This window comes from Thermobia domestica, chromosome 2 (assembly GCF_964235325.1).
Source record: "Thermobia domestica chromosome 2, izTheDome1.hap1.1, whole genome shotgun sequence".
In the NCBI taxonomy this organism is placed as follows: Eukaryota; Metazoa; Arthropoda; class Insecta; order Zygentoma; family Lepismatidae; genus Thermobia; species Thermobia domestica.
The window spans coordinates 354,499,046-354,619,335 of NC_137455.1; the positions used below are offsets into that span (position 1 = coordinate 354,499,046).

General features: G+C 36.0%; 4 protein-coding genes across 8 annotated transcripts; 2 read left to right on the plus strand and 2 right to left on the minus strand.

Annotated features, from left to right (window-relative positions):
* Positions 1–6,009: 6,009 nt before the first annotated feature.
* On the minus strand, positions 6,010–31,436 carry LOC145678788 (methionyl-tRNA formyltransferase, mitochondrial). Of its 2 annotated transcripts, XM_081749294.1 has the most exons (5): positions 31,085–31,431; positions 24,346–24,540; positions 21,021–21,143; positions 11,131–11,309; positions 6,010–8,590 (listed from the first exon to the last, which is right to left on the minus strand). In XM_081749294.1, exons 1-5 carry the CDS (start codon positions 31,252–31,254, stop codon positions 8,214–8,216), a joined length of 1,044 nt encoding a protein of 347 aa, XP_081605420.1. In that variant the 5' UTR covers positions 31,255–31,431; the 3' UTR covers positions 6,010–8,213. The 2 variants fall into 2 exon arrangements, with proteins under 2 accessions (XP_081605420.1, XP_081605421.1); XM_081749295.1 differs by lacking the exon at positions 21,021–21,143 and having other exon boundaries at positions 31,085–31,436.
* An 805-nt stretch (positions 31,437–32,241) lies between these two features.
* Rpe (ribulose-phosphate 3-epimerase) lies at positions 32,242–46,792 on the plus strand. Its single transcript, XM_081749297.1, has 4 exons — positions 32,242–32,684; positions 34,545–34,652; positions 39,928–40,149; positions 46,495–46,792. The coding sequence occupies exons 1-4, from the start codon at positions 32,442–32,444 to the stop codon at positions 46,615–46,617; spliced, it is 696 nt and encodes a 231-aa protein (XP_081605423.1). The 5' UTR covers positions 32,242–32,441; the 3' UTR covers positions 46,618–46,792.
* A 6,746-nt stretch (positions 46,793–53,538) lies between these two features.
* LOC145678789 (28S rRNA (uridine-N(3))-methyltransferase) lies at positions 53,539–72,580 on the minus strand. Its single transcript, XM_081749296.1, has 4 exons — positions 72,423–72,580; positions 63,337–63,666; positions 60,499–60,743; positions 53,539–54,549 (listed from the first exon to the last, which is right to left on the minus strand). Exons 2-4 carry the CDS (start codon positions 63,652–63,654, stop codon positions 54,003–54,005), a joined length of 1,110 nt encoding a protein of 369 aa, XP_081605422.1. The 5' UTR covers positions 63,655–63,666; positions 72,423–72,580; the 3' UTR covers positions 53,539–54,002.
* A 1,017-nt stretch (positions 72,581–73,597) lies between these two features.
* On the plus strand, positions 73,598–118,955 carry LOC145678791 (uncharacterized). Of its 4 annotated transcripts, none has more exons than XM_081749298.1 (4): positions 73,598–73,742; positions 77,989–78,178; positions 85,404–85,610; positions 92,584–118,955. In XM_081749298.1, exons 2-4 carry the CDS (start codon positions 78,145–78,147, stop codon positions 93,204–93,206), a joined length of 864 nt encoding a protein of 287 aa, XP_081605424.1. In that variant the 5' UTR covers positions 73,598–73,742; positions 77,989–78,144; the 3' UTR covers positions 93,207–118,955. The 4 variants fall into 4 exon arrangements, with proteins under 4 accessions (XP_081605424.1, XP_081605427.1, XP_081605425.1 ...); XM_081749301.1 differs by having other exon boundaries at positions 118,370–118,955; XM_081749299.1 differs by having other exon boundaries at positions 73,666–73,772.
* The last annotated feature ends 1,335 nt before the right edge of the window (positions 118,956–120,290 follow it).

Sequence of the window (120,290 nt, forward strand, 5' to 3'; positions counted from 1 at the left end):
AGAATAAATCCATCACCTCCTTGAGAGATAGGAGCTCGCTGCCATATGCTCAATATTACTGCTTCCAGTGGCAACACTCGCTGCAACTGGAAATGTATCTCTCTCTTTCTTTCAGTTTTTTAATTGATTTTTTTAGAAATGCATCAATACTGTTTTGCGCTCAAGAGCAAAGATTTATTTTTTACTGATACACTACTTGAATGATTAAAAATATCTTTAGTATTAAAAAAAATATCCGGTTGCACAACCATGCCGCCGCTGATATATATATATATTGGTACATTTCAATGTATAAAATCAGAACGCTGATTCCTTTCTGATATTCCCACCACAAAAGGCGAAATATTCAGTGTATAAAACAAGTGAACAATATTACTTCTTTTCAGGACGGACAGAGATTTCAAGAAAATCGTAGACCTTTACGTTTGTGGCCCTAGTACCCCTTCTAATTGTCACAGAGACAAGAACGATACTCGTTGTAAGTTTATGGAACACAGATTCTAAGGAGCTAACTTTTGTGCACCCCCGTGTCAAACCTGTATAAGAAAAAAAAATGTAATGAGATTTTGTTTGTTTGTTTTTGGAAATTTGTGAGAGATTGGCAACATTGTTACTTGTCGTACGTAGGAAAAAATATTTTCACGTGTACGCCAGACATTGGGTACAGTCATTTAAAAAAAAGGAGGCACAAGAGAGAGAGATTCCAACAAGGTAACTTTAGTGACACCCTTGCGTACGACAAATAACAGTGCTGCCATAGCCCCACAAACTTCGAAAAATAGTATTTTTTCCGACTTCACTTTCTTCTTCTTTTAGCGGCTGGACACGGGGGCACAAAAGTTACCTCGTTGGAATCTGTGTCTTATAAGGTTTCCAATGAAGTATGGCTTATATCTCTATAACAGTTAGAGACAAGTTTCTTCCCCTAGATGCTGAGGAGGAGGAGGAACTAAAAACATTCAAATTTTGCCCCTACCCTTCCGCTGCGGCACCCCGATGTGGATGAAATGTACACCGTTGAAAAGTTTCATCCTTCCTGAAGAGATAGACACCTAAATTATCTCCATAGGTTATTTAGGAACCGAGCTACGGAGATTTAAGCTGCTGGCTCAACTCCTGAGTCGTTAGTTCTGAAAAGGATATACATAGAGTTACCAAATAATAGAAACATCTTAACAAAAGGGGCTGCGATGGTCAGTGGTAGAGCGCTCACCTCTTGTGCGTGGGATTCCTGGTTCAATACCACTTTGCCAAACTTGTAATGAATAAACACCATGTTGTGAGTTTCCTCGGTATTTTTCACTTCTTCATTCCACCATTACCATGCATCTCATTATCACTAGCTTCCTTAGCCTCGTAGGACGTTAATCTTTTTTTAAAAAAAAAAAATGAAACTTCCCTTAGTAACACGGCGTTAGGCCACTTTAGTCTGCAGTTTGGATTTGCCGCAGAATATTTCGTGAATCGTTTATAGGAAAATAGTAGATCATTCTTCGTGGAGTGTAACACTCAGTTTTGTCAGCAATCATAGGGGAAGAATCTGCGCCGGACTCGTTTTAAAACTAATCATAGGTATTCAGTAAAGTTCACTTTGGGGGATTGAGCGGACCGTGTGAGGTGTTACAGGTTTGTCCTGATGTACAAAAACCAGACACGAACAAATCTGACTGTATATTGGCACATTGTCATCTTAAAAAACCTTTGTCGTCGTTAGAAATGACATCTATACCATAAGATGAACCTAAGTATTCACATAATTGCTGGCAGTAATGTGTTTAATTGAGAATAATAATAGGACCAACGGAATACCATAAAATTGAGCCCACACGAACACAGAACTGCCATTGTGTTTGAAGGTAGGAAGTTGTAGTCAAGAGCATATGCAGCTTTGTGTGCGTCTCCTTGTTGTTCGAAATAAGGAGAAAAAACAAGTAGTAATGTCACATGTATATTACACGAAGGAGTTTGTATGGCGTGATATTGTCTCAATATCGAAACCAGAAGTGGCAGTATGTGTATTTCTTTTATTTCCAGTTTTATTAGACATTAGAGTGGAGATGGAATGTATTCATGGGACGCTTAATTGATTGCAAAAAAACGGCTTCTTGTTATCCGTTACCTTTTTTACACTATAACGATCAACGTTAAACTTGGAGAGGTTTATTTCTTCCACTTCCGGTTTGAATAGAGGATTAAGAGAAAAGATTATACCTATTCCTAGAACGCAAAACCGATTCCAAAAATCATCCTGTTGCCATCTTATCGTGTTCTCTCTCTCTAGATCTATATTCAAACCAGAAGCTGTAGTGGATTTCTATCACTTCCCGTTTTAATAGGATGAAGATGGAATGTACGAGGAGTGATGACAAAGTAAGGTTACAAAGCCTGCAGTGAAACATGTATATATATTACTTCATACAACCAATATGGCCAAGAGATAGTACCTACATTAGGTTACTTTTCGACATAGTCTCCATGTTGGTTGAGCACTTATTGCATCGTGGGATGAATTTGAAGATTCGCTCCTAGTAAAAATCCTGTCTTTACGTGTTCAGCCGCGTTGTCACGGAGTGTTTCTCCTCGTGTCAAGCGAAGCGACGGACTCCGAGGTGCTCCTTCAAGTGCACGAACAGGTGAAAGTCGCTTGGAGTGAGGTCCGAGCTGAAGGGAGGGTGGTCAATGATATCCCACCGAAACTGCTTCAACATCCTCTGAGCGATATGCGGACGCGCGTTGTCGTGAAGGAAGATGATGTCCTCAGTGATAAAACCTGGTCGTTTTTTCCTGATTGCTTCGCGTAATCGTGTCAAGGTTTCACAGTATCGATCAGTAATCACTGTGCGTCCTCTGTCCAAAACCTCCACGAATATGAAACCGGCGCTGCCCCAAAGCACTATGGCCATCATCTTCCCGACAGATGGCGTCACCTTAAATTCCTTTGTCTGGAGAGAAAAGGTGTTTCCACTCCTTTGCTTACTGCTGGGGGGAGTAATAATAGATCCATGTTTTGTTACCCGTGACAATACGGGCAAGAAAACAGTTCCTTTCCTTGAAGAACCGTTCCAAAAGTTGCAGATTTGTTTCCATGCACTTCTTCTTGTGTTGGTTGGACACACTGCGGGAACAAACTTTCTGGTATTGCAGAATATCGTGCACAATGTGACGAACGCTTCCGACGACATTTCCAATTCTGCCATCAGATGCCGTAACGTGATCCTCCTGTCGTCCTGAATCAGCTCTTCCACGCGAGCTGTATTCAAATCTGATGATGCCGAGCTGGTTCGGCCACTGCGCTCCTCGTGACGTTTTCTCTACAAGCCGCAAATTTTGACACCATTCTGCGACATGCCGACGAGACATTTATCTCTTCGTAAACCTCTACCAGCTGCCGTTTCGCCCACAGAAATCGAATAACTGAGCGGACTTCTTCGCGAGAGCGGTTTTCCAGACGAGTTGCGATTTGTGTTGACCTACAACTACCGCCGTAGGTGGCGGAAAATTGCAACAGACGAAACTTCAGAAATATCGGCCTTGTAACCTTAGTTTTTGATCCTCCCTCGTATTCTTGGAACGCTTAATTGATTGCAGGGAAAATTTCTCGCTATCTATTACCGTTTTTGCTCTATAGTGATCAACGTTTAAACCGGAAATGGTTAATTTTTTACCACTTCCGGATTGAATAGCATCTCCATCAACGAACTCAACATCCTGGTCAATATTCGTGATGATATATCAAGCAGTTGTTGAGATATTTTCTTATCTCCCAGACGGACGGACAGGATAAATATATAAAAAAGTTTCGGTAAACCTAACTCCTTAATGTTCATATTATTCTCTTCCAGTCATCGACCGTTCAAGTTTCATGTTCTTTTAAACCAGCATTCTTTTCGCGCTACCGCTTTGGTGATGATGATGAGAGGTTTCTAAATTGCAAATAAATGTTTAGGTTGTACACCTCTCATCGAATTGTGCTTATAGAAACAGATAGTTCCAGATTCTGACTGAGCTATTAATCAGTATCCCACAGTAGCTATACAGTTCTTTGTGACAATTATCTTCAGCGTACAGCGATTCCTTTTACTTGGTTTCTGCTAACCATCGCGAATTTATATGAAACCACCGCGAGAGCATATTTTTTAAACAAAAAGTAAATCAACAAAATTGGTGCACCTGTATCGAAATTATCATGATTATACACACACTGTCAGCTATTGAGAAATTTTACGCTCTAGCTCCGATGACTATTGTTAGATTCTCATGAAATTTATGTAGAACCACCGGAAAAGAATACTCTCTCTCTCTCTCTCTCTCTCTCTCTCTCTCTATATATATATATATATATATATAAACTAAAATCGGAGCCTTTACATTACGAGATGCACACCAAAAGTACGTGCCGTTTTGTCCTAAAGTCCACATAATTTGTAATTTCAGGAAAATAACTGCGGCATCGGAGACCTACATCCTTCGTCTCTAAGCAGTGCAGGTTTGGTGTACTTGTTAGCAGCAGTTGAGTCAGTGCCTGAACGAATAAGAAGTGTTTCTGATACTGTCCCGGGATGTGAAATTTCCGGTTGAAGAGCAACGGGTAATTGTGAAATTCCTTACCACAGCTGGACGTTGTGCAGCTGATATTCATCGCCACTTGGAGAGTGCGTTATGATAGTAGTCTTACAGAAAACCTGTTAGGTGTGCGCGAGTTTAAAGCAGGGTGAATAAGTGTTAAAGATGAGCAGAGGTCTGGATGTCCAAAAACAGCATCAACTAACACTAACATTGCCTGTGTTGAAAATTTCATAGGCGTGTCACCATGCAGGAGATTTGTGATAGACTGGAGTTAACAATGGGAACAGTACAACAAGTAATATCAAACGAACTGGGACTAAGAAAAATTTCTTCTCGCTGGGTCCCATTAATGCTTAATGATAATCAAAAAGAGGCCAAAGATTCGATCACGTGTTGCAAATTTGACACGCTTCAGAAGAGAGGGGCGCAATTTCTTGGAAAGTGTTATGACAATGGATGAATCGCAGATTCCATTATTCAACCTAACACAAAAAGACAGTCGATACACTAGAAACACATTGATTCATCACCCCTCAAACTATCTTTTGGAAGAATTCCCAGGCAGTGATATTGTCCCACCCTATTCCGAAAGGTCATACGATTATGGGCGAGTATTTTCGAACAATTTTGCCAAACTTGACTAAGAAACGACCCCAAACGGCAATTTCCTCTTCCACATGAACAATGCAAGAATGTGATCTCATTCTTGGCTAACCACGATATTGAACTAATGCCACACCCGCCCACTCACCAGATTTAGCCCCGAGTGACTTCTGGTTTTTTCCAAACCTCAAGGATTCTCTTTGTGGATACTATTTTGCCAGTAGATCATCCCTGGGAAATGCTATTTTCCAGTATCTAAAACATACCTCCGAAAATGACCATGCCACATGCTATACAAAATGGATATGGTGATGGCAACTATGTATCAATAAAATGGGAGAGTTTGTTGAGAAATAGAGACAGGTTAGTTCCCTGTTTTTCCTTGTTCTTGGAAATTAGAACGAAACGACACGTACTCGTGGTGTGCATCTCGTATATAAACGGGTCGAATTGAGAACCTAGTATTTTTTTTCTACATTAAAGAAACATGCTGTAACTCAATTGATTTCAGAGTTAAGAACCTAACCATAAACAACACACTTTGATATAACTTAATGCATTTATAACTATTATCCTATATTGTTGTATTGATTGATCTATAAATCCAAATAACTTTATTACTTTAAAGTTGACTTCAATGTCGAGAAAGACTACTATGTGTCCCTAACATTAAAGAACTTTTCCATAATTTCGCTGATTTTCTTTAACAAAAACCAAATTCCCTGACTTCTCCTGATTTTCCAGGTCTATGAGAACCCTGGATAATATCACACACAAAAGCAGAAGTCTGAATATACGTATTATCTACCTATTAGTAAGAAACTCAACTATGCTCTTTTTTTTATTTGTATTGAACAATTTATTACCTTCATAAGACTAGCAGATCTATTACAAAAAGGGAAGAAACGCTTCGCTCATCAAATACATCCCTTCTACGTTTAATTCCATGATTCAATAACATGTGTTGCCTTCCTCGATTCCAAATGTGTATATATATATATATTTTAAAGCGCAACGCAACTACAAGCAGTACCGGCACCATTTCCTGAAATCCTTTAAATATTTGCGATTTCTGTAGCAATTTTTCGATATTGTATATACAGGTAGTTATCACAATAAGAAACACACCTTGAGTTTAAAGTAAGGTGTCTGGGTTGGTAACGGTCAAACGATGAACCAGAAAATAGCGCCAGGCTGTTGTGGTGGTGTGTTAGGGCTAACTCCGTACTACTTAAGGAGAAGTAGAACTGTAGTGTGCAGTGAACTGAGCACACGATGATAATGTAAAATGGGCGATCTCTGTGATTTCCAGAGGGTAAATTGTTCGCGCTTGGTTATGCAGTGCGTGCGTGACGAAAGTGGCAAGTATGTTATACAAGGTTTCAGAACAGGAATGCCTCGTGTCTGTCCCTTGTCAAAGGCAATAAATCTAAGAAAACAATAGGCGACCCTCAGTTAAAAAGAGGAAAAGAAGTTGCCAAACCTCCACTTATCTCCAGATTTCTGTTATCTAATTTTATCACAAAAAAGTAATAACATTATTCTTTATTTTCACTTGTTTTCCTTTCGTTTTTTCTTCTACCTAATGACATCGGACATCTAGCAACATCCACCAATTACTGATCTAACAATGGTTGGGTTGCCCTTTTGCTAGTGGTATGAGACAAGCTCTTATGTTTTGAAACAGACAATAAGTGTGTTGCGAGGGATGACTGTCTATAAAACTCACAGTGAAACCACATAGACGAAGAGAAACAGTCGTCGAAAGAAAACCCTCAGTGACGTGTTCCGCCGAGTGTTAAAGCGGATTGTCACTCAGACTACGATGCAAATGGCGGAGGAACTCAAGCACCGCCTCGCACAGCCTGTGTCAATACTTCACAGTCCACCGCAAGTTACATGACATGGACACACGGGATCGTGTTACACGGGAGAAACCACTGATAAGGGACCATAACGCTTTAGTATGACGGTAATTGTGCCGCGAACATGCAGCATGCACCGCTGATGAAATGGAAACATGTGATATGGTCGGATAAATCATTGTTCACCTTACTTCAAACCACTGGCCATGTTTATATGTAGCGAACGGCCGAAAAAGTGTATAATCGGTAGTGTCTCCGTCTAACGATGAAGCGACGGTGACTCTATGATGCTATTGTCACAATATCTTACCTTTCAGTGGATCATGTTCTAACACTTACCAATCACACCACTGTCCGTGATTAAGTCACCGTTTTAGGAAATCATGTGCATCTTAAGGTCCAGATATTGTTTCCGGACAATGACGCCATATTCCAGCGTGAAATGCGCCTAGACACACAGCTGAAGCTGTTGTGACGTGTTTTGAGGAGCATAGGATGAAATGGAACATTCTCCTTGCCCGTCTAATCCCCGGACCAAAATCTGCAGGCTATTTTGGAGACATGAACTCAGCGCAGATTTCCGCTTCTATTTTTTGCGGAACTGAATGATGCACTTTACATGGAATGTACAATCTCTATGACTCCATTCCACGTTATATCAAAGTTTTTCTGATTGTGAAAGGTGATCCAACTCCATATTAATCTAGTACGTTGAATTTTTTCCATGTGTTTCCATTATTTTGATAACCACCTGTATATTCATTTTGCAACCGTCTACATTAACAATATTGCAGAAGAAATAAGAATATGATTATTCCGGATGAGATATTAGAAGGTTTGAGTTTGGTAATAACATAATCATAGTGATTAGCGGCATTTAAAAAAGTGACAATCTTGAAGTGTAACGCCATCCTACATGTTTAAAACCTATTTCTGTCCTCTTGTAATTTTCCTGTTCACTGTGAAATCCTGATCACAATCAACACGATCGTCGCAGGATTTGGATTCGAGAAGGATGATAGCTATTACTGAAACATTCATTGATTCGTTAAACTAGAAAACGTTTCTCCTAGGAGCACACTTGGTAAGCTAAACGTTTCTTTCCTTTTCAATGTAAGTTACAAAATGCGTATTTTTTACACTTTGGCATATTATTAGATTTATAGATTACAAACAAAACTAGGTTACGCTACTACCGAAGTATCTTACATCGTCACTAACTTTGGACATAAAACCATTGTAAAAGTCTTTGGCAGACATAGTTCTCCTTCCCTTCACACCAATTCTCTTAAATCCTATCCACTGTTTATTACACAGCACACACAAAATATCCAATTTATTTTCATATATCACGTAGCCTGGTCTCCTATCTTCTTTCAAAGTAAGTTCTTTGTGTCTTGTCATTGGAAACACAGCATCATAAAGTTTTACTTTAGTCCTATGCCACTCTGTTGCAAGAGGATACATTTCGGACAATGCACGATATTGGTTATATACATCTATCGCTGACATTGAAGACCAGTGAACGAAAGCTAGTTCAGATGTAATTCTTGGTGCTGGAACAAGGATCAATATATTAATGTTAAATTGTTACATATTGTTCTGTATCTTGCAATATGTCGAATGTTAAAATTTCGGTATTTTTAGTTCACACCAGTATTGGATCTGGTGGCACTTGTTTCATTACCTGGCAAAGTATCGTATGTATCCGGCTAATAATAACCGAGTTATAAAAAAGAATGCAGAAAAAATGTATATGTCATCCTATTTCAAAACTGAATTTTTTTCGCTCTCCTGTAGAATTGTGATTTTCAACATACGATCTATTGCAAGATACAGAACGACATGGATGTCGCAAAATTTTGCACATTGATTACTTTCAATTGGTTCACTTATTCCTCAAATCTGACAGTTTTATTTAAAACTAGCAGAAGCGCTCGGCTTTGCACGAGAAGAATAATGGTTATGCACAATATTTGAAAATGAAGAGCTGAGAGAATAAATAGCAAAACCAAATAGAATAAATAACGATAATCAAAGCCTACAGCACTGCCCCTGTCGAAAGTAAAGAATTGAGTACAGTAAATAACCATGGGCAACGCCTGTCAATTCCTGGGCCAACTGGCATATACATTCTTGGGTAAATTTGGGCTTAAATGTCATTTGGAATGTCACTAATCAGCTTAGTGACTCAGAAAAATATAAATTCGACACTAATCTCGGTCATTTTATTTTTCGCCCCTTCTCACCCCCATATGGGGGCTGAATTTGAACACATATGTCACTATTCATCTCAGTGACCCCAAAGCTATATATTCGACATTAATAAAAATCATTTTCGATTATTAATTACATTTCACTCCTTTCCCCCGTCGGGGTGTCCCCACAGTATTTTTTCTAGATTATAAATCATATGTATATGTCAGTCAACTCATGTTTTTAAAAATGAATTTACACTCTGAGTTTCATATTCCAAACATAAGTAGTTCGTGAGATGGTCTATTTTTGGCATATATTTTAAAACACCTCTTCCCATTTGAACTCCCCCTTAAGTTACGTATTAAAAATCCTAAATAGCTCACGGTTTCTTTCGTCTCCCTTAGCCTCGATGCATAACGTGGGACGTTAAAGTAATAATAATAATAATAATAATAATAATAATAATAATAATAATAATAATAATAATAATAATACCTAATCTTTTCTTCCTTGGCGGGGAGTCTGGGGCACTGCCCCTATCTACGACACGGCCCTGACTACTGAAAACAGTTTCGATGTTAACTTGTATCTTAATCAGTCCTGATTAGGTGCAAATTCTTTCTCGTGTTATCTTATATCTATTTAAATTACATATGTCTCATTATCGTAATTGTATGTTCGCTGTTACAGTACATAGAGTCTATAAGTATAAAAATGTATGTACGTATTCCCGTGAAACACTTATCTCTGGAATGCTTATAACAATTTCAACCAAACCTGATACACATACGACTTACAATCTGAAAAAAAAAAAAAAAACTGTGAAAGTAAGACCTCCTAACACCCCTTGGGTGTGCGGAGAGGGTGATATGTGATATTAGTGTTGACTCAATAGGTTTTTTTGTGTTGCTGAGAGGAATAGTGTCATTTTCGATGCTGTTTAAGTGTAACTTCTGCCTACATTGGCATAGGAGATGAAAAAGGGTGAAAAATAAAATAATATATACAAAATGAAATTGCTTGTAGGTGATCGAATCATGCGAAAACACTTGAACAGTTTGAAATAAATTCTGGAACATAGTACTTACTTAAAACTGGATTTTTTGTTACGGGAAAACTACTGAACAGTTTAAGATGAGTTATGGAATAGTACTTACCTAAAACTAGATTTTTGTCACGGGAAAACGTCTGCACAGTTTGAAATGAGTTATGGAATAGTACTTACCTAAAATTGGATTTTTATCACAGGAAAGCGTATGAACAGTTTGAAATGAGTTATGGAATAGTACTTACCTAAAACTGGATTTTTGAAATGAGAAAAAGTCTGAACAGTTTGAAATGAGTTATGGAATAGTACTTACCTAAAACTGGATTTTTATCACAGGAAAACGTCTGAACAGTTTGAAATGAGTTATGGAATAGTACTTACCTAAAACTGGATTTTTGTTACGGGAAAACGTCTGAACAGTTTGAAATGAGTTATGGAATAGTACTTAACCAAAACTGGACTTTTGTCACGGGAAAACGTCTGAACAGTTTGAAATGAGTTATGGAATGGTACTTACCATAAAACTGGATTTTTATCACAAGAAAACGGCTGAACAGTTTGAAATGAATTATGAAACAGAGTAATTATCTAAAACTGGATTTTTATCACGGGTAAACAACTGAGACGACTTAATATCTTCCTTTTACTTGTGGGCTTTGCTCTAAGTGGAAAAATACGGAAGGATATTAGATGCATTTTCCTAATAACTCATAAATATGATAATCACTGCAACTAACTTCTTACTCAGTGTAAGTTAACAATAAATCCACTAAACTTTTTTTGGTAAAAATTCAATTGATCTGACTGATACCCGTCTTAATTTAAAGACATATTTTATGTTTTCCTCACCTTTGGTTACTCCAGTTGATGGCTGATCCATTGCTTTCTCTAAACACACTGGAAGCTCTCGAATACACTCCACTAGTAATTGGGCACCTATCTTCGCCATACGATTTGTTAGCTGCGATGCGAGTTCATCAGGCAAAATAATACATTTTGATTGCTTCACAATTTGACCCACATCAAACCTGCAAAATATATACATCATACAGCTGCCAACTGAAAGTGAAGTAATATATGAAAGGCTTTTATGATCGTAAATCATGTCTGTTGCGGGTTTGAGTCTTACTATTCACTCCAACACAAACAATTTATAATTGTCTACTTACGTTTATTATGAACAATCTTTAAACGTAATACTTACACATGAAGTTACTGCATCTTCCTAACAAGATGAAAATATAAAACACCATTTTCAACGAACTTAAAAAGTTCGTTACTAAATTCTCTATGTCTGTGTGTCTCTATGTGTCTGTTATTTGCGAATTTTTCAATTTTGAGCCCCCTATTCGATAGAGTATCTGAGAACGTAATGGAATTTTTCGCGTCACTTACCGTTCCCGAGATATTGTCCAAAAAAGTTTCGATTTTGGCAGATTTAAGAAGCTATATCTCGGGAACCATAAGTTATAGAGAGATGATATACAAAATGAAATTAATACCTAAAATGAATACCTAATAGGATCGTGAACATTTTGGTACCAAATAGTAACCGGTGGCCACCATTCCCCAGATATTGGCCCAAAAAGTTCGGATTTCGGGAGATTTAAAAAGCTATATCTTGGGAACCGTAAGTCATAGACAGATGATATTTTGCGAATTTTTCAATTTTGAGCATGTCTCTTTGTAAAACAACATATCGTAGAACGTTTTAACAGAATTTTTAAACAAAACATGTGGAAAAAATTTAGTACTCAAGGAAATTATAAATAGATAAAAAAAATATATTACAAGAATTGTTTAATGAGTATAATAATAAAGTACATAGAACAATTGGTATAAAGCCTGTAGAAGTTAATAAAAAAAATTAATTCTTTTTAAGTTCATTCTTGCAATGCTCTTGGAACATTCTCAAAACTGGTTTCATGCTTCAATACAAAGCAGAAATGACTGGAAATATTATATTTCTTCTGTTCTATTTTGTATTCGATCGTTAATGGTAAATTAAAGGTATCTTAATTAAAACTGAACTTATTAGTAAAAGACTAGTTCACACCTTGAATGTTTTGAACTTCTTCCCAAATAGTTATTAAAATTAATTTCATTGATTTTAAAGTTTAATATTAAAAGTAAATAAGACAAGTATTTAATTATGTTTCAAATAGAATGGTATAAACAAAATATCAGTATTAAAGAACTGAAAATAAAAGGCCTAAATTCTGGCAAGTAATTGAAATTATGATCAATGCAACCACCATTAAATACAATACTATCCCTAATTCACACACCCTATGAAACTTACGACTCTTTTTTTTTTTTAAAAAAAAATAACTATATGTCCATTTCCTATAATAATCTTGAGCTCCTTCGTGGGTAAGGGGTTAGTGCACGCGCCTTTGGCGTGGGAGATCCGGGTTTGATTGCCGGTAGGAGCTCATGTAGTTCGGATTCCACGTTAATCAGTAGGCCCACTTGTCATATAGCATCGCTGCTGAACGAGACGTTAAAAACTCAAAATCAAACCTATAATAATCTTCATATATTTAGCCTTCGCCCCTAGTCTAGTGGCTAAAGACATCTTTGGTACATGTGGTCCCTGGTTCGATTCTCGGCGGGAGAAATTACGATGGTTTAGATTTCACTTAAAACTGTACGTCCACATCTCATATAGCCTCGGCGCTGAAAAAGGACGCTAAACTTCAGCGAGCAAACCATCTCCATAATGTAATTGTTATGATGAAAGGTGGGGAAAAAATTGTTATGAGACAATAGGTGTTTCATTAAAAAGTCACGTACTCCAAATAGAGAGTTATATGAAAAAGTCCCTGTATTTGTATTAGATATAGAAAAAAATATCTAGAAATGTTGAACGAATTAAACCTGAAGTTTAGTTAATAAAAGTATTCAGATGCCCATTAGAGTTATTTGTAAAAGTGTGAGTTGTATAGATCTTAAGTAAGAATGCGGCTATCCGTAAACTAGAATAAAGGAAGAAAGCATTAAGTTGTGTTAGCTTAGTAGTAGTATTGTAAGCCTTCCATTATACAGGATGGCCCACGAAAAAGCGGCCCGCCTCTCATGAGGTTAAATGAGTGGTTTTGTACATAGAAATATGCAACAAGAATCAAGCCCCTTCCTATCTAACTGCCGCAACACGATCAATAATAGCAATTACTGGTGTCGACTGTTTTCCGGTTTTTCATGGACCACTCGATAATATATAAATCTCCTATCGGTAGGGTATGTTTTACAGATAATCTCATACAATCGAAAAGGAAAGGAAGCTAGACGCAATTGACTGACATCTTTAACATAATCAAGATAAATTCCTTGGATTTTGCAATACAACTTACCTTATTTTTCAATTACTACAATAACCAATCAATCATTTTAATCATCATGCGTGATTTACATTCTCCTCCACATTTTTAAGCATTGTGTGTGCAACATGTGTTTCTATGTAGAAACAAAGAGTTGAGTTTGTAGCTCAGACCTCGGTTTTCCGAACAGAATCAAATAATATACTCATTTAATATATGAAAGAAAGTGATCTTGTGTGTGATCAAATCACGGAAAAAGGGCTGAACTATTTGATATGAATTTTTGGATTTATCAACTATCTCGAACTTGGTTTTATCTTGTTACTTTGATTACGTGCATATCCTAAGGGAAGGGAAGGAGGGATATGGGGGTCTAGTTTCCCACAAGTCAGTCAAGTTAGGAAGATGGAACTCGATATATAAAAACTCCTCATTAAAAACAAATGGATACGTGCCCCCAGCGTTTTTGAAAATTGTCGTTTCAAGGGAGCAATGGGGAAATAAAGCGATGTTGCCTGTTGTTTGTAATTGAATCACGGGGAAATGTTTAAACAGTTTGAAATGAAATTTGGAAAATAATTAGTACCCATCTCAAGCTGGGTTTTTATAATACTACTCTGATTAAAGGGCACATTCTAAGGGAAAGGGCGGGGTGTCAAAATTTATCCCTAAAATAAAGTATCCTATGAGTTTCTATTATCAAACTTTTAATGAAATGTGTGACCAAAGGAGGGAAGGGGTTAAAATAGTTTTCATAAACCTATTTTTCCCGTGCAAAGAACGGGCGCTTCAGTTTGTAAAGCATTAACAACGGAAAGAACGGACACTTCAGCTAGTAAGCATAAAAAATGCAAAGAACGGGCACTTCAGTTAGTAAAGCATACTTGAGCTAGTAAAGCATAAACAATGAAGAGAACGTGCACTTCAGTTAGTAAAACATAAACAATGGAAAGAACGGGCACTTCAGTTAGTAAAGCATAAACAATGCAAAGAACGGGCACTTCAGCTAATAAAGCATAAACAATGCAAAGAACAGGCACTTCAGCTAGTAAAGCATAAACAACGCAAAGAACGGGCACTTCAGTTAATAAAGTATAAATAATGGAATGAACGGGTACTTCAGCTAGTAAAGCATAAATAATGAAAAGAACGGGCACTTCAGTTAGGAAAACATAAAGAATGGAAAGAACGGGCACTTCAGTTAGGAAAGCATAAACAATGCAAAGAACGGGCACTTCAGCTAATAAAGCATAAACAATGCAAAGAACAGGTACTTCAGCTAGTAAAGCATAAACAATGCAAAGAACGGGCACTTCAACTAGTAAAGCACAAACAACGCAAAGAACGGTCACTTCAGTTAGTGGGTCTAGGAAGATTCAGTGTAAGAAAACTCGGTATGGGGAAAGTTAGCTCTAAGGTGGATTCGGTGTAATACATATTGGTATATTACCGCTTACGATAACTTATAAATCTACATATTGTGAATAAGAAAACGCCACAAAATGCACCGAATAAAATTTGGTGCATTACTTATTTCAACAAAATGTTTGTTTTCATCACACAATCAATCTGACAGTTTTGTCAGAAATAAAACAATCACAACTCGAAATTCAGAGAATAGTTATAGAAACAGAATTGATAGAAACAACTAAAAACACCTTCCATATAGAGCATATGTAGGCCCTAGATATGTAAGAAGCAAAAAATATATTGATCAAATAGTCTTAGTCGGATCAGTTCAAAATCTCTTGTCGTCGCGAATTCTGTCGAGGAATTTGAAGCTTAAAATATATAAAACGATAATAATGCCTGTTGTGCTGTATGGTTACGAAACATGGTCGCTCACTCTGAGGGAAGAACGTAGAACAAGATCCTGAGACGAATACTCGGACCCAGGAGGAACGGGAATGGGGAATAGCGAAAATTTCATAACGAGGAACTACATAATTTATACGATTTACCAAACATTGTTAGGATCAAGCCTATGAGGCTCAGGTGGGCATGTAGCCAGGATGGAAGAAAGTAGGAACGTTTTTAAAGTCTTAACTGGAAGACCAATCGGAAAGCGACCATTAGGAAGACCTAGGCGCAGATGGGAGGATAATATTAAGATGGATCTCGCAGAGATAGGAATACAAAGTAGAAACTGGATGCAATTAGCTAAGGATATAAGTCAGTGGAGAGCTTTCGTGAACGCTGCATTGAACCTCCGGGTTCCATAGGCCATAGAGTTAGTTAGTAAGTCTTAATCGAATAGGCAATATAAAGTAGGATGGTTTTATCAGATAATAGTTGTAGAAATAGTATTGAGATAACAATAGGAAAAAAGGCTAAAATAATAAATGCTTTGTAATATTAACAAGTTCAGTATAATATTTAGTACGCCCTAAAAACATCTACAATATACACTATGGATAATATATATATAAGAAATGCGAGATTCAGAATTATCTATCAAAATGACAAATAGTAGATCACTCCTCTAAAATATTTAACAATGTTCCCATTTTCAAAAATGGTTGCAAGCGTCTACAATTTGGAATGGTGCATTTGTATTTCTTCTTATTATAATGGAAGCGACCTGCATGAAACAGTTTTCGAAAAATCTGCAATTTTCAACTTTACTCCTTCAGTAACCTACATTTATTTTTGGAAGTAGAAAATTCTAAAAGACATCCTCTAAAATAGCATAAAAACTTAAGTATCAAATTAAATGTCGATTGGTAGCGATGGTCGTTTCGCTAAATCACACGGACGGACATCGAAAAACTAATTCTTCGTCATGTAAAAGTGATGAAATGTTAAAAATTTGTCGAAATCTTGAATTCAAATTATTTCACGATCACACTTTTTTCAATTCCTTATAGTAGGAAGTAGAAGTACGTTCTACACAAAGTTTGAACTTAAAACTAATATGTTCCTTTACCATCAAAGTTTCTAATGTATCCTAAGGTCTATTAAACGAATATTTCTTTACACCTAGCATTTCCCACACCGAGTTTTCCGTGCACCGAATTTTCTTACACCAAGTTTTCTTACACCGAATTTTCCTGCTCCCTTCAGTTAGTAAAGTATAAACAATGGAAAGAATGGGCACTTTAGCTAGTAAAGCAGAAACAATGCAAAGAATGGGCACTTCAGCTAGTAAAGCATAAACAATGCAAGTCATGTGTGATAGTTGGAATTAAGTAATGTGATATTTGAGTTGATTTTGGGTTTAACGTCCCGTTCAGCAGCGAGACTATATGATACGGGGACCTACTGATTAACGTGGAATCCGAACTACATGAGCTCCCGCCGGGAATCGAACCCTGGTCTCCCACACCAAAGGCGCGTACGCTAACCGCTTAGCCACGGAAGAGCTCTAATGTGATATCTGAGTTAAATTCAGTAGTTTTAGAGCAGAAATAGGCTTCTTAGTAATAGCTATCAATTTTATGTTAACTGAAAACCTATTCTACAGATGGAAGAAATAAGAATTATATCTTTGCATGAAATACTCAAAACATGCTTTGAGTTCAAGTAACCCACTTCTTTAAGCAGTGGCTCATTTATTGTGCGAGGTGAATTCAATTTATAACATCTATTTTCTCTCTCTCTCTCTCTCGCTAACTAATCACATGAAAACTATAAAACTTGTGTCACTTTTCGACGTAATCTCGCTACGGCCATACACACTTTTCACAACGTCGACGCCATGACTCCACGGCCGCAGTGAACGCTTCTTTAGGAGTCTGTTTTGACCACTGGAAAATATCTGATGAAATAGCGGCACGGCTACTGAATGTGCGTTTCAGGATTGAAAAACGGCATTCATGCCTCATCTTTTGTTACGATCGATGAAACGAAAGTCATTCATGTCGTCATCATACGTCAACATTGTCTGACAACATACCCTGCGCGCAGCCTTTTTGTCGTCCGTCAGCATTCGTGGAACCTACCTGGAGGACACTTTTCGCATTTTCAGGTCTTTATTCAGGATTGTGTGCACAGATGGCGGGAAACTTCCAAAACTTTTAGAACAAAGAAACGGGATTTTTTGAAAGCTAAAATTAAGGAACTTGAAGATAATAGTAAAAATAAAAATATTCGGGACATGTATAAGGAGATCAGCGAATTTAAGAAAGGCTATCAACCTCGTGCTTATATATTAAAGAAATCTGACGGAACAGTTCTCACTGATACGGATAGCCTCTTAAATAAATGGAAAGATTTCTTTGACGATTTGCTGAACACTCAGCCAAAAACTGGTGTGCGTGGAGAAAAGGAGATACACACCGCAGAACCGTATATTCCAGAACCCAATCGAATAGAAGTGGAAGCCGCTATAAAGAAATTGAAGAAACACAAATCTCCGGGTGTAGATGAAATTCCGGCTGAGTTAATTTTAGCTGGAGGCGAAAAATTGTGGAACAAGATACACAAACTCATTCTCCTTATCTGGAACAAGGAAGAATTGCCACAAGAGTGGAAAGAATCAATCATTGTTCCAATTCACAAGAAAGGCGACAAAACTGACTGTAATAATTATCGAGGCATTTCTCTTCTGTCAACATCCTATAAAATCCTTTCAAATATTCTGTTAGCAAGATTGACCCCATACGCAGATGAAATTATTGGAGATTATCAGTGCGGATTTAGACGAAATCGATCAACTATCGACCAAATATTTACCATTCGCCAAATACTCGAAAAGAAGTGGGAATACAATACCCTGGTACATCAACTATTTATTGATTTTAGAAAGGCTTACGACTCGGTTAGGAGAGAAACATTATACAACGTTCTTACAGAACTTGGAATACCGAGAAAGCTAATTAGATTAATTAAGATATGTTTAAGTGAATCCCAAAGTAAAGTCCGGGTAGGAAAATTTTTGTCCACGAGCTTCCACGTCGAAAATGGCCTGAAACAAGGAGATGCGTTGTCGCCATTATTATTTAACTTTGTGCTGGAAAGGAAAATCGCCATAAGGAAAATCAAAGATAGCAACCAGGGCCTAGAGTTGAACGGCATTCACCAGGTTATGGCATATGCTGATGATGTAAATTTAAAAGGGGATGATAGGAGAACAGTAGAAATAAATGCAGAGATCTTATTAAACGCTTGCAGGGACATGGGTTTAGAAGTAAATGCAGGGAAAACTAAATACATGGAAGTGCGTCGGGACCGTAATACGGCAAATTGTGGAGGCGTTAAAATATTAAATAATGCTTTTGATAAAGTGGATACTTTCAAATATTTAGGATCAATATTAACAGACGAAAATCATATTCACGAAGAAATTAAATGTCGACTAAAAGCAGGGAATTCGTGTTACTATTCGGTTCAAAATCTCTTGTCGTCGCGAATTCTGTCGAGGAATTTGAAGGTTAAAATATATAAAACGATAATCATGCCTGTTGTTCTGTATGGTTGCGAAACATGGTCGCTTACTCTGACGGAAGAACATAGACTGAAAGTATTTGAGAACAGGATCCTGAGAAGAATATTCGGACCCAAGAGGAACGAGAATGGGGAATGGCGGAAGCTTCATAACGAGGAACTACATAGTTTATACGGTTTACCCAACATTGTTAGGGTCGTCAAGTCTAGGAGGCTTAGGTGGGCAGGTCATGTAGCTAGAATGGAAGAAAGTAGAAACGCTTTCAAAGTCTTGACTGGTAGACCCATAGGAAAGCGACCATTAGGAAGACCTAGGCGCAGATGGGAGGATAATATTAAGATGGATCTCGCAAAGATAGGAATACAAAGTAGAAACTGGATGCAATTAGCTAAGGATAGAAGTCAGTGGAGAGCTTTTGTGAACGCTGCACTGAACCTCCGGGTTCCATAGGCCATAGAGTTAGTTAGTTAGTGCACAGATCCCATGGAAATGCCAATTTTGGAAGTGATGTGTTCCACACTCATTCAGCGATCCTCTAAAACAACTTTCTTCATTCATTCGATCATGTCGTCAGACCGGCTCGTGCGAGGCCGACATTGTCTTGATTTATTGGCACATGACGTTCTTTCTTCTTTGAACTGTTGCACCCACGAATGCACATTAGATACATCCATGATACCATTATCACAAGTCTCACTCAACTGGTGATGAATTTCGGTGTCGCACCACGCAAACGAAGAAAACGAGTGATTACATGCTGTTCTTGTAATGAAAATGTCGCCATTTTAAGAGCATCGTATCAAAAACAGTCATCAGTCTCACCGTTGCCGCTAGAGTTATGTGTGTTGTACGGTGTTGCCACCTCTGTCATGCATTGACAAAGAGTGCCCGCGTATTTTAAAATAAACAACACGTTTCTATCTGTAACTAGTCCTGATAAAAAAAATGAAGGTGTTGTAATTTGAATGCACTTCATAATAAGAACTTCTATGCTTTAAAGTATTCGCTGTTTCATAGAACACTTTATTCAGCCATGAAAACCTTTCTCTTAAATTTCCAACACGAATAAAGAATATAGCATATGAAAAGTTCTCTGCCTGCCAGCCATGGGAGCAAGCTTTAACCCAACGAGGTAGGTACGGTTCCCATCCGTAATAATTTTTTACTTGAAAATTTAAGGTGGATCACCACCCGGAAGTCAGTACATATTTTAGCTCATTCCCTTAACTACTGCGCAATGAAACGTTACATATAAATATTGTACTATAAGATAAAGTTATGTTTCAGCTACAACACAAGACTCTGATTCATTTAATTGTATCTTCTGATATCGAAAAAGGGAACAAATAAAAGAAAATACTTGATTCGTTTCATAATGAGCACACAAGATGGCACTTGCTGTTAGATCTTACTAGAAGTGCTCAATTTTATGGAATGTTTATTTGTATGTGTAAAGTATTTTAAAGTAACGATCTTATTACGAAATAGATATATTATTTGACCGTTTTTCGTGTTATGGTTCTCGTTTTATTTAAATATTAATTTATATTTAAGGAAATAGATTTTGAGAAGAAACTTGCGCAGAACCATAATGCGTTGTTGCCAAATTTGTACGTTTAACTCCTGGATTCTAGCGTTACAGTTCGAGAAACGGAACTTAGCTGTAAATTGCGGTAAGGGTCGAAAACTAATTTCTCTAGTAAGCATCCAAACAGAATTCCATGATTACTTCTTTTATTATCTGGCACCAATAAACACTCGACACTACCTGGCAATGCCGCACTATTCAAGCAGTGTTTAGCATAGCACCGAGAACACCTAGTGATCCACCTTAAATGAATAATAATTGTTATATTAATTGTATAAAAAAATCCTTTCTTCTTTTAATCAGACTTTTCCCTCTGAACTTCTTGATGTATTTGATGTCAATAATAATAATAATAATAATAATAATAATAATAATAATAATAATAATAATAATAATAATAATAACTTCACTAAGATTCACTAAAAGAGTAGGAAGATGCACGTACTTGTGTGGCATTATTCTCATAATAGTTATACCAGTTTCTTGGTCTCCATTCAAAATTGCATGTATTATAGGCGCTGCTCCTCTCCATCTTGGCAGTAGGCTGCCATGGACATTTAGCATTCCTCTTGAAACGAAAAAGAAAAAGTACAATTACATTTATGAACTATAAATAAGGAAATGCTGTTATCAACAACTGAATATGTGTAATCTATATGTAGCTACGTTGACTTAAGCAAAAATGGGTATTTTTTTCTTTTTTTCGAAAAGTTTCCTTGTTCATTATTCTAGAGCATCTCAGCAGCTATACTGCAGGAAGAACTTGTAGTTTGTGGCAACCAAAGCAAGGAAACATACTAGCCATTTACGAATTTACGAAGTCCATATAGTGATAGACTAGGAGCAGAGCTATCGCACTGATCGTAAGTCAGAAGGTGCTCACTTGGACAAAACTCAAGTCTCATATCATTCTACTTATCACGTATAAGTAGGTATATTGCTAGTGCGTAAGGAATTTTCCCCGCAATATAACACATTTTTAGTACAGGGTTCCTACTAATCTGAAGAAATCTATTTCCCTGACTCCTCCCTGAGTTTCCCTGATCTTTGGCAGGAAATTCCCTGACTTTCATGACAGGTGCCGAATGACGTTGACATATAAATAAGGAATAAATAACGGTGAATATTTATACGGCGTTATTCTATAGAGACAAATAATAATCAACTGCTCATACGTACATTCCACTTACCTCCCATAAAAATCTAAGCAACTCCAATATAATGGTTGGCTAAGCTGATACTGGTGTACAATTAATGTTAGAAAAAATATATTTTATAAAATTTCCCTGATTTCTAGTCTTTTTCCCTGAGCTTCCTGACCTGCGCCTTTCCCTCAATCTTCCCTGACTTTCCTGACCAGTAGTAACCCTGTAGTACTTTCATTCCTATCAAAAGTGAGCCTGCTTCAGAAAGCCACGCCTTCCTACAACTAGCGAGAATACATATTAGGAGATTTGGTAAAATTAATAGATTGGTATGGTTGATCCAGCATCTGTGATGGTCCAAGATACGTTGCTGCAATTTTTCACTCTAATTTTCTAATGTAATAATTAGGGCAACCCAAAAGCATAACAGCAATACATGTTTGTGTTTTATACATGTTTGTGTTTTACACATATGGTTGGTACCTTGAACATGGTCGTGGTTGTGTAAGGATCCAGAAGAAATTAACTTTAAAAGCATAATTTTAGGAAATAAAGCATAATTTAAAATATATAGCACAATTCTTGGAAAATATATTAGAGCAATTCTTGGAAAATTCTGTTTAACTGCAAGTTTAACATACTGTACTAATATTTTCTTAAAACCAATATTTAGAGTGCAAAAACATTGAGAACATACCAATGCAACAATGAAAAGCTTAGTTTTATTTATGTAAACTTTCCTGTGTAATCCTTTGAAGTGCAGAAAAGAAAAAGGAAAAGAAGAAAAAAATTTCCGTCAACAATAAATAAACAATAGTTTTTTTCCCAAGTGTAACTGTGCAGTTATGTATGATGATTCGAAATGTACAAAAAGTGCACAAAAACTCCACACTATATTGTTATGTGTACCTCTTGAACACTTTCTGTACTTTTTGGTGGCATCTTTTTACTTTCCCTTTGTGTATATAAGCACCTCTAAGGCGCACACAAGTGATTAAAAAACTGAGTCGAGTAAAGCATATCTCTTTGCAGTGCATTAAGTACAAAGTTCATTAAATATGAAAGAAACTAGTTACATGAAATATTTATAAATAGATCAAGATATTTAGAATATTTCATGTATAGTAAATATTATACATTATACACGATTAATGTAAAACAAAGATTGAAATTAACAATAAAACATGATCTGAAAGAAAATAAAGCATAACTAAACAAAAAATAAAGCATAATGTGGGTTACTCTAGTAATAATGTATACATTGTTGGAAAAAGTTTTAAACAAATCAGAACTAAGAATATGATGGATTCTTTCCATACTGAATACTTTAGCTAAAAGATTTAAATCCTTATAAACCACTTCACATAATCGAATCATAATTTTGCACGAACTATTAGCCGTTGCAACAAAACTCCATATTGCTTTTTTAATAACATCTGTAAACGCTACATGATTTAACAAAATGATACATATTCAGAGAATTATATACATATGCAGAATATAATTTACTTTTTTATGTCTACTCATACTTGAAATTCAAATAGGCATCGCAATTTTTATGAAAGACTGACATCAAGACGCACCTTTCGCCATACTTCTTGTTTAGATAACATATAGAGCTACATTTAGAAATTATGTAAAAAAAAAAATAAATAAATAAAAAAATAAATAAATAAATAAAATAAAATTTGATCTGATGTCATGAACCTAATAAAATTTGATCTTGTGCTTGGGAATCGCTATAGCAATGATTCAAATGATAATAACATAAACACAATTGTTTCCATACACATATTCCAATTGTTATGAGCGCACAGTTAATTTGATTTGATTTTGAGTTTAGTGTCCCTGACAGCAGCAAGGCTATATGAGATGACGTGGACTTACTGATTAACGTGAAATCCGAACCACATGAGCTTCCCGGGAATCGAACCCGGATCCCCCACGTCAAAGGCGCCTACGTTAACCGCTTAGCCACAAGGGAGCTCAGCGCATAGTTGCATTAATCATCTGGTGATGTGATAGCAATTCGCGGTGCAGTCATTCCGAGCAGTCCAACACAGAGCATAACCTCTTGATATAAATAGCGGTTTCGCTGATAGATGCTGTAGGATATATTACGTAAATGAATCAACTAGAACTGTAACTCTGTATCTGGTGATGGATTTTATCATTATTCTTGCATATATCGATTTGCTCTGAGATCGTTTATTAAATGTATTTTTTAATGGATTGTTTTACGAAAAAATATTACGTGCATTAATTTCCTAATTTAAGAAATTTATTTTCCTGTCTAACTTTTTCACGCGTATTGCCAAATATAAAAGCAAACTACATAAAATGGTTTACATCATTCTATTGTATTATAAAGTCAAAGACTTCTTTTTTCAGTGCTGTAGAAAATAAACACCTTGGACTTACCCGAATTTTAATTTTAAACATTCAATTTTGCATCTGCTCTATAATACCTTTGTACAGAAGTCACATTCCATGTAAATATGTAACATGTTTAGCAACCAATTTGTAGTTTTATTCACAATGCACAGTAAAGAAATATTGAGCATAACAAGTTCTCCGACTTCACGAAGTAAATTTTTTTAAAAATGAATACGTAAATCTACTTACAAAGGAAACGCATCAATAATTTCCTTAGGTATTAAGTGTCCAAAAGCAACCACTAATCCAATATCGAATTCTCCAGACTTTACAGTTACTGGCCATTCGTGGATCTTTATTTTATGCTCCATTGCATAATTTTTAACAGCACGTGCCTGCTTCTTTGTCACTACTTCTAATTTTCGCACAGACGTTCCAGATTTCCTGTTAAAGAAAAGAGAATATTTTTAATTAATCTCAGCATTTATAGCAGTAACAAATAATTGACTTAATTTGTGTATTTTCTATGTGAGTGTAATAATTTTACAATGTGACAAAAAAAAAAAGTTGCAAACGCTTTCTATTTTTAAAGCGTTTGTTCTATATTTTGATTGTTGTTACTAAGCCTCACTACAAAGTTGTCCAAAATCTCTCTGTATTTTACTCTCCGTAATAATGTAGCAAATATTTCCGAAAGCAACTCCGTAACATTTATAAAATTTTTACATGCAGTACAATGTGTGGCGTGTAGTGTCTTTCCTATCTTGCTGTAGCACTTAAAAGCCAGAACAATTATCAATTATTTACAGACCTCATTCTAATCATTTAAAAACATTATATATGTGATTATCTGAAATGACGGAAAGCGATAAGTATTGGTTCTCTTTGTTTATAAAAAAGAAAGAGCAAGAAAGAAAAAATAGATATATTATTCTATACACACATCTATATTAATATAATGAATCTCTAACTGGTAGCGTAGTGTTTATTTAACACAAAAATTACTGGAATGATTCCAATAAAAATATTCACTTACACTAAAAATACAAATCGCTCAGCAAAGCAACGTTTATTTTAAAAATAATAAATGTGTGACAGTTTCGCCAACTAACTGACCATACTGGCTTAATCAGAAACTATAAAAACAAGATAGAGTTGCATCTAAATATAACAGAACAGGATCCCAGAAAATGGTTCTGAACGCTGATTGGCTGAACAAAACAGATTCAGCCAATCTTAACAAAGGTTGACTAAAATGAAACTAAACACCGTAAATCCATTTCCCTCCCTCGTCCTGTGGAAAACTAAGCTACAAATTAAGTCTTTCCAATAACTTGCCCCACGGTTCGTTAATTTTAAGTCCTGTATTCCAGTACATCACACAGTTTTTCTCTTTTTCAATGAATCTGGTCTCTCACTTTTTTATTAACGATCTTTGTTTCCGTGCTAACGTTTCAATCTCGCACCAATTAATATTATGAATTATGAAATCTTCACAAATATCTTCACAGAAATTTCAGAGTGGTTATACACTACTCATCATCTTTGAAACATTCTGCAAAGGACGCATTAATGCTAAAATTAGTAATTACCTATTTACAGAACCCTTTTCTTTTGTGGGTAATTTTAGAATTTTTGTGGTTATTGACACTACCTTCTTACGGGATTTCAGATAGGAATTTGTGCACCTTGGCTCAAAGATAAAGCGCCCACCTTCGGTGTGAAGGATCCCTGATTCGATTCCCACCCATGCGAGTTTGTGGTAGACATCGTGTTCGTGAGTCTCCTCAGTGCTCTCCCGTTTCTTCCCAATTCTCATTCCAAATGAAATGAAATCTTTTAATTTAATGTCCTATGATTATGCCGTTTTAGGCTGAGAGAGACGGATGGTTAAGGCAAGTGAATGATGATGGAATGAGAATGTAGGAGGAAACGGAAGTACTCTGAGAAAATCGAAGGATATGATGTTGTCCATCACAAATTTACTTGGGCAGGATCGAACCAGGAACCCCACGCACCAGAAGATGGTGCTCTACCACTAGATTATATGTTTTGTAAGTTTTAGGTATGTAATGAGAAGAACTAGGTAGCTCTAACCTCCATAATAAATATTTTGTTCATAATGTTAATAGCTAACTAACTAACTAAATGGCCATCCTTACTATAATTCTCTTCTTTGGCCTTCTTAACATAACATCTGTCAATGTAGTTGTAAACTTTAGTACTTCTCAATATAAACCGAAAATATATCTAAATAATTTGTTGTACATTTCGTATTTATGAAAACTTGTAATTGAAAACAAATTTGTTATTTTTTTTTTCTCTATTCAAATGTATACTTACCTTTCTATATAATGCATCTTGTTTATGTTTCTTTTATCTGTGTTCAAGGTGAAATAAGGTTTAGGATGTATTTATCCTAAATCACTTTGTAATTTTTTAAGGTTCAATATCTGTGAATATATACCTAGATAATATGATTCGTAAATGTACCTTTCCACACTTGATTTGCATTTGCCAAGTCTTTTAAAACAGTTTAAGGACAACTACCCAAAGTTACAGAAGTCTTTCACAAGTTCAAATCATAGATTGATACACATACTTACGAGTCATATTACATGGGACAAACCATCTTCTCTTTCAACACAGATAAAGAAATGTAAGAAAAGAAAAAAAAAAAATACGAAGAGACAAATTTGTCAATAGTTATTTATTACTACAAGTAATTAGCAGAAGTGTCTTTTCTTTGAACGGGAAGAATACTATCAGAAATATATATATATATATATATACATAAAACGGAAATTTTAATATTGTCAAAATTGTCCCACTTTCCCCGTACAGACGCGGAATTAACAAAACAGCTGAAATAAGTGATTGCTCATTTTGTAATGAACAAATTGTATCCAAATTTTACATCTGCAACTTCAACGAATTCCCATTTTCTGAATAACAAAAAACAAATATGAATATTATAAAAAATTTCCCCTTTAGAAGTGGAATTTTCTAAAATGCTGAAATATGGATTCCCTAATTGTCTCACGGATGATATAGGATTCAATTTTCTAAATAAAATACTAGTAACCTTGTATCCGTTGTTAAAAAAAAAAAAAAAAAAAAAAAAAAAAAAAAAAAAAAGATACAAGTTAGTATCTCATGATTTCCAAATATTTCATTATCGATATTTCACACCTCCAACATACGTAAATCTTCATGTTGGGCACTTTCTGAACAATAAAGAAACAGAAATTTAAATAGTATAGCTATGGACACCCTTTCTCCATTAGGTGAGGAATTTTCAAAACTAAATTTAGGTATTCTCATATTTTTAATTCAGAATTCATATACCGCACTAAAATCTCAAACTTAATCGAATCCTCACAACCGGAACTTTCTGAACAAAGAAAGGGAAAACTGAATATTATAGAAATGTCCCTTTTTTCTGCATTTGAAAGAGAATTTGAGGAGTTTATATGCCGAGCGTTATCAACCTAACTTCAGGAATTAGTGAGATACAATATTCTTGGCGAAATAAAGGAGCCCCCTTAAAATAAGTTTTCCAAGTCCGTCCTTTGGTGACAAAATGAATTTTCTGTCCCGGTGATAAGAGTCAATCATTTTTATACTCTTATATAATAGTATATAATACAAATTTTCAAAACTACAAATTATTCCCTACTAGTTGTTAAGCTATAAATTAATGAGATCGCAATACGCTGTTGCCAAACTTCATATGAGAAAATGCGAATATTGCGACCTATTAACAGAAACATGATTGAGATAAAATAACTTTAGCTGCATTATATTGTAGTGTCTGTAACTTGCTGTGGGAAAAGAAAATGAAACATACAGAACTTTAGCCATGCTGTTTTGTTCGTTCATTTCATTAAGAACTTGTGACTTAACCCTCTATTTTCTTCATTCATTTTTTTTTTAAAGATATTGTTATACTTAGCAGCTTCTATGCCAGGTATTGCCGATCCAACTTCCACGTTAACTTTTTATCTAATATAAGACCTGAAGATTTTATTTATTTAGAAAAATTTAGTTGTTTTCCTCTAATGTTGATCTGAGGAATTAGATTTTTTCTTTCTTCGTAATTATTGTGAAAGTAGATTCTTAACAATTAATGTTCAATCCAATATCGAAGCTCCATTTTTGCATCAAATCCACAATTTGTTCAATTTTCCTCGCTCTGTCTGATATATATAAAGGTTTTCCTTTGAAAAGAATGTGACTTAATAATTTGTTGCCCTCAAATAGACCAACAGAAGTTGTTTCTTCTATATAAAAGTTATTAATTTTTATATGAACGTACCTATCATGAAAAGCATTGCAGATAATAAGAATATACTTTTTGGGAATGTTTAAGTTAATTAGCTTCCTAATTAATATATCTAAATTAATAGAATCATAAGCTTTCAGACTTATTATTATTATTATTATTATTATTATTATTGACAGATTCTCCATAAATCAATGATTAATGGGTCTATTGAATCTAGGCGTAGAACTGTCTTTCTGAATCCTGTAATGTTAGCCGGGAGAATTGAATGATGCTTAACTGACCATTGTAGTCTATTTAAGATTAATTGTTTGACCTACCAAACAGGCCCTGGCCGATACCTTCCCAAACCCTTTCCATTGTTATTGTTGAATATCCAGTGTAAAATGGCCTCTGAGCTGTATCTGGTGATTGTTAAATAAATAAAAATAAATAAATAAATATTTTAAGTTCTCAAGATAGTACTGCTATAGGTCTATAATGTTTTGCATCATTACACGGTTTATTCGGTTTTGATATGGAAACTATTAAGGATTTCTTTCAAATTCAGGTATTTTTCCGGTTTCCCATATGCCATTTAGAAAATATAATAACAATTATTTAACTTCTGTTGATAATTTTTTTAAATGTGTATAGTGAATTCCATCCAATCCTAGCGATGTGTTCTTTCTTGTTTTTTAAAACTGTTTCTAGTTCTACTCAACTCATTGGAGGTTCCTTATTTATGGATATATATATTTTTTTGTGATTTCTGTAATTAAGGCATTATTAGCGTTGAAAAAATCCGGCGCTAATATATGATGAAATTGATTTATCCAATCATTCTCATTTGACATCAGGCTCTGGATGACATTATTATTACTATTATTATGCAATTGGTGATAAAAGAATTTTCAAATTAGTATCACATGAGTTTGAAATGAAAGATTGTTACAGAAATGCTCGCAATTGGTTCTTTTAATTGTACTTAAAGCAATCTTCGTAAGTGCTTTTGTCTGTTTATATGCGAGGTAATCTTGTATGTTCTTCGAATGTATTAATTTTTGAAATGACATTTTTTTTTCTTTTATTGATTGCTTTCTGTGCTTCTCTATTCCACCAGATTGGTTTATGATAATTTGTGGTATTTTTTATGAATGACCTTTCTCCTTACTCTGTTTATTATTATTATTATTATTATCATCTGACAGAATTATTAAGTTATTTCGATTAGTTCAATTAGTTCGATTTGGACGTTTTAATGTTTCCAAAAGTTCTCATTGGTATTCGTGCCAACTGATATCGCAACAAATTTTGTAAGTTTTAGATTTAAATTTACACACAAGAAGATTCTTTTGTAAAGAAGAATTAAGATAGATTGGATGAAAAAATGAAATGAAATCTTTGAGTTTTACGTCTCACGGTTATGCCGGTTAGGCTAAAGGAGACGGTGATTATGAGAAATGAATGAAATGGTGAAATGAAGAAAGTGGGAGGAAACGGGAGAACCCCGAGAAAACCCACGCACACGGTGATTGTCCTCCATAAAGTTCACTTGGCGGGCGCAGGGTTTGAACCCGGGAGCCCATGCACCAGAGGTGAACGTTCTACCACTGAGCCACCGCGTATGTTTCACAGCACGACTTTTGTACATGTACACACGGCGCGGCGGCGTTCACGGCGCACACCCACCCTAATGAGCGGACTCACTAACTTCGCCCTCCCCAAACTCTGTCAAATAGCATTTGTGCTTTTTGGTGGCCACCTAACACAGGTTGTTTTGTTTTTGCACTGTAGTTTTGATGCCACACACCCGGAAGCCGTATTTATAAACAAATCGTAAAAGAATATTACATTTTCAACAACTTCATCTGTCTCAAGTTATAGGGTTAAGAACCGTATCGCCGGACATATTTTAGGAAATTCATCGAGTCAATTGGAGAATTTATTTAAGTTTGCGAGGAGGAATGAGTGAAAGTGAGGTAAGTGAAACAGCCAAAGTGAAGAAAGCTGTAAGCGGCGCTGTATGTGGAAGCGGAAGGACTATTTTGCGGAGGTACATTTTTTATGATATAGTAGCGCGAAAGGCATGGCGTTGGGGAAGAAAGAAGAGCATTTCGAGGGCTATTTAGCGAAGTATTTATTTTGGGAAAGGAAACCCCAGAAAACTGTTGTACACGATTTTCTTCTTCAAATTGGAAACGTTTACAAGCCTCAGCTTTGGAGGTAAGTGACTTCTAATTGAACGGGAATGTATTTCTGCACAGTGTACAGAAGCTGTATTGTATGTTAACAAGTGAAACGTTGCAAGTGTGAAACTATTGAAATTTTTATGATCGCCAAAACCCACATGTTGTCACTACCCTCGCTTACGCGTTATCCCACCGTCACTGACGCTCCTGCTCCCTTCGGACGCACCCTCTCACTCCGCTCAGACCCCGCTGCGCTCCTGCTCAGACTTGGTTAGATAGCATTCGTGTTTTTATTGGCCACCTAGCACAGGTTGGTTTGTGTTTCTACACTAATTTTTAAGCTCTTCTAACGTAAAGTAACGTCATCTAACGTAACTTAATATAATCCAACAAAATATAACCGAATGCAGTACATTTTGGTGCTCTTTTTCAGTTTTCAAAGTGGTCCGGTGATACGACACTAATGCCCAAGTTATATGTACAGTTGAAATCTTAATCTACACGTGATGCTGAATAACAGAAATAAACTTACATTTCTGAGTGAATTAATTTTAAACTTTCCAATGAAAATTCATTAGTACCAAAAAATAATACTCTCCACGAAGGAAAACATTGATTACTACTGAAAAGGTTTATTCGCTTATACGATAAGCTCAGTCGAATCCTAAGAATGTTCCTTGCACTCCTGTATAAACACACCATTTTCAGAGACACACAAATAATTTAACTATAATACATATTTTGATAAATCAACTATATATGTTTTATATAAAAATAGGGAAAACTACACTAAACAACTGAATATTTCATTCCTGCTGTATTTACATTGCAGGCTTGTACAAGTACATAAACAAAATGACTGTTCACTGGTCTACTTGTTACATTACTTCTTCTCAGCATAGTGTCTTTCATGATATGCACTAATTTTTAATTTCTATAGTTTTCTTTTAAGGGTGAGAGGTAATTCCTTTCCAGCCTTCGTAAAATTATTCGTACAACAAACCCAATGCAAAACATGTAAGGATTCATTACGACTCTTATGTCGTTTATCGCAAATTTTGATTTGTGTTGATACAAACCGTTATCGAAAGTGCCTACTACTAACATATGTTTCCAGCAGTAGTCAGAGTTTTATTATGACAATAATCATACTTCAAAACAACAGCATAAGACGAATGGTTATTCAAATGGATGAAAGTGGGTTTGCTTTATCTACACTACTTTTGGTGCTGTCCTATTTTGTTAGATTATAGATTTTTAAAAACTACTGGAGAAATATGTTGTTATTTCAAAAGAGAAATGTATTAGTAATCAAATATATGCGAATCTTTGCCCTGACATTCCTCTCCACGCAAAAATACAGCTCTTATCATGAGAAAGAATTTATACAATAATACTGGCCTTATTTCGATCCAGCCTTTGCAAAAATAGCGAAGCGTAACTAAATGCAACACGTGCAAAAAATATATAAATACTACGTCTAACATCGTAAAGTAAAGTGCAGATTTGGCTTTGCAATAGTAAAAACCGTTAGTAACTATTTTCCGATGAAATTACATGAATCTATAATCTTTGATCCCATAAATCAGTACTGTACGCCATTTCATTCTTCACAACTGATTAATCTAATCTATTACTATATGCAATGGACGGAAAGAAAAGGCAAAACACCATTATCATGTGTGTTCACTGTACACTTGAATTACATGTGAAATTGTACTGAGGTCGTGTGGTCATAGTGTGTGTGCATGGAAGTTCGTGATTTAATAAATGACAATATAAAACTTAATTAAACAGAATAGAGCACTGTAGAAAGAGGATAAGTTGTATAAATAAGTACTACCTAGGCTATATAATCATTGTTATATATTTCATATATTTTATGAAAAATGGCGCGAAGAGAAGGTCTGACTTGTAAGATTGGACCGTCAATATTAAATGCTGATTTAGCGCAGTTGTATGAAGAGTCCCAGAAACTAATTGATAATGGAGCAGATTATTTACATCTTGATGTTATGGATGGTCATTTTGTACCAAATATTACATTTGGACATCCAGTTGTTAAGTGTTTACGTTCCAAAATCCCAGAGATATTTTTTGAAACCCATATGATGGTATCGAAGCCAGAGCAGGTTAGTGGTGTTACCATAGTGGGATTGTTTTCATATTTATCCTTTGTTGCTAAGCGATTCAACGTTTTTCCTATCCTTCAGGGAAATGTTCTATAATATTGACCCGCACATGTGTAGGTTGGTTCATTTCTTGGGTATCTTTTAGTTCGTGCAGATTTACTATACGAATCCATAGATTTGTAAAATTTACAGAAGAAATTTCTAATATTTTAAAAGAGCAGTGTTTAAATAATGAAAAAATGGTGTGCACTTACCTCGGACATGAGTATTTACATGGAAATACAGAAATGAAAAGCAAAGGTGGTATTCATGTATTCTCCCATAAGGTAGTTGCAGATAAATGTAATTTGTGAAATGTTTATGATTAATTACTACTCATATTGTATTAATTAAAGTAATCTTTACGCAACCGAAGTAGTATGTTGTTTTACGTCCGATACGGAGTGATTCCTGAAAGTACAGAAAGTAAATGCAGAGAGAAAAAGGTATGTTTTTCATGCAGTTGTGTATGGATCCACATAGTAAATCTGCACGTTACTTCACAAAATATAGCTAAGAGAGCGAAGGGGGTTAGATGTCCCGCAGGACTTGTTTCCTACTTTGTATCACAATTTAGACAAAAACAAGGTACTCTGTTCTGATGAGCCATGAAACGAGTTGGGGGAGATTCTAAATGCCATCCCAGTTCTTGGTCAAAGCTCAGTACTTCATTCACATAGTAATGCCGAGCGAGCAATAGCAAGTGAGGACGGGTTAGTAGCAAAGTTGATTACTTTTTTTATTACGATTATAAGTCATTGCTCTGAAATCCTGCCTTCCTTAAGACATTACACATTGTATTTTACCAGGCCCGAACATAATCTATGTTAAAAGTTTGATCGAGATCGCTCGAGTGGTTCAAAGTTATTAAATTTTACTCATTTTCATATATTTCCCCTTCTCCCTTCCCCTAAAATCTACCGTCGAAGCGGAATGATAAAAAAACTTCCGAGTTCCGAACCTCGTTTATGTTGAAAATTTGATTGAAATTGATCGGGTGGTTCAAGAGTTAATAGGTCACAAACCTAGTCGCTTTTATTTTTATTGGATTTTATATATATCCCCCTCACGTACGTTGTTTCGTCAAACTGAAATAATAAAATCCATCCCGGTCCCGAACCTCACCTATGTTAAAAAAATGAAATGAAATCTTTAGTTTTACGTCCCAGGATTATGCCAGTTAGGCTAAAGGAGACTGTGATTATAAGAAATGAATAAAATGGTGGAATGAAGAAAGTGGGAAGAAACGGGGAAACCCCGAGAAAACTCTCGAACACATTGTTTGTCCACACGGTGCGAGCTGGGATCGAACCAGGGACCCCAAACACCGGAGGTAAACGCCCTACCACTGAGCCACCGCTCTCCCTATTCTTATCTATGTTGAAAATTTGATCGAGATCGGTCTGGTGGTTCAAGAGTTAATATTTTTTATTATTTTTTTCCTATCTCCCCCTTCCCTAAGGTCTACCGTCAAAATGAATAGCTAAAATCACTCTTAGGTCAGAACCGCATCTACGTCAAAAAATTTATCGAGATGTTCAAGAGATTAGGAGTCACAAACATAGTCACTTTCAGTTTTATAATATAAGTTCTAATGACTTACTTCTAATGACTTACGACTCAGTAACTGTTCCAGGATTGTCCAGTCCGTAACAAACATAGTCACTTTCAATTTTATAATATAAGTAAGTTCTAATGACTTACGACTAAATGAGTTTGTGGTGGAACTGGGTTATGAATAATTCATTTTAAAAGGGATACTTATATAAGAAATTTAATCCATAAATTCTAGTAACTTTACTTTTTTTTTTTATGTTTCAGTGGATAGAGCCAATGGCAGATGCCGGGGTAAATCAGTATACATTTCATGTTGAAGCATCAGAGGATATACCTAAAACTTGCAGGAAGATAAAAGAAGCTGGAATGAAGGTACTTGTTTATATATATATATATAACTGCCATCTAAATTGAGACTATTTTAAATACTATGATCTATTAATTTAATGATTTATCAATTCATGAATAAATTTAATTATAAAAATATATTATTATTACTTTTCCTACGCCCCACCTCTCTACTTTGGCCCTACTGTTCAGAGGGGGAAATGTGGGCAATAAAGGAAAGAAAAATAAATATATTTATTTTGATTTATATGGTTGCGCAATATCTGAAGAACAAGGTTGCTGATTTATGTAAATAACGACGAAAGTAAACTAACACAAAATAAAATACATAAATCCTTAAGATTAACCTTACAGCTACCTTAAGTACGGGACACTTGATTCACTTTGGTACTGTGTTCATTTATTAATATACATAAACAACATATGTATTAGTGAAAGCAGGAAACAACCAATTTAAATATATTTTTATACACCACATTCTTTGTAGGTACGAATTCAAGCCTTGTGATGTAACTAGGAAAGTACTTGGGCTCGAACGGGTGGATACACACACACAAAAAAAAGTGTGTGTAACGTTAGCATCCCGGAAGCAAACAGTGATATCCCTTTTTCTGCAAGATGCTGTAAACGTCCGTAAGGGCAGGGCAAAGTAGAGCACGTGCCATAATTACAGGGCGTCTATACTGTCTGACCCCCGGACCAATTTTTGTAGAAAAATGTTAGGTGAATGGAAAAATCGGTGAACACTATCCCATTATTTTTAGGGGCACACATTTTGAATTAAAAATTGTGTCGCAGGGTCCCCTGGGGCTCCCAGACAGGGTCCGATCAAAATTTTCAAATGGTAATGGGATTAAGTAGTATATCGTTGGAAACAAGATGAAGGAAATCCCGAATCTCTGCGCTCACCCTCTATGAAATGGTAGACAGTCAAAATGTCAACACAGTTGTCATGAAAGAGTCTATGAGCACCATTTTGCATAGGGTGCGCATACAGACTTGGAACTTGTTGCAGCTTGTTCCTTTTCACAATACATTTCAAACAATATACTACTTCACCCACCTTACCATTTACAAATTGTGGGGTGGACCCTGTCTGGAACCCTACGAGTTCCAAGGCAATACGTTTCCCTTCAACATGTGTGCCCCGAAAAATAATGGGATAGTGTGTTTCCGTTTACCCAAACGTTTCCCCCAAAATGTCCCGAGGTCAGATTTTATAGACGCGTCGGTATGTTACGTGCTGTTACGGACGTTTACACCAGCGTGCAGTAAAACGGACATTACGGTTTACTTGACGGATGCTAACATTACACATGCTTTCATGTTTGTGCATATTTGCCCGTCCTGGAAAGTATGTGAGCTCGACCGAACACATACGCATAGAAGAAAGAGTATGGGTAGTGTTAGTACCCCTAAAGCGATAGGTGATGTCAGTTTGTCTGCAAGATGGTGCAAACTTGCACCAATAGCTGGCACTACCTAGTGGCAGATAGAACCCACTTCATGTCTACCGCTACGCTACTCCCAACAGTAAAGCTGCAAACGCTAGTTCTTCGCATGAGGAAAGGTTGAATATTGCAGACAAACGAACGTCACCTTTTGCTTGAAGGTACAGGAACTTGTTTCTTTTCACAATACCTTTTCAACGATATACTACTTGACCCCCCTTACCATTTGACAATTTTAGTAGGACCTTGTCTGCGATCCTTCGGGAGACCCTAGGATACAGCTTTTTTTTTATTCAAAATGTGTGCCCCTAAAACAATCGATACGTGTTCACCGATTTTTACATCCACCCAACTGTTTTCGCAAAAATGGACAGGGGTCAGACTTTAAAGACGCCCTGTAATTATGGCATGTGCTCTACTGTGCCCTGCTCTTGTGGACGTTTACAGCATATTGCAGAAAAACGGACATTAATGTTTGCTTTCGGACTGCTAAAATTACACATGCTTTTCTTTTTGTGCTTATTTATCCGTTCGAGCCCAAGTATTTTCCTTGTAAGTAGAGCGCACCGACTGCAGGAGTAAGAGAGTGTGTGGTTGTTCTGGGAAGCGGATTAGGTGGCGTAGTAGTTAACGCATCTGCACGATATGTCGGAGACCTCGGGTTCGACTTATAACAAACGTCACTTAATCCTCTCTTCAACAACGCATTGAATACGGACTTCGATTTTAAGAAGATTACGGATCTCGCATTTTCAAATTTAATATATTATGCTATACAGTGTTTCTTAAGAAATTGTAAATAGCGTAAACTATAGACAAATAAACTTGCGAAAAAGTATACATCCATATATATCAGCATATGCAGAGGCGATCGTTAAGATTAGATCAACGTTGTGAGTAATTATTCAGGACTCAAACATCAACTTTAATTTTAATCAGCTCGGCATACTATTGACTCGAACTCTAAATTATCTTTGAAAGCGGAATCCATATGTAACATTACTCGTCGACTCTATATTCATCTCAGCCAGTCTGTACATTATCAGATGTTGTTATATACTACTTCAAGCCTATATTATCCATTTCACAACATGCACTTTAAAACTATGTATTACCTTAACTATTGACAGGATCACATAAAATCTCAATATTTATCCGTCAAAGAGCTATTTTAACTTAACATTTCTTAACTACATCTTGTCGTTGATACTTAATTAGATCTATATCTCTTACTTCTTTTTTCAACAATAGCATATATATGTATATATAATCTTTTTCTTCTTCTGTACAAGTAGTAAATTATAATTTTGGTAAAACATATTTTATGATTACAAAATATATCTGTAATTTATATTGGGTGAAACTTTTAGTATTTAAATTAAATATTTCTGTTTAACTCAAACTAAACATAATGTCATCTTATGACCTCTTCTTACTATAAATATTAATTTTTTTTCTGGGACAAAGCTATTAAAAAACATGTCAGAGCTTATTTTAATAAATTCTGTAGAGAAACAAATGAAAATTTGGTTCGTTACAGAGTCTGGGTTCAGTCAGTCACTTTTTCACTCTTTGTGCGTTATAGAATTCACATCTACAGAGGTTCTGGTGTGTTAAACAGTCGGTTGTTTCCTCTTTTATTAATACATATATAAAATTACAACCGTCATAGTATAGCAGTTGTCTGGTAGAACCCACGTGGTCCAGGTGGACAGCACTGACCTCGAGAGTGAGTGGCTGTTCTGGGAAGCGGACTGGGTGGTGTAGTAGTTAACGCATCAGCACAGTATGCTGGAGATCCCGGGTTCGAGTCTTGGTCCAGTCATTCACTTTTTGTGCGTTCATACATAATCAATCTTAATTATAAAAAGAAAAAAAAGGACTAGTTCGAATAGTATTTATAAATATCAATAAAACGGGATAAATTAGATTGTAGAATTTATTTTCTTTGTAGTATCAAATTAGATTCCTTTCCTTTACCATTATTCCTTAAATTTTACGTTAACTGTCGATCTGACAGTGAAAATGAGTTTCTTCTTCAAATTCTAAATTGTAAATTACCAAACAAAATTTCTGAAGAGGGAAGTACTTTTGTGTTATGAAATATTCTCAAATTACTTCCGCAAATGTAATCATTTGGTTGAAGATTCATTTCCAAATTTGGTTCGAGATGAGTTGTCCATGTTAAAATGGATACAATTCCTCCAAAAGAAACCGTGAAATAGCAGATCAGCAATAGTAATTTGAGCACTATTACTGATTTGTTAACTCATTAATTCATTGCACGTGGAACAAATAAAGAACAGATAGGCCAGACTAATTTTTCAAACTTATAATACACTGCATTGTAATTACTTTAACACAAGGGATATGCTTACTTAAAAGAGGTTTGCCGATGATTACAATTATTATGCCGCTCAGGTAAGCTAAGATGCTACCTCGGGAAGATATTCGAACCGGATACTGGAAGTAATCTTCTTCACCACAGCTCATTACATGTAAAATGACAATAGTGTCTGAAGGGGGCGCGGTGGCTCATTGGTAGAGCGTTCACCTCCGGTGCTGGGGGTCCCTGGTTCGATGCTAGCTCGCGCCGTGTGGACTTTGTGGTGGATGAACACCGTGCTCGTAGGTTTTCTCGGGGTTCTCCCGTTTCCTCCCACTTTCTTCATTTCGCTCATCTCTCGTCACCACCGTCTCCTTCAGCCTAACCGGCATAACCGTAAGACGTAAAACTTAAAGATTTCATTTCATTTCAATAGTGTCTGAAACATGAAAATTCCCCCTACAATTAGAGGAACAGTCTCCCATAGGGAGACATTTTAATATACACCAACTGGGAGCAACACAAATTACTAACTCTTTAATAGCTAAGAAAGCTTGCTACGCTACGCTAATTAAACACTCCAACTTCCGTATCGAGAGAAGGAGCAACTATCTGTTACTTATATTTAATATTATCCGTTTTATAATTCAACTGTAGTAACCAGCATTTAAAATAATACTGCGTCACTAGGTCTCGAACACATCTATCTTTCTATGTTATTGGACCAGTACTTCTAACTTGTAACACACTTCCATTGACTCTAAAGCTTACAAAAAACAGCTTAGCTCTCAATCTTCTATTTTGATTGCATAAGATCCACCTATAGATGTGTTTCTTATTTCCTTTTCAATTTTCCAGTTGCATATTTTGAATCAGTGGCTCCACGTAGCGTAATCGCTAACGCTTTCGCCTTCGATTCCCAATGGGGGCACTCGGTCGAAAAAGTGTAAAAAGCCGAGGTTTACCTGAGTTTTCCTCGTTCACACCAGGAAAATGCTGGAGTGGTACCTAACTTTTCCCCAGGTCGCTTCCTTCCTTCCCCAATCCTTTCTTCTTTCCCTTTTTTCGGATAGTGTGCTCGCCGAGGGACATCATCTCTCATACCTGACGGGCTTAAATGGCCATAGATGCGAAAGCCCAGCAATCTAAATCCTAAACATATCTTCGATCAACAAGTTTCGATAAAACAAACAAAAGAATAACGTAATCCTTATAACCCACTAGAACTGATTGCCTCACCAACTCTTTGTAACTAAATTTAATCATTCCAACACAAGGGACTATGTACATTTTACATAATACAGATATGGCGACCACTTACTATTGAGGTAGCATTAAATTCAGTGCACTCAACTTTTAAATATTCTCCAACTGCTGAGCGCACCGAATGTGTTCCATGAGTTATTGCAACAAGATTTATAATTTATTGTAAGCTTAGAATGAAATGTTTAACTTCGTCGTATGATTTTTGTGTAGTACTGCTAATTACGGAGGTATGATTTATTGTTTTAAACTTTTGTAGGTGGGTCTTGGTTTGAAACCTGCTACTTCTGTGGATGTAATTCTACCTTATATCGATTTAGTGGATATGGTACTTATTATGACAGTGGAACCAGGCTTTGGAGGCCAGAAGTTTATGGAAGACATGATGCCTAAAGTTCAGACATTGAGACAAAACTTCCCCTTATTAGATATTGAAGTGGATGGCGGCGTAGGTCCAAATACTATTGGCTCGTGTGCAGAGGTAATTTCCTTTTACAGTGCTAAGTTTATATAGTGCGTTCAGAAAATCGCTCCACAGTGAATGTAGTAGTTGTTATTGTAAGAAACACGATTGTAACATTCAGTTATCTCCGACTGTATATGCGTGTTGTATTATGCAGATGTCCGACACAGACTATAAGCTAGACTGACTTTCAACTCAGTAGCGATATATGCTGCACAATAAAGACGGTATGCGTTACATTGTAACCAGTTGTTGTGCTCAAATGTCAGTCAGAGTTCTGTTGAGTATCAAGTAATACAAGTATGTATAACAATGGAGGAACTCTCTTTTTAACACAAGTTTCGTGAGGGTGACAAGTATAGAGAATATGTGAAAAACTATTCATTGAAAAGTGGTTGAACAGTATCAGAATCGACCCTAACTATTAAAAGTACTGTAGGATGTTATCACATATAAGATACATGCAATTTATCAATCACCACTTCTCTACTTCGTGTGGTCGCAAAAATGACTAAAATACCTGTGCCTTCAAGTTGAGACAAACCATTTTTAACATTTATTGTATAGTGGAGTGTTTCTATATATATCTTTATCATGATTTACTGCGGAACGACTTTTTGAATGCACTGTACACACACACACACACAAAGAATTCGTATATGCTGAATAATAATATTTCTCCAGAATATATACATTGGATATTGTAAAATTGGTGCCCACGGACAACATAGCGGTATTTTACAGGTCAAAATCAAGTGAAAAAGCTATATAATGGTATACCTTCCGGGACCTTCTTCAGCCGTTGTTAAGAAACAAAAATTTTAGGGATGTACCGATACCACTTTTTCACCGATACTGAAGAGGCCGACACCGGTACTGATATTTTTGGACACATTTCTTATATATTGTCAGGAATTTTCAGAGTAATGAAATGATCAACATTGTTATAAGGTATATTAGATAGAAGGCCAAAATTTGACATACAAATACAAAAAGCAGCATTTCATATTAGATTCCACACAAAAAATATATTTCCTCTAAATTTAATCCAGCTTACATAAAATGAACTAAAAAGCAACAAATACTTATATAGTGTAAAGTTAATTCTAAGAGTCAGTGATTGATATTTAGAGTGATAATGGGCCGTATAAATAAAAGTAAGCAAGTGCTTTAAACTCACAAATTCTAACTACAGTATAAAGAATTGTTCAAATTTAAGAAGGAAAATGTTAAATGGCTTGCACAACACTTCCTTCCCAAATCAACTGAAAGACGAGGTGATGCTATGAAAAGATGATTTTTAAGGTACGTAGGAGATCCTGGTTTTCAGGTAGTTGTTACAGAAGACACTGGCGTTGCTCAGCCTACCGTATCAAATGTCTTTTGAAAGTTGTACAGACAAATTAAGCAGAAAACAAAATTATGGATACACTTTCCTACAACAACTGCTGCTCTTCAAGAAGCTAAGAATAAATGGTCCCAACGGTATACATTCCCGGATGCTATTAGTGCAGTAGAGTGCACACATGTAGTTATAAAGAAGCCGAAAGTCCATGGGATGAATATTTATATCGAAAAGGGGTTGCAATGTGCAGGCCACCTGTGATGCAAGAAAAAGATTTAATATCGTAGATAGCACTTGACCTGGCTCTGTGCACGACTTTCGCATATGAAAGAACTCGGATATTTCTAGAGTAATTACTAATAATATCACTAACACATTATTATTAGAGCTCCTTCGTGGCTAAGCGGTTAGCGTACGCGCCTTTGGCGTGGGAGACCCGGGTTCGATTCCCGGCGGGAGCTCATGTGGTTCGGATTCCACGTTAATCAGTAGGTCCACGTCTCATATAGCCTCGCTGCTGAACGGGACGCTAAACTAAAATCAACTCAACTCAACTCAACATTATTATTAGTTGATTCTGGATATGGAATTGCACCTTGGTTAATGACCGTCTATCATAATCCTACTACTCCAGAACAGTCAGCGTTCAACAAATGCATTGCAAAGGAGCGAGTAATAATAGGACGCTGTTTTGGTCAGCTCAACAGCGATTCTGAGACTTGGTAATGTAGTATCTTTTTCTCATTTAAGTGGTTAAATATCTTAAAAAGTAGTTTTATACATAAATGCCTTGTACACATTGCTAAATATTTTGGAATTTGTACCTCAAAAACGGCTTTATTTGTAAATACTTTTGAGTGTTTGAAATTAAAAACTCTTCTTCCCTCTATTGTTGAAAGCAGACAAGAAAGTACGTTCATTGAGCACTTGCTACTTATCACGGAGCATTTGCTTAACGAGTAGAGGAAAATTTTATTTATACCAAAACAAAGAGCAGGTGCTCGATACTCAGCTTGCTCATGAGCAAATGCTTAGAAGCAAGTGCTCACTTTTATTTATACGACCCAATGTACTTGGATAGTTACATATTACATTTACTAGTCTCTATTACATAGTCTGCATACAGTGGCGGCGATTAGAAGTTAAAAGCGGTGGAGCAAGAAATGATCTGAATATATGCAAATGAATGTTAGTTTTCCTGATTGCTTCTAACACTTTGTTTGACGAAAGGTTGTATAATTAATAGCATGCTATTTATTCAGTTAAAATACCGTATATCGTATTTCACATTTTATTAAGTAAATTTACAAGAGCAACACAAGTAGGTACTAGCCTTTTGTACTCTTAAACAACGGAGATCGAAGAAGAGATTTGATTCCTTGCTCATGAACATCGTAAAATTGTGTGATTTGACCAGTGGCCAGTTGCTCAGTGGCCACTGGTCACTGTTTGGTACCACAATGTTCACCATCCTCTTAGATATTGATCAACATCAATATCATCTCTCTATGACTTATCGTTCCCAAGATATTTGCCAAGAAAGTTCCGATTTCGGGAGATGTAAGAAGTCATATCTTGGGAACCGTACACTGTAAAAATGAGGTGTTGAAACAACACAAAATGACTACCACTTTAGTGTGTTACTTGTGTGTTAATACATCGTCTTCCGAGCATATCAATAATAACTAGTTATTACCTGAGAGAATTTGCATTGGTATTTATCGTTTAATATGAGCAAAGCTTTGCAAAATATCTTTGGCACTTATGCCAAGTAACGAATAATGTTCTATGTTTTCTGTAATCGGTCACAATAATATTGTTGTAAACCTGTGAATCATCTAACAACAGTTACACAGATAGCTGTGCTTCCGTCTGTTTTCCTTTATTTGTTATTCTTGTGTCTTAGCATATATGAACATAAGATGGCAGAACTGTTGCCTATGTAACTGTTGTCACACGATTCACAGGTTTACAACAATATTACTGTGACCGATTACAGAAAACATAGAACATTATTCGTTACTTGGCATAAGTGCCAGAGATATTTTGCAAAGCTTTGCTCATATTAAACGATGAATACCAATGCAAATTCTCTCAGGTAATAACTAGTTATTAATGATATGCTCGGAAGACGATGTATTAACACACAAGTAACACACTAAAGTGGTAGTCATTTTGTGTTGTTTCAACACCTCATTTTTTTGCTGTGTAACTCATAGAGAGATGATATTGGTGTTGATCAATACTTAGGAGGATGATAAACATTTTGTTAACAAATAGTAACCGGTGGCCACTGGTTATATCTCTATTTTCAATATATATATGGTGATAAAAAGTGACAGCTTAATATAGCTAATTCAATAATCCCCTAATGCGCAGGTTCCAAATATGTAAATTCAGATGCATTTAATATACAATTTCATATAAATTTCGAAAAAAATACTTTTTTTTATTTTTAAGTTCGTTCTGGCAATGCTCTTCGAGCATTCTCAACTGTTTCTTGTTTTCTGTTCAAAGAAAAAAGCCAACGAAAAAGGCTTTGCTGCGTCTGAGAAAAGGGCATTGTTGCATCTGCAAGTAAAAAAGGAAACATTTTTTCTTTCACTACCAATTTGTAACTGCGGAATAATATAAACGATATAGGCAAAACAATGAAAGAAATAGAAGTTGATTCTTATTACTCTCTTTTTAATCAATATTCCTTACTATTAGAAAGAAGAAAAGACATTTTAGGAACTGTCGATTTTTGTGCAATTAAAGAATAACTTGGGAAAGGATTTTCTTGTTTTGCAAAATGTTCTCTCAATTAGTTTCAAAGCGGCTGACTAACATATGAAGCCCTTGTAAGAAGGAATGAAAGTACGCTGGAATTATTGCGCTCCAAGAGGTTAATTTTTGGGCCATTCTCCGTGGCAATTAAAACACAATTCATGTAGCTTTCTTAACTCCACGGGAAGACAAATAACCAATACGTACTTACGTCACGGCAAATATTATATGGCACCATTTTTTCTTCCTTACTATTAGAAAGAAGAAAAGACATTTTAGGAACTGTCGATTTTTGTGCAATTAAAGAATAACTTGGGAAAGGATTTTCTTGTTTTGCAAAATGTTCTCTCAATTAGTTTCAAAGCGGCTGACTAACATATGAAGCCCTTGTAAGAAGGAATGAAAGTACGCTGGAATTATTGCGCTCCAAGAGGTTAATTTTTGGGCCATTCTCCGTGGCAATTAAAACACAATTCATGTAGCTTTCTTAACTCCACGGGAAGACAAATAACCAATACGTACTTACGTCACGGCAAATATTATATGGCACCATTTTTTTTTCTATGACTCAGTAATACATACAAAAACTTAAGTTTATCGACTTTAAGTGCCATCTGGAAAGAATCAATGGATTGGTAGATCTGCTCTATGCTTCTTTATCTGCGACGTTGCCACATAGTGCAATAGTGCACGAAAAGTATTTGTTTTAAAAGCGATGAGAGTAGCGTGGATCTCAAGAACAATATATTACACGTAGTGATCCGGTGTTGTTTACCTATATCATCAAACGTGGATTAAGAACCTGGAAGAAATATGTTTTACGTTGCAGGAGAGAGCATGAAGTAGAAAGCTGTGTGGATGTTTGTACCCCGGACAGTATTAGCAGAAAGGAAGGTGTTCTGCACAGAAGTAGACGATCAGCACTTCAGCATATGATGTCACTTGTTGTTTTTAAGCATAAGGCAAATTTTACAAGGTCTTCATTAGCAACTGTACAAAATACAGGTAGTGTACATACTGTATGAGAATGACCGTGCGAACAGACTTCCTTTGTGCTCTTCCCACTGGACCCGGGTTTTCATGTGTGAGATCCCGGGTTCAGATTCCAGCTTAAACTATATCTTCACGTCTCATATAGCCTCGGTGCTGAAAAGCGATGCAGAACTTCAACAGGTAGCAAGACCCGATTTGTACCAACAATTATTGAACATAATGCATGTGAACCCAAACTTTGTACATAATATATTGATGTGTAATGCAGCTGATTTCACTAATTTGATTATATTTTTAAATCTCGATTAGGTGGTGTAAACTGGTAAACATTTTCAAATTGTTTTAACTTTCTTAGTGTGTATTCGTAATTGTCTGTATGACTGCTGCATCCTAAATTTGCATGTTAATTACAAACAAAAGCATGCTGAAACGTTACCATGAACAAAGAAGGAATAAACTAAATAATACAGAGCTAGCATAAATGATTCATGCAGTTTGAAAATGCTATATTTTCAAAAGTATTACACGTCCATACATGAAAGATATATGAAAAAAAAAAGTTGATACACCCTCTATAAATGTTCAATATATGCCCCTTTAATGACACGACACACATCCAGACGTTACTTGAGCTCATTCCATACATTTTGAAGCATAGTCCTGTCAATTGTCTGCAGTGCAGCACTGATTCGTTCTTTTGAGCTCGACTAAAGATTGCAGTAGTGGGGTACGTAAACAAGGTCTTCAACGTACCCCCACAGGAGGAAGCCGCTGGACGTTAAATCAGGAGATCTGGGAGGCCAGGGGAACAAATCTAGTTCATTCGCACCAATACGGCCAATCCAGTGATGCGAGATGTGCCAATGAGGGGTTGTCCTGTCTTGTGCCCCTCGTGCTGCCGGTGAGTATGTGGTTCTTTCCATATATCTTTCATGGGTATACATGTAATACTTTTGAAAATATAGCCTTTTCAAAATGAATGAATCATTTAGGCTAACCCTGTATTTTGAATCTTATACTCGAGTAGCTTTCAAGGTGCTTAAATAAAGTCAATGACTTCAAATTGTAAGGCATTGCAAAACTGAGAAAGAAAGTGAAACTTTGGTTTTGCCATATGCAACAACACTATATTGTTTTTCACAAAAGTATGTTAACGTAAATAAAATAGTTTTGTTGACTCATATCTTTGTGATTATTAACTTGTCCATAAAATCTGTTACATGTTATATAAGTTTAATATTTAAAATTTCTTGCAGGCTGGAGCAAATATGATTGTATCAGGGACAGCTGTCATTGGAGCTGACAACCCAGGTCGAGTAATAACAGCTCTTCGCAATGCTGTAGACGACGCCATTCAGAAAACGCAACTAGAGAGATAATTATCCATCAATTGTTATTGTGTACATTCCCTATTAAGTGGCTGACAGGCAAACATGACGTGGGTGGTGAAGAGCGAATTAGAAGTTTAGTGTTATATTGGGAGATCTTTTTATGGATGTAAATGCTATTTTTTGATTGCTATTTTACAATGAGTAAACTGTTTATTTTGATTAATCAGAGTTGTTTTCATTAACAAAGAAATAATCCAAAAATAAATCTCGAGAAGTGTTGAAACATGATCCATTGATTGAAATTTTACTTTCGTATTGGGAGGTCAAGATCAAAATCACGTGTAAGATACCGATTTCTCTCTTTTTTTTCTTTCTTTTCTATTTATTTTTTTCCCATGGAATATAACGTACACATTTCACGCTACAAAATAAGATATATTAAAGAAATTGTTAATTAAGGACACTAAAATAAATAAATGAGTGAAACTAAACCTTCTGATTTCGCTTGCCTGCTACAAGTGAAATCATTCAATTTTACACAATTGCTGTTTTATATTTATTTATTTTATTTATTGAACAGTTACCAGATACAGCTCAGAAGCCATTTCATACTGGATATCTAACATCAATAACAGTGGAAAAGATTTGGGAAGGTATCGACCAGGGTCTGTTAAGTAAGTACCATCCTGACATTTGCCTGGTAGAACTGAAGAAAACCCTAGTTAGGATAGTCGGCAGCAGGAATCGAACTCACGACCTCCAGAATGCGAAGCGAACGCTCTATTCCTTGAGTTACTTTGCTCAGTATTTTTGAAATACTCTGAAAGTACCTGAAAATTTACAATAATAATAATAATAATAAGGAAATTGGACTGTAGGAGATTTTTGTATGTTATTGTATTGTTGTAGTGTACTTTCACTTACGTAAACAGCGTTTCAGAAATATAGTAGGCTCTCAGTTAACTTACCACCAAGGGACAGCCGTAGTCGGATAAAGAAAAATTACCATTTCGTACCCTCTAAATTGTATGGCATTGTTATAATGCTTTAAAAAAAGTTTACTGTGTACAATTCAATTAATGTTGACAAAATCAGGTACTGCAAGCTGTTCCAGTGACACTCAGTTGAACGAAATATTGTATATTGAATAATCCACACTAAACATAAAAGTGGGAAAAAAAAAACGGCAGCCTACAATACTCAATGGAGTACACCTTACTTTTATGTGAATGTTTATTGTTGTGGAGCACAGAGCGTGACTGATAATGAAAGTGACCTATTCCTTGGAAGATGCGCAGTTAAGAGAGAGTTTACTGTATAAAAATAGTGATAATGAAATAAAATCTTTAAGTTTTACGTCCCAGGGTTATGCCGGTTGGGCTAAAGGAGACGGTGATGATGAGAAATGAATGAAATGGTGGAATGAAGAAAGTTGGACGAAACGGGAGAACCCCAAGAAAACCCATGCACACGGTATTTGTCTACTACAAAGTTCACTTGGTGCGAGCTGGGATCGAACCAAGAACCTCATGCACCAGAGATGAACGCTCTACCAGAGCCACCGCAGCTCCAGTAGAGATAGTGTATGTGTAGAGGCAGTCCACGACTTAGGTAAATTGATCGTTACAAAGCTCTTTGCGTTTGTTTTTTCTTTCTTTAAAAAAAAAATCATCCTAGGAATTGTCGCAAACACATGAAAAAGTACTGTTTAATAGTACTGCAGTGCAAAAATTCAGTTGCATAATATACTTTATAAATATGGTAATATGCTTTATATACCTTTAACGTGGTTAATAATAATAATAGTTCAACAATACTTCTTATATCAGAAATTTCTTAGTGTGTCGAATTTATATAAATTGGCGATTATCAGTAAAATGATGGTCCTTCCTCAGTTATAACGTTCCCCATGTTATAATGTTGCTGAAAATAAATAAATGAATGGCAGCAGGCGAGTAGCCGATTCGGTTTGGTGGAATGCAGCTCTAAAACACACATCAACTGCCTGCTAAGCAGAAGATCGAATTCAAGTTCCCACGAAGTATTAGTTTACTTTGTTATTTAGCATGAAATTTGTATATCAAAAGAATTGTGATTTTACACTCAAACAACATTTTAAAGTGCTTCCATGTAGTTGCATATTCAGTTTGAAAATGAATTCAACCACAGAAAAAGAAAAATGGAAAACTTCGATCTCATACTTCATTTTCACCTTAAGAGAGAGAAAAAGAATATAGAGAATGTCACCCATATTCTCATCTTCCAAGATCTGGAACTGCAGCACCAACAGGATACCTTATAATGGATATAATGCAGAACAATTCAATTTCGTGTACACAGTGTTTCCAAGAAATTCTTCTCTGAAGCTGAAATATATATATATATTCTGTTTACACTTCAATATTTAGTATTGTTCACAAAATGACAATATATATATACACCGGGTGTATCGAAAGTCCGGGGCCAAAGCCAACTCCAATATGAGTAAACATACGAAAAAGTGTAAAGTTGTTGGAAATAAGTGTTTTTCAGTTTAAAATGGTGGGATATTCTTAATCACACTAGGCGTTTGTACTTCACGCTATTAAAGCGCCATATGTTAAAATGGAAAAAACAACGTTACTAGTTCAGCAAGCTATATCCTTGCGCGTTTTTCCAACAATTGTTTATTAAAACTAACACTATTTTTGTTTAAAGAAAAAAGGTATTAAGCTGTAGTCAGATACTATTGGTTATTTATGTAATAAGTTCCAGAATCGGAATAGACACAGTTATATTTGTGTGGAATTATTGTCAGACTCTCTTTACACCTGTAGTTTCGTTCTATCTCTATAAACTTGACCCTCCATCACCTTATTACCTAACCGTCAAAGCAGAGCATAATGGACCAGTCAGCACAATCCCTTAATACACCCTTTTACGATCTATTTCCTTAGGAGTTTGGAGAATTTTGTTAAATAATGTCTTTGTTGACCTAACATCAGAATCAATATACATCGGGTGTTCTAAAAATGGCGCCCACGGACCAGAGAACACTATTCTACAAGGCAAAATAAAGCGAAAATGTTATATGATTATGTCCTCCGGGGCCTCCTTCAGCCGCTATGGGGAATCAATATTTCACAATGTGGCAACGTCGTAGATTGACTTGGAGCCATTAGCATTACTCTACGAATACAACAGCCAGTTGAATCAATTGCTACACTAAGTGATGCTAGTGTCAATCCATATCGACTTTAGCTGCCATCTGGAAAGAATCGATCCCTAACTATTTGATAGATTGGTAGATCTAATCTATGGTTCTTTATATTTGTGACGTTGCCACATAGTGCAATTTGTGTCTCCAGATGAGGACTCGACAGGTATAGAACTTGCAGAGTCTTAAAAACCTTAGTGGGTGGTAATCGGAACTGTCCGAACAATCATATCCTTTTACTAGTGACATTGTAACTTAACTTACGTTCAACGACGTTGCCATAGCTTTGGTCCCCATTACCCTGTGATTAATGGCTTACACATGTGGGTTCTTTCTTTCTATATAGAGAAGGGGGAAATAAACAAACACTGACCAACTTGCCTGCATATATAGATCATTCCTTCTCAATGGAAAAAGAAATATTCTGTTGAAAGTGTCAAATAACAAAGCAACATCAAGCACTCGGAGTTTCCACACTACTTTTTTCTTCGCCAAAACATTTAAGACATTACATTCCTTATTCATGTGACGGAGATCAGCTTTTGCTCACCCCCTATTTTCGCCGAGAGCTGCTGTCCAGTTCGAATTTTGTTCCTCTCCAAAAGGAAGAAGGAAGATTTTTCCACTCAGTGTCAAATAACAAAACAACCCAAACCATTCGGAGTTTCTACGCTACTTTTTTTTTCTTTCTTTTTCGCCAAAACCTTTCTCAAGTGACAGAGAGGAATACGCACTCCTCTGGTCGAGAATTGTCAGCTAGCTAGAATTTCTTGGCAACACCGGATTTCGGAGAAAGTATCTGTTTCACTATCATGTAGTAGGAGAAGGTTAATAGGTCAATTTTCCATACCTCCCCCCAAGGTTTTTAAGATGTTTCTAAAAGTTTATACAAATATATATAGAGCTTTATTTTGACTTGTAGGATAATCATTTGTAGTCCGTGGGCGCCATTTTTAGAATACCCGTTATTTCATTTATTTGTTTGTATTTATCCACAAGTTCTCGAACCGGTATCATTAAACCTGGTCACAGTGTCTGTGCTACATCTGCTTGTCTGAACACACATACGAGTAGCAGTCAAAAACTTCTCAGAATGTTGCATTTTGGCATTTGTGATGTAGTCACAGTGAATCTTGTAGAATCCGCGGCAAAAAACCTGCAACATGAGGATGTAAGTTTATTGTGAAACTACGCCTAACAGCACAGGGAATGAACATAACTTCTAAGTGGAACGAATCACGCCAAGTTAAACCTCAGCCTCCTCCCGTGCACACTTATTTTGGAGCAAAAGACTTCGTCATTTCACAATAAACTTATATGCTCATGTTGCAGGTTTTTTGCCGCGGATTGTACAGTTGTCCTTAGGTTGCCTAATGATGAAATTGACAAGTATATTGAACAGATCATGACTGTCAGTTCACGAGTAGTGTACCTAAACAGAGGAGTATGTGGTGATCTGTTGGTGCAATTCCACAGATCGAGCAACGACCAACCATCAAGTTCGTGTAGAAATGGCGGAAACTCGGCTTCAGAGACTCTTGATAACCTTGTAAATAGTTTAGCACCAAGGGAATACTTTAGTCTTCCCAAAGCTAAAATTGGGCCTCAAAGGTTCCCGTCAAAGAAGAGATCAAAACGAACGCGACGACTGAACTTCGGAAGATACCAAAAGAGGAATTTCGCCGGTGTTTCCAGCAATCGCAGGATCGCTGAAACAAATGTATGTATGTATGTATGTATGTTCCGAAATTACCCCTCTGAAAGCGATTAAGTAAATGTGTGGTAATATTGTGGTAATAAAGAGCTATAACAAAAATTCCAGAACATTTTGACTCCTCCTCGTACTTTCAGCTTTAGCTTTCCACATCACTGACTTATAGCAAAAGATTTTGTTCGAGGACAAAAACTTTAAAAAGCGAAACAAACAACGAATGATGCTAACACATGGTAAAGGAATACGGCACTTTCCACGGATGTTGTCATGTATAACCGTTGCCACTTAATTATTTGATTGAATAAATCCATTTAGCCATCACTAAATGACACGTGGCAAACTTTATTCGCTACAATTTTGCGTTGTCTACTTGGGTTTAATTTTCTTATGCGAAATGGAGATCCAAGCTGATCTCTGTTACTTCTTTTCATTTCTAGCTGATTAGTTATTTAATTGCAATCGGATTCGTTTTCCTCTTCCAAGCTGTTACGATGAATATTATAATTTATATTATATCTCAGATCAGCTTACTTTTCCTTTGAGAAGGTGGCAGAGATTTTCCAGCATGCTCGCCACATAACGTCTCTTCTCTCTTACGAATTGTCGATTATCTTATTCTGACTTTTTGGGAGAGAAATGAGATTGTAAATTTACTATTCTTCTATACCCGGTGGGAGCTCATGTGGTTTGGATTCCACGTTAAGCTAGATCTATGTCTTATATAGCCTCGCTGCTGGAAGAGACGCTAAAGTCAAAATCAAATCGAATTATTTTTTTCTAAATGTTGTTTAAGGAGTTGTCTGAGAGAAAGATCTAATAGTTCATGTTACAAGTCACGCTCATAATCATCACTACAGAAATAAGTAAAAGGAACTTTATTATTTTCAGGTTTAGAACTATCTTTGCATTAGTACTTCGCAGCCCTACCGCAGGAACAACAAAACCGTCTGGAAAACGATTGCAAATAAACCTTTATCACAACTTTTACTATTGTTTTTATAAGTTGTAACACTCACTCACAATATAGACAGAAGGCTGGTAAATCTTTGATATGCGAAATCCCTTGTTCGATCTCACCTCCCACCAAGTGGACAAACCTTTCCCACTTCCTCCCACTTTCTTCATTCCACTATTTCATTCATTATCATCGACACCGTCTGCCTTAGTCTTGATCCATAATCGTGGGACATTAAATTTCATTTCATTTTTCTTTAATAGATAAGCACTTACTAGTTCAGTACGCACACCACCATCACAAAGTAAACTGAGTAATAACAAAAACGCTTTTCAATTCTTTCCCACTTACATATACAGGATGGCGCAAGAAAGTTTTAATTGACGTAAAATACACTAATTAACACAGGAAAGAATACGTTTAATGATTGAGATGCATGTAGAGAGTATGCCGTTATCAATGACATTAGCTACGGCACTTACATGTCACTTCATTTCTTGAAGACGACATCAGAAAGATATGCTTCACCTCGGCATACACATTATGAGAGTACATTTTGGAAATTCGCTGGAATACATTACATCTTCAGGAACGTCAGTGATTCTTCTTGAACCCTTAGTTTCAGTTCAACAATGTTTGGAGGACGTATACTATATTGTTTGATTTTGAGATGTCCCCATAGAATTGACACAGAAAAATCGCACACACTGAGTTCAGGAGATCTCGGAGATCATAGAATGCCACTGCTCTTATCAAATGCTTTCATAGCGAACACACTTTCCGCACAGCTTCAATGCTTAATTATTACTAAAAGGCAAAGTCTTCTCAATGTTGTCTTAGCGGTTCCAAACGAATAGCGGCCATACATTGTTGGTAATTCTAGATTCAACATTTCCCTCTAAATTTCGTGTGTTCCTTTAATTATCGTGTGACATCATAGTTTGATCACTACTTCCAAGAAGAGGTGTGTGTTTTGACCCAACAAAACCCTGTATGATGTAGTGTTGAATACATCATCATGAGCAATAATGGATGCGGTTTGCAAATCTTCAAATTAAAGATTCACTTATGTACAAAAAACCTCTTTTAAGAAATAGTCATATGCAGAGTTCATAACCTTTATTAATTTCCTTTAAAAGGTTCTTTTTTATGCCATTAGGTACAAATTTTTATTGTCACAGTCAGTACATTTAAGAAGACCATGTGAGGAAACTTAAAAAACAGTTTACATATTATATATATATAAACAGCAGAATACAAGATATATATACAGAAACATTATGTAAATAATTCCTTTACAAGAACGAGAAACCCCTACTTTGTAGAATCCTTGAGAAAAGGAAATGGCACTCATACAAATTCTTTGTACAATATGCTATTTCTCTCATGGTACACCATACAAGTAGTGATATGTTTACAACAAACATTGAAAAATACAAAATTGCTTGTACTATACGGTCATAGTATCGTAAGTTACAAGTCGTATTTCTTAAAAATTTATGAACAAATACCCTATACAATATTTTTATGTATAAACACAGGTGTATCATTCAATGATATAACGCAATTCAAAATACATCACATATTTTAGGCCGAATACTAGCTAATGTAATAAGAATAGCTTCTTCCGTTCTAATAGTTCGCGATCCCTGTTTAGGGCATGTGTTCAAGTACATGTCGAATAACAAACTAGGATCATCTACAAAAAGAGTTTCATCATTGTCGACAGCAGCTTCCAGTCCATGTAAACCTCCAAACACGATAATGGCGTGTTGAAATGGCCTGAAAGTTTCTCTATCTACAGGCGTTCCTCTTTCAGATGTACCTATTGTCAGATCATAGCCTTCGGGAAAAGGACACTGGGAGAAGACTTTGCTAAGAGATGACGCAACTCGAACTGTGTAACCCCAATACAGCCCTCCTTCTGTGCGAGGAGTTGAAGGTGATACTACAACTCCACGAATCTTCTTTGAGCCTTCCTTCTGAGGGAGTAACTTCACAGTGACACGCACGCCTGGCTGCAAGATGCGATCTACAACTGCGTGACGATGGAGCCCGATGTTTACGAATGAACCTCGTCCTTTCTTAGGAGGTACGTTCACAACCACACCTTCTCTGTAAGAAACATATTCCATTAAATACAACACAAACTATTATCTGTAACAATAAAGTGACAAAGAATATCTGATTAATGCATTGTTTATCTATGTATGATCATGTTATATATTTAACGGTTAGTTGGCTAGCGGGTAACTTACTTCCTTCTTATCCATTTTGTATGAAGCGACGCATGCCTTATTTTACATAACTGGTTCTCTACAGCCAAATGAACCAGTTAGTTTCCAAGCTTTCTGCTAGGAGACAGTTTAATTTTATCAGGACAGCTTTGGAGAGGGTATAAAACGGCGAGCTGAGTTTCTTACAATGAACTCCGCCACAGCCACTCCCAAGCCCGTGCTGAGAAGGAAGGAGGGTTTCTCCTGTAAGCAGGGAGGTGCAAAAGCGTTAGATTTGTGCGAATTTGTGTTTCATTCACAAGAGATGTGGAAATTGTTCTTTGATGGTAACTAAGGTCTGCAACGTAAGTGCACGGTGGCAAATTGTAAGTGTCCTTTAGCAGAAATCCCCTGAGTTACTATCATTTATTAAGGATCGCAAATTACTAACTCAATGGTTCGTAAGAAACAGATTAATTCAGGTAGCATGAGACAGATTTCACAGGACGTGCCAATCAGGAGCAACGGAAGTGAAAACATAAATGGAAACAGTTGAAGGCACAATTCGTAACACGCCCAAGTGCCAATTACTTAGGGAGCCCACAGAGCCTACGATCATATTCCGTTGTGTCGGGACTCCCCCCGTCTGATGCCACTTCCACTATTTTCAGGACAAGAAGTAATGAATGTTATGATGTGCTTCTGACGATGGGCGCGTCACTTAGCTGACAGACACTGACCGATTAGTGACCGGTGGTGGCTGGCCGCTGAACTGATGCGGGAATGTGCTGATTAACGGCTGGTGAGACCTCAAAATATGTTGTGGAGAATCAACATTCGACTGCCGTCCAAGAGGGAAAAAAAAAAAAAAAAAAAAAAAAGAGCTCACACAAGGTGACCCGCGGCTTTCTCTTCCCCAATTTGAGGAAGTGCAGCTCTGTTCAGGAACAGAAGAACCTGAAGGTCTGCTGCTTTAATGACAAAGCTTGCCTGAATAATTAATAAAACTTGCATGTGCATGATGTAGCTCCTACTAACAAGAACTTACCAACCAACCCTGACATTTTAATTAGAGAAACAATTCCGACTACCAACACTGACTCTAACCCACTCCAGTGTTTGGTAAAGCAATTCCTATCCTGTCCTGTAGTGGACCCAATTCCACCCAACCTGAAATATTAGCTGGAGGGTATCTGGTTTTCTGCCCTTCGTTGTTCGAATTTCAGCTGAATATTGCAGTTATTCCAAATGTGAGGATTTAGATATGGGATGGTTTTCTGGTTTGCTGAATTTTATCCACTACCGCCCTTCCAAACTTAATAATGATATTAGTCGCAGTTTCTTAGTCTTTTACTTCCAATACCCTAGCAGATATCTTCTCGCGAGTCCTACAAGCCAGGAATCAACATATCATGACTGTGTTTTTCTACTAGACTAAGTTGGTGAATGTGGACCTTCGGGAATAGATACAGGGTTTGCCCAGGACCAGGAGCTGCCAGATTTGCGAGACAGAATCCAAACACATTTTTCTCTTTCTCTTACAATATAACTTAAAAGTTCTATTGGTTTCGAACCGATATTTTTTCCATTCTGAAGAAACCCTAGAGCTCCTTTCCTCTCCTCTGAAGACGAGCAAGCAAAACAGAACACTGAAGCAATTATAAAAAAATTCAAGAAGTGTTGGGAAGAAAGAAAAAGATCATCAAAAGACGTTTTATAATAGAGGCATAATTCCTAATGCTTTCATTGTTGGTCGAAAGGTTTTCTTGTCTTTCCAAGCAAATCACTGCTGCTCTCTTGCCAAAACTTTTGGGCTTGTATTTTTTAATCAGAAAGTTAGCTCAACATTCTTATGAATAGCAACACTGCAGAAACGAGATGACTCAGCAACGCTAACTAGTTTAAGAGGTTCTACCCTTCTCCTCTTTTTGCAGAGTTCCCCCTCTACAGACGGAAGAATATGCAGAGTGCTCGACACCATTCTGGAAGGAATAAGAACACACGAGAATCAGGCAGAAACATCGTCACGAGTAGATTTTCTACTAGATTGGTGTATGTCGCTTGTAGGCCTGGCTGCAAAAGCCGAGTGGAACTATAATTGCTATATCAGTGATAGCCTTTGGTTCCTGAAAGCTAGGTGAGTTGTGAATGAATGATGAATTCTCTAGCAATTTTTCTATCTTAGATAAGACTACCTGAGGAATGGCAGTAAAACTCGAATAGGAGTTTAGCTAATCTTTCCAAATTGAATAGGGATTTCTAATTGATGAGAGGACAGAATGATGTCCAAGTTAGACTTAGCTTTAATAGATACTATCGAAGTGTTGGTAGAAAATTTCGAGCGAGATTAGAACTTCCTCTGTAGGGACAGCCAAAATGATGGCTGATGCTTCAATGCAAACAAATATTAGGGTTGTAGTGGCATCGTAAGCAATGAAAGCAGCTAAGTTATAGCTGAGATTCTTTATTATAAGTATTGCATCTATTAGTGAACTTGTTTCCTCCAGTGTTGTAACATATACTTGTTGTAATCTACGGTTGCGCACATTTGATAGTCTTCGAGTATTTCTTTCTTCAGATACTAGGCCGGTTGATAGTATTTTTATTATATAATAAACCTTTATTTATCCCAACATTAAATCTCGCATTTTATGTTTTTACTGTCTATAGTTGCAAATATAAATAAATATGTTGTGTTATTCTTTTCTAAACCTGATACAATTAATCCTAGACAACTGCCGAGCAACTAATTTTAAGACAGAAATACGATTTTTTTTTATTAATAAAATAAGAACTTTTTTTTTTTTTTTACTCATCTCAAATTACATATACAGTAGCGTATGCATTTTCGACTTCGATTTCCTCTGCAGGTTCATGTGCTATGAACCTCTGTTAAATTTTGGCCCAATCTTTTACAGAGTAATTACACAAACATTTCATGAAATTGTAACTTTTAAACAAATTACAACAGATATAAACAATCGGTTGTGAATCATAAAGAGTAAATGTGAGGAATTATTTTGTCGGGGAAAATGCTGGAAATGTCCACCTTCCGCAAACAATAACTCGTTGTACCTTATCCTCTGAAGTTTGTTGACGGTAGGAACAATAACCCTAATAATAAACAGCAAACATCTCAGTCTATTCGTCACACTAATTCAACATAATAACAGTCACACTGATAGATGTCGCCATCTGCGCTCTCCTATGTTAAACTGTGCAGGCAATTTGCCAATTTAAAACTATTAAGAGTTACTAATTGCCTTACTGATAATTTCGCAAACTCACCAAATGCTCTTGGACGATTCCTATGTAGTCTATCCATCAAGTAAGAAACACACGCGGGGAGGGGGAGGGTTTAGGTCTTAACCGTCTTCCTTTCAACAAGATGTTAAGCAAAATAAACATTTGCAATATTAAAATATGTACACAAAAGTCGCAAGCGTCTTAAAAACATATAAGGCTGCGTGGTTCAATCCTCCTTGTATGAAAGTATGTGTACACCACTGTTTCAAGATGTCCATAAGCAAAAATCAGGAGGGTTGAATAAGGCGATCTGGGAGGTTATACTTAAAAAAAAAAAAAAAATGCAGTCACCAAAGAAGCTGCTTACGAGCTGCGTGGAGACAAAAAATTTGAGAACAGTTTCAATATTTGCTGAGACAAAGTAATGTTCGTACATTTGCAGTATAATTCAGAATTTACTGCATTTATTATTTGTTGTGAATTTATATGAACCCATTCTACATTACTAAAATATGTTTCTGAAATTTACTTCTAATAAAACAATGAAAATTTGTACAGTCATCAAGAAAACAAAAGAGCATATTTTTCATACGGACTGTATATAAAATACGTATATACTATTTTCTTTTGCAGACAATAAATGTTAATTAAATAAAGAGCTATTATTAACAATGCAAACCAGGAATAAATTAACGACGACTGGCACAGTCAAATATAAATACTCTTATTCTCACTGTTTATTTATTTCAGTTTATCATCCGTCTTCAGCACCGAGGTTATACGAGACGTGCACCTACAATTTAACATAGATCTGAACTAGTGCGCTGTCAAAATTCAAATAATTCACTATTCGAATACTGATTCTTTGAATATTCGTTATTCGAATAATTGATTCTTTGAATATTCGTTATTCGAACAACTGATTCTTTTTGAATATTCGTTATTCGAACAATTGATTCTTCGTTCTTCGAACAACTGATTCTTTGAATATTCTTTATTCGAGTAACTGATTCTTTTAATATTCGTTATTTGAATAATTGATTATTCGAATATTCGTTATTCGAACACTGATGCTTTGAATATTCTTTATTCGAACAACTAATTCTTTGAATATTTGTTATACGAACAACTGATTCTTTGAATATTAGTATTCGAATATTTGTTATTCGAACAATTATTTCTTTTGGAATATTCGTTATTCAAACAATTAAGTCTTTGAATATCCGTTATTCGAGCAATTGATTCTTTGAATACTCGTTATTCGAACAATTAATTCCTCAAATATTCGTTATTTGAATATTTGATCAAAATTCGTTATTCGAATAAATGTTTGAACAATTTTTTGGCTAATGACTAATTATTCTAATAACGAATAACTATTCTAATATTGAAAAATATTAGAATACTAGAGAACAAAAATCTAATAGCGAATGTTTGAATAATTTTAAGAGCACCAATTGAACCAGGTGTACTTAAATCAAGGACTGAACCTTGATCCCACGCCAAAGACAACAAAATTTAGCCACAAAGGAACTCTTCTAATCGTTTTATCATAAAATTTAATGCTATTATTTGTTTAATTTTAATTTTTGGAAATTCTTACTTTTAATCCAGACAATACATATTTGAACATGACTGTGCATTATGCCTGGCTAATAATAATAATAGTCTGCCAAGTTCTGCTTCTTTGGTTTAACATTCAAAATATGTGGTTGTTGCTGGTAATAAATTTGTAACGATGAGTAAGCATCCTATAGCTAGAAGAACTTCATTCTTTAACTCTCCAGTCCATTCCGTCGAGACGCATCGAAATTAAGACAAGCATTTCAACAGGTTAATAGAGTAAGATTTTTTTCAAACTACATTTTACCTTGCTTACTTTGTTTTAAACTCTTTTATTATTTTTACTTAAGACAAGTACAAAAACTTAACACAGTATCAGTAGTAATGGAGCACGAATTTTAAGGGATTAGTACTCCAATATATGGCTATTCAATACCGTTTGGATTGTGCTACGCTTAGAAAATCCTTTAGCTTAACGGGCCGATTTGCTAACGATTGTAGGCCAGAAGCAAATAAGACTAGACATATGAAACAAAGAGCATTATATGCAGAACGAAACACACTCAGAATATGTATGATTCAAGGAATATTTGTGTATGCGGTGTTGTACTAAAAAAAAAAAAAAAAAAAAAAAAAAAAAAAACCCTTCAAACATGCAAGATATATGGATACCTGATAAGCTAAAAATTCATTTTTAGACTCCTTTTTCTTAGCCCATCTTTGGGGCAGTCTGAATGCGTTGGCAAAGCTTGTAGAATTTGGATTCGAGTAAAACAAAATTTGAAAGATTATTCAATATAGTTTGCATGTGTAATACTCATATATACTAATACTATGCCTGTTATGTTTAATATGTCTAATGTACTAATAATTCATATATTAATTATGTTATACGATTACATGTTTAGAATTACATCCTTTTGAATTATGAATTCCTGTATATTATGTACATTACCTGGATAAAAGATCAAACGTTCAATTACATAAAACAGCCTAACTACAATACATATATCTTCACTACAAGAAAAAAAAAACTTACCTATATGGACAGACATCATTTTGTCGAAGATGATGCGGTGCATCTAAAGGATTGAGAACTCCGGCAAACTCCAAATCCTTATGCAAAGGAAAGAAATTCTTTCGTAAGTACTGAGGGCATTCAAGATACTGCAATACTCTTGCAAGTTGTGTACAGCCGTGCCCAGGTCGTTTCATCCCTCGAAACTGGTCTTCCACTGCTTCATTTTCATTCACTTGTCCTCCTTGGTCATCGAACACCACGACCTGCAAATAACAGAATCTACATTGTGCTATTTGATTCTTTTGATATATCTAATCAGGATGAGTACGATTTACAGTTTATAAGAAAAATTATGAACGGTGCGGGAATTATCTTGTATGAAATTTTCCTCCAATCCAAGTAATATATCAACTTCGAAATGTACTTTAATTGCACTACATTGGTTTAACATTCCTTGTTGCTTTCGTCAGTAGATCTAGGAAACTCACATGAAAGTTGTTTCCACATCTCGGAATTTCTTTGCACTACAACTTCTGCAACGGCATATGTAATACTGTTGTGATTATAAACTTCCAAAATTCATTTTTTTTTTTTTTATTTACCACTCTTCTGAAATTCCTATTACACAATGGCTATTTATCGATATGTAGTTTCTTAGTGTTTTTAATTTCAAACAATAAATCTTCCTATGGTGCGTTTTTTCTGAAATAGTGTACATAATGCTAGAAACTAGTTCTACATCATATATATATCATTACAAAAACGTTCTATGCGAAGTATTTGCAGTGGTAGATTGTCCCAACAGCCACTGCCCTAGCCGTAGTGGAATCAGGGAGCTACTTAGAAGAAGAAAAGTAGTGAACTCCTGTTTAGGAAGCCAGTGCTGATCATATATCACTCCCAAAAGCATGTATATTTCTAGTAGGATAGAACGACATACCATATCGCATATGCTCAACTGAGTCGTTTACGATAACAGTAATTTTGAAGGGGTTTGGCCTCTCAGTCGCCAGATTTCCCACCGCTCGCGTACATTGTATAAGGCTATCTAAAATGCCGAGTTCAACGAAACAAAACACGATCTATCACCGCAATGAAATAAAACACTTATATTTTATATTTTATGTTATATTTTTTGCACACATTACGACAAGCAAACAATAGGTCGTGTATTGAAGGGGAAAAGAAACTGCAATATACTTACAGATTAACAAGTGCGCAAGACGATGTACTCGAACGCTGAGTCGTACGTCAGAATTTATTTCGAGTTTTGTGTACGTTCACCATAATGGACGTCCATACGATTCATTCTTGTGTGCGATGATGCCAATATAGCAATCGTTTCGGTGATTATACTAAGACACATGTCACACACAGACCTTCAAATCTGCAAAACCAGAGTTCAAATGCAAACTTTTTAAAAGTAGGTCTATTTATACGTTGGAACATTTTTTTACAAATTTGACATTTATATACATCGTACGACGAATGCATCATGGAAAGATGGTTCTTGTTCTTCAAATATAATATAAAGTATATATATATATATATATATATATATATATATATATATTTACATTTTTCGCCATATTTTCTTTATACGTAAGAGTCCTCGAAAAACAGCACAAATGAACCTTTACAAACTTAGAAAGTGGCGCAAGGACACGAGGAAATTTGAATTTATGTTCAGTCCATGAAATATTTGGTAACAAATTGAGTTAATGATGAACTGTATTTTAAAGAATATGCTATTTCTATAATAGGCAATCATTTATGCCTTGAAATAACATGAGGAAAGTATGTTCCATGTCCCCATACATATTCTGTCACCCTGGTATGGAAATTCTGCATTGCTCGACGTAGTTCTTCAACCCTCAAAGTCAGCAATGATTAAAGAATGTGCACAACTTTCCCGATTAAATCACAAGTATTGAGTTTGGGGGATTTTGGGGAACATGGAATGACACCGTTTCATGAATGACGCGCTTTCAAAACAATCACCGAACAGCTGCAATGAATTGTCGACCAGTGTGCAACAGGTTTCAATCTTGTTTAAACCATATAGTTTCGTATTCCTATGTAGGAGGTTCTGTAACTCGTGATGTAATCGCATGAACAGACGGAACACGATCATGACGTCCTAGCCGGTAACGACGCCTAAATTTCTCTTGCGCAGCAGATTATCGCCATTCTTATGAAAACTTCTCACAGTGAACGCCCTTTCTATACTATTCCAACCCTCTATTATAACTAATGGCAAGAGGTTTTAAATATATCGAATTGTTATCAAACAGCTGGCGACGCACAAGGTTCCCAGCCCCTACGTTCATTTTTTTAGTTTCCCTGGCTAATTTAAAGTTATACACGTAGAGATCACCGGTAAAATTTACCTAATCAATACAAAGGCATTTTATCTTTTCCTAGCTCGGCTACGTTTATTGTTTCAACTAACTGCAAAAGGAACGAAATGCAATTTGAAAAGTGAAAAAGTGCGATTGGGCAAAACTCCAACTCAAGTTTCTCTCTTACAGTGCCACTGTGCTAACCAATTTCTCCCTAGGCAAGCGAGAGATCGCTCAGCCATTCATACAATGGAGATTGGTCCAGAAATGGACTCAGAGGTATAGTTGGTTGCGTACCCGTATCATTCAGCAGGAGTCTCTAGTTCAATCTCGCCCAGATCACAATTTTCTTTCTCCGACTTTAAAGGATGATATCGTATGGAAAAAAAAAAGGGGGTTTGTTTTCTCAATTCTCATACAACGAAAAAAAAAAGTTTAGAAAACAAAGTTCCTTCGTTACACTCATGGTTTCGTCCCTTTAAAAATTAACAAATTCCAAGAATGATGATTATACCTCATCCACACAGAAGACAGCTGCTGCTCGGGCAATTTCTCCAGCTAAGTAGGTTCTCAGCTCACCAGACTGCGCATTGTCGAGTATCGATCCTGGAACAGCAATGCTTATTGTATACGGACGCCCTTGGTGACCTACATCACCATTCGAAGATGTTATATTATCACTCTGATTTGGAAGTTCAGCAGTAGCTGCAGCTTTACGCTTCTCCTTCTCAAGTTTCTTCAGCATCCTCTTCTCTCTCCATTTTCTTCGTTGTTCTTTCCGTTCCCTTCGCCAGTCTTTGGATTCTTTCTGCTCCGGAGTGACAGGAGCCATCTTAAGTCCTCCCTGAGAAGAAGATGAAAATAAAGATAACAGTTAAAAGCATTTACAGTATTTGTGTACCTTCTGTTGTAAACTACTGTGGAAAGAACCACAAGAAACTCAAGTATAGGAGAAACAAACTGTACGCAAAATATGTTAACATAAAACATTACATATTGTGAATTGTCCTAGGCATGTATGCACTATCTAGGAATGAAAGTGACTACGTCTGTGACTTCGTAACTCTTGAAACACCCGACCGATCTCGATCAAATTTTCGATGTAGATGAAGTTCGCGCACAGAATGGTTTTAATCATTTCACTTTGACGGTGCAACTAAGAGGAGGGGATATATATATTAGTGGTGGGCACAAAAACCAGTTTTTCTGTTTTAAGGAAAACCGAAACCGGTTTCTGAAACTTTTCAAAAAACCGGTTATCGGTATTCTCCGAAACCGGTTCGGTTTTTCACCGGATCCGGTTTCGGTTTTATCCAAAATTGTTTGATCCAAAATTATTTCTGACCAGAACTGTGTTTAGTTGTTCTCCGGAAACTAAAGTAGTTATGTTTTCCAAAAGTTTTCACCGAAACCAGGAGAAAACCGAAACCGACTTAGGTGTAAAACCGAACCGTTTTTTTTAAAAAAAGAAACCGGTTTCGGTGAAAAACCGAACCGGTTTTGGAGAAAATTGAAATGTCAGTTTTCGGTTTTTCTAGTAGCCGGTTTTGCCCATCCCTAATGTATATACATATATATGAACGAAAGTGACCGATATTAGTGCCGAATCCATAGTTTTCGGGGTCGCTGAGATGAACAGTAATGGTAAAAAGTGACTGACTAAGGGAACACATTACTAATTTTTCTTACTTTAACTCTGCGAAGCAGGTAATTGACGCTAGTATTAAAAAATACATAAAAACTAGAAAATGGTGGAGAGAAGGGTATGGTTTATATTAAAAGTTACCATATCAATAGAAACAATTTGCTTTGGCCCCTAACTGGAACTACATAAGTCGAATAAGAGAGCGAGAGAACCCTCTAAAATTCAAGGAAAGTACAAAGAGAAAAAAGACAAAACCTGCAAGTATAGTCTGCTCTTAAGTAAGAACAACAGCACAGAGAAGCGGAGCCCAACAAAACTTTCGTACTTTCCTAGTTTCAACGTAAAATATACGTAGGGCTCTACACCCCATCTGTTTTAGCGAGAAGCAAAGCGGAAGTGATGTTCAACATGACGTCGTGCATCGCAACATTGACACTACAAGTTGCAGAGCTGGTAGAAATAATACGGTTCAAGAAAAGGAGGAGGAAAAAAAAAACGAACAGAGGTCAGTAATCCAACAATAGTGTCAACCCTACTGATCCGTTTTCAGCATTATTTACGTTAAAATTAAGTACAGCTTACAGATGACGAGAAGAACCCTAAAACAGGGGTAGCGGGGAAAAGGTCAACGACACGGTCAAGTCCATTTTCGGTTTTTGAGGTGTGGTCTATACTTAAGATGTCGTCTGCTACTCCGGGTAAAGTTATATGTGCTATTCCGTGGTGTCATTTGATACCCCCGTGCGAAAAGTAGGCGAGCCCATACCTACTTCTGCTACACACACTACTTCTGCTAGGGTTCTTCTCGTCATCTGTGAGCTGTACTAAATATATATCCCAAAATAACGTGTTATACAGTCTGTTTATAAATGAATGGTGTGATTTTAAAAATTAAAAATGAAATGAAATCTGTGAGTTTTACGTCCCACGATTATGCCGGTTAGGCTAAAGGAGACGGTGATTATGAGAAATGAATGAAATGGTGGAATGAATAAAGTGGGAGGAAACGGGAGAACCCCGAGAAAACCCACGCACACGGTGTTTGTCCACCACAAAGTTCACTTGGCGAGGGCTGGGATAGAACCCGGGACCGCAAGCACCAGAGGTGAACGCTCTACCACTGAGCCAACGCGGCCCCTTTTAAAAATTAATAATACACCTATTTATTATCTCATTTGGGCAAACCTTACAGCATAAACAATGGCAAGTTTCTGATGCATTAATCCAGATCGTCTCCCACGATGGTCTGCAGTACATGCGTTATCCGATCACACACTTCCTCAAGGGACACGGACATTGGCAAGAAAGAAATCGCATGGTGTTGAACTCGGCGAACGGGGTGGCCAGGGAAGAAGGTTGTTTTCTTCTGTTGCAAAACGTCCAATCTAAAGATGGTGAAGAACACGATTAAGCAACTCTCGTAGATTCCTGTGAAAATGGGGTGGAGCACCGTCCAGTTGCAAAATGTAATCATCATAATTGGTGTTCGGCTGGGGTAACAACCAGTTTCCCACCATGTCTAGAAATGAGTTACCAGTCACAGTTTCTTGTTCGAAGAAAAATGGGCCGTGCACTTTCTCGCGGGACACCGCAGAAAAAACGTTCACTTTTGGCGAGTCATGCTGATAAGGTTTCTCGCTTCCGCGGATACGAACATTGTTCACCTTTCCACTTACACGGAAAGTGGCCCCATCGCGGAAGATGAGTCTTTCTACAAAACCACCTTCCTACACTTTCAACCGACTCTTTTCACAAAACTCACGTCCCTTTCTTTTGTCTGCTGGTGTAAGAGCCTGCATTAATCGCATTTGTACAGTTTAAAATATAGCCGCTTATGCAACACTTTCCACGCCGTATTCTTTGGCATGTCGAATTCCCTGCTTGCTTTCTAAGTGATTTACGAACACTTCGCGGAAACTCCTCGCGCACTCTATCAACATTTGCATCAGACACACAAGGTCGACTAGAACAGAAGCATCCAGTTTCCATGAACTATCAGTACCACCTATTTATGTTATTCTTGTGTGATGAGTCTTTCCTAAACCATGCACGAAACTCTCGCTGTACTGTAACCACAGATCTAGACATCTCAAAACGGAGCACACAGAAAGCTTTTTTCCTGTTGCGACGCCATTTCGGAAACTGACGCTGCGGCCTCGCAGTAAGTATGACAAGCAAACATAAGGTAGCGCATGAAAAACTTGGACAGTTGTTATACTTGCAGTGTACGTTTAACCCGTGTAAGGTAATAAATAGATTTATTAATTTTTAAAATCATACAATTTATTTATAAACACGCTGTATTTATTAGATTATTGGGTCATTCCATGTGAAATCAACAAATTAAACAGGGATTTCTGACCCAAACATCTTAGATTTTTACCAAATTTTAGTATTTCGTAGGGATGGTCTAGATATGGAATTGTGCAAAGTTGTAGCTTCCTGTGTGGTGAGGTTTCTGAATTATGGGGGCTCAAAAATACGAAAAAATCGCCTACTTTGGTACATACACGAAACTTCCGGACAACACTGCTATTGATCTAATTGGCGTAAAGAGCTGATTCTTGTTTTGTTTGAAAAAGCTTTCCAACGATATATCGCATGCCTAGTTTGGGAAGAATATCTATTTAAGGTCATCCAGTATGACCTTTTGACCTTGAACTTTTGAGAATGCATATCTTCGGCTTTTCTAAAACTTGCATATAATTTACACACAAGCTTACTCTAAAACATAACTGAAAAAGAAGTTGGGACAGTAATGGGAACTTTCAATAAAATTGTTTTTTTAGTAACTGTTTGTACCAGACAGAGTTTTAATGTGTAAAGCAGTTTGCAACACTGTAGCATTGCACAATAGCATGATAGATTGCGCAGTCATCTGCTACAGAAAGGTTTGGAAGATTGAGAGCTGTGGATGTGTTAGTTAGAGGAATGTGTTGATAGGAGATTGTGTCCACACGTTCAAATGTACGATTGAGGTGTTTATGTGCTGGTGCTGACTCTGTACTTGAAAACAGAAGCTTGTTTGTGGTGTCTGTTAAGTCAGTGTTCCAATGGTCAGTCTTATTTAACGCATTATTATATCAGAATAATGTCATCGTCAAGATTCAAGAAAACAGTTTGCTGCAATGCATTTAATATAGGTTATAGAAATGTCAAAAGAAATTTGAGAAATATGTTGCCGTGGATGTTTTCAAAGTGTTCATCGCTAAAAGATGCATTTAAAATTTGTGATTCCTGTCGTAAGAACCTAGCAACAACACCTTGTGATGCGAGTGCGACTCCTGTAATAACAGAGAATGTGATGATTAGCAGCACCGATGCTTGTAATAGTGATATTGAGTAGTGCGTCAAAGAAAGTGCGTTAGAATCTCTGAACCGCAGCCCAAAAGATCACAAAATTATTAGACATTTCTACAGAGTATGGGAAGTAAAATGCAGCAGAAAGTGAAATTATAATACAGTTGAAAGAAGAAAAACGAACAGCGGATAGAAGTGTGCAAGTAAAATTGCTAACTGTATTTCCAAAAAGTTGACCTGTCAACAAGAATTTCACTGCACTAACTACATGGCTCGTAAAGCAAAATAACTTACTCATTAACCATCTTCATACCTTAAGGATTTGAAAGAAAAACTTCTTGATAAACAGTGCATTGTTCTTTCTCATTTTGCAAAAAAATTATTCGTTCGTTTTCCTAGAAGCGTCACAAGGTTTCCACTGGAATAACGGTCAAGTAGCTATTTTGCTTATACTCCAGAGATCCCCAGACGTGTACAGTTATAACTGACAATGTGATCGTCGGCTGTCTCAAACATGATACAACTTTAGTGCACCTATTGCAGAAAACACTTATTACCTATCTGACGGATAAAATCGGTTCTGAAGATTTAACAAAATTATTCTATTTCTCCGATGGAGCAGCAGCTCATTACAAAAATCACAAGAACTTCATCAATATTAGATACATTAAAGCGAATTTTCCGTACCTGTTGAATGTTATTTTGCCGCCGCACATGGAAAAAGTACGTGTGATGGACTCGAAAAACTTGAAAGAGACTTGCTGCAAGAGCAAGTTTGAAAAGACCTTATAGTGACCAGATAATAACACCAAAACAATTATATGATTGGGCAAGGCAAAATATAAAACGTATGGTCTTAAAATATGTCACTAATAAGGAATACGAAGCGGAAGCGTCACTCCTGTGGCTTTCGTGGTCGTTATTTTTTTTTAAAAAATACAAACTCTTTTCCAGCTTGAACACGATAGCTGTCGCTTTATTATTATTATTATTATTATTATTATTATTATTATTATTACATTAAATGCAGTGTTGCAAACTGCTTTATACATTAAAACTCTGGTACAAACAAATTGTTACTAAAAAAACAATTTTATTGAAAGTTCCCATTACTGTCCCAACTTCTATTTCCGTTATGTTATAGAGTAAGCTTGTGTGTAAATTATATGCGTTTTAGAAAAATCGAAGATATGCATTCTCAAAAGTTCAAGGTCAAAAGGTCATACTGGATGACCTTAAATAGATATTCTTCCCAAACTAGGCATGCGATATATCGTTGGAAAGCTTTTCCAAACAAAACAAGAATCAGCTCTCTACGCCAATTAGATCAAGAGCAGTGTTGTCCGAAAGTTTCGTGTATGTACCAAAGTGGACGATTTTTTCGTATTTTTGAGCCCCCATAATTCAGAAACTTCGTCACACAGGAAGCTACAACTTTGCACAATTTCATATTTCGACAATCCCTACGAAATACTAAAATTTGGTAAAAATCTAAGACGGTCGGGTTCTGGGTTTTGTTGATTTCCTATGAAATGAATTCAACCTTCCCTTGAGTTAACTTCGGTAACTTTCCTTTCGCTGCTGTTCTTGTTGTTGAATGTTGATCCATACGGAGGACATTCTGGAACCACCACAATCAGGAGTATGAAGAAAAACAAATTAATTTTGATTAGTTTGTAGAACTTCGTACATCTTCACTTTAAAGTTTCTATTCTTACAAGCAATTAAGTCGTAAATCTTAAATACACTTCTCCATCCCTTAAAATTGAAAGTTTGACTACAACGCTTCGAAGTAATAGGCAAAAAACTTCCAAAAACAGCTCACAGTTTGTTGTTTCAAATACTCATCTCTCTTTTGTTACTTAATGTAATGATTCTTTTAGAACAAAATAGTATCTTAGCAAATACATACAAAACAGAAAATTTAGCGAAACAAAATTCATGAATTACTCATGTGAACTCAACTAAGACAGCAGTAATGACTATGGAACTGAAACGTAAAAATTACTCCATAAAGACGAAGAATCAGTGTGCAACTTGAATATTTTTTCCAGGAGGATGAATTCCACACATTATATACAGATGTTTCAAAACACCGACAATGTATGGGAGGTAAATAAGAAAACAGTTCACTAACACTTCAGACTTCCCACTTGATCTGATTTTGAGTTTAGCGTCCTAAATTTAAACGTAGCATCCGAAACATATGAGCACGTGTCGAACTTGGGTATCTCACGCCAAAGGCACGTACGCTAGAAAAAAATTAAATGAAATCTTTGAGTTTTACGTCCCACGATTATGCCAGTTAGGTTAAAGGAGGCGGTGATTATGAGAAATGAATGAAATGGTGGAATGAAGAAAGTGGGAGGAAACGGGAGAACCCCGGGAAAACCTACGAGCACGGTTTGTCCACCACAAAGTCCACACGGCGCGAGCTGGGATCGAACCAGGGACCCCAAGCACAGGAGGTGAACGCTCTACCACTGAGCCACCGCGCACCTTGCGCGTACGCTAGATGGTTAGGCACGAAGAGTCCTCAGAATTGCAAAGGCTCTTGAAGATTGATTAATTTAGGGCTATTCTAAGAGTGGAAATTAAGATACCGGTAGTAAAAAATATTTTTCCTTACTTTAGAAAGTGATTTTTAAAATAATTACTAAAAGTACGGCAGCAAGAATCACCACGATACCTAATCCGAATCAATTTTAGAAGAACTGGTTCCTCCAAGCAGTGGCCTAGGGAAGGGGGGGGCGGAGGGGCCGGCCCCCCCCCCCCCAAAGAGGTCCGACAATGTACTTTGGTACTTTGATGTTTGTAATTTTTTATATATTTTTATGTTTATATATATTTTTGTTTGTAATTTTTCTATATGTACCTATAACATTACTTGGGCCCCCCTTAAACACACATCCTGGCTACGCTACTGCCTCCAAGCATGTAAGGAACTGTTGCGAAGAATCAGTTCTTTTGGAATCGGAATCACTGAACGAATTAAAAATGAATGAATTGCCTAAAAGAAAGATTTGCCTTAACTTCCACCGGCAAAGTATTCTGCAAGCTGCAGGAAAACTGTATTTTAATTTTAGAAGTACATATAAAGTTACAAGTGTTCTAACATATGTGATTTTATGCAGTATCAAGTGTTTTTGCACCATCGTTGTTTATGTGCATACCTTCTGCTGCGCTCCTGCCTTGACTCGGTTAGATATGAATTCTCGCTTTTAATGGCTACCTAGCACAAATTGCTTTGTCTTTGCACACTCAATTTAATGGCTTACGTCCGGACGGGTAGTAATACCCGTAAGCAAAAGTCCACGTAAAGTGAATTTGCACTCATTAATGCAACTCCTACCTTAACAAACAATTCTGAGGCATTATTTGTTAAGTTTGTGTTAAAATAACTGATATAGTAAGACAGCACATTATCATTCCAGGGCACATTAGTGTGCATGCATATTATCAATCTCTACGCACACAGTTGGTCGTGCACCAAGTCCAAAACATCATAAAGAAGCACTTATGGTTAACTGCTGTATCGCCGGACCAATTTTAGGAAATTTTCCGGGTCAATTGGAGAATTTATTTAAGTTTATGAGGAAGAGTGAAAGTCAGGTAAGGAAAATAGTAAAAGATCAGAAAGTGATTGTATTTCAAGGATATTATAAAATAGAGGAATCGTGAAGCCATACCTCACAGCTTCGCCACACCTACTTTGCCCTCTCCGCCCCACTAAGATCGCAATGTTTCGAGCCAACAATCATGGCGGAAATGAGAGTAACAAATTAGACGTGCCGACTCAGACGATGCTCGGTTGTTTCTTCGCTTCATTGAGTTCATATGATGAAGATAGGTATGGGCAGATCCTCTATTTTATAACACCTTTGTTGTATTTGCTGGTTGTTTTCGATCTTGTAAGCGGCACTGTATGTGGAGGTGGATGGACTATTTCGCGGAGAGGCACACTTGTTTTACTATACGGATCCATAGATTGTAAAATATACAGAAAAATTTGGGCAAGTCTTTACTTTGCTCATTTCATGTCAAGAACAGAACCCAACCATCCCCTGCGGGGATTCTAACCCGTTCCTACTACTACTACTACCCCTATTCTTACTCCTCCTACTACTACTACTACTACTGCTACTCCCACCTATACTATGGATCTGTATAGTAAAACTGCACACATAATAACATAATCTAACATAACTTAATGTAATCCAATCAAATATAACCGAATGCAGTATATTTTGGTCCATTTTTTCGATTTTCAAATCGGTCCGGCGATACAGCAGTAATGCCAGCATTTAAAGCAAAATAAAAAGACCTTAAAAAGAAAAATTACTTTTATCTGACGGATTATTTTTAATCTAAACCTAAACACATATGCAATAACTCTAATTTCTCAGAATTCTAATGTATTTGCGGCCTATCTCGTTTAAGAATCGTAATATTTAGGTGGCCCCTGGATTTATAATCTCAATTGTAAAATTGTCGAACTTGTACCCACATATTCTCAATCTGCTCCAGTTTTATTTTATTTTTTATGACTGCGAACTAGTTCGAACCAGAAAAAGTTTTATCACATGTACTCAAGTCAGTCCATTATGAAATTTACTAGTTCGATATTTTCACTTTCAATTAGCATAATTTATTACCTGTAGACGTGGCAATGAAAACGTCGCTTGCAGTATTCAAATCCTTTCCTATAAAAAGATTTCTTTTTCTTTAAAATGCTTCTTCAGTCTCCTTCGTCTGAACCTCCATTGCAATAAATCTTATTTCCTTTCTCTCCGGAGTGAGTCATTCCGTATCAATTTTAACATTTGCGAACCACAACGCAATGCAAAAGCTAATGAAAGCAGTTATTAATGTCATATTATTAACTCAAAGTAAAAATCTTATTTTGAGTTCCCTAGGCGTAGACCGGTGTTTTTTGTATAACACAATGTACTTCCTTGACAAGGGTTAGGTGGTAGAGCAGCAATATGCTGAACCTCGCCCGCTTGATCAATTCAATTCAATTCAATATCTCTTCGCGTTTATTACGTTGCATTGCGCTCTTCAAATTTTGTGAAGACTAATAAGGAATGAAGGGTATACGACATATGCCTTCTGATTAATTGTAGTCATTGTCATTTAGCTTTTGCTGTGTATGATGTTGTCTATTTTTCTTTCGTTTATATTTAATTATTTTTAAATCGAGTCATGGCTTAAGTGATAAACTAACTATCGTACCAGTCTTTGCAAATTTCAGCGTACAACAACGCAACGGTAAAATTGACATTTTTGTGTTGTGTTACAGTCAGGGGTAAAAGTTAGGGGTAACGTAGGGGAACGCCGTCCCTTGCTTCCAGAAAATATCTGTTGCGTCCCCCCACTTTCTAATAAAATTACAATGGGCAAAGATAGGCACGAGGGACGGCATAACGTCATGCGTCCCCCTGCCTTTCCAGATCCACTTTTACTATACCATAAATTTTCTACGTAGTGCAATAGTAAGAAGTATCCATGTGCACAAGACATGCGATATCGTTAAATCCCCCCCCCCCCAAACACACACATAGTCATAGATAAAGTACAAGGGCACTACACATGCAGATATAAAGTACAGGTACGTTCTTTTTTATTTTCGTATCAGTCGATAAATAAATCAAAGTCGCTTTGTTACCCCCTTGGTAAGTTTGTAAATACTCAATGAATAATCCCTAAAAGTATGAGCGTCCAGCTCCTTCGGAAACTGACGTGGCTTTACGTATACTATAACCATCTTTTTTTTCTTTTTTTTTTTGCGTTCCATAGTTATATGCAGAATTTTGAGAAAAATAGTTAGGCTACGTGATCTGTGGTAGAAGTAAGTAATCCTGTAATATTTTCTTCTGGTCTGTACAAAGAGGAAGAAGAAGAAAAAGAAGAAGTAACGGGTGCAGTGCGGACCCAGCTGTAAAATACAAGCAAGAGCAAGTGGTTAATAACAGGTGTAGAATGGCATCTCAAATATTTATGTTGTGTGTATATTACATTTCTACAAAATTGTTTCGTGCATAATTTGTATCCTGTCATGCATTAGGATTTTGTGAAACATTACAGCTTTTATCTTCAGTTTAGTATCCATCATGATATGGTTATCTGACATTTTCAACTTCATTTCATATTTACGTGCGATGAACACGCAAATACTTGCGTGAAAATAAAAAATCGGGTAAACTTTACAATAGATGATACAGCTAAACATCGATAAGTAGGACCGCTTAAAGGGTATAGTCAAGTAGAATAGAATAAGATAGGGATACGTAGGGTAGGGTTGAGTTAGCTTAACATCAAGGTCGTTTTGACCCATTTTCTTAAAATAAATGGAGGGTAATTTCGAGTTTCTGCGTGATAGTGGATACCAACTACAAAGTTAACACAAAAATCTTTACACCTTAAGCTTTCTATGCATAATTCACGAACTGTAAAGAGAAGAAAATGTATATATATATATATATATATATAGATAGATATATATCCGGATATCCTTATTTTCAGAATATTGTGTTGACGCGGATTCGCCCACCTTTGCATAGATTTACGGTATTTATTCTGAAGTTGGTCATCCGCCCATTTTTTGGCTAAAAGCGTAATAATTGGTTCCTTTCTGTACCAATGTTTAATATTCGCATACTATTGCCGTGCGAATAAAGGCGGGTTAGAACCCCGCAGGGCACGTTGTTTTCTGTCTTTATTACAGCTAAATGGGAAAGTGGGCCTGTATTCTAGATCCTTGCCACCATATTGGTTATGTTTCTTACGTTGAAAAGTATGATTTTCTGCACGTTTCTTTACAGTTATTTGCTTTTCCGCATTTTCTACAATTTATTTTTAGATTTATTAAGCCATGATTTTTACTGATTATCACCAGCTATGATTCCAAAACAAATGCTCATTATATACCCATGATCCTACCATCAAGTAACCTTGCGCCAAGTAGTTCCCTCCGCTTGCCATATAGTTCCATGTTTAGAACCGTTTATATAAGAAAATGAACACAGCTTTCGCTATCCTTATACGGTGCTGGTATAGTTTTGGCGCACCACATTTTGGAAGATTTACAGGTGAAATTGAATACTTTGTATGAAAAGATATATTCATAAGGAACATATTTCTGCAGGCGACAAAATTTTATACGAAGTAGTACAGCTGTGTTTCAGGTTTACAAGTGTAGGGCCGCTATTGTAAAATCATTACAAGTGTTTTACGTTGGATAAAATAAGTGAGTGTATATGAAAGATGACTCTATTAGATGTTATTTTCCGCTGGCTCTGTATTTCTGCAAAGTGTACAGGCGCTTTATTTTATGTTTACAAGTGGAACGTTACTAGTGGCCCTACTAGTAGTTACGATCGAAATAGCAAAAAAGCTGGACAAAACTCCAAAAATAAACTCTATCACTGAAACGTACGTCTATAGTATTTTAGTAGGAGAATGTCACTCTATGTGGAACAGATCTGTTTTTCGTCCTGGCATCACTCGTTCCTGAGAAAACACCTGCCAAAAGTAGATGGTTGGCCGTCCTTGTAAAAATGCTTTTCATGTGTGGTAGTATGACGGACCTGTTACTGTTAAGTACGTTGATAGTTATGAAATACTAAATATTAGTATTTTTGATCAGAATAATAACAATCCTTTGAGGCCAATAGGAGGCCTCTGAAGCATTTTGTATGCGCACTGGGGGAATTTTTACAATACTATATTCAAAATCAATGCTTTGCTATATATTTGTAGACTTTTAAAATTTTCCTAGCAAGTCCAGGGTTTCATTTTCATTTTAATATTTTCTGTGGTCTCTCAATTAATGATTTTTGTTAGAATTTGCTGCTACTACCTGCTATCTTGCAAACGAAGCAAGCTTCAGTGAGTCTGGGCGCGCGCTCAGTACTCACAGAGACTGACTGCTAGACCCTTTGTGTTGTGTCGTATTACTACTTACACAAGTCTTCACGCACATGCCAAATCGCTTTAGTATTTACTATACTCGTAGCTCCTCTGTTTTGTTCTCAAATATGCATGTTGCGAGATAGTTTCAGGCCTGTAAACAGTTCTTACACGGACTGACTTTTTGTTAAATTTATTATTCATGTTTAAATGTAATTTTTCGTTATTGTCCAAAAACACTTTTATTTTGTTTATAATGATATCTTTACTCTGCATGTAATTTTAATAACATTATCATAAGTTCTAATTTTTTTTTCATAACAACCCAAGATGGTATTTGTACACCTGATTTTGAAAATGTCATTTGTTTTTCGCCACCTATATAGGCAACCCGCATAATTGACCATAAATTACTATTCGTTTCACAGCAGAACAATCGAAAATAGCCTAATGGGCCTTCAAAAAATACCATATCGACAAAAACGAGCTTTCAATACGCCCACAAATAGTTTCACCGCATTTTCTCATCATTCCGACCACTGTGCGGCGGTTAAAATCGTCTGCAATCACCTTTGTGCTTCGTTCTTCAGAGATCAGCACAATTTCAATGCGCTTTTCATGCGTCAAGACCATCTTTTGCTATTAAGTCACTTCAGTAATACAAACAAAGAAAGAGTCATAACTTTGTAATGGTTAGCACTAGAGCAAAAATAACAATACTATTTATTTTCCACTAAAATTTGCTGTTAAAATGACTTACCACATAGTGTAGTTTCCGTTTAAGACAGTTGCGTGAAATGCAAGATGGTGGACTTCAAAATGGCGGACGTCATTGTTATGTCTCCTCAGACATTTTCCTCACCTGCATTGTTACTTTGGTCATATTCTGCAGCATTTATCACTTATAAGGGTATTTCTAGACTTTTGGATCACCCTGTACTATGAGCCTTAAAGTTCGAGCAGTTGTCTGTAGCCCCCTCCCCTCACAAAATGGGACATTTCTCCGTTTTCCTGAAAACCTATCAGACTATTTCTATTGCGGAAAAGATGAGCTATTCAAATAAAAAAAGGGACCGCGGTGGCTCAGTGGTAGAGCGTTCACTTTTGGTGCGTGGGTTTCCTCGAGGAACTCCCATTTCCTCCCGCTTTGGTTATTCCACCATTTCATTCAATTCTCATTATCACCGTCTCCTTTAGCCTAGCTGGCATAAGCGTCGGAACTAAAAGATTTCATTTCGAATAAAAAGAGGACATCAGTAACGGTAGTCGCAAGTGCATTTGTCTATGGAATAACTGGAGTAAGTTTCAGCGTGCAGCTCCGACCAGAGTCGAGGAATTGATTTTAACAGTATTACATGCTGCGCAACAAGTCGGTCATATTTTCATCATGAAACAGAGGGCTGCAATCAAGTTTTGTGCAAAATTGGGAACAACGAAAATCTATGACATGTTACACAATGCCTACAGCACATTAATTAGAACAAGCATTTTCCAGCAGCACAAACGCTTTCGTGAGAGCAGGGAGTATTTGGAGGTGAACAAAAAGAAAGAATGTTTTACCACAAGAAGAGATTACAAAACTTTGAAGTCCGTGAGGAACCTTCTTGATACAAGAATCTTTCTAGCCTCCAGGGAAATCAGAAAATATCTCAAGATGCCAAGAAAGAAATGATCTAACTTGCATATTATTTCCTTCTTTTAATATATACTTCCTTTATATTATTTCGTCTTTTTAGTACTATTTTTTCCTAGTATTGAATAATAGGATGTAAGCAAGATAGATCGATCAAAATTTAAATCTTGAAATTTAACCCTTATCCGGGCAAGCGGGGTCTCCCAGACCCAATAGCTTCATATTTTTTTTCGAATTTCTCAATAACCATAAATATTTCGATGACATAAAATTCTGAATTCTTCTATCTTTAGTCGAAGTTAAAGTCATGAACATATCGAGTTGGTAAGTCCCCAGTTGCCGTCTACGTTACAAAAATAGCTTGCCCGGACAAGGGTTAAGTAACAAGTAGAAATATAAATGTAGTATAAACGAACATAAACATGTTTATCTTGTGTTGCGTAAATTACATTTGTCCTTGACGATGATCCCTGTTGATTAGCCTTCAGCTAAAATTAAGTTCTAGGATAAATATAATTATGTACACGTGGTAAGCAATCATTTTTATCATAGAATTTATGTAAATGTGCAAAGTTATAACTTTTTATAAGCATACTTGCCAAAGAAAGTGTAACATTATGTTTTCCATTTCAGGATAATCCTTAATTCTGCTCTAAAATTTTGTGTTTTTGTTTCAGAATGTATCTAAGAAGGATGAAGACATTTGAAGCATTTCAGATAAAATACAGACCATTTTCAAAATTATTTCTATCACGGATTTTTTATCCGTAATTATCATTGTTTCTTCCTTGCACTATACTTGTGCCTTTCAGTAGACTGCCAAAGGAAACAGCATGTTGCTCAGAAGGTATCCCGTTTCGTATGCAGGTAAGACATTTGATTTTTGTCAAAAACTGTGTTTATATATATACACACTAGCTGAACCTGCGCTCTCTACACAGCGCATCATTCACATATGAGGATGAATCTCCTTGTTATTCCTCACATCTGTACATGTCCCTTTACAGACACAAGTGAAAGACGTCTTGATAAAAGTCGACAAGAGATACCGTAAAGGGGAGATTTTTTCGATTACTGTTTCAATATCTCGCACCATTTGCAAGATTTGAGCCTATTTCCGGTTGAAGTTTCTAATTCATGTATAATCAATGTTTTCTTTCTACTTGCATGCAGTATATAATAAGCAATTACACAATACATACACAATTAATTATAATGTCAATGATATATGGTGTTCATTGGGCAAAACACTCCAAACAATAAAGATTCTTCTTAGACTGAAGAAATGGTTATCATTCGTTTTTCATTGTCATTTGGCCATGAAACAAATGCCTGAGAGATATGCATCCCCTGTATAGAATTATGTGGTGTTGCAATGTATAATGCGTAGGATATGATGCTTTAGTTTTTTAAATTTCAAAACTTCCAGTGTACCCGTTAAAATGAAATAAAGAAATAATGGCCATGTTTTTTAAATATTCAATTAGAACTGGACAATCTACGTAAAATTTGCAATCGATCAGTGAAAACGTCATCTTTCTAGAACCTGTAGTTTCCGAGATCTCATTGTCGAAAGGATTCGCCACAAACATATAAACGCTCACAAACATATAGTGTAAAAGTGCTCCAAAGATGACAGCACAATTCATTTGCATTGATTTTGGAGAAGGCTTATTAACATACAAAGGCTTTGAACAATCATTTTAGAAAATAAACTTTATGAAGAAAGATCTACTTAATAAATAATTTATTTCAAGTACACATACTTTAAAATATTTGTCTTTGTTAAACGTGAAATCACAAAATACCCGTAAATCAAAAGTTAGAGGTTAGAGCTCAGGTGCTTTTATTGCTATTGTAGCATTTTAATATATATATATATATATATATATATAGTATCTCAAAAATCCCCTGACATAGGGTAACTCTGATAATAACGGAGTTACCTTATATCATGGGACTATTGAGACACCCTATACAGGGCCGGATTTAGGGGTGCACGTGCACCACCACCCCTTCGTTATAAATATACACTATCTAAAATGAGAAGCTAGCAGTGAAAATAGCAACACTTTCTGAAACTTTCTGGCATTACTTTTCCGTTTGGGGCTGAAGACAAAGCAGAGCTTTGCAAAAGCAAGTCGATTTTCTTTAGGTTGAAGGAAAAGGATTCACCAATTAAAACAATATAACATTTGTCAAGTAGAAAAGAAAACAGAAGCCAGGAGAAGGGAAGAACTGCTTTTTCCTGCATATCACTTGCGACCCTTTTTAAAATACTCCTCCTCCTCCGCTCTATGTACCAGTGTTGCCAGGGGTAAAGAATATTGTTACATGTCACTTTCAAGAGTTTCAGTGTAATTGGTAGTTATTGGTGCACTCCCCTCAGAAAATCCTGGATCCGACCCTGGATATATATATATATATATATATATATATTGAGAGAGAGAGAGAGAGAGAGTATTTATTTAAAATACTTATGATAGAAATAAATTTGGCCTTAACGTCCTTATCCGACAATGGGGTTATGAAGGACAGGACCTACAGCTTAAAATGGGATCTGAACCACTACTCAGTTTCAACCGAGGGAACAATGTCCTCCGTTTGAACTCAAAGCCAGGACCCCTTTATTACAAAGGCGACAAGTCTATCAACTCATTCACGGAGAACATTTCATAAAAGTATGTATTTACTGATCTTGCATAGTAGTAAATATTTTAAGTTTCTTTCAGAAGAACGAAAAGATACACAACTGCACAAGTGAAATCACTGTATAAAGTTGCACACACAATTAAAATAAGTCGTAATACTATTAAATCTTCACTAAAACTTTTTTATTGTTTGTTTGTGGTCGTAGAATATTACTCTAATAACATTGCAAAAAATTCTTTCGAACTAGAAAATCCATTTTGTCTATTGATTTGGTCTTTTCCTTTCCTACCGAGTGATTGATTATCCTTACTGTAGTAATTAAATGTTTTTCTATTGTAATGAGAAAAAAGGTGGAATGTGCCGTTATTCTTTCATTAAAGTTGAATTGTTTTTGAAAGCCCAAAATTTCCCAGCCAAAAAAAAAAAAAAAAAAAAAATCAGAGCTCTTATGTCCTTACTTAAACTTAGTATCCTTAGGACATCTTCAGCATGTCTTAATGTACTTACGGTTTCCAACGTTACTTACTTAAGGAGCTAAATTTACACATTATTATAACTATCAAATTACACTCAGGAAAGCATCTAAGAATTTAGGTAATGGCGAAATTTTCAGTGGGAAACCTCATCTTCATCAGTAGTTTATTTATTTACATAAACAAACAGCTGTTTGAATCACATCCCATGGCTTCCATTATATAATTTATTAAAGGAGACGCAGTACACCTAATATTTTTGTGATAAAACTAGGAATGGGTCCAAGTGGGTTCAACATGTGGAATGGATCGTCGTAACTAGAGAACCATGGCATAAGATAGCCTTGCAGATCAACAAGTTGGAAACAACAATTCTTTTATTTCGGACTATGAGCAAAAGGGATAAATCAGTTATGTATGTAAGCTACCTTAGTTATAAACTATTTACTTAGAATGTTTTTAAAACTATTAGTTATTTAGCACGTTATCGACAGGCATATCTCTGCACAATACAATTGAAGTTTCAATAACGAATCGGAACGTGGACGTTAGTGTCATTTGGGCCGCGGTGGCTCAATGGTAGAGCGTTCACCTCTGGTGCTTGGGGTTCCGGGTTCGATCCCAGCCCCCTCCAAGTGGACTTTGTGGTGGACAAACATCGTGTGTGTGGGTTTCCTCGGGATTCGCCGGTCTCCTCCCACTTTCTTCATTTCACTCATTACTCATCATCACCGTGTCCTTTAGCCTAACCGGCATAACAGTGGGACGTAAAACTTAAACAAGATTTCATTTCATTTCGTTAGTGTCATCAGTATATAGTTTATGCAGGGTTGGCAAAAAACAGTTTTTATTAAAAAAAACTTTTTTTTGTTGTTGTTGTTTAAACCAGGTTTTTTGGGTTTAAATAATTTCCTCTGTATTTATATCACATATGGACAGAAACAAGTTTGTTTCGATTTTGTGTTATTATGCAACAACCAGGTTATGCTGGAAGGGGTCACATAAGCTTAAAGCGGAATTCAAACCGCTTCTCGGCTTACATTTGAGAGAAATTGTCCTCCATTTGAACTCGAAACCGGGACTAATTGGCCACAAATGCCATTAGTCCGCCGACTCACTCACGAATGATTCCTGATAAAAATACGTTGTACTAATCTTTACATACTTGTTAATATAATTGTCAGGAATCATTGCAGAAGGACAAAAAGATAAACAATTTCACAAGTGAAACTATTATACAGAATTACATATGGACAATTTCAAAATACTGCAGAGTACAGAAAAACTAATTTAGTCCGAGTTAGTTCACTACAACTTTTATCAGTCCAAGTTAAAGGAATTCAACGACTTAATTTGCATATCAGTAAGAAAAGTGAATAAATGTACGAATTATGTGAATCCACTTTGGCTCTGATCCATTTATGCATAAATAGATACCAAATATACTTCTGATTTCAATAAATGCCTCTCATGGGATCTGTATGACCCCTTCCAAAAAGTACGGCATTTCGATGTATTTTATCAATAGCAAACATTATTAAAACGAAACAATATTTAGAATTTTTCTTTGAATGCAATTGCATAACAATAACAACAAACTATAAAAAAAAAAAAAAAAAAAAATCACAAAAGAAATATTTGCTTTTGTAGTATAATGAGTGGGGAATTTAGAACTGAATATATCATAATACGAATATTATACGGGAGTAAAACGTGATAACCCACAAATGTGTGTTCATCAAGATTTTACGAACACTTACACTTTTACCAACATTTTTCGTTTTTTTTTTTTTTTTTGTTTTTTTTTTTTTTTTGTTTTGTTTTGTTTTAAACCAGTAGGTTCTTTTGAGGAAAAAAAAAACAGCTGGTTTAAACCACTTTGGTTTAAACCAGCCAATCCTGAGTTTATGTATTTTGTTTTCAGGCTGTTACAACTAAGCTTAACCGTACTTAAAGTTAAGTTTCATTATATAAAGAAGCCATGAGTTATGTTTGAAACAGCAATGCGTTTATGTAAATAAATAGGCAACTGATGAAGGTGGGGCATCAATAAAAAATTCAGGGTGTCTACCGGTCAGGGAAAGTCGAGGAAATTTTTGTTATGAATCACGGAAAAAGTATTTGCCTATAGCTTTTATATTGGGAGTGTTGTTAGCTGGTCATATCATCCAATACCTTCTAGATATTCTGGAAAAGTACGTCGTATATTGATTAGGCCACAGAGACCAAGTTCCTGGAATATTTTCTGGTTTATACTTTGTAGTGTATTGTGGTGGTTGGTGGGATTTTCCTGCTCCCAAAATTGGGATAGTGGAAGCCGTAGCTAAAGACCATCATATATACCGACATCAGTTAAAAATGATAAGGCTATTTAGAGTGGAAGCTTATCGGAATATACAGGGCTGTTATAAAGCCCTTGCTATAAAACAATTGCTTATAACTTTTTTAAAATACTTTATATTGCAGTGAATAAATGTTAAGATCTTGATTGAGACTTACATTTTGTATAATCATCCATAGATACCATCGCCACACCTCTAGCTGGGCTCCATTGATATCCATACATTTCTGCAACCTCCGGCAAAATCCGTGGATGCTATTCCGTCTGGCATCGTCAGAAATGTCATGGATCACTTCGCTAATCTTAGCTTTCAGGCGCTTCAAGTCCTTTGATTTTTCCGCATACGTCTGTGTCTTAACGTGACCCCATAACCAAAAATCACAGGGTGCCAAACCGAGGGACCTGAAGGGCCAAGGGGTGGGGCCTTGCACCCAATCCACCTGCCAGGTAACTCACGGTCAAGGTAGTCACTGACGAGTTGTACAAAATGTGTGTGTGGAAGGGGGAGGGGATCCGTGTTGGTGGTAGTGTATGCGATCCTTGATTCCCAGCCTAACCAATCCGGGTATCAGGAAATTTGTAAGCATTTGAAGGTATGTCTCCCCTGTCACAATGTTTTCGTTGAAGAAAAACGGACCTATGAGATGGTCCATGGATACGACATACCATTCATTCACTTTTGGGCTATCTCTTTCGTGCGGTTCATATTCAGGAGGATTTTCAGTTCCCCAAACAAGGCAGTTGTGCGTGTTTACCCCCCCCCTACCCCCCAGAAACATGGAAAGTTGTCTCATGTCAGAACGTGAGTAACCGGAGTAGTTCCCTGTCATCATCCAGTCTTTTCAGCATCAGGTCACAGAACTCCAGTCTCGTGTTTTGATCTTCTGTCAGTTCATGCACAAATTTAATCGTGTACGGTTTGGCTTTGAAATGTTCACGCATTATCTTGCGCGTTGTTGACCAAGGGATTCCGAACTCCAGCGACCGCCGCGGAATCGGTTTTCTTGAACTTCTTTCTAGGCTGTTGGCAACCCTTCGCACCGTATTTGGGCTCACTGGCAGCCGACCATATAACTAACTCGTTATACACAGGTCCTCAGTCATAATTATAGCTAGATTATATTAATGAAATCACTTAAAACAGTTTATGTTGCGTTTAGCTTTCCTGGCCTTTATTGTGGCACACACTTATTGAAATAAATACACACCTTCATGATTATGCGTATATCTCTTTTATGATGGTTCTTGAATTATATCGTTTATTTACAAAACGTTGCTACGACAACGTAAAAACAAAGACTTATCACAAATCATCAGATTAGAATCAATTTTGATTCTCTTTCCTTTTTCGTATTTTTTTTTTCTTCTTCTTCAAACTGGTTAGTGCATATTTTAAAATCATACATTGCCCAGAAATATAAGAAAAGATATTTAAAATTACACTGAAAATACAAGATGTCGTTGCAACCACTTCTTTGCATATCACAAACACTCCCAGTGCCAACTCTTTATACTCCCGACATGAGGAGGCTTTTTATTATTATTATTATTATTATTATTATTATTATTATTTGCACTTGTCTGAAGTTTCTCTGCACCAACACACCTGATTTCAATTCTGTATAGCAACACACTTGTACTTTCTCTTGTAGCGTCGTCAACCAAAAATTTACAGATCATCGTACAATTTAAAATGAATTTCACTGCAATATCGTTATTATTTTTTTTTTTTTTTTTAAGTTACAAGCATTTGTTTTAAAGCAAGGACTTTATAAGAGCCTTGTACGTTATTTTTCAAGAGTTATACTCAGAAACCTGATAGCAACAAAGTTAAGGAAAATCGGAAAAGGAGCAGGGAAAGTCAGGATTCATGAGTGTAATTTAATAATTTTTGACTTTCTTCTCTCACAATTACCACTGCCGTGTTGATATTCTATAAGTTGAATCGTGCATTTACGGAATGGCCACATTTAACTATACTACAACACCAGAGCAGAGAGTGTTGTAGTACTCTCCTTGCTCTTTGTAAATGGTTCCCTACGAAAGTTGTTTGTTTCTCATGATATTTTCAGTGATGTATTAGATGATACATCTTTCATTTTAATAATATAACCTCGTTGGGGAGCACAATCACGCAGTGGTAAAGCGCTTATCTCTGGCATGTAATGCCCGTGGTTCGATCCCCGACCAAGTAAGTTTGTGGTGGACAACATTGTGTCCGTGGGTTTTCTCTATGTACTCCCATTTCCACCCACTTCTTCATTCAACCAGTTCCGTCACCATTCACTTGGCGTTATTCATCCGTTTCGCTTAGTCTAACTGGCATAATCATAGGATATTAACCTGAAAGATTTCATTTCATATAGCCTCGTGGATGAACGGGACCCTAAACTCAAATCTACTACACTCCACCTTTTAGTTCAAAATTATCGATTGACTCTCCAGAGGTCCATAACAGAAGGCCATGCCATTCAATGCTCTCTCTGACTTGTTTAATGCTTTTATCTCCAATCGTTTGTAAACTAACTATTAGACTATATCTGAAACTCCCAGTGTATTTTCAAATTTCCATCTACAGCTACTGTGTTGTTATTATGTATTCTACTGAAAACGTTCTGTGTTTCAGGACATATCACGAGACATATCAGAGGCTTATTGCAGTGGATCACTAATCACGATTGGATCCGTTATCTGCCTAGAGTATGTGGTGGGCTGGTATCTGCCCTCTTACCTGCAATACATATCGGAGTGCTTTATATGTTTTGGAGCAATTACGCTCGGTATGTGGACAAGCGTCACTGCACCTGTTCGTGTTGGGACACTGTCTTTAAAGGTAACTACTAGAATTAACTGATTTTATAGTCGTACGACGTTTCATACTAGTTTCTCCATATGTTATTTCCAGCTTTGGATACAGAAGACAGTATATCGACATTGCAGAATGAAGCATTGAAGTCTACAATCTTGTTGAAATAGACCTGGAAACCCACCTATCTTTGAAAAACCCCCTACACTTTTACCTATAATCGGAATTAAATGAAACGAATGTGGATTTTTTTGGACACTGAATTTTTAAAAAAAAATTAAAGTCAAAGTACAGGGTAGAGCAGAGCAACTTCCTTATTTGAATTGGACCCTTGAAGCGGTAGTTGTTCCGAGCAGGGGGGTAGGCACATTCGAGAAGGCGGGGCGTAAAGTTGTAGCTCTGCTTGGTTTAGTTAGCATCATAGAATGAACGAAGGTGGAGCACGTGTTCGCTGTCGAGACATACTTTTGTAACGGTCGCTCAATCATCGCCACGCAACATGCATTCCATACTCTTTTCAATATTGCGTCCCGTGGTCGTGTTCCTGGCCGGCAGTCGATTGTTTCATGGGTAAACAACTTCAGGAAAACTGGTGGTGTGAAGAAAGAAAGAAAAAAAAAACTGGGCTTCCACGAACAGCAAGGTCACCCCAAAACATTGACATGGTAAGGCTTTCTGCTTTGCGATTCCCTCAGCGCTCTGCCCGCAATCATGCAGCTGCTGTTGGGTTGTCTGCTCGCTCTGTGAAGCGAATCCGTCATAAAGAACTGAAATTTCATCCCTATAAATTGGCTGTGGTGCAGGAACTTAATCCATGCGGTTTTGTTGGTCGGGAAAATGTATGTGAGGTGTTTCTTAGCAAGCCTTATGATACACTTGTTTCTTCAGTGATGACGCTCTCTTCCATCTTTAGGAATCTGTAGAACCCTGGCTCACCTGAAGAACAACATTCGTCAAGCTATAGTCAGTATAGTCGTCGATATGCTGGAAAGAGTTGAACAAACTTCCGAGCTCGATTAACGCAGTGTATTGAAAATAATGGACGAGATCTGCCTGATATCATCTTTAAAACTGTGTGAACATAAAATGTAAATGTTGTACTCGATATTGTTCAAAGAATTAAATATATATCTGCATTACTTTTTTAAACTTAAATCTCTAAATAAGCGAGTTGTTCTGCCCCACCCTGTATTAGAATTTCCAACGTACGGTCGCCAGAATTTGGCCTTCTACAGCAAGGTGAGTGGCCAAGATTTTTTGAACAAGACTGAGCATTGGTGGTGCCGCAGGCTATAAGAATGTGTGTGTGTGTGTTTTTCCTTAATAATTTTTAGTACCTTGTTTTCGTTCACTATTTCAATCCCAATCAATATGAGTAATTCTTACAATAACGTTGACTACCTATGCAATTTTTATTTTTCAGTAGAGCGCTTATCTCTGGTGCATGGGGTCTTTAGTTCGATCCCAGCTCACCATTACGTAGATTTTCTCGGGGCTTTCCCACTTTCTTCATTCCACCATTTCCTTCATTTTTCATCCTCACTGTCTTCTTTAGCGTAGCCGGCATAACCATGATGTAAAACTCAAAGATTTCATTCCTTTTTTCCAGATTATTTGTTTCTATGGGGAAGTAATTATTATTCGTTTTTTCCTGAAATGATCTGAAATTTATTGGCAAAGTCTAGTGACATTTCCCTTTATTTCTCAAAATGGATTTGTATTATATATAAATGCAATATTACGTAGATTTGATAGTGACGGGGGAATATCAAGAAGTTCGTGCAGTCACCTAGAAGGAATCCACTCTGGAGAACTCTTGACACCATGATGGTATTAGTCCTTTTCTATGTAGTAATCGTGCCTAACGACACATTTTTGCCAGCGGTTCTTGACTTTCCATAAGCTCGGTTTTAAAAGTCTGTAGTTTGGCTTTGAAACCACAGTTCAGCCTCAGAAATGGCGTCATCCCTATTGTCAAAATAGCGTCCTCAGTGGATGATTCATTTGTCGGAAGAGAAAGAAGTCACTTGGTGCTAGGTCTGGGAAGTAAGAGAGTGCGGCAATATTTCATATCCTAATTCCACTGCCTTCATTGTGGGTGCATGGGCGGAATGAGCTGGTGCATTGTCTGCCAACAGCAGCACTTTTTTGTGACCAATCCACTATATTTCTTCAGTTCCTCTCGTAACTCAGAAAAGGGTAATAATTGGTACTAGTAATAGTTTGTCCTTGTGTTAGTAATCTGTCATAATGACCCCTTCACAGTCGCAGAAAACGAAAAGCATCGACTTGGCGGCAACTTCTGCACTCGTACATTTTTAGGGTTGGGGGTGGAGGGGTGATCCATTGTTAGCTCATTTCCGTTGTTTCTGGGTCATAAACCCAACTTCCATCTATTGTCGCTAGTATGTTGAAAAAGTCCTCTTCGTCCACTTCACAGCGATGCAACATTTCTCTTGCGATTTCTCTCGTGGAAAAGTGTGAGCAGTCGTGGAACCCACCGTGCTGACACTTCCTGAAGATGCAGCTGGTTGTGAATGATATTCCAGGTAGGCCATAACTTATGCCTGTTGAACACATATAACACTTTCAATGGTTATCCTTCTGTCTTCCATTATGATCTTTCCAACTTTCTCCGTCAAGGCTGCATTATCAGTGAAAGATGGTGTTCCAGATCTAGAGGTGTCCGCGTTGGTCATGGTCCACTTTAGAATTGCAGTTTCTCCTTGGATACCATCTCATAGGCTTTCATCTCTTCGTGGATGTGCTTTGCTGATTTCCCGTGAAGATGGAGGAACTTAATGACACTCCGTGCCTCAAGCTTTTCTGTCATCACACTGTCAGTGAGTTACTTGAAAAAAAAAAATGTTCAAACGAGTCCAGAATTTGCATGGTTAACATACAAGGATCTAACTATAAAATGCATTTCTGAGAGGGTTCGTAGTTTGTCACCTTCTAGGTGATTGCACGAACTTTTTGATACTCCCTCTAATTATTAAAAGAAGATATCATTAAATTTAACTTTTGTGCACTAAGAGACATTTAAATAGATTTGAGAAGAAATCAGTAAAATCAAACAATTAAAATTCCAACTCATTTCAAAGAAAATAATAATAATTCTCCATATAAAGCAATGGACTATAAAACGAAGATAGCGCAGGTATTCAGCACCGTTAAACCTCCAAGAAGACGCCCTTCTTTTTATTAACTCCCTGCATAAGATGGGGCCTCTGGTTCATTCCAGCCCACGCCAAGTGAACTTTGTGGTTGACAAACACTGTGTGTGTGGGTTTTCTCGGAGTTCTCCCGTTTCCTCCCACTTTCTTCATTCCACCATTTCATTCATTTCTCATCATCACCGTCTCCTTTAGCCTAGCCGGCATAACCATGGGACGTAAAACTTAAAGATTTCATTTTTTTTTCCCTGCATAAGCATACAGGAGCTTAAAGTTTCACTCCAAGTGTATATGGTACTTTATTTCTCTGTAACTATTGGCCGAATCTGAACCAAATTTGGTGGGTAAATAGCCCATGGTCTAAGGTAGTAGTTTCAACCGGTGTGTCACGCAGTTGCATTGACTGTGTCGCGAAATTTTAGAATCAAAAAATCATGAAAGATTTAATAATTACTTAAAATTTTCAGTTGTACCAAAAATCCTTAGCACTATGTACAGTCATTACTTTATAGATACTTACAGGCTTATACTATTATAATTTGTATTATTGTGATTAATCAAAAATCAGCAAGTCTGTCGCGCTCAGGGGCGTCATTTAGGGGGGGCATCCCCCCAAGAGTTTGAGGAATACATACTTTAATCGATTGTCTACTAATATATTAGTACAAAACGTGAAAGTCTTATGTCGGTGGTGCTCTTGCCCTCCTCACACGAAGTCGTCTGAAATGACACTCCGCGCTGTTGTGGGTGTTCAGTAAAGTGTGTTGTGAGTCATAAAAGGTTGGGAACCACTGGTCTAAGGAATAAAATTTGCTATATTTGCTGGCCGAGCTCGGACAGAGACAGGTTGTTCTTGGCTCGCTTTGTATATGGTACTTTTATTTCTTTGTAATCCCTAACCGGATTTGAAAGAAACTCGATGGGTAAGTGGACTGTCATCTAAGAAATAAAGCTTGCTCTATATGATGGCCAAACTTGGCCAAGGAGAGGCTCTGCTCGGCTGAGCTCGGATCGGTTTGACTTGTGGTACTTTATTTTTCGGCAATTACTGGCCGAATATTAACCAAATCTAGTGGACAAGTAGCCCATGGTCTAAGATATAACAATTGCTATATTTGATGGCCGGGTTCGGCTTGATTCGCTTTTTGTGTCATATGTTATTTCTCGGTAATTACTGGCCGGATGTGAGCGAAATTGGGCGGGCAAGTAGTCCATCGTCAAAGAAATAAAACTCAGACTTGAGTGAACTGAGCAGACGCTGATAGTGTAAAAGAGCGATCTTCTGTTTCCAAAGATGGCAAATTGTTGGCACTCAGTTATGTTTTGCAAGCGTGATTAAAATGGTAAGTATGTTGGATGTGTCATGAGGGACTGTCCAAGGTAACGATGACCTACAAAACTCAGGGCAAAACGAGATCGGCGAAGAAGAACAGTGGTCGGAAGAAAACTTTCAGTGACATCTCCTGCCGAGCATTAAAGCGGATTGTCACTTTGAACCACCGTGCGAGTACGGTGCAAGTGACGGAGGAATATCAAGAGGCTCCCACAGAGAATAAAGAGGCTCCCGCAGCCTCTGTTGATAATAACAGTCCCCCTATATGACATAGACATTTGGAATCGGGTTACACGGGCGAAACATCTGATAAGGGATCGTAACACTTCAACGTGACCCATTGGTGCTAGGAACAAACAACATGAACAGCTGATGATTAGAAACGTGTTATATAGTTGGATGAGTCACTGTTTACCTCGTTTCAAAACACAGGCCGCGTTTATGTATAGCGGACGCCCAAAGAACTATGATCCGCAGTATTTTCGGATGGCAGCATTATGTGATACTGTGGGTTTCAATATCCTGGTTTTCAGTAGGGACTAGTCGCGTCACTGTCCATGATTCTATCGCCATTTTAGAGCACATATTCATACTATACTCCAATGTTGTTTCAAGGCAATTATGTCATTTTCGAGGGTAATAATGCGCTGGAACTTTACGCCGTGGTTCAAAGACAATCGGAATGATGTAAGCTATTGTTTAAATAATATGAAAAATAATAGGTTAACTTTGAATATTAATAATTGAGGGAGCCAAAAATATAGAAAAGACAAAGCATTTCCTCCTTCCTTAATTCATAAAAATCTCGGGTAAAACTAAAGTAAAAGGCAAGTGTTTCTATGTGTTCCTTTTCTTTTCGACAAAATACATAGCTTTATTTACATATAATTATAGGATTCAGTTTATGAGACAAATGACGTTGCAGAGAGAACTAGTTAACAGAAAAGTCAGCTTTCTGTAATTACGTGGAAGATCAAACGTTAAGCTTTAGACTCAGAAATGACGGTCTTTTTGCATACAGAAAAAATACAACTTACATCCAGGAATAAGGTTGTCTCTCAGTACCCCCAATTATGTCGTTTCTTTCCATGTTGCCTTTGTCGGATATTGCGGAACGCTTCCTCTGGGTTGACCGTTTGAGCAGGGGATGAGAATCCGAATACTCTTTTCGTCTCTTGCGCACCTTTTTTATATTATTTTATTTATATATTGCACACTATTTTGAATAATGAGGGTCTGTAATTACTTTTTTTTAAGTTCTCTAATGTCTCAAATTGTACGCGACCATCTTCAGGCGTGTGCCAGAAACTGATTAACTCTAAACATATTTAATCTACTTAACTAAATATTTTAAAATTCATTTTCTTGTCATTAAGATAATCACCAAATCTACAAAATATTTCTTTCTAGAAAATTCCATGTTGTTCAGTTTCAAGACAATGCAAAATAATACCGTTCACTGGAATCTCTTTTTCACATTGTAATAAAAATTATTAGTATATCTTATATAAAATATGATTTTTCGTAATTTTCACTTTGTCCTTATAATTTCGTTGCACTATCAAGTAACTATTTTCTATAGAAAAAGTGAAGCATAAAAATCAAGTCTAGGTATGCTTTTCAATTCGTCTTATGGAAAATGTGACATGTGAAGCAGTGGCCACTCTTGAGGAAAAGTCTCATCGGTAAAAATTTAAATTATACCGCTACGATAAGGGAAGAATGTTACGTTATCCAAGCTTTATTCCTATAGCGTGTAACGATAAAATATAAATCTTTACCAATTTGACTTCCTTCAAGATTTACCACTCTAAAGCCTTCATGGTTTACAATAAATAATGAGAAAGTACAAGATTAGCATAAATGATTCATTCGTTTTGAAAAGGTTATCTTTTCAAAAGTATTACACGTACACACATGAAAAATATATGGAAAAAAAATTATACTCCCTCTACAAATGTTCAATATGTGCCTCTTTGGTGGCACAACACACGTCCAGACGATACTCAAGCTCATTCCATACATTTTGTAGCATAGCCCTGTCAATTGTCTGCACTGCAGCATTGATGCGTTCTTTGTGCTCGACTAAGAATTGCGGTAATGGAGGGGGTTACGTAAACAAGGTCCTTAACATATCGCTCACAGGACGAACTCGCAAGGCGTTAAATCAGGAGATCTGGGAGGCCAAGGGAACAAAGTTAAGTCATCCTCACCAATACGCCCAATCCAACGATGCGGGATGTGCCAATGAGGGGGTGTCCCGTCTTGTGCTCCTGCCCCCCCTCATGCTGCTACCTGGAATACACAATACAAACTCAGTGAGTTTGTGGTTCTTTCCATATATTTTTCATGTGTGTACGCGTAATACTTTTGAAAATATAGCCTTTTCGAAACGTATGAATGATTTATGCTAACCCTGTATGTTGTAATTGTGTTTTGTATACAAGATGTCTGTAACTAAACTACAGACTGTCTTCTGTTTCGTTTACAGGGAGCTACGAAAGCGGGATAGCTTCATATAAACATATGTATTTCAACGCTACAAGAAACGTCTTCAAGATATGGGTCCTAACGGTGGTTGCTGTGATTACTATGTATGAAACAGTACGCCATCTTGTTACTCTAACTTTAGCGCATCAAATGCGATATTTTATGTTCCTGCTGTTTATGTCCGTTATTTTCTCTCATTATTATTCGTGGTGGGCATACGTCAATTATTGGAACGATGATTTTTATTACCAGTGGAATCATCAGTTGTTTTATACGTTGACCGAACTCCTCTCTACCGCCATCGTAGTACATCTTACAAATAGCACAAATCCAATAACTTCAAGGAAGATTGTTGTCATAGTGGGGATTGCTTTTACGCATGTTATTGGTAGTAGTTGGGATCAATTTTTTAAGAATGTTATAAAGCAAAAGGGATATCCACACCAAGTTACTCGAGATGTGGCATTGATGATCCCAGACATATTGCATATTATTATTCCATTGGTGGAATTAAGAAAGGCTTCCATGTTGAATAGAACCAAAGAATTTTTCAATGTCAAGAAGGATGTAGGAACGTTTTTCATGGTAACAATTGTTGGAACAGCTTTATGTTTCTTATCATAAGTACATGTAATTGAGAATTTTCCTTTTCGTATTTTGTTAAAGCTCAGAATTACGACGATTGGTTTGTTTGTTTAATGTACGAAGAACGGTCATATGTAATAAAATAGACATCCAACTTTGTTCGACCTGTACTTGTCTCCTAGGCCTTTAAAGGGATGAGGAATGTAAGCTTTGACCCAGAAATATGTGTATAGAACTTCCGAAAGAGAGAATTGTATAATATTTTTGAACATGATTGTACGTTATTACTGTATTTAAAAGTGTGCTCGAATACCTAATACGTACTAAAATTTATAAAAGTTTTTCAGTTTTTTAAGACTTTGTCGCTGAGAAATGTCTTGAGACATTGTGACACGTACAATTCTGAATCAAAATGAGATTTTTCAGTGTTTTTATTCATTTTTATTTATTTATTTCTGTTGCCAGTATTATTTCCTGAAATCAAAAGGAACATGTTGCGGTAACTAGTGCCAAGTGTGTTGTGAGTTTATTTTTGTGTATAATGTTCGACAATAAAAGTTTCGTTATGTTCGATTTTTTAATAATATCTGTTAGGAGTTGTGTGCTTGCATCAAGCATACGAATTTTATAAATACCGGTTGTCTGCAGGTTTATAAATATACGAAATCTACTGTTGATATTTCTGGCAAAGATAAATATTGATCTGAATATCATACAATATCGTAGTATTTTACTTTCAACATTTTTATTTTTCCCATCTGTATTATTATTTAAGGTGTTAAAACGTGAGAATGACTTTAAAAAACCGCGAAGTTACTGTGCACTATGGATGCGTGCGTCTATGTAAGTAATTTATGACGTGCAAACCAAATTGCACTTACTACATATCCTAAGAAAGATCTTCGCTATACTGACGTGCAGAAGTGTATGCAGACATATTTGATTGTCCGAAGAGGACCGTTTATAACATATTTTGTTGAGATCATTTCAAAATTTTATTACTTCCAGTGCACATAAAAATTTCCTAACATCCTGTATGTATAGTAAGTTCACATTTTAAATATATATATAAATGATTCTTTCTTCTATTACTTTCCAATGATTAGTCAGGCATTTAGCTGTCCGTTGTCAGGACAAGGGCTATTTAGAATAGAAAGTGATAGAAACATACAACAATCATAAACAGCAAAACCGATTATTTTATAATAAAATGCCGCTAAAGTAGTTTGCCATCTTGCTTGAGTTTCATTGTGAAGAATCAGTTTGAACAACCAGAATTTTGGAGTTTGAACAATCAAAGATGGTTCAGTTTATTTTAGTTGCCGTTTGGCTCAGTGGTAGAGTGTTCACCTCTGGTGCTTGGGGTTCCGGGTTCGATCCCAGCCCCCGCCAAGTGAACTTTGTGGTGGACAAACACCGTGTGCGTGGGTTTTCTCGGGTTCTCCCGTTTCCTCCCACTTTCTTCATTCCACCATTTCATTCATTACTCATCATCACCGTCTCCTTTAGCCTAATCGGCATAACCGTGGGACGTAAAACTCAAAGATTTCATTTCATTTTTTCAGTTTATTTCAGTTTCTGTTATAAAAATTCCCTATTGTTAACCTAACTTAACTTACTAGAAACATATTCAGTAAATGCCCATGCTGAAGATTGTACACTCTCGCCTGAACCTTGTTCACGGAGGATAAAAGTAAGAATGAAAGAAATAAATACATGAAGGAAGTATGAAGAAATTGACTGACAGGGGAAGAACAATAAAGATTCACATCGTCAGCTGTTGCCTATTAATGTAAACCACGTGGCGGCATACTGCGAAATGATGGAGAGATTGTCCATCATCCCTTTGTTTATTATTTTTATTAATTTCTTTTACTCGTATTTTATTCTCCAACAATACTGCAGAGGAGACTCGAAAACTTGGAAATGCAAGGGTTTTTCAACAGTGGGAATATAAAGTGAGTTGATAGTTAGAACCTGAACGTGATACTATACTATCAACGTAACATGTTCGTATTCCTGTTTAGAAAAAAAGAAAAAAAAACTATATTGTCCTACATCGGAAGAAATCCTAATTTTTTGTGTCGTTGTCATGCTCTCCAATGTATATTTGTATTTACCGAGTAAGTAATTTAAAATCCTAGTAGATCTTTTGATGTTAGATCTGTAGACAGTGACACAATTGTTACATTTAGTTTGTTACACAGATACTACTCACTTTAACCTTTAAACACCCATTGACGCAACTGCTGCATCAAAGTTTTAAACCTCAATAGCTCATCCCCTAATTAAGCTAGGAAGGTACTTTTGGTATCAATATGTTCCTGAAGGATGAAGCTTTCCGGCGATATGCATTTAATGTATATGGGGGGTACTACGGCGTAGGATAAAGTTCTTTTTTATTTATTTATTTATTTATCTTTTTTTTTGCATCAAGTTTTTTTTGGGGGGGGCATTCCCCCTCCCTTCGGGGTACACACATAAATACTAGTATGTGAAGCAATGAAGTAGTCCACTACATGATAATACCCCGTATTTGTGCTTGTTGCTTATATGGAGGGAGAAGAGCAGGTAAAGTTAGCCAATGTTTTGTCTCAGTTTTTTCTTCTTTACGTAAATTACATTTATTTTGACGACAGTTCCATATAAGACACGATACCTTTTCTCCGAATGTGATTTAATATTAGTTATCAATTATGGTGGAAGTAATAATTTCTTTCGTTGTTCGTTAATTTCTATAATTAATAAATAGATGTACTGTATAGTGTATCTAGTCACTGCTCATGATATTCAACTAATACTGAGCTATTACACTGAAGATAGTACAACAAATAGTACAAATATGATTTCACAAGAATAGATCTGTCAAAATAATGTTTACTTGTGTAGGCAAACTTTCAGTACATCAAATTGATTTTTCATTATTAAACATAATGTGTTTTATGTAAAGCCATGTTCATAAGTTGGTGAGCCTTTGTAGTTTATAGATGAACTGAAGTAATCAATATTAATGTACTTAAAAGTATACGTTTTTACGCCAGATTTTCGTTTTATTCTTTTTTAACTATTGTCCAGTAGATAAAAACTTGAGAGACAGTGTTTTTATAACATTAACAATTTTTAGTGTTGACTGCTAACTTCTCTTTAGCGTTAAATTATCGCTGTGGTTGTATTTCATTTACGAGTAATTCGAAGTAAAATTTGGAGGTCATAAGGCTTAGAAAATGTTTTAGAAATTCCTCCAAGCAAAGTGCTTGCAGCTTTTACGTATGGTGCTTCGTCTAGCAACGTATTTCCCTTGCTCTCATTTCTATGAATATTCCAACTGAAAAACAACAGTATGTCATCACGTTACCCTACGTTTTGAAGACTTCTTAATATGTAGTTCTTCGAAACGCTGATTTGTATAATTTTGTAAAGCGAACGATTGCAAGCTTACGTAATGTAGGAGATGAGAGAATCCTTATTTGTTTTTCTTTATTAATTTGATTTTTAATTATGGGGCCGCGGTGGCTCAGTGGTAGAGCGTTCACCTCTGGTGCTTGGGGTCCCGGGTTCGATCCCAGCCCCCGTCAAGTGAACTTTGTGGTGGACAAACGCCGTGTGCGTGGGTTTTCTCGGGGTTCTCCCGTTTCCTCCCACTTTCTTCATTCCACCATTTCATTCATTTTTTATAATCACCGTCTCCTTTAGCCTAACCGGCATAATCGTGGGACGTAAAACTCAAAGATTTCATTTCGTTTTTTGATTTTTAATTACACCAAGATATCTTAAATTCTTTGTGTTTTTCCTATGTAGACAGTTACAGGATGCTGTATTCATCTTAACTCTGCATAATTCTATTTAAAGTCTTCATCCATCATTGCTTTTTCTGATACTATGAAAGGAATTAGTGATATTTTCTTATGACATTTACATCAGTATACGAGTCGCGTTCGGAAAGCAACTTCCGATTGGTCACTATGCGTGAAGTAGTGGGGTCAGGGCTACCATCTTTGCACAGATATGCGCGATAGATCAGTCTGAAATCCAGCCGTGGTAGAGTGAAGGTTGTCTGATCACTAGTTCCACTTTTGTAGCGTCTCAAAGTGTGTGCTGCAATAGAAAACCCCTCCAAGTGCGAGGTGTACGAGCTGTTATATGTTTTCTTACTGCAAAATAATTATCGGCAGCAGCTATTCATCGGGAAATTTGTGCCGTGTATGGACCAAGTGTGATGAATGAAGGCGTTATTGATGAATGGCTTCGTTCATGGACGAACAAACATTCCTGACGAAGAGAGGAGTGGCAGGCCCTCTGTGGTTATTGATGAACTCGTTCAGAAAATTGATGGAAAAGTTCGTGAAAATCAAAGTTTCCCAATCTCGGAGATTTCCGATAAATTTCCACCAATTTCCAGAACTGTGTTGTGTGATGTAATGACCCAGAGGTTAGGCCATAGGAAGTAGGCACAGGCGGGGGACTTTTATACTGATGGAATTTCTAAGCTAGTGCAGAGAAAGTATACGTGCTGGAATGTTTATGGAAGCTGTTGAAAAACAAACAACAATACAATAGAACAAAGACGTAGTTTTCATATTGTGTGTATATAATAAATTATTCTTATTTACTTTAGTGTTTCTTTTTAACCTATCGAGGTTACTTTCCGAACGCCTTCGTAATACACTGCTCCACAAAACTTAAGCAACCCGAGAGAACATGGTATAAGTGACATGCGGGACCCATTCAACACTGGTTAGTGGCATGCACATACACAGAGACACATAAGCAAGGCGAGCACCCACTCTATCGGATAAGCAGCACCGCTTCTAGCGCGGTGAACAACTTATGCCATGAGACGTACACTACAGCCCAGTAGTGTCCGAGGCTCCAAGCATTGAGTTAGTGGTTCTTGTGTGGGGTACACACCTTGCAATGCCTAGTAGACGATATTTGAGTGACTTTGACCGCGGGCGAATAATTGGGTGGTTGGAATCGGGCCGATCGTAAGTGGAAGTGGCGCAGGAATTCAATGTGAACAAAAGTGCTGTGTCAAGGCTGTGGAGTTGCTTTCAAAATGGAGGTGAAGTCAGTAGACCTCATGGAGGAGGCCGTCCGAAGAAGACGTCGGCCGTCGAGGAGCGATTTCTCGCAATTTCTGTCAAACGTAACTGTCAAGCGTCATTCTCTCAACTGGCCAATGGGTTGTTTCAGGCTACAGGACAACGCGTGAGTCGTGAAACTGTTCGTCGGCGGCTCAACAGAGCAGGACTGTATGCAAGAAGGCCTGTGCTGTGTGTGCCATTGAAACTGGAGAACAAACGTGCGCGTTACACAGGTGTCAGGAAAATGTTGCATGGGGGAACACCAGTGGGCGCGTGTCATGTTTTCCGATGAGTCGAGATTCAGCCTGTCGTCAGATTCTGGTCGGACTTTAGTGTGGAGAGAGCCAGGAACACGTTATCATCCAAACTTCATTGCTGAACGGCCGTCTTATGGCGGTGGTTCCATTATGGTGTGGGGTGGAATTATTCTGGATGGGAAAACGGACCTCCATATTGTGCAACATGGCACTTTGACAGCACAACAGGACCGGGATGAAATTCTCAATACACATGTGCGCAATTTCCGAGGAGCATTTGGCCCAGACTTCCTGTTCATGAATGAAAATGCCCGCCCACACCGTGCACATCTTGTGTCCGAGTATATGGAGAGCGAAGACATTACTCGTATTGCATGGCCTGCATATTCGCTGGACTTGAATCCCATCGAGCATGTGTGGGATGCTCTTGGGCGGCGAATAGCACAGCACAGTCCACCAGCACGCACTCTCCCTGACCTGCAAACAGCTCTCCTCGAGGAGTGGCGCCATTTGCCGCAAGACTTGATCAACACTCTGATTTGCAGAATGGAGGCCAGATGCCGTGTCTGTATAGCTGCTCGTGGTGGTCACATGCCATATTGCCTGCCTATGCCCTCGCACAATCATGCTTCACCTGTTGAGGTATTGTTGTGCTGAACTTTTTGGTCATTCTACATCCTAACTGTATTGTTCGTCTTCACTTGTGTTGTAGTGTGCATCTGGACCCTCTGTTTGTTCATTATACTTGGTGCAGTGATCGTGTCGTTTTATTTTCTGCCACTTTCGTCGAGTTGCTTAAGTTTTGTTGAGTAGTATATATAATAAGCATGTTTTGATGTCATAATGACGTGATCGAAATCGATTCCTTTCCCCTTTAACTTTGTAGACATCTTATAAAAGAATCACATAATCATGATGCATTTCTCACGAAACTTACCGCTCTATTTCACAACACTTTCTGAGTTCTAGATCATTGTGTTCTTCAAATTTTAACTATGATTTTGTTTTAGAATTATTTTGGAAAAAAAATGAAAAATGAACCAAAATTTACTTCGAATGACTCATAAGGTAGTGAAAGCTACGCTCAAATTCACAAGATATGTGTATTTTCAACTGAGTGACAAAAAAAAAAAAGTCCGAGGAACACCAACCAGTTTAGAACTTGGCTATACATTAAATGAGACAATCTTGATAAAAGATAAAATACGTGGTCGTCAACTGTAGAGAACCAGTACATCTGAGAAATACTTTAGAAAGGGGAATACTTTAAATGAGAAAAATCCTGATAGAAATTAACAGTCGTGGTCAGTTAGCTGCAGACAACCAGTACTTGTAAACATAGTTTTATTATTATTTTGTTTTAAATTTTAGTTATTTTAATACTTGGGCATTTCTGTAGTAGTTTTAGCTAAGGACAATCTTTAGTTTTAAAATTGAAATGTAAAACTTCGTGCGGAATATAATAAGTATATAATAGATATATACTGTATGTAAGACAATATATATGTATTCCCATACTGGCGTCTTGCGTTATTGCTGAAGTGGTATAACGTAAACCGTAGTCATTTGGAGCGATTGTATATGATCATGTGTTACGTTGTAAATGGTAATCAGTTTTATGATTTGACGTGGAATTTTATGGCTGCCATGTAGAAATGATTTTTGACTTAAGTATACTAATAAGTTATCATTTAAGGCCTACGGAGTTTGTGATAAACTTTTATTATTTTTTTTAAAAAAAAAGTTAAGTTGACTAATCGTAATTGTATCCAAATAAATATTTTTTTTTTAATTACGTAAGGAGTTGAGCTAATGTAATGTTGAAAAGAGATAACCTAAATGGCCTAAATGTGTACATAAAATCTCATACAAAAGGCAGGTAGTTTTCGTCAATAGTGTACATGGTTAAAGAAATGGTTGAAGAATGAAAAAAAAAGCAGTATTTTTTTGATTGTTGTTGTTGATGGTTGTTATTGAAAGTAATTCAGAAAGAGAGACAGCAATATTGTGATGAGTGTAGTGTTGTACAACAAAGATTTGTTGTTTTCTTATCGAGTAATCGTACAAAAACTGAATATTTTCTGCTCAGCAGTGATTTGTACATAATTTTGTTTAATAACTACTAAAGAGGATATTGCTATCAAACCATGAATCTATGGTTGTGTTACAAAATACTGAATAAATATATATGTGTAGTTATGTGGGTGTATGTATATTTCTTGAAAGAGAGAGAGGATGTTGCGACATATTAATGCATTTTGCAACAATATCGATGACAATAATGGCGTTAGCTGAGAAAATAGTCTTCAAAAGTACATGGTTAAGAAGTATACTCATTGTTGCTACTTGAGAATGTCTTTTAAATAATAGTTTTAGTTTCGTTCAACCATTATTGGCAGCTCACTTGCTTCAATTTGAAAAACACTCATTTACCATGGTCTTGTAATTTCTTTGTATCATTATGAACTATGCTCTTCTTGTATAATATTATTATTATTATTATTATTATTATTAATAATAATAATAATAATAATAATAATAATATTATTCCTTCTTCTGTGTCTTTTTGTAACAAACATTCCATGGAATGCTTTTTTACATCATCAACCAAGCTTCTAACCGGTGTGTTTTCTCCATTTTAGATTCAAGAAAACATCCCACATTCTCTCTTTAAGATGTCGTGAAAGATAATTCGGGAGTTGAATTGTATAAAAGAGGCGTAAACTATGTTTATACTTGGAATCTTGGCAAGTGATATTTGATAACGTAGAAATATTTTCCATACTTTCGTTTCTATTTGAGTATTGAATTTTTTTTAAAATTGAAAACTAAATTTGAGAATGAATGATTGTCTGTACTGATGGTGGAGTGGCAGGAAGACAAAAGAGTAAATAATTAAGTAAGTGAAAACTCATCTCGATACCTTCGTAAAGTTTCGTCCCAAACTATATACTTATTTCGGTTCATACTCTAAGCCAATTTACAATAGTTGTGAAGGACAAGGAATAAAAAATTAATAGGAAATATGCTGGATACAATTAACACAATTAGTCAAAAATAACAGATAATACTCTGCAACATTAAATCAAATTTCGTCTCATTAATGTTGACATAAGACTGTCTCTGAGAAAGATGGTTCCATTATAAACCGAAATAGTAATGTTTGTTTGTGACGAAACTTCGTGAAAGCGCCCAAGTCAGTTAAGTTAGTTATAAATATTCATGTATAATGCAAACTTGAACTTCAGAAACTTAAGAATATCATTTTCGTCTTTGTGTGGGCTGAATACCATTGAAATCAGATACTTAATGAGTTGTTTTATATGATGATGTTAAATAAAATAGTATATAACACATACTTAGAAAAATAAAACAAAAAACTCGCTGTTCTATGTTAGGCTATATATTTCTTCAAAATATCATATACATGTCGAATTTTCGATGACTGCTCATAGCATTGTTAAGACAGATAAGTGGAGGTAGGATGAGGGATATTAATTAGTTCTGGTAATAACTGTATACACAAAGATATCAATACTTACGAATATTCACATCTATATCTAGATGGTCTGAATACAGCTAATGAAACTAACGTCCTTGTAAGTAAAAAATACATGGGGATACCTCGATCTACTTACATACGTCGATAAACTATATACGAGTTAACAAAACACAAAAGCCTCGTAATTGATATCAGTACACCTAAACTTCTTGGACTGTTTTCTGAGAAACAATGTTTTCCAGTTTTTGGACAATTTTTACAGACTGACTGATGGCTTTGCTGTGGTAAACACGTTATCCTAATTTTGTAGCAAACTCAATGGTGAACCATTTTGAAGCTGAAATGTGAAAATCTTTATCATTACAATACACGCAATACTACCGATTTGTGGACGATACTATTTATTTATATAAAAGATACCTAGTTGAATCTTTTATAGCAGTCTAAATTCCATACACCCTAACATCAAAGAAACAAACGAAACTGAAGCTAATAACAGTATAATTTTCCTAGATTTAACCATATCTTCTTCTTTTTCTTGTTCGCCTCAACCATAGGTTCGTGGGCAACATGGAAATTTTAAAATTTTTCTCTCCCTTGGGATGACTGTTTTATACTTTGATAAAGTCTCTTCTTCGCAACTGCATCTAGATATTCTATCCTTGGTCTTACTTTTCCTGGTTTTCCTTGTGCCTTTCCCTCTTATCAACACGGTGATCCAATCGGAGTGCCAAGCATACTGTTTCTTCTTTTTCCTATTATCTTAATGTTCTGTCGTCCTTCATTCCTTTTCCTTTCGGTCCATGATATGCACAGCATTCTGCGCCAACACCACATTTCAAATGATTCCAGCTTGATATTTCAGCTTTTCTCAATGTCCACGTCTCTGATCCGTGCAGCTCCACGCTCCATACCAGGGTCTTAATAAATCGTTTATGAACGTCCAATGACACATTTCGTGATGTTAGTAGTCCTTTCTTCCTATTGAATGTTTGTTTAGCCTATGCTGTTCTGAAACTTATATAAGGGTTAAATAAATCCCATACCAAGATACATCGAAAACATAATAACAGTCGCCCAATACATACACGCATATTTTTTGCACCTCAAATAAAATTTTTAACATTTAGAAGAATTTTTTCCCGCATATGTTCCAGTGACAATGACAGAATTCAGCTTTTTATGCATCATCAGAAAGTAAAATGGCTACAGGATTGAAACATCACTCAAGATGGACAGTTCGTAAACAAGGAATAATACTAAGAAATAGATAGGCTTGCCTTTATTTCATTCAGTCTCAAAGGTATTTCAAAATATTTTCAGAAAACATGATTTTAATACAGCATTAGCACTCCAAAGAACATTGAAAAAAGTTAAAAACATACAAATGTGTCTTCATTACGCACTGAGTACCACATGTATTTATGGAATCTCATATGTACCAAGACATTGCCATAGTAGTAACATACAAGAACGCACACACAGCAGACTCAAAAGAGCATACGTGACCTTAAATACAACTCCAACATCAGATCTTTCAGAAACATCTAAAAGATACAAAACACAACTTTGATAGAGCGGAAGTGATCAAAGAAATCTTTATTGTTCATGGAAAGAAACATTTTTTCTTTAAATGAAGGAATTAAAATTAAACTCTGACATGAGCACTTTGGACAAAAGTTGGAATAACATCATTGACACTTTCACCGTCATCTCATCTAAAAAAGAACCATAATGACGTGAAAAGGTTTGTATATTGTGAAAACGCGTAATGGAAGCTTCAAGATGTTTATAAGTGTCGATATCTTTGTGTCTATAGTAATTACCGATGTAATTAATTGCCGTCCATCCTATTTCCACTAAATCTTTTTTCTTAATTGTGTGCTGACAGCAAAAAATTCCATGCGCAAAAGATTTTTTCGAAGAAATGTGTGACAACACAAAGGAGCAAGATGGGCAGCTATTGGGTATATTCATGAGACTACACTTCAAGCGCCCTAGACTACAATAGTGTGCAACATGTAAATAAGAAAAGGAGTATATTTTTTCTTCCGTAAATTGTATCCAGCAAGGGCGCCGATTTCTCTGTAAATTTGGGGGGACCCATTCAGATGCAGAAGGCATATATGAGGATTTTAAGACAAATTGCATTCAAATTATGCCAAATATTGTATATTCTTAAATATAATAAGGGGCCCCACATGAGCTTTGGGGGGCCCGGGCCCCCTAGACCCTCCCAAAATCGGGGTCTCGGGTTCAAACCCTGCTTCCGCCAAGTGAACTTTGTGGTGGACAAACACCATGTGCGTGGGTTTTCTCGGGGTTCTCCCGTTTCCTCCCACTTTCTTCATCCACCATTTCATTCATCTCTCATCATCACCGTCTCCTTTAGCCTAACCGGCATAACCGTGGGACGTAAAACTCAAAAATTTCATTTCATGTTTTCCCAGGATCGGCGCCCATGGTATCCAGGACGTGTTACGTATATGAACGGATAAATATCAATGAAGTAGACCTAAGTTTGAAAGAGATCTACCCATCTCTTGCTCTCTTTCATTAATCTAAGTGGCTTAAATATTCAGTTTATTAACCTGTTTTATTTGAAAATAATAATAATAATAATAATAAGTTTGCAGAAGTATGTGCCTTGCGCAGCAAGTAAGTTATTACATTTGTTTATGATATTCAAAATCATATCCCATTACCTTCCAGACCTGTTGTTAAAAAAAGTCAACCAAATAATTCGAAATTTCCGAACGTGATTGTTGATATTGTTCTAAACTTACCATTGCAATATGATTTCATTTCTATTAGTAAAAAAAAAGAAAATAGAAACATTCATTTTTGAAAAGAACTCCTTTTATTTATTTATTTATTTATTTTAAGTTAGTTTAAATTTTTAAACTGTTCATACGTAGTGATTTACAATTAACACCAAGAATTTTTCGAAATAAACCGACGAACACTAACTAATTACTATAAAAATCCGTTAGTTTCTCAGTTGGATTTATTATTATTATTATTATTATTATTATTATTATTACGTGAAGACATTGAAATTTGCTTTACACGATCTTTGAAATATAACAGATGAACTTCGTGTTCAAATTTAAGAATTTTCATGCAAGTTGCTTTTAGATACCTTTTACCTAAAATTCTCCTTTTTTTTTTTTTTTCAAACAACTTGTTATAACGATTTTTTTAAAAATTCAGTCATATCAAATAAAATTGAGAGAGCATATTGAACACACCTCGGAAACAGTTTCTGAAAATTTGAAGTTATTTCGTCGAGTGATATGACAGATGCGATCGGGAAGGTGACTGGGCTATTTACAGGGCGAGTGATTTTTTTTTTTTTTTTAATGCACGTAAAATTTTATCAAAATAAACTTTAGAGTTCTAATCGTCCTTAGAATACGGAGAAATAAGAAAGAAAGCAACAATTTGGCAGATAATCTAGGATTAAGATCGAATACGCACGTCCTGTTCATCAGACAGATATTCTCTTTTTTCCCTATTTTTTACTTTCTTCCTTCTCTATAATTAACAATAAAAGTTTCAAATTTAGTTGAATTATTAGTGTGTTTCATATTCTACGAATATTCAAGAAACTCATACAAGTTCTTAATATGTACCATTTCTTATGTCCAATAATGCTCAACGTTGTGGGTTATGTTCGTCATACTCTAGGAGGGACATGGCTTTGATATCGATATAGGTTGATATGTTCTTTAGATAGTTTGGAGTTGCTACGATTACAGCAGAATTATTATTGTTACTGAACTAATGTATGTTTGTTCTTCATGCACAAATCATAAAAAGAGTTTTATATCTATCTTTAATTCTTGTGATTTATTAGAACTTTATAAGACTATTTATATTAGTAGACATACTATCAGATTCACTGCTTTTTCAAAGAGTGAATCAGATAGCATGTCCTAAATTTACATTGGACATTGATGGATACAGGAGAAACGATTATAGTGTATAAAAGCAATTTTGGAGGAAAGCAAGAACAGAACTATAGTATAAACTTGTTCTCTCGTACCTCTGTTCTTTATTAAGCTTTATTTTTGACATTTTAGAATTTTTTTCCACCAAATGTTTACGCCATTTAAAAATTAAAACAGCCCTATGAGGCGCCATACCTAGCTCAAAATCAACCAAATCTTCTGTATCATTTAAGTAAGGAACAACTTTTAAGAATGAGTTAATTATACATAGTTCATGTAATTTTATGTAGAATTGTTTAAATATATGTTTTATTTATTGTGTATTTCGTGAAAAACGTAAGTCACTTCTGTATTGCATAATATCTGTTCCATCAAGATGAAGACAATACGTGATACATATCCGTAATGTGAATTGGTGATTGTATATATTTATCAGTGTACTTGTGTGTTCAGTGAATGCATGCCGTACTTTTCCAATTTGTATTCTAAACCAACAGAAACTAAGTTTGTATCCAATAGTGAAGCATATGAAAAAGGAAATATGTAGTAAAATGGGCAAGATAAACACAGCAAAAAATGAGGTGTTAAAACAACATAAAATGACTACCATTTTAACGTGTTACTTGTATTTTAATTTAACACTAAGGACATCGCCTTCCGAGCATATCAGAAGTAACTAGTTACTAAATGTGAGAATTTGCATTGTTTTTTATTTTGGTGTATGCAAAGCTTTACGCAGTATATTTGGCATTTATGCCAAGTAATCAATAACATGCTATGTTTTTTAAAATCTGTTATAAAAATAGTTTTGTAAGCCTATGAACTGTCTGACAACAGTTACATAAGTAGTAGTTCTGCCATCTTCTGTTCTTACATGCTAAGACATAAGAGTAAGACAATGAAAAACAGATGGCAGCACTGCTATTCATGTAACTGTTGTCAGACAATTCACAAGTTTACAAAACTATTATTGTGACCGATTACAGAAAATATAGAACGTTATTCGTTGTTTGGTATAAATGCCAAATATACTGCGTAAAGCTTTGTTTATACCAAACAATAAAAACTAATGCAAATTCTGACAGCCAGTAACGCGTTATTTCTGATGTGTTCGGTAGGCGATGTCCTTGGTGTTGAATTAATACACAAGTAACACGCTAAAGTGGTAGTCATTTTGTGTTGTTTTAACACCTCATTTTTTGCTGTGTACATTTTAGAAAAAAAAAGTATGTTTATTGAAGAAAAAAATTATAGTATGAGAACACTTCTCCGCAGTTAATTTTTATAATGTTTCTTTAAACAAACTATTACATGTCATTTTGTGTATGTAATGAAAATTAAAATATTGCATCAGTAATTTTATTTAGTACCTGAATAATTATGATAAACAGTACCATTTTTATAATTTTTTCTTACTTTAAGCAAAGTTACAGTAATAAAGAATAGGCCTGCAGTGTTTCTATCTCTATTATACTGTGAGTTTGAAGTAAAAGCTGGAAGTATAGTGACTATCTGTGGCACTACTAAACTGACGGTTTTATTATATGTTCTCTTTTTCATGGATATCTTATTTCTAAGAAATATTTTTTAAAAACAAACAGATGTTTTATGACATTACATTAGAATTATTAATGTTTTATAGCATGACATCGTGTTATATGTAGTTATTTTCATACAGGTAACTTTTAGTAAAATTAAAGAAAGAAAAAAAAAGAATATGCTTTTCTATTTTTATTATAAGAGTGCCATTATCAAATCATAACTCTAATCTAAGTGTTCTAATCTTAAGTTCTCAAAGTACTGCATATTGTCAGGTAGACCACGTAATGAGTCTGGTTTTCCTTATTTTCCCTTATTGATGGTCTGTTTTTACGTGTCCTTGTTACAATCATAAACTGTGTTCTGTATTGATTATACAGTCATTTTTTTTTAACTTTTATATTTTGCATTGTAAGGAAAACTGAATATGTTCTTTTAATGACAATCTTTATATCAGTTATAGTTCTATCATTTGTATACGTATACTGATGTGTATACCGATATCGGTTATAATTTTCATAATATATTTTTCGTGCAGCTGAAAATGTTTGTACTTATATTTTACAATTAGAAAATATTAAAACGTATATAAATAAATATTTTATGCAACGGAAAGAAAACGGTCGAAATAGCAGAGTTATATTTTAAAATAGTACAGTCACCATAAACAATATATAATAAGCCATGTATATTCCTTTGTCAATATATCTGAGACTAAAGGAACAATTTCAGTATGATTTTCTATAATTTACACAGAATGTACTGAACTTCATCCATTTATCATCAAGTTATTGAGAAAAATGGCAATGGATAGATATATAGTTTTGCGGACTACTAGATATTAAAAAACGTTTGTACTTTAAATGTACAATCATGACCAAAATGATTGTCGCATATTTGTAACTGTCTTGTTGTGGAAATATAATGTGATAATGATTTTGCAGGGTACTTTTAATACTGTTACTATGTGTATAATCGGGAAATGTATATTTGTGGTAAATTCATAGGAATAAAGTTATAAATACAAAAATTAGAATGAGTAAAACAAAATGTTGCTAAATGGACAAGAAAGTTTTATTTTCGTTATATTGTTCTTATTTACTGCTCTTTTGACATGAAATTTATTACATACATGTCTTTGCCGATTATACACATTCTAACATTATAAGAAATACCGGGCGAAATTGTTATCAAATTATATTCCTACAACAATATATTTATAGACATGCGACAATCATTTTGGACATAATATGTGTTTTCTTCTTGAGGTTTTATATCGTATATATTTATAATTCTGTTCCTAAATATGTTATTGTATTAATGTTTGTTACTGAAGGAATCTTGCGTAGAAATATGGATTAGAAATCCTAAGTTCAAAATCCTATACTTTGTCTGTGTAAGTAGATAACAGGTAGTATCAGCTGTTATTATCGATCGCTTTGCACTTTAAGTTTAAACCGCACAAATGCTTATGACAGTAAATGTACTTAAATACTGGACTTTTCATTATACAATTGTTAGTATTTATAAACTTAAGAAGTCCTATCATTTTATTTATTTATTTTTCTGTGTGGTTATTAAAAAATGAGCCTGCTTTGAATATGTACAGGGTAATTCAGTAATAGAAGTGTTGCACACATCTTATATAGGGTGTTTCAGAATTATATCTGTAGAATAGTAAACGCATTGACTCATTCATCTCTCTTTACTATATCTTCAAAGCCATTGAGTTTTAGAAACATAAAATTCTGTTCAGTTATTTCTGTTTAAACCCAAGTCTGTTGATAAAATGACATTCGATTGGTACGGGAGGAAGGAGAAAGTATTTGTACAGTTGTTGTTGTTAAATCTTAGGCTGCGGATAAGGCGAATTTTAAAACGTTCAATATTAAGAAGAGAGGGGGGAGGAGGAGAAGAAGAGAAGAAAAACAGGTTTCTCGAACTTTAGCAGGTTTTCTAAAGCGTTGGACTGAAAACTTTTGTGGAAAGGGGCAATGGCTCACTGGTAGAGCCCTTACCTCTGGTGCGTGGGGTCCATGGTTCGATCCCCGGCCAGTAAGTTTGTGATGAACAACATCGTATCCTTGTATTTCCTCGGGGTACTCCCGTTTCCTTCCACTTTCTCATTCCACCAATTCTTCCATCATCATTCACTTGCTTTAATTATCGTCTTCCCCAGTCTAACGGGCATAACGTGGAACGTTAAACTGAAATATATCATCTTCATTTTTAAAGTTTTGTGCAGTTTTTCTCAAACTGTGAATAGGACGGAATTTTGCGACACGATCCTTAGGCAGAAAGAGGAACAATTCCATATTTCAAACAACCAAAATTTAACATAAGTAAGAGTTGTTCAAGCAAGGAATGCAAATTAGCAATTAAAAATCCAGTATAGACACACCAAAAACATTAACATGAGTTGGCAAGTTTTCTGTCTGAATAAACGAACGCATAATAATTGAGCCTGCCATTTCAAAACTTGCCATAACACTTAAGGTGTAATAAGGAGCAAAGGAGAAGATGGATTTTCACTGTCCTTCCTCGGTGAGTCCAGTCTTTTATATTTCCTTAATGTTTTTTATTTATTTATTTATTTATTTATTTATTTATTTACTCCTGTTTTTATCCTCCATAAACAAGGTTCCACAGTACAGCTAAAAGTTTGAAAGTGCAAGGATTTTTCAGGAATCAGCATTTACAATAAGTGAAATGAGTGTTAAAATTCCTGAGCATGCTAGCATATTGTCTAAAACAGCATAGATCCATTCAGCCGTATTTCGTTTGTTTATAGCTAGCTTAAATTCCTCCTCAACGCGTTCAGCTAAGCCAAGTTTCACACGTAACAAGTGCTTTCTAGCCCTTATCGTAATGGTTGCTGTGGAGACTAGACTGATACTACATCAGTGCTTAAACAGCCTTTGTGAAGTATTTACTTGTGCTTTTGGAGCGCACATCTTTTGAAAATCTTAGTTGAAGTGTAAGTCCACATTTCATATATCTTCGGTGCCGGAAAGAGGGTGTTAAATTCCAAACAAACAAAAACAAAAAATTGCTGAAATACTCTATATACAGAAAAAAATCATGAATTGTGTGTATACATTATAAAAAAGTTGAATAGTTCGGCAGATTGTATTAAATGGTTGATAGTAAATAATAGTTGTGTTGGAAAATAAAGCTCTAAACTAAGAATCGTATGTTTGGGTGTGAGATTCGGATTGTAATGTTTGAAATACAGTAGTATTATGAATGTATATGTATGTAAATTGTACATAAGAACATATATAATATGAAAATGGAAAAGACCCTCTGGCATTGAGGAGGAAATGCGTAACATTAAAAATTAAAAGACTGACATGGGAATACGTAAACTTAATTAAATTTAAGATTATTTCAGAAGGTAACATAGAATAGTAAACTATATACATTGGAAAATCTCGTCATTAGATAAAAGGCTACCAGTGATATTACTGAAAGAAAAAATGAGCGTTGAATTTATTACTACGTTTTACAAATTTCTATTAAGTGAGGACGTTAGTGTTGAAAGCACTTTATTTTGAGCCCTCGATTGTATTTTGTGTGAAAATGAAGTGGTATTTTTTGTTTAACACTTCGGTGTTTTTGTAATGTCACACAAGTTAAGAACAGATGGTGTTTTTGGAAACCAACAACAAAATACATGTTAATGCACTCAGACGCAAAGAAATAGTTGTATCAGAAAGTGCGTTTATTATTCGTCAATGAACTCATTCTCATTTTTTTAAAAAAAGAAAAGCTGTTCTTTAGTGCCTCCTTTCAGAAAGAAAATTATATATATATATTCTTATGTCTTCCAGTATTATCTCTAGAGCTAGTAGTACACACTTTTAAAAGTAGTGAATTTTATGTACTAAACATATCAGTATTAGGTATTTAATTACTGTTTCTCAATCTATCAGGCTCTTGAGATAAAACGTAGTATTTAGGATAGATATTTGTACTGCAAAAAATAAATGCATAACTTTTTGGCTTCATCCTTGTTCTTTAATACTGAAACTAGTAACTAGTTATTCTCGTACCAATGTATCAGACCAATGAAATGATGTTTAGGATATATATGTATGCACAGATGGAAAAAGTTGCTCTTCGTAATTTACTGTATATTTAATGATTTGTTGATTCTGTATAGTTTTATTTCTTTAGTTTTGGCACGCATAGTGAAATTTGTTCACTTGGCCTGAACTTTTATGGAACAAGTGATGGTTATATATATATATATTAAATTGAAATTCGATTTTTGTAAGGAAAATGCTAGTATAGACAGGATAGAAACAAAGTAAAATTTGTTTTAGTGAGTGTTAAAAATAATTTTGGCGTATACAAATTTTATATGTAGAAATGTGTCTAAAAATTAAGAATTGCTTGTGACATGTTTTGCATGTGAAGTTTGAATGGGTTTAGTTGTACGTCTGAATTTACACAGTTGCTACATATGGCGATTACAAATGAAGAGCTCAAAACTTCTGTCTTCTGAAACAAGTTTTTCCATTTGTAGGTTCGGAGTGGTTAAACATTAAGCATAAGAACTTTTAGACAAAGTAGTAATATTGTGTTACGCAAATGATCAGTTCGTTCATAAGACATTTATAAGTAAATTGAATTTTGCAGCGGAGGTTCTTACTGACTTGGTAGTGCCAGTATGGAAAGTTGACAAATGCTCTGCAGTTTGATTGTGAATGAGTTGCTTACATTAGAAATCTTAAACTTTTAATACTGTAAAAGAAAATACAAGTTGCCGGTACTTTTGGAAGTGTTTAGTAAGCATGATGTATACTGTATTAAACTGCTTTTATAATTTTCTTCGTGCTTTGTTCAGATTTCTGACAAGAGACACTTATATAGTTATAGGTAAAAATGAAATAAATGGTAGCCGGTAGTTACACCAGGGATTGGAAAATTTAACATGTCATTAAGGTAAATACTTTTCATCACTGCTTGTTATTAAATCAGTACAGGCTAACTTAAAAGAGTTTAATATTTTAATGAATTGTTGATTAGACAATCGTCAGCCAAGCATGTTTCACAAAATTATGGTGAAACTGAAGTAAGTTTTAAAGACACCAGTCCGAAACAAATCAATTCGTTGTATGAATACATTCCACGTTGTTCGGCGCAGTGGAAAATGTCATTTTGCCATTGTCGTGTATTTTGAAGATCCCCCTTCCTTCCCCAATTTTGCAGAAGTACCTGTTGCACAAATTTCAGTCATTCACTTTCATTAATCATCTGTCTTCTTTAGCCTAAAGGGTATAAACGTGGGACGTTAAACTATATTTTTTCCCCTCGGCTACAACCGATATACTTGTTTCAACGTGAGAAAGCTTCTTAATCTCAGATTAAAAATAATTTCTGTGCATGTTAAGCTATTCTTGCGTTACGTCATCTTTTCATTAGAATTGAATTCATTTCTTCCTAGAAGTTCCTTAAGTAGACCAAATAGGTGATTGTCTGATTGTGCTAAGTCTGCGTTATATAGAGGAGAGAGTCATTACATTGGTATTGTGTGACTGTTAATAATCTTGTGTCAGTGTGTTCAGGTTTCACAGCACTTCCCTAAATTTAATATGATCTTTCACTATTGTTTCCAGATTCTCAATGCTTATGTAGTTTTCCAGTGAATTTTGTATCAGTAATTCCTCGATCTTGTCGAATAAATACTTAAACTACAGTCTGTTTATCTTCATTATTTAAGATTCTTTGCCGTCTCGCGTACATTTCATTTTTAATCCTTTCCCACCCTCTCTTAAATGATTTGCAATCCTACGCTCTAGACCGAGAGAAACACACACTCCTTTCCGACTGCATTTTAGTTCTTGCGTAAATTGAATGAATTGGCTTAGTTGTTACTCCTATACAATTATTGCAACTGACAAGGAGGGAGAAGAAAGCAGCTGTGATGACAAGGTCAAATATGAATACATTTGTTCGATTTGCATGTCTTTAAAAGAAGGAAGTATGAAAATCCCTGTCATACTTAAACGCTTCACTTATACATCAATGATGCTAAGAACTCGTATATATTCTTTTTGTTATTAGTATTATTAGAAATGGCAATGAAACTTAATCAATTTGCGTTTTGCAGGTACTGCATTTATTACTCAGAGAACACCTAAGTGATACTCAATTTCTTGTCGTATCATTCACCGTCGGTAAAACAGCCATTATTTTTTCTGACAAAGTTTGGAAATGTCAAAAACGATCCTTAATGTTCTTCCATATAATAATAATAATTGTTTCACGCTGATTCCCGTTAATGCACGCTTTTTTCTTTTCTTTCTTTTTTTTAATTCAGGAATTTATACAGGTTGCTCATTGCTTTTGATGCAGCTCCCGGTCTTTCTTGCCTTAGCACACAAATGTAAATAATTTGTGTGATCAAATCACGTTAAAAGCATCGTATGTTGCTCACCCGTTATCTTCCTGTGTATTTTAGTCCAAATCCTTCAGATTGATTCTGAGGAATAAATTTGCAAACAGAAATTCATGGAAACCGTAATGTTGAATCATCCCTTCTACTTCATCAATCTGGAAACGTGGTACTCATAGATAATCACAAAGGCTAAAAATCCCCAGTTGTGGTGTTATATTAGCTTATGAGAAACTTATATACAGCGAAAGAAAATTAAAGTTGCAATAAAACGAGGTAAACATTAGCTCAAAGGCTGCGCTCAGCAGAAAAGAAAAGGTTGTGATTCCGTAAAACAGAAGCGTTTTCTTCGTTGACGCAATGTTCAAAGAGATTATTGTAGTTTCATCTAACAAATAGAAAACTCAATGAGTTGGCCTGTATACTGCCACAACTTAAGTATTTCTGTATGATAATCTTTAAAATAGTGTTTTCTTAATTGCTGAGACACAGTGCTCACAATATATTGGGTGCTTTTAGTACTAGAGATATTTGATGATAGCTGTTAATGGTGCGAGGAGTCTACGATGGAATTCTGAGTACTTTTTTTTTTTTTCGGTCTACCGCGACCCATGTTGAATGTATAAAAATAGCTTTATCCGCCGATGACTCGAACAGGCGTAAAAGTTAAGCCAGAGCCTTTAGTGTAAGGTATTTTCGTGGTAGATTGTCACTCCCATCTAATAGCGTTTTAAATAGGCGCACAAATTAGATTTTTTTCTTTATTAGCACTATTTATCTTAAATGATTCGAGCTGTAATCCTTGAAGAGAAATGCAATAGAAAGTGGTTACTTTTTAACATTACGTACTGTATTATGCAAATTCTATATTTTTTAAATGCTTCTTTAAGAAACGGTATCACGGCAGTTCAATAATTTTAATTTAATGTGGTTAAATTATTATTAAAGCTGTTTTTGTACTTTGTTAAGAAAAGAAAAAGGTCTTTTATACAACAGAATATGCTTCTAAGGTGTTAAAATTTTCCTATCATTTGTATATTTATTTGTGATAAATGAAACATAATTAACAGATGTGACTATGTAAGTGAGTTGTGATTGTAGTGACATGCTAGAGGTGCAATCTAGAATAGATGATTCCGCACAGCGAGTTTCCTGTGTTTTGTATTTGTTTAATTTTTAAGATGTTATTTTGTGTCATCTCTTCTTGAGACTGTAGGTTGCTACTACATTCTCATAGTAGACTCTGCTGTCTAAATTATGTGCTATTTTGTTTTTCTTCCGTCTTTCTTACAGTTAAATTTTTATTTTACAAGATCGTGTATTATGAAGAGTGTGGTGTCATGTATATAAAAAGGTAGTGTTATAAATATGTTAATTTTTTGTTTAATACCTTACGTTTTCGTCAGTAATTTGTGTTTGAAAGAGAAGATCGCAGTATATTTGCTGTTTATGAATATTTTTCCAGAGATCAAAGTTAGAAAAGGGGTTTAGTACTTAAAAATGCTTATCACTCACATATCCATTTTTTCCATTTTTTTAAAAAAAGGCTTTGTGGAAAGAGGGAAGAAAATAGAACAAGTGTCTAGTTTTCCATATCTAGGTAGTATTATTAGTGATGATATGAAGTGCGAACGTGAAATAAAAGAAAGTATAGGAATGGCGAAAGAACCCTTTAGGAGGAAGAAAAGTCTGTTTTGTGGGACCTTGAATAGAGAGTTGAGAAAAAGACTCATAAAATGCTTCGTGTGGAGTGTTGTACTGTATGGGGCGGAAATGTGGACATTACGTAAAAGTGATGAAAAACGACTGGAAGCATTCGAAATGTGGGTGTGGAGAAGGATGGAAAGAATTAGTTGGGTCGAGCGGAAAACGAATGAGTGGGTGTTAGAAATGGTGGGGAGGGGAAATTTTTTTTTAGATATCATTAAGAAGAGGAAGAGAGAGACATTAGCTAACAAGGCAGGGTACCCTGGTGTAACATACCGATTGTGATAAGATTGTACAGACATAGAGAACATCGAAAAAGAAGCGACACGTATTTATGTATATATATAATATACATAAATCGGCCAACAAGCGCATTGAAAGGGTCAAATAGGGGCATAGAAATGGAGTCAAAATGAGATTATGTGGAATATAGCGAGAAGGAGAAGAGATATCGAAAAAGGCTAAAGGTACGAAATACTACCCATAGTCGATGCAAGGCAATGAGGTAGAACACACCCATGCGAAGAAAGCAGAACATTCGGAAATGGACCAACCACGTGTACAACATTGTTGCAATGTGTTACGGAACTGAGTGAACAGGGTAGTAAGAAGCAGGAAGAAAGAAGAAACGAAAACAGAAAATACATGATTTTGCTTTGGGTGTATATGTCGCTTGTATGCGAAAGAGACGCGTATTCATCTCAATGCACGAAGATGGGAGAACACGCAGGAAAGATGCAAACGCCGTTCGTATAGGCAGCCAGAGAGACAGTACTGTGGAGCGGGTTGCATATATCGCGTAATGGGAACAACAATGCATAGTGCAGTAGAATGTAATAGCAGGTGGTCCACATACGTAAAATAAACAGCAAGAGTAATATCAGTACCACGCATGAGTATCAACATTGCATCACTACAAAAATACGCGTACAACATAGTAGTAATACTAACATTTTTGTTTTTCTATTACTACTGCCTACAAACATTTCGTTTCTAAGATCCATCTCATTGTTGTTCCCATTCATTGCATATAGTGGGTTAAAATCATGTTGAAAATTCCAGGAACTGATTAATCCAGTTTATATTATTTTAAAGGAGAAAAATTGTCTTCAAATTGAAACGGAGTTCTGGAACGATTAAGTTTATATTCCAAGGTACCACTGTTTAAATAACAGTTGAAGGTCATTTTTGAACAGAAAAAATAGTAATAATCAAATGAAGGATGAATTTTTACAGCTATCGATATCTCTCATGTAATATTATTCTTCAATTCCTGCGATACCTTGAAGAAGTGAAACAGTGCTGATAAACACCTTTTAGCAAATTATTTTGATAGAAAGTGAACAGTACTCTTGAATATTGGAGAAATTTGTCATTCCATTGTCTGATAAATTATGCAGCTGTAACACACACACACACACACTGCAACCTTCTCCGACCAGAGCTACTCGACCATGCTAACCAGATTCTGGCGACTTCGATCGAAGCCACAGTGCATATTGTTTAAGTTGCACAGTACCGAGTTGTCACTTAAAATGTGTGTGTATATATATTGTAAAATTTCTTGGGTAGAGCAAATATAGTACTCGGGATTTGGACTTTTCCCATTACCTTTTTTTATTATAAAAAGTTCCTCTAATACAGAAGTATGTACAATAATAGTTTCCTTTAAATACTTTAGGTTAGAGTGTGGTAGGAACCCGATGACCAAGCGTCGTGGGCTTTGAGGTGAGGTAACTCACTTTGACCAGGCGTCGTGAGAGGGGTTAAGTTTTGTGTGATTAGGTGTCTCCCTGGGTGACCGGACGTCGTGAGAGAGAGAAGAAATCCAATGACCGTGCGTCTTAGGGCTTTAGGATTAGGTGTCTCTCAATTGACCAAGCGTCGTGAGAGGGTAGGGTAACCCAATGGCCGGGCGCCTTAGGTGGTTTGATCAACCTGTGGAGATTGATGCTGGTCGAGGCGTGCAGCTCCCTTTTATCCTGTAGTGTCGGCTTCCTTTGGTGATCCTCGTCCTTCCGACTGTTGGCGATGGTGGGCGACTCCTCTTCGGGACCGTCGTCTGTTTTTATTCACTATTAACACATGTAGTTCACACGTGGTTATTGCATGACGTGTAGATATGCGGAACCTTACAATATATATGTATATGTATTGTGGGGACATAATGCTATAATTTAATACAGTAGGATGCCTATCTATAAAATGTTACATCTCTTACCTTAGAACACCCAAAGCACAAAATCTGCGTATAGTTTCAAGGCACACTCATCTCTTCGTCAGCGCATCTCAAGAAGTTTCTTGTTACATAATTGTCATTGTGTACGAAACTGTTTGTCTTATAAGATAAAAGTAAGGAGAAGTTTGTAATTCGAAATTAAGATTTCCCTCTTTTTCTATACACACTAAAGGCTTTTCATTACCCTTAAATTACGAAGGAAAAAAAATTACTGTCAGACTATAGACATTATTTTTATTCTACAAGGTGAATAAACAGAGAATACATTATATATTCTGTGTACGCGTAACAACATATATATAAAGATGAGCCGAGGAAGAGAGCCTCAAAACCTTTCAAAGATTTTCTGTCTTTGGATGTCTTAAGCTACTAGAATGTTCTTTCTGTTACTAACGCTATGATAGTTCACTGGGCTTATACTACCTTAATTAAGCATAGTTAACATTTGATTTATGACGTGAGTAATTTACATCCAATAAGTGTGTTAAGACTCAGATCCCTGTTTTAATATCTTGCAGCTAAATAGTTCTCCATACAATAAGCTGGGACATGGCGGAATACACTCTGATTTTAGAACCAGTCCTGTTCTACATCTCTGGGATGCCGTAGGAAAAATTTAACACAGTAAGGTATCGTGAGCCGGAAACCACTAGATACTTGTGTTTGTATTCTTCAGATTTTAATATTGGTATGTTTTCATTACATTGGGATTATTATAAATAAAAACGTCACTACTTTGCTGCGAACTTCTCTTATTTTAAGAATGTGAGTCTCTAATGACATGTTTATGTTTGGAGATAAAAAATTAAATGTGAATATGGGCATTATTTACAAGAACCATTTTTATTATGTTTTTTTGTTGTGAACTTTTATAAAATGTTACACTGGATGTATAATCTAAAAGTAAAAATTAATTTGTATATATGTTTATGTGTTGTGACAAAATGTTTTTAAACTGATTTTTATTGTTTTTCGATTGCCAGTTTATTTGACATTTTGTGTACTTAAAGGAAAATGTGTGTGGCAAAGGAATGTGAATGATTAATTGTATATTTTTATATTTTAATTTAAAATATGGAAATAAATATGATTTTATTATTAGAAGTCAGTTTTTACATATTCTACCCCCAGGACCGGATTAAGGGGGGTTTAGGGGCAAAGGTGGACTGGGAGTACAAGGGCCCACCCGGAGAATGAAGCTTAAGGACCTTAATGAATACCAAGTTGGTCTGGAGTCTGGACTGCCTTTTTAGGCATGAACGCTTAGCTGGAGACTTGGATGGCTAAACCCCCCACCCCCACCCCCACGAAATGCGAAGTTGTGTATGTGTATCTATAGCCAAGTATTATTTCACTTTATTTTCTACAGTCTGAAAATCTTTGCAATGAATCGTACATGCGCCTTCAAAGCAGCTACTGTTTATATTGAGAGAGATCTGAATATGATACAATTCTATCTTCAAAATTATGAGGAATGTAATTTTCATGAATGGTACATGCAAATGAGTGAATAAATTGTAATAATTTTATTGCGTAAAATAATAGTATATCTTTGTAGATTTGTTTACATGATATATAATGAAGAACATTGAGTGACCATCCAATTATGGAGGTGAGAAAAAAAGAAGGTAACATTTTGGAAACATAGGAAGTTTAGATAAACGATTTTAAAACATTTCTGATAAAGCACGCCGAGTTTGATAAGAAATAATTTCTTGTTGACTTCTTAAGCATTACAGCCTAAAGTATTTTTTCTACCAACGGCAGTTAGGAATCACCCTCTCAAAATCAAGAAAGAAAAACGGAACGAACAGCATGAATTTTTAATTTAAATATTCACATACTTATTGACTACACAGAGCTGATAACACATTTGTCAGTCATGTTTTTGATGCGTTTTGCAATTCTTATAAAATACTTGAGTAACGAAGTTCATTTATCAAATCAACTTTTACAGCAGCATTTTTCTAGACAGATGATTTCCCAATTTCATCGATAATTTCATATTAGAGATTTTTTTGCAGAACATCCCTTGCGATGGCCATAAGCATAAATGATTCCAGAATATGATTTGACCAAGACGAACGCGTACGAGTTTTAATTAATTAAAGATAACTGAATGCTCGCTCATTCAATACTTGAGTAACTGAAAGAGTTATCAAATATTTGTACACAGTAAACTGTGTTTGGAAAGTGGAAACATCTATGTTATATCTTATAGTAACCTGTAGCAACACAAGTAACACTGCTTACACAGACGATTTTCGTTGCACATATTATGAGACTGGCCTTCTGAAATAGAGGCAATGCATTCCTCAGGTTCACTTTCGCCCTCCGAGGCACTACATTCAGTAGAATTGTCGCATTCTGCAACATCTACGTTGGGTTGTATGTCAATATAGTCTTTATTATTTGCTTCATCACAGTAGTCTGGCCGTT

Bases quoted from the DNA above. Each gene is read 5' to 3' on its own strand.
- LOC145678788 (XM_081749294.1), bottom strand. From the start codon at position 31,254: ATGGTGTGTTTATACAGGAGTGCAAGGAACATTCTTAGGATTCGACTG. The intron at 21,144-24,345 runs GTAAGTAGATTT...TTTCGTTTCAAG, and splicing joins ATTATTGATGCGTTTCCTTT to AGGAATGCTAAATGTCCATG. The intron at 8,591-11,130 runs GTGAGGAAAACA...TCCTTGTTCCAG, and splicing joins ATCAACTGGAGTAACCAAAG to CACCAAGAATTACATCTGAA.
- Rpe (XM_081749297.1), top strand. From the start codon at position 32,442: ATGGCGCGAAGAGAAGGTCTGACTTGTAAGATTGGACCGTCAATATTA. The intron at 32,685-34,544 runs GTTAGTGGTGTT...TTTATGTTTCAG, and splicing joins TGGTATCGAAGCCAGAGCAG to TGGATAGAGCCAATGGCAGA. The intron at 34,653-39,927 runs GTACTTGTTTAT...AAACTTTTGTAG, and splicing joins TAAAAGAAGCTGGAATGAAG to GTGGGTCTTGGTTTGAAACC.
- LOC145678789 (XM_081749296.1), bottom strand. From the start codon at position 63,654: ATGGCTCCTGTCACTCCGGAGCAGAAAGAATCCAAAGACTGGCGAAGG. The intron at 60,744-63,336 runs GTATAATCATCA...TGTTATTTGCAG, and splicing joins CTGTCTTCTGTGTGGATGAG to GTCGTGGTGTTCGATGACCA. The intron at 54,550-60,498 runs GTAAGTTTTTTT...TGTTTCTTACAG, and splicing joins AATGATGTCTGTCCATATAG to AGAAGGTGTGGTTGTGAACG.
- LOC145678791 (XM_081749298.1), top strand. From the start codon at position 78,145: ATGTTGCTCAGAAGGTATCCCGTTTCGTATGCAG. The intron at 78,179-85,403 runs GTAAGACATTTG...TCTGTGTTTCAG, and splicing joins GTATCCCGTTTCGTATGCAG to GACATATCACGAGACATATC. The intron at 85,611-92,583 runs GTAACTACTAGA...TTTCGTTTACAG, and splicing joins TTGGGACACTGTCTTTAAAG to GGAGCTACGAAAGCGGGATA.